The sequence below is a fragment of the Perna viridis genome, chromosome 11 (assembly GCF_037379345.1).
Source record: "Perna viridis isolate PV_CMFRI_1.1 ecotype Kerala chromosome 11, ASM3737934v1, whole genome shotgun sequence".
In the NCBI taxonomy this organism is placed as follows: Eukaryota; Metazoa; Mollusca; class Bivalvia; order Mytilida; family Mytilidae; genus Perna; species Perna viridis.
The window spans coordinates 2,305,384-2,427,735 of record NC_142455.1 but is presented as its reverse complement, the minus strand read 5'-3'; the positions used below and the strand labels follow the sequence as shown (position 1 = coordinate 2,427,735).

At 32.9% G+C, this 122,352-nt stretch overlaps 6 protein-coding genes across 9 annotated transcripts; 4 read left to right on the top strand and 2 right to left on the bottom strand.

Moving 5' to 3' along the window:
- Positions 1–20,630: 20,630 nt before the first annotated feature.
- On the bottom strand, positions 20,631–38,534 carry LOC148602303 (protein SPMIP7-like). Of its 2 annotated transcripts, XM_088552539.1 has the most exons (10): positions 37,859–38,534; positions 33,767–33,828; positions 33,263–33,304; positions 29,660–29,751; positions 28,338–28,476; positions 27,632–27,699; positions 26,727–26,768; positions 25,831–25,938; positions 25,064–25,180; positions 20,631–23,315 (listed from the first exon to the last, which is right to left on the bottom strand). In XM_088552539.1, exons 1-10 carry the CDS (start codon positions 38,388–38,390, stop codon positions 23,177–23,179), a joined length of 1,341 nt encoding a protein of 446 aa, XP_088408665.1. In that variant the 5' UTR covers positions 38,391–38,534; the 3' UTR covers positions 20,631–23,176. The 2 variants fall into 2 exon arrangements, with proteins under 2 accessions (XP_088408665.1, XP_088408666.1); XM_088552540.1 differs by lacking the exon at positions 33,263–33,304.
- Positions 38,535–38,722: 188 nt separating this feature from the next.
- Positions 38,723–82,116, top strand: LOC148602302 (protein C-mannosyl-transferase DPY19L1-like). The gene is made up of 21 exons (XM_088551851.1): positions 38,723–38,919; positions 40,295–40,319; positions 40,857–40,944; positions 41,840–41,977; positions 46,846–46,966; positions 48,802–48,895; positions 50,295–50,352; positions 51,690–51,781; positions 52,795–52,867; positions 68,707–68,898; positions 69,231–69,287; positions 70,233–70,313; positions 71,413–71,514; positions 72,006–72,077; positions 73,426–73,493; positions 75,713–75,740; positions 76,379–76,498; positions 77,579–77,753; positions 79,042–79,141; positions 79,360–79,485; positions 80,128–82,116. Exons 1-21 carry the CDS (start codon positions 38,757–38,759, stop codon positions 80,279–80,281), a joined length of 2,127 nt encoding a protein of 708 aa, XP_088407977.1. The 5' UTR covers positions 38,723–38,756; the 3' UTR covers positions 80,282–82,116.
- An 8,582-nt stretch (positions 82,117–90,698) lies between these two features.
- Positions 90,699–91,937, top strand: LOC148602301 (uncharacterized). The gene is made up of 3 exons (XM_088553244.1): positions 90,699–91,026; positions 91,342–91,410; positions 91,685–91,937. Exons 1-3 carry the CDS (start codon positions 90,735–90,737, stop codon positions 91,777–91,779), a joined length of 456 nt encoding a protein of 151 aa, XP_088409370.1. The 5' UTR covers positions 90,699–90,734; the 3' UTR covers positions 91,780–91,937.
- Positions 91,938–94,111: 2,174 nt separating this feature from the next.
- Positions 94,112–95,368, top strand: LOC148602300 (uncharacterized). 3 transcript variants are annotated; one of them, XM_088553026.1, is made up of 3 exons: positions 94,112–94,457; positions 94,773–94,841; positions 95,121–95,368. In XM_088553026.1, the coding sequence occupies exons 1-3, from the start codon at positions 94,166–94,168 to the stop codon at positions 95,213–95,215; spliced, it is 456 nt and encodes a 151-aa protein (XP_088409152.1). In that variant the 5' UTR covers positions 94,112–94,165; the 3' UTR covers positions 95,216–95,368. The 3 variants fall into 3 exon arrangements, with proteins under 3 accessions (XP_088409152.1, XP_088409150.1, XP_088409153.1); XM_088553024.1 differs by having other exon boundaries at positions 94,773–94,853; XM_088553027.1 differs by lacking the exon at positions 94,773–94,841.
- A 2,029-nt stretch (positions 95,369–97,397) lies between these two features.
- Positions 97,398–108,185, top strand: LOC148602299 (male-specific lethal 1 homolog). Its single transcript, XM_088551820.1, has 8 exons — positions 97,398–97,914; positions 101,643–101,806; positions 102,600–102,985; positions 103,556–103,617; positions 104,172–104,239; positions 105,214–105,341; positions 106,169–106,241; positions 106,552–108,185. The coding sequence occupies exons 1-8, from the start codon at positions 97,519–97,521 to the stop codon at positions 106,625–106,627; spliced, it is 1,353 nt and encodes a 450-aa protein (XP_088407946.1). The 5' UTR covers positions 97,398–97,518; the 3' UTR covers positions 106,628–108,185.
- On the bottom strand, positions 108,173–121,197 carry LOC148602298 (ribosome biogenesis protein WDR12 homolog). The gene is made up of 12 exons (XM_088551821.1): positions 121,066–121,197; positions 119,500–119,585; positions 119,195–119,298; positions 118,705–118,811; positions 117,632–117,747; positions 116,911–117,068; positions 115,578–115,623; positions 115,142–115,230; positions 112,085–112,225; positions 109,992–110,097; positions 109,207–109,339; positions 108,173–108,324 (listed from the first exon to the last, which is right to left on the bottom strand). The coding sequence occupies exons 1-12, from the start codon at positions 121,122–121,124 to the stop codon at positions 108,195–108,197; spliced, it is 1,275 nt and encodes a 424-aa protein (XP_088407947.1). The 5' UTR covers positions 121,125–121,197; the 3' UTR covers positions 108,173–108,194.
- Between the last annotated feature and the right edge of the window lie 1,155 nt (positions 121,198–122,352).

The following is a 122,352-nucleotide window of genomic DNA, read 5'->3' as shown; positions in this document are numbered from 1 at the left end:
AGTAAGGTATATAACTCTTGAAATCAGTGATATGTTTGTATCATATTCAATTTCAGCAAAGCCTTTCAAGCTTTCATATGAAACTGAATGAAATCAATCTAAGTTACTTGATGCTTAGATGATATTGACGTAAAATGCTGAATACAAACGTTCCGTTGATTCGCAAGAGTTGTGTCATTTACCCGAGGTCTACCTCCTTAAATAAAACAGAATAGGTTAAGAAGCAAACAAACAGAACATATCAATGAAGTAAGTTTTGAAATAATTTTGACAATTATTGATTTTATTTTATAGCAAATCAGATATTTGTGGCAACATCTGCTTTATCTGCATGTGTCTTGTCAATCATTGTCTTCTTTTAGGTGTAATTGATAAATGATTGGCACCAGTTTTGTGGTTCCTGGGGTCCAGTTTAACAATTACTTTAAATTCCCATCGAAATGTAAAAGTTTCTATATCTAAACTTGAGGCGCTTCTGAAGTCCATAAAATCGATACGAACTGTTGACAAATAATCACGAAAATTAATAGTGTACATTAATATATATTGTTTCTTTTCAATATGTTAATGCAAAAAACATTTAATCTGTGGCAGTATTTTGTTAAGTATCATGATCGACTGACCATAAAACAATTTTAAGTATGCAAGTTGGATGTTTATTTCTTCTGAGAGCATATTATTATGGAATAGTGCATGAGTCATGGGTCATATTAAAGGCGTTGCTTGAACTTTAAATGGAAAGAGGTCTGGAGTCAAGTGGTTAATGTTTGAAATAGAAGATTGCATAGGGAGTGATTTAAAATGAAAATTACACTCGCCTAAGCCACACAAAATGCTTACTGAATAGTTAATTTTCAGTACTTACGAAAGCAAGCTATTTTAGCAAGTTTTTTCAAAGGGACATAACCAACACACGACAACCTGGCTGACGGTCTCATTTGGGAAAAGGAAAAACATTAAATATTTTTCTTGGAAACTTAAAAAAAACATTTTCCATTTCAGTCAGTACCTGCATGGTTTGTCATTAAAATTATCCAAGTACTTACCGTAGTTCTAATAAAATGAACATTTAAGTTTGAAGTCTACTGCAATGGGACAGTAAACGACTCTATCGGATAGGAAAGTTACGTCCATTTGTTAAAATTCTTACTAAACGAAATCAAAGTCGGGAATATAAAGAAAGGTTTATAATGACTGTTGCAAGCATGAAAAAAAAACAAATGTTCTTCATCTCTATACTTTGACTAACATCGAATTTGAATGTTGTTCATAAAAGTTATTCAATGTAATTAAAGACATTTTATTCCTTTATTGCTTACCAGCCACAGAATTGTTATGTAAAACTTAAATAAAAGATATTTAAACCTCAATAAATCTAAATATTTTTGTTTTTACTTATGAAATGTGTCTACATGTGTTAGTAGCTTACGTAACACGACACGTGATAGCCATATGCTGAAAGTGAGGCTATGCATACTGTTAGATATCGATAACATTTTCAAATGTCTCTGTTAGTTTTATTTCTTACCAATTGATTTGAAAGTCTGTTTTTACAAGAGGACAATAGATTCTTGGGCAGTGTATAGGTTGTTAACATTGTTAACACTACATTGGAAAAATCCACTGCTGAACCGTTCTACGGAAAATGTAGCATACTGTGTTATGGAGAACAAATCGTATGTTTGGTAAGTCCACTCTAATTTTTCAATTCGTCCATTGGGATCTATATGACGTAATTCACACTGGAGGTATATGTGTGATCCAAGAGCTCGACAGCTCACTGAGACGTCCCAATTTCCTTTCTTCACCTTCTATTACTAGTGCAGAGTAATGAAGGAGTGCTTTATCCGAATATTTACCGTCATATAGTTGGCTTGTAACATTGAATGAGACTTTTACTTTAGAGTTTAAAATATTAGACGTTTCGGCTCTTATCGTCAGTAGTCCAGGGGTTTGATCAATAACGTCATCGAAAATGAGAGCGAAAATACTTACAGGCAAGGTGTCATGCAAATTGCTATTGTCAAACACTTCGACCAGGTCGTTGCTGTTATGGCAGATTTGCACAGGGCCGTCGTTTTGATTTTTCTATTCCTTCAAACTTTACTTTAATTTCATCTACATATGACGTAGCTTTTGACGGGAAGCCAAAGCCAGCAACAAAACGATTGCTCTGCAAGAATGTATCTACCTTGTACTGAAGCTGATCAAACTTTATATCTCTTTGACTTCTTCCGTCCTAAATATCAAAAACAACATCATTACCATCAATTTCAACTTCAAATTTAATGACGATGTAATCAGAAAGGGTGTCTTTGTACATGTCGTCGACTATCAACAGCCGCGCCACGTGTTTGATTTTTTTGTTTGCTAGCGCCATACGTGGAAGATCAGATCCTAAGAAGAATGTTCTCCATGATACCTCATCCCAGTGTGTTTGGGTTGCAAATCGAAATTCTTCAATAGGAAAAACTGAAAAAAATAGAAACAGTCGTTTGAGATTGAAAAAAATATGCAATAGTGACGTATCTTGTTAGAAAATACCGCTGTGCATTCATTATAACGCATTAATTACTATTCTGTGTAAGAATCAGGATATTGGTTGCACATCACAGTTTTTAAAGAGTAATCAAGGGAACCAAGGTCATAGCGGTAATCAAAAGAATGTAATCCAGGGACAAAGACCAGACATGGAAAACCGACACACACAACAAAGAACATAAAGTAACTAAAATCATACATACAAAGTAACAAGAGTAAATGAGCAACTCGGACTCCACTAAAAACTGGGAGCATGGACCAGGTGCACCGGTAGGATAAGCGTCCTCTGCTTTTCTAGAAACACCCGACGAGTTGCTCATAAAAAGTCATGTTCGGGGTAGACAAACGAGATTTTGTCTTTTTTGCCTTAAATATATTCAATGCATTTAGAAAACAACCGGAAGACATAAATTTTACATGAAACATCTAGGACGTAGATATTTTGAATGCTTATATAACGGAAAAAATTGCGGGGAAAATTTCCCGCCATTTTTACAGTGTATACCTAATTTTGACATAGCAATATGTGGAAAAGTAAACTTTACAAAAATTTTGATGGTTATTTCTGGAGGTTATGAGGTACATGTGTAAATATTTGGATAACGCAATAAAATCACTGTGGCTTTTTTATGTGCCACGCTTAATTAGCGTAATCAAACAAAATAATCTCATAAATTAAGACACTCTGCTCCTATGTTACATGAAACACAGGAGGATAAAGAAAACAAAATCAGCGAAAATAGGCTTTATCGAATTCCGTAAGTTTCAAAAATATGATCGGTGTAGTTCCGTGTAGGGTAAACAAAGTAAAGTTACATTTAAAATGTTAAGGGATAACTTTACGAAGTGTCTTGTTTGACTGATTTCCTGATTTTTAAATGTAAGGTTTAGGTGTATTTTACTTTAATAATGATTAACGTTTGATATGAATAAATCAATATGTAAATAAACTACTGTGAAAGTCATAATTTTCGCGGTTTACTTGTTTTTGCTATTTCCGTGAGTGGTGAACATAAAAGCGTGAAAAATAGTGCCCGCGAGATCGATTTTTTAACACTTTATAACGCTTACATTTTTTTTTATCCGCCATGATTTCTTTAAAATGAGAAATCTAATAATATTCATTCCGTTTTTTTTTTTATAAAATAAGTAAGAACTGTTCAAGGACGCAATGGTAAAAAATGATGAACACATCGAAGCAAAACATCTTACCCTGATATCGTTTCGAATGAATCCCATGAAATGCGGCTAAGTTCCTGATATGACTAATTCAAATCGGTCAGTATTATTATTTAATTGGACTTTCATACATCACTGCTATGCTGGAGGTATATAGCGATCTTAGTGTGTGTTCCTCCGTCCGTCTACAACTTTTTCTTTACACATTTCACTGCAATATTTATCATGCTTGATATTTAGATAAAAGCTACCATAAAGGTTTATAAGATATCGTGGAGTTCGAGATCAGACTAAAAAGTTACATAAATCTCTGTTTGACTACTATATTTATATTTTGACCGTATGGTTTCTTTGAAAGAAAGTTCGAGATATTTATATTCAAATAATTGTGCATTTCCTTTTGTACCAGTTGTAGGTGAACATTTGAAATTTTTAAGATTATTAATGTATACTTTATGGTATTTATGGCACCGTAGAACAGAAATATGCATCTACAGAAAATAAATTAGAACGAGTCAGTCGGAAAAGATTATGCTTTGTGCAACTCGCACACGAGAACGAGATTTTGAATGCACTATCTCACAGAAGCAACTGCACACAAGTAGGCACTTTGCATTTCTCATTTACATTATTCTGAGTTATCATGATTTTTTTTTCGTGTTCGATTAAGATGCAGTGACTATCAATTTTAAAGTATTAAGTGTAATCCTGCCGGGAACTGAACACAGGACCTACCACACACGAGGCAAGCTACGAAACACCGGGCTATTAAATAATACTTAAAAGCAATTCAGATTGGTACTTTACCGGAAGTGACAGGTTGATCGTCCACAAACCAGAGTCCATGTAGTTCAGAGTCTCTCATCTGATGATATCTATTCATGTCAGTTAAATTGTAAGTGATGCTTATCAAGTAGGGTGTGTACTTGTAGACAGTAAGTTTATCAAGGGCTAGTTTGGTGTTTTTGGAATCGGAGCTGTCGTACCAAAACTGCTGTTTTTCGAGTTGACGTTTCGTGTAGAAAAGAGAACATATATTATAGGTAAAAAGCAATAATTGTAACACTTCGAAGTATACGGCATTTGAATGTTTATTTGAAAGAAAATAGTTTCTTTAAACCGATTTAAGAATATATATTTTTATCAAATCTGAAAGTTATAATACAAAGATCATCGTTTAATTTTTTTGACATATTATCCTACCACATTTGTAGTTAATATTTTGTGCTATAAAGTACTATATGAATTAATAATCAGGTAATCTATTGCCCACAGGTACCAAATAAAGACCTGTTAAAACAAAACATAAAAAAGAAGAAATGAAGCATGCTACCTCTGAAGACTTGCATAATACTGCATATACCAGGCACAAGTTCTCATTCTGTCCAAAAGTTGGGGGTTTTATCATTTACCTAATCAACAACAGATTACCTTATATTTATATATTATGTCCATAGCCTTTTCACACTCGTGATATGTCAAGGCACCAAAGGTGAATAACAAAATTAAATGACAGGTATTTATTCCAATTTTAGCAACTTATCATTGAAAACTATGATTTTACGAGACTATTCATGTTAAAGTCAGGCAGATTCTATGATATAGGTGGCACAGGGCCACTGAATTTTACACTCCTATCTAATGTATACATCATATATAGGTCAAATAGTTTGTTTGATATTGATAATGGATGGCTCAGAAAATGATCTAAAATTTCTTTCTCTAAGAAGAAAACCAAATTTTGTTCAAATTAAAGAGTTTCTCCCTTTACTCAGTTAATTTCAATGATTTCTATGCAATTTATTTCTCTTTAATTGTTAGTTAATTAAAAAAAAAACAACTTTCAGAAAGGATGCACTTTTGATCTAAAATGGGTGAAAAATTTTGAAATGTGCCACCCACTGCCTGCTATTTTGTGTGGACTCCCTCTTAAAAATGCTTAGTGCCTTACAGATACAAAAGTTCACATTTATTATTTAAGTATCGGACAGGAATAAAACATGGTATGAAATGACCAACCATTTTGACTGTGTAATTTCACTATTTGTACCATCATCATCAAATCAATAAATAATTTTGCAATATAATTATGGAAATATGAGTGAAAAAAATTTAATAGACGGCACTGCATATAAACAGAGGCAGATAACACTGGCATAAACCACCATTTTATACCATTCTAATGAAAAACTTCCAAGCATCTCCAATCAAATAATTGTCATTTCAAATATAGCAGATTTTTAAAATCTAATTATAATAGAAGATTTTTTCATGTAAGTTCAGATTTTTTCCCCATTTTTTTTTATTCCTTCAAGAACACGTTTGATTTAATTGAAATATTTTTCCAAACACAATCTTTACTGGTTATGTGTATCAAAACTTAATATCTTTATTTTTCATCAGCTCAGCAGATGTCGATCCTCTCATTTTTGTATTGTTCAATTTTGTTTATTTGTTCAACATGTGTGTAGTGATCGGAACTAATTCGTTTACAGATTAGAATATTTTCAAAGCTGCGTGTCTGCTTAAATAGAGTTCAATTTTGTTTATGTGTTCAACATATAAGATGATCGGAACTAATCCGTATACCGATTGGAATATTTTCAGCATATCAACCTATATCTAATCATTTTGTTGTCTTTTCTTGATAAAGGAATTTGTCTAAATACATCTTCAAAGAGACACGAAGTTTTCATGACGGTATTTAATACGAAATAAAGTCATAGCTTGGAAGCATGATTTCCTGATTTCAGTCTGCTTTCGTTGCTTTCCATACAAACTTTTGGTATTTTCATATTTTTTTCACTAAACACCGTTTCCTATATTGTCTTCAATAATCAGATGAATTCAAATGCCCTTTTTTCGCTTTCAACATGCCATAAAAGTATATGCCTTTTTGGTTTAACGATAAAATTTTTCACCTTTTTCATTAGTTTTATATGTCATTGTCTCTGTTTCCTGTTTTTACGTTGTGACGTAATTAGATTTTGATGTTTCTGAATCGTCCTTCTATTTGATGCTTTGTTATATAATATTTGTCGATATTTAGTCATATGAAATTTAGCAGTCCTGCAATGGAATAAACAGGAGAAAAGAACTTTTACATGAAAAGTCCCGTGGCCTTTTTGCGCGATTTTCTTTAAATCAGTGCGACGTCGCCGACAAAGTCCGCGGCTCGGCCCGGGAAACCTCTGTATCGATGGTCTGACAAAGTACCCCGCAAAACATAATCTCTGTAGTTTTATATCCAAGAATTTTCTAGAACTGTCACTACTCGTGAATTCTCCGTACGTTCATACAATTGTTACATTTAGTTATTCATCAAGTTTTGTTTTGTTCTGTTTTGTTGTTCTTTTTGTTTTTATTTTTTTGTGGTAGCTATTGTCGTCTAAGGATGATTTGTTTAATGAAATTGAATGTTATAATTTATATGACAATCCAATAGATATAGAGCTACTTATCAAATCAAACTAAATGCTGAAACAGGAAAATTACTTTTTGTCACTCATCGTGTTCCAATGTCTTTGGAATCAATAGTAACTTTGGTAGTACATTGTAAACCATTTCCGTGATGTACATAAATAACAGTAGATGGCATATTCGCCATTGACACGTGCAGCTACAATCATTTTTTTTCAGTCAAAATTAAAATATGAAAGAATTTGAATCAAACCCATTTTTAAACAGTACAAAACGAAAACGGGATTATGGATTGGTGCCAACTTCATGGCAAACGTTTATGATTAAAAAATGATAACTGCCGAAATTGCAGTGGTAAGTTTTTTGTGACATAAATTCGCACCTTAGTTTGAGAGGCGAACATAACTTATCTGCGTCTTTAACTTTCGCAGTTTTCTATGAATAGAAATGTACACGTTTTCGATTTCAAAGTAGACTAGACAAGATAAAGCGCAATTGAAATATGCATGAATTAGTCAAACATTTTGAAAGTTTTTTGTTTGCCAAAATAATCTAGGAAATGCTTTTATGGAGTTCAAGGGGTGAATGATAGCGAAGTCATCAGTTCAGCTTGCCACAGTTTTCCTTTCCTCTTTCGTCTACCTCAGACTTGACTTTTTATGAGCGACTCGGTGGGTGCTTCTAGAAAAAAAACAGAGGACGCTTACCCTACCAGTGCACCTGGTCCATGCTCCCAGTTTTTAGTGGAGTCCGAGTTGCTCATTTGCTTTTGTTACTTTGTATGTATGATTTTAGTTACTTTGTGTTCTTTGTGTGTATGTCTGTTTTCCATGTTTGGTCTTTGTCCCTGGATTGCATTCTTTTGATTTCCACTAGAACCTTGGATCCATTGATTACCCTTTGTAAATGGATCTGAAACATAAATGGTTCCGAATTGTTCTGTCGGAAATGACGTACGTTATTTGGGAAGTGATTGGTAGATATTTTAACACAAGCGCAGAACAGATTTTTAAGGAATGCTCGCAAATATTTGTAGCTTAATACATTAAGCATAACAACGGGACGGGTACTTCACCTGAAAAAAAACACGATCCCCCTAAGTCCTAGTCTAAAATTATATTGATTGCAAATTATTACGAATATGGAATAAATGTACTCTTAAACTCATTTAACAAATGTTGTTGCAGCAGTAATTTGACAAATGTTGTTTAACTATAGCAATCGCTATTTTTTTTTCCAAAGTAACCTTGCCCAACACTTATACACTCTTAAACTGTAACAAAAGTGTTTTCTGACAAGTAAATATGATCAGATACTGATTATGAACACTCTTTCCGTACGTGCCATACTCCTCTGGCTATACAGGAACTTAAGGTATAAAAAAAATTAGCCTTCATGCACCCGTAAGTATGAACAGAATTAGTGTCGATTTTAAATATGTGCTTCTCAAATTTTCAAAATTTAAAAAAAGATATGAATGGTACAAACAGGAATCTACAGAATCGAGTTGCATCAATATCGTCAAAAACGTCGCACCAAGCGCGTGAATAACAGGGAAGGTTAAAGCATACGCGTGTATCGCCATAAATTTAAAAGCCTATATTGCAATCAAGGTCAAAGCAAACAGAGCTTAATCGTACTCTTCAAAACGTTTTTGCTATATCCGAAAACAGATTTGGCATTGGAAAACTTGGTGTGTAAGCCATACAACCGTTGGGGTAATATTAATTTTCAAGCTGTTCTTACAAATAACCACATGTGTTAAAATAGGATGTCATTTCATAGTCTAATTGTAGAAAGCCTAACGCGATACAAAAAGTCTCCGTAGTTACGGCAAGCTATGGCAAAACGTATAACATATGATATGAAAATTCCATGCGCAGGTCCTGAATAGATGTTGCCACAGATGAAAGGAATTTCACAATACGGGAAAAAAAGTCATCGCGTTTGTCGTTAGTTTTCCTTTACTATTGATCTCAAAGTGTAAGTCAAGATATGAGGCTGACTTCGCAGTGTCTCTGGTATCCTTTGCCTCAAGTTCTTTGGGATAGATGCAATGTATCAAATCCCCGAAACTTGGATAATACGTCATCTATATAGCGGAAACTTAGATTAAATGATTTAGTTAAAGGATGTACAAATGTACCTTCTTTTGATCAGATCAGCTATAAAGTAAGCCTCATTAGAGTGAAGGAATAGGTCAGCAAGTAGAGGAGCACAGTCTGTTCCTATTGAAATGTCGACATATGTTGAAAAACGCGTCCACTTCACTGGACAAATATGTTGTTGAAAAAAATTCCAGTATTTTAAGAACATCGGATTTTTTTACAGACTATGAGGAATCTCTACCATGAACTACATATTTGTTTCTAGGTGAACAGTCAGGTGGTTTAGCTTTGAAGTCCTCAATCTTAATTCTGCAATAGCCTTTTTTGATAGAAAATTTTGTATGCAATAGGTGAAGTATTGAAATACATGTATATTATAATCGGTATTGATATGTCTTTGAAATAGGGGAAATTTTGTTTGTGACGCTTTTTAATGGAGGATATGAGCCAAATTTATTGCATCTATATCTTTGTTGATAAATGGTATTGGAAGATATGATCGCTTTTCTTCATCTTGACCTTTTACACAAACTGGTTTAAAGATTCTGTGGAAACCGATATCTAAATTGATGGCCACAAATCTGTAGAATGAGGAGGTATGTTCCGAAACAGGAGTGTCAAGTCCTGTTTTGTAAGGAACTGTAGTATAGTGAGACGTACACAAAGGAGTTTTATTAGTTCGAATGTGATGAAGTCCAAGAGGTTTTTGTATGAAAGGAAGACCCTTTATGGAGAGATCATGCATCTTAGGTGATGTATAGTGGCGATTGCCATGTTATATTTGCTAGAGAGGTTTCATACACTTTTGATGTTGTAATTGCCCTCGTAACCTTCGTCTCAACTGTCCAGTAAACTAACTTAGATAGTTTCTTAGGTATTCGATATTAGATTAACGGAAGACCAACTCTACATATAAACATTACATCATTTAATTTGCTATGATAAACTTTCAAATGCCTTTAATGATATTGTTAAGTACTTTATATGAAAATTTTGTTTTTATTTGAGAACAATTGGTTTCTTAACAGTATTTAAGTTATCCACATTGTTCACATAACAATAGTAGCTTCCTGGGCCATACTGGTCTTCGGGAAATGTAGATTATTTTGTAGTCGTGAACACACTGTATAATCTGTAATTCCAGCCGATAGTTACACTCCGTCCATCGGGATCTACATGACGTAATTCAAACCGTAGATACATGTATGCACCGAGAGCACAACAGCTTACTGTGACGTCACCATTTCGTTTCGTTACCTTAATGTCTAAAAAAATGGAGAGTCAACAAGGAAATTTTTTTTCAGAATATTTTCCGCCATAAAGTTGGCTTGTAACATCGAATGAGATTGTCACTTTAGAGTTTATGATGTTGAAGGTTTCGGCATTTATCGTTAGTAATTCCGGATGAAAATCGAAGATGACAACAAAAATACTTTTTAGCAAAGATGCATATTGGTTGCTGTTGTCATACACCTCGACTAGAAAGTCATTGCTGTTCTTGCAGCCACCAGAATTGCAAAACGCGTCAGAATGAACAATTTGAGGGACCTCTGCCGCTATTGATTTTCTTATTCCGTCAAACTGTACGTTTATCTCTACAACATTCGACGTAGATTTCGGCGGAAAACCAAAGCTAGCAATAAAATGGTTGTTCTGCATGAATGTGTCGACCGTATAATGAAGCTGATAGAACCTTTAGTCCTTTTGAATATAATTATTTTCTATATCAAAGACAACATCATTACCATCAAACTCGACCTCATATTTGATAACCTTGTAATCGGTAAGGGTTTCTATGAAAATAGCATTAATCAATAACAGTTGTACTACGTGTTTAATTTTTCTGTTTGCAAGCACCACACGGGGAAGATCAGATGCTAAGTAGAACGTTCCCGATGTTAATTCATCTATGTATCGAAATTCATTGTGTAAAAACTGTAGAAAAAAATCATACTACATGAAAAAAACAGAAGAAACGCACCATTTTACCTTGTAGAAACAGCTTCACATTGCGCTAAATATGTCATAAAGACATTTCTTATAAGAAAAACTAATATCGTTCCTAATTTGAACGCATCTGAGAAAATGTGTTCTCTGCTAATTAAGCATGGAAGCTGTTCTATTAATAAAAATGAATACATCTATCTAGCACCCTTATGATCGGATAAACTTGGATAGTATTGCTGTTCATTATACTATCAAACTCCATAATACTCGAGATTTTTTTTGCTGTTTATTGCTACTTTACCTGAGAATTATAGGTAGTTCGTTAACTAGTTGAGAGTCACTCGGCTGATCAATAAAACTTTACCTGATGTAATAGGTTTGTCCACAAATCATAGTCCCTGTAGTTGAGAGTCTTTCATCTGATAATATCTATTCATGTCAGTTAAGTTGTAAGTGATGCTAATCAAGTAGGGGTTGTACTTGAAGACAGTAAGTTTATCAAGGGTAAGTTTGGTGTTTTTTGGAATCGGAGCTGTCGTACCCAAACTGCAAGTTTTCCAGTTGATATTTCATTGATAAAAGAGAAAATGTATTCTTGGTAAGAAGCAATATTTGTAACACTTTCAAATATGAAGTTTTATTGCTGATTTGCATCTAGAAAACAATCGATAAGTTATTTAAAATTATCCTGACTCATCTGTGATGCAGATATTTTTTCCGATGCACACGTTATAGTTTCGCTTTTTACCCTTTGACCTTAAAGACACTCTTCTATGGAAAGGCACGTCACCTGATCACAATTCTGTTTCCCGATTGGCCAAATACTGATATCTTAGTGGCGTTCGAAAAAAACTGTATCGAAAATTGAAATTACGTGCCATGTGTTATTTTCTTGAATGAAATATACAAAATTTTAAGTTAAAAAAAAAACAAAATTTTACTGCGTCGGCTATCTTTTTTTTCAAAGATAGTACTTTTTTAATGCTATAAAAGGAAATAGTGTGTGAAAACATTCCCGCATTTCTTAAAAATGTAAGGTTTACAAACACTTTGATGGTAATTTCTGGGCGTTATGGTGTACAAATACTTATATAATGCAATGAAATCTCTGCGTTTTTTAATTCATGTGTCACACCTTATACACATCTTGTCTGATTCTTAGACAGAAAGGTACTTGACTATGTAAATGTTCTTCTTAATGATTTTGACTTTTTTCTTCCTCTTGGGGGGCTATATAGTTATGACGTTACGCCATAAATGATGTGGAACAAATAGGTGATATAAAACATTTGCTTTTTTGTGTCGCATTGTCTTCAACATCGTTTCTAACATTGATCACTCTAAACATCTGATAACGTCTAGGACAGACAAGCACCAAAATTCTTCGATTACGGATGCGAATTACAAGAGGTCAAATGTTTCGAAAAAAATCTTAGGAAAAAAAACGTTGTAAAATTACATATTGCAAAAAATCAACTCGTTTAATTTATTTTAGCATCACAAAACTGCTTATGTGATGGAATTAAATTTGAGATGATATTTTGCGATATTTAACTTTCACTCGTCATAAAGCCTATATTAACAATTAAAATAGAATTAATTTATTTATTCGTTTTCTGAAATTTATAATGAACAAAAATTATCATAGCACTTCTTGAATTCTTTAGGATACGTATTTTCCCATAAATTCAAACCAAGCTTAAAAAATGATTCCAAATACACGACAAAAAATAAACCCCGATGAAGATCGTTAGCTTTGCCACAAGATATATTTTATGATATAATAATATTCGAATATGATCCCTCAAAAGAAGGAATTTATTATGTATTATAATTACTAAATACAATATTCTCTTCAATTTAATTTGGTCTCATATGACATCATGACCTTAAAAAAAAGTAAACCACAAACCAGAATCGGAACACAATACCTTTGAAGACTTGCATAATACTGCATACATCAGGCACAAAAACCAGGCTGCCTTTCTCATTATGTCCAAATTGGCTGGTCCTTCATTTAATTTGTGTTCAACAATTTAACTCATATTGATATATTCTATCCATTACCATGTCATCCCACGAAATGTCCAAATATTAAAGATATAATGACAACACTAATGAAGTAATTAGATTAGTAATTTAACATGTAAGTATAACGATCGTGACATTAAAATAAACTTAAGTATTGGAATCTGTAAGAACCGGGCAAAATTTAAAAAAAATGAATCATCCTTGGAAAAACACCTGAATTTAACCATAAGGGCACATAGTGGGCGCCTTCTAAGTTTCAATTGAATGAAAGGAAGAAAAGTGAATTATCTCCCTTTGATCCTGAAATTGCAATGTATTTCATATGACTAATATCTCGACTTACTAACACTTACAAAATATATGACATTTCTGCATTTCAGTTAATATTTTAAATAAGATTTCAAGAAAAGACTTCTTTAACCATTATTCACCTACTGCACGATTCTGACAGAGAATAACACTTAATTCCATATATATGCAGATATAAACGTTCACACTATTTATCATAATTGATTATAACATATTTACAGACTTTCACTTTACTTTTTACTTTTTATCATTATTTATTAATTTTTCCACTTTCCTTGTTATGATCGCAGTTGGTGATAGTTATAAAGGCGATATTTCTGTCAGAAACTTTAGATTCTTTATCAAAATTTAAAAATCATAAATTGAAAAGAAAAACAGCTTAACATTAACAATATAACCTTTAGTTATATTGTGATGGCCCCTAAAACTTGATAAGGTATAATCACAATATGTTTCGATAATTTTTAATTACAACTTGTTAATTGGTTGACATATTACCAGCCCTAAATGTTCCTGTGTTTACAAAAGTGAAGACCAGCTCCACATTTTTTTTTCTATTGGTTGTGTTACTAAAATAAGAAATCAACTATATTAGCTCTTTTATAATAATAACTAATTTCACCTTTTATTTTTTTATATCTGGTAACAATCAGCTGCCAGGTACTATCCATCTTTGACTGTGCCTCAAATTCTATTGATATGTTTGGTAAATTCATCATATGTAGCTAAACTTAATACCTTGTGCATACAACTCCTAGTGGCCTCTCATTTGCCATCAAAATCAGCATGCCGATTAAAATACCTTTATTTTACTTTATATGTATTTAAAGAGGTAGAGTAAGGTAAGGGACATAACTCTTACAAATCATTGGAACGTTTATATTCAGGTTCTTCATGCCAATCTTATGTAAGCATTAAAGTTACTTGGATTGATTTCATTCTGTTTCAATGACAGCTTGAAGGGCTTTGGAAAAATTGATACAAACATATCACTGATTTCAAGGGTTATGTCCCTTATCCATGGTCTACATTCTTAAGGGTTATCAAGGGAACCAGGATAAAAAACACATTATCCAAGGATAACAACATAAAATACCCAACACGTTAAAGAAACTAAAGTAAATGAGCACTCCTGTCTCCATTGAAAATTGGGAGCATGGACTAGATGCATCGATAGGGTAAGCGATCTCTGCTTTTCTATAAATGCTTTTCTAGAAATACCTGCTGACGAAAGAGGTTAGGAAACATTGACACGGCGACAAATTAGTTCTAATGGTGTTAAACACCATTAAACTTCTAGTAGCAGCATAACCCTGTTCAAGAAGCCTAATTATAAGAATTTTAACAAAATGTAGTTTCGTCAAGAAAAACGTCATCATCAAAAACGCCGAGTTTAAAGGATCTGGCTAAATGATACAACTATGAAGTTAGCCTCATACAGTACTAGTAGGGAGTAAATTTTCAATTCTATCATATATGGTGGATGGGTATTGGGGATGGGGAATTGGAATAAGGTATGGGGGTGGGAATTTTAAGTGGGGAGACTGGGAAAGTAAATGTTAAAGTATTATTTCAAGTGTAAAATGTATTATAATGTATTATAACTAGCCGTTTAAATGTTGAGGAATCAGTGATAATGTAAATATTGGATAAAAAATAAAATGGGGATCCTATAGGGGAATAGGGAATGGAAATTCCCTATGGGGAAAGGGGATCGGGATAATGGGAAATGGGTAATGGGGGATGGTATATAGTGTAAATGAAAAATGCATACCATTCAAGAGATGTAAGAGTGAAGGAAAAGGTCAAAGACTTGCGAAAAAATGTTTGTTCCCATCTGAATGCCGACCGTTTATTAAAAGATATATCTAATACAAAACAAAATCAAAATATATTACCTTTAACGACTTGTAACGCACACATCAAAAATACAATGTTGCTGTTCCCATTATGGTCAGAAGCGGTAGATTGGCATATAAACAATTTCAACATGTTTCTTCATAAATATTATATAATGAGAATGGATATGGTGAATATGTCCACTGGAATGTGGACATATTGTCAGCCATGGATCTACTTTGTCCATTTGTGTATGTAAACCCATCAAAAATCAAGGTTAAAATAACAACAATTTAATTTAAACAATTGTATTATAATTAAGGCAATTTAATATGTATCTACAACGCGCGTGGCATTTACTCGAAGACGATACTCTTTAATGGGTAAATTGACCGTATGTCTGTTAACGGCTGTAGTCCTTTGTCTGCACATTTGTGTAACATTTACTCAATTTTAACAACCGTCTCTGACCTTTTTATGATAATATATAGGGTGTTTATTTGTGTGATATTTTTTCACAGTCACCAGATTTAAAAAAAGGGGAGGGTTGTGATCATGCAAAAGGACTTTAACCCCGCCGTATTTTTGCGCATATCCGAATATTTCGATGTGTATATTGTTGTTTTGGGGTCGGCTGCAGCCTGCCTGTTGTACCAGGCTTTCCTCTTTGTTCATTGAAGACACATGATTGGTCGTGAGCTGATTTAACTCATCCCGGTGGGGTTTTTTTTTTGTCTTTGTGACATAGTCACCTATCCGTTCTCGATTTATTCTATATTATCGTTCAGTTTTACTTTGCATTACCTGATATGTTTAGAGATACTGTTAACAGACTTCAGTTTCACAGTACAACTTAATCAAGGAACCATGCAAAAGTTAAGAATTACTGATTCATGTATACCTTTCACACCGCATATCGGCAAATAATATAGTTGTAGAAGGGTAAGTCTGCGCCATCAAAACCAATTAACATTAACGAATAATTTGTATATAGACTCATGAACACATCAAATATCAAGGTTAAAATGGTGATTTTAAATATAAAATTGTATTTTAATTATGATGATTTCAACATGTTGTCAATTAAATCTAATTGCGCGATGATTGCAGGTGCAAAGTCCCAACCATTTGTCAGAACATTTGAAAGGATTCCATATATCCTTTCCATTTTTTGCACTACTGGGGATATGTGCAGATGCCAAAATTTGCAGCCCTGAACCTTTTAAATAGCAGTCTTTGAAAAATTATGCAAATTATGTAATATGTAATGCACCCCAGAAAAATGCTATTCGTTTTATTTTTGTTGTTAGATTTTTTGGGGTTCTCAGATTTGTTGTTATAATTTTTGCTTTATGTCTCCTTTTTCTAAGATTGGCAACTTTTAATATTCAAGTAAGTGTTGCTCTAACCAAGGGAATTCTCACAAGAAGGATATAATCTTATTAAAATAATATGATATCTACTGGAGTACAGGTCCTACACTTTCGTTCCCATGGAGTCAAACCTACCGGTGCACTTGATCTATAGTTCTTAGTGGAGTCCGAGTTGCTTATTTACTTTTGTTTCTATGTACGTGTTATGTTGGTTATTTCATATTCTTTGTTGTGTGTGTGTGTGTTTACTATGTCTAGTCTTTATCCCTTGATTGCATTCTTTTGATATCCGCTAAAATCGTAGATTTCTTGATTACGCTTTAATATATGTATTTAGCGTCTGATGCATATACATGAAATTGGGTTCTTGTTCGTGTAATCAGATTTATATGCTCCAGAAGATCTGTTATATATTGTAACAAATATTCTTTTCTTATTATTATTGAATGAATAAGCAAAGAGTATTCTCATTGAATCGTATACTATTTCTCCATTGAAAATTCTCGGTATGTTTCCCTGAGTAACTTATCCACATAGAGTTATATTAGAGTGTATTTGTAGTTTTCTTTGGTACAACCTTAGGTATACAGTACTGACACATACCTCTACAATAAGTTATGCGCTTACTGTCAATAAATAATAATCTATTGTTCTCTTCATGTTTGTCTTATCATCTGGTGTAAATTTGTAAGTGATGCATAATAAATCATGATTGTTCTTATAAACAGTGATTCTATCGAGGTAAAGATTAGTGAGGTTGCTGTCATAAACTGAAGTTTCGTTTTGAAGCTAAACAAGCACATAGTCAAATGTGCCACATATGATAATCATTTGGTGTTAGATTTATATGATAATCATATAGTGTTGGATTCATATGATAATCATATGGTGTTGGGTTATATTTAAATATGGTAGTAATATTATTCTCAAATGTTAATTTTGGCTTGAAAATACGTGATAATTATATGTTAAACTGAAACATATGATTATCATATAGTGCTCGATTCATATCATAAACATATGAAGCAAACCATATGATTTCCATGTGATTCTCATGTTTTACACATTTGTCTGTGTATTAATGTGACGTTTCTAGAAAATAACATTTATTAAAAGGGAAAGCTATGATTATTGCCTTTTTTTCTACCTGAGTTCTGTAAAAGACATCAACTGAAACGTATCAACATGATATGTCACATAGTAATAACAAAAAATGTGCGATTTTATATGATATGTACAAATACTGAAATCCTAAATTTACACGGGCGGCCTTTCCATAGCTCGAGGAGGACGCTTACCCTACCGGTGCACCTGGTCCAGGCTCCCAGTTTTTAGTGGAGTTCGAGTTGCTCATTTGCTTTTGTTACTTTGTATGTATGATTTTAGTTTCTTTATGTTCTTTGTTGTGTATATCTGTTTTTTCATGTCTGGTCTTTGTCCCCGGATTACATTCTTTTGATTACCGCTATAACCTTGGTTCCCTTGAATATTCCTTTATGATATGAAATATACACCAAAATTTTGTAACAGGTTACAATGTATCATGCTCTATCGTTAATTTAATGACAAAGCTAGTTAAGTTTACAAAGATTGAAGTGAATGTGACAAGATAGCCTGGAGAAAGTAAAACTCATGTTTTGCAAGTTTTGTTATCAAATCTAGTCCTAATATTATCAAAAATAAATGTCATTCTCACTGATGTAAAAAATACTGAAATCCTAAATTTACACGGGCGACCTTTGCATAGCTCGAAGAGAACTAGACTGTAGGAATAAGACGATAATGATAAGAACTGGAAGAAGGACAGCTTAAAACAGAGTGAGATGGAGAACAACCGTAGCGGCACTATCCTCCACAAGGATGGAAGAGAACTGGCAAGTCAAAATAATATTTGGACAGAGCAAGAAACTGAAAAATCAATGTACTGCATTATGCACTATGATATCTAAGTTTAAAAGATAAAACATAAATCACACGAAGTGAATGTATCTTTAAATCGATTTGAAAACGAAAACAAAACGTAAAATGAATTGTAACCTTACCACTTAAGATTCTCAACATCCTGCAAAAGTCAGAAACAAAAGAATTGATACTTCGCTCATCATCCCCAAATGTAGTGTTATAAACTTGTGTTATTATGTGTAAATAAAGTTCTTTTCGTAAACAGACTAGTATTTAGTAAGACAATTTTACTTTCATTCCCGCGCTAGTAAACCAAATCAAGATGGTTTTCTTCCAAATTTCCAATTCATGTGCATCTATACAAAATATATGCAATGATAATCTAACTTCCTCCTGGTGATAATTTATCTAAGTCGTTCATGTAGTAACCATTATTTTGGCTTCTTAATACGCAGTCGCTGCCTGCGAGACGGGCTTTAGGACCAAGGACTCATGCGTTTCATAAAGTAGTTTCATTCCGGTTTCCGGTCCCGATCTTTTTCGAGAAATATTCTGTTTCTGACATAAGATGACAAGAAGATTATAGATAATACCAACAGGTTTAGTTTCAGTTAATGTTTTCGTCATGAACTGAGTGTTTTCCCACCAAACTTCCTAATGTATTTTGAAAGCTTTTTTGAGAGCGCTTTAAGTAGCAGTCCACCTAAGAATCATGCAATGTTTGATTTATCGATGTCAGACATTTGAACTAAATTGACTTGCAATATGTAGGATTTAATGGAAAAATAAGAATTAATATAAAACAATGAAAAATATTTTCACTGTAACCATAGCAACGACCGTTCCTTAGCAACCACCGATTTTGGGCCTAAAAAACACAAAAACATCACAATTTGAATGTATTTCTTATATCTAATAATATAATTATATTAATGAACTATGTCGTAGGAAAAACACTTTACAGTAAAGTACAAAGCAATCTGATTGGTTTAAATCTGGTTACCATAGCAACCAAAATTCTTAATTTTTGCCAATTTGAAATGTACGAAAATAGGCTATGTTCAGACCCGTTTTGCTAACAAGAGCAAGAAGATATTAATTAAATGTATGCATGGATGTGTAGTAGGTGCTCTCCACTGAAACATAGCAAAAATAAAAATATGTAGCATACCTTTGATTTTTGCTCATCTGGACCCAAAATCACCCCCTGTAAGGACTTTTCTTCTTCTTAACGTTTTTCATACAAACTTTTACATGGAATGTAAATGCAGGATAGAATAAAAGGTGTTACTGTAATGGGTTTTAGATGACAGTGAACCTGATTTTATCAATGTAAGGAGAACAGATGTGGTGAATATGTTAGAGACAACAATCCTACCGGGATGAAAAATGTCAGCTCAAGGCCATCAATGGGTCTTCAATGGACCACGGGGAGACGCTCACACCACAGGGTAGGCTGTAACTGCCCACAATACATTATACACAGGAAGATTGAAACAGTTGTCTCTTTATACTCCAGTTACATAAAAATAAACAAAAAGCTAAAAAACTACATTCATAGGCCAGCAATTTCTGACTTTGGGCGATGTGAGTGAGCGAATGACGGACATACTTGTCATCAGATTGTGATCTTCGTGATAGACCTTTTAAATGAGATCATTGTTTAAACGTTAATGATGTAGGCCATAGATTTATACAGTATTGCGTGCATTAGTAATTAGAATTTTTTATTTTATCCCAAAAATCTTATTTAATTCATTTTCTGCAGTTTTGCGAAAAAAACAATATTAAAAATGATCAATTATGTGAATGTTTTTTATTGAAAATTTAAACAAGTCTCATTTCTCACAATGTTGAAAACTTGTGACGACTTCTGAATGTATAGTTTTGTTTTGATTTGATGGAAGGTGAAGGTTTCGATCAAGGGTACCATACTTCAAAGGCCAGAAATAAGACGCAAATAAAAACCAAAACTATTCAAGAACTTTTACTTTTTATTTTCACTCTTAAATGTAAAACATTATTAATGATTAAGAAGAAATGGCAGTATTTCAAACAGGTGTGCAAAATCACATCCGTTACCATGGTGCCGACAAAACAGTGAGTTCATTAGGTTATTAATTGTTTTGGTTCTCTCGCCATTTTTCATAAGAGCATAATAAAGAGATAAAAAATAGATTTTAAGTTTTATGCAATTAAGTACTATTCTGTGTAAGAATCAGGCAATGGGACATCACATTTCTTAATTTGGTCTTTTTTTTACACAAATATATTCAATACATCTAGAAAACAACTGAAAAGCTATTTGAATTTATCCTGAAGCATCTGTAATGTAGATATTTTTTACTGCTTATATAAGGAAAAAGCGCGGGGGATCTTCCCGCCATTTTCCCATAGTGCACAGTGCTTTTTTACCTATCAATATCTTAAAAATGCAAATTTTGACTGATTCTCAGACGGAGACCTATTTGAATATTGTTAGGACAAATGACGAAAAATGAAATGTATGATTCAATAAGCTTTCTCGTTCTGTAAAACTGATCAATGCGAAAAGGAATATACATTATTTTTATTTCATACTTTTTGTTAAAAGAGTAAATCTCTTTCCTTAAATTTAAACAGACAAAATCAGAATTGCTTCAATTGTTTTTCATTTACAGTTTACTTGTGTGTGTCAGGTCAATACCAAGTAAAAGAGATAAATTATTCAAATTTATAAAAGGATTGGGGTGGGTATTGATCTATAGTAACGAGGATCTCATAATAAATTCTAAACGTATTTTTCCTTGATATTTTCGAACCCTTAACCAATTTGAATCAATATCTCACTCATTATTTTCATGCGAGACTTTGATGAAGCAATATCATACTTAAAACAAAATAACAATGTAACAATAACAAAGGTTTAATATTTACATAGCAAACTCTGATTCTAAAAGCACCACATGACAATCCATTTTTACAGTGGAGAAGTTAATTGACAAATAATTTAGCTATTTGATTTTGGTTGGTTCTCTTTGAGAAAACCATATTATTTTTTTGTAATCTGGGTTGGTACTTTGACATTATTAATGTCGAATGGTTTGTACGCTACAATTCAAATAATCCCAATAAAGATAACGTGTTGACGACCAATCACTTATTTAGGGTGTTTGCTGCTCATGTTCTGTCATTTTTATCAGATTTTCGGACTCTTATAGTTTTATCCATTTCTTGGTATAAATATTTTTTTTCCAGTGACCCCAAGTATTCTTTTCATAATTTCATTAAACACATCTTAAAATATTGTTTGAGATGAACGTTCTTATAAAATTCTTTTTGTTTATTGTGGGGTTTTAATAGATAAAACCTGTTAACAAAGCACCTATGGAAAATCAAGAGAAATCCTTTTCCCGCCAAAATTTCAAATGCTGATATCTCAAAAATGATCACACTGACCCATCAATTTTTACTTCTTATAATGTTCTAGTATGAAAGATTTTAAAAAGATTCCGAAACCCATTGAAATTTTTGTTATTCTTAAACAGAGCAGCGAACATCATTAATATTTGACCTGTTATCCATAAGAAAGTTAACTACTGTTAGTGTGTACAAAAATAATTGATTCATAATTATATGAGTACAAAGTTAAATAGTAACAAATTGCACATAAACGAACGGCAATTCTCGTTTCAACTTTCGTGATTTATTCTGATTGTTTCTTGGTTCTCACCACTAAATATGATACACTGTCAACTATTTTAATAATTTTCTATAAGTTAAAATTTGTGTAATGTTTATTGATATACATTGTACAAAATGATTGCACTTTTCATCATACTAACTTTAAACTTTAACAAAAACATTTGAAGAAATTCGATAACAATGTGCATAGATACAGCTAACAATTATAAAACTAATACTGAATTACGTTGGTACCTTTAACATTACATACACTATAATGCAAATTTTTTTTCATTTCCATTAATTGTCATGTTGGTGTAAATGTTCAAATACCTATTTTCTACATTTTTATGGTAATTCGGCATTCAGATACATAGACTCATGTTCAAAATAGACATGACAAAGAAACGTGTTTTCCACCACCGTGAGCAAGTGGAAAAGGCAACAATCACGTAGATGAGTGTAACACCAGAATATGAGCAGGGTTCTAAGAAATAACAAATTGTGTATTTACATCTTGAGCATGATGTTATCACACAGGACAAGAACACATTTCTCATAGCAAAACAGACGTGAATACTGACACAATAACAAAATACTGAAATAAAAATACTCCTGGGAAATACATGATAAAATTCTAAAAAAAATCGTCTATACAAATACTGTTATGTAGATATGTAAAATTTATAACATGAAAATGAAATTTAAAATCTTTACATACAAAATCTTAACAAGTAAAAATTGAAACTTGATTGGTCTCATAATAACAGACGTCGGTTCAAACTTCCTGAAAATCCAACCTCACATCTCAGTAAAACTAATTGAGATATTTGTAAAAAAAAAATCAACTACAGTTGGTAATGCCTATGGGACAGAGTTCTGTAAGACCTCTTCTAATTTATTAAGCTTGTTATAAGGGTTACATGGAGGTACTGTTGTCACCATCTTAGACATCTTTGATTCTTTCTTGAAGTCTGAGGTGTTTGGAGATATCGGCATAGATCTGCAAAGATATGAATAATCAAGGGAACCAAGATTCTAGCGGGAATCAAAAGAATGTAATCAAAGGACAAAGTGGATATTGAAAACAGACATACACAACAAATAACATAATATAACCAAAATAATACATACAAGGTAACAAAAGTAAATGAGCAACTCGGATTCCACATGGAGCATGGACCAGGTACATTGGTTAGGTAAGCGTCCTCTGCTTTTCTAGAAATATCCCCCGAATTGCTCATAAAAGTCAAGTCCGGTGTAGATGAATGAGGAAAGAAAAACTACTATACATTGAACAAATATAAAATCGTGTACAATTTGAAGAAACATCTTACTTAAATTTTTTTCACAAGAATTAAAATGGGTTCACTACTTTCCATTTCAGTTTCACTTTTCGTCGGAACAAGGTCAGTTTTGTTATTTAATTTAATCCTCCAATATTGTTTAGATTAATATAAACAAACAAGATTAAATAACATAGAAACATATCAATAGTTTAATAAGAAAAACCATTGTAGATGCTAAAGATCTTTAAAAAAATGTTGATTCAATATCCTTATCTTCCAATTTCAATGCAACAAATTAAATGAAGGGTAAAAAACAAATTTACTTGATAAAATTTAGGCTGTAGTCAAAACGGATTGTCCAAAAGAAAAGGCTGTATAACAGATGGCAATATCAATTAAAATCCGGGAAGTTAGAATCCATCGATTTTCAAAACGGAAGTTGGATTAAACCAGATTTTATTGAGTGCTAAACCTCCTAATCATTCCTCTACCGTATCCTCATATTTCCATCAGCCTTGTAATATCCATTCCCACTTATTATTTGTCCATAGCTTAACCTTCAGTGTACTGTATAGCGGGTTATTTTCGCGGGGTTTAATTTTCGCGAATCGGCAACAACCGCGAAAATAAAACCCGCGAAATTTTATGCCGACGTAACGGTCATTTCTTAAGACGATACTTCGGTACTTTTCAGCACATCTCAAACAGTCCGGAAATTATCCGAAGTGGGTTTAGGGAAACTGGTATTAGTGTCGCCTTAGACGATTACCTTGAGAACGAACTTCCGCTTTGCCGAATGTCACGATCGAAATGAACAAACATGAAATTTTAACTGGATTAAATGATATATTTTATGTGTTTTATTTGCATGTATGTTTTATCTTCTAATTAATAAAATACTGTACTTCTTACAACTTAAGTTTCAACATTACAATCCATTCAGGGTGTCCTATGAAAAGTTTTATTGTAAGGAAAAAATTGTCATGTTTTGACTCTAATATGTTTTAAACAAAGGTAAAAGTTACGCATACATAGGACTTCACCCGCGAAAATATTTTGTCACACCTCTTCAGACCGCGAAGAAAAAAACACACGAAAATATCTTCCAGACGTTTGGCCTTCAAAACCGCGAAAATTTAACCCCGCAGAAATAACCCGCTATACGGTATCCCCCTCGACCTCCTTTAGGTTTCCAATTCCAACTTACGCATGTCGTTTTTCTCAACACGACATACCTTCAACCTATTTCAATCATTCTTTTACTCAATATTACATACATTATGTACCTTTAAACTCTTTCAATAATATTTTTGTACCTTTAGCTCATACCTTCCCTTCATGTGCCATAGCCTTGTTCTCTACTTATTTGTTTCTCCTGCAATCTTCCCATACCACACCTTACATACAATCATCTCATATTTTCCATTCCAAATCGTTACCTGACGTTTTAAAGCATGCTTACCTATGAACAGTGGCTGTGGTTGCCGATGCTACAGGCTTTGCCTTAGGTAATTGGTGAGCGGGTATGTAAGCACCCTGCCACAAGGTACATCCCTGGTAACCTGGTATGTTAGGTCGACTAAAAGAGAGAGAAAATATTATAAACATTCATTCATTACAGAGAATTAGAAACAAGAACAAATACTAGTCGGTAACATTTGGCTGTGAGAAAGCAACATTTTCTTATAAATAAAACTACATTTACATAAACGGATATGACATCAAAATGGCTAATAATAGTCTAAAATGTTGGGTCAGCATCAAGAGAAAACAGTTATTAAATAACCAAAAAAGATCGTGACTTTTAAGGACTGTATATCACAAAGCCTAAAAATAGCCTGGGTTTTTGAGACATAAGAAGGGGAGAACAACTATCAAATAATTCACGGACTAGATATCATAAGGATAAATATCAGTCCCAATTGGTTTGATAAGATTTTAAACAAAGATATAAAAAAGACAAAATAAACAAAATAAAATTATTTAAAGGCATTATTGAGCTTAGTGCAACCTACTTCTAACCGTGATAGTTCAGGGCAAAATGCAAAGAACCAATTACTACACTTTAATTGTAAGATAATGGAACACTGTTTTAGTCAAAACTAAAGAACATTGAGACCTCTTTTGTATTAAAAAGTTGGATTATTTTCGATCCAATAAAGCAAGATATAGTTATACTGGACAAACATTGAAATTAAAGTTTTATATGGACAATTCTATTATACTCACTGAGCAGTATCGCTATATCTTGGAATGTTGACTCTTTTGATCGTGAAGGGTTCGAAAGGCTGCTGAGCATTATCTATTTCATCTAGGTTTGTGGCTCCTATACATCCACTGAAATAAATACAAATACATACAATAACTTATACACATGATCGAAAAATGCAGCTTTTGAACAAAAAATACCCAAATAATCAAAATAAAAGGAAAGGGCGAAATTGACAGGATATGATTAACTGTGCAAATACAAAGAGTATTCAAGGGAACCAATATTCGAGAGGAAATTTAAAAAATGTATATTCCAAGAATAAAGAATAGACAGGAAAAAAACAGACACACACATCACAGAACGTGAAATAAACAAATTAACATGTACAAAATAATAAAAGTAAGTGAGTTACCCAGACTCCACTAAACACTGGGGCATAGCCCATGCGCACTGGAAGGATACAGTCAAAATAAGTGATGAAATGTGGGAATGATGTACAAGTGTTTCAAAGAATCAGCAGGATTTGGTCGAAATACATACTTAAGATCGAGATCCATAATTAAATAAGATACAAGAAGTACTCAAACCATAAAAAAATCAAGATATGCAGCTAAATCCTACACTGAGAAGTCCAATCATGCAAAGCTGGAGTGTTTTAGGGGTTTTGAACTTTGAGTTAACAGCAATTGTTTTTTTAGTTTAATAGAACACAAAAGAGATGTGCATTTATCAGATCTTGAATTTATAAGGAGAATGGATATGGTGAATATGTCAAAGATTCAACAACCCCATCGGTATGAACAATGTCAGCTAAATGCAACCCATGGTCTCCAAAGACACCCTCACAACACGGGGCAGACTGTAGCTGACCCCAAAACAACATTATACGCAGGTATGACTTGTTGGTACTCACCTATAATTAGGAATTTGTTGAGTTCTAGGGTGGTCACTACAGCTGAAAAAATATGATGAAAATCCAAATAAGAGATCAAAAGAACAATTACACATTTCACTTAGTACATTATTACAAGGCTTACTAAAAATCGCGTCTAGATTGAAAAAAACGGTTGTAAACTCTTGCAATTAAAGATATTCTCAACAATTATAACTTTTTAATGATCGAAAACCCATAAGTCATAGTTTTTTTTCTAAATTCTACTGATATTTAAACTCTGCTAACTTGCTATGTCATCTTATTTAAACTTTATAGCAAGCTGGCTCAGTTGATGAAACGAGCAATGCCAGCTATTTCTGTTAATAGTTCGTATACAGGCTTGAAATAAACAAGTGTTATCTTAAAAAACCGACCCATATTCTCGCTCTGTTAATCTCCAAGTCTGATTAAGACTGTGTGATCACTGCGTTATGTTTCGTATTTCAATTATCTATTGGTTCAACAAAATACTAATTCCAATTATTCAATATATAAAAGGTTATTCAATATATAATAGTGCCTGAAATATTCCGGACATCGATTCCCAAATGGAGCCTTAAATTTCACGGTTGCTATCATATTTGTCCAATGAAATACAAGGTTGTAAGCAACTTCGGTTAGGTTGCATGGATGTCACGTGATGTCGAAACGAACTCAATACCGACTGTATCGTAAAAATGTATATCATAAAAAGTCAGGTATGTATTTATTGTTATTTTTTCATACATAACATAAAGAAGTAGCCATTTTGAGAGTAAACATACGTAAAAGTGTTTATAAACAAAAGTGTGAAAATTTAGACGTCCAAATACGACGAATTACCATTTAATCGTTTCAAAATTCATAGCACTATTAGTATTTCACTCCATCGCATGAATACTTACAACACTATTGGTTGAGTTTTGTAATAACCATTTCTTTTCTGGAACCAATCCCATGACCGACCAGTACCCTGAAGAAATATATTATAAATTTCAACATCGTGTACCAACTTTTTTGATAATTTTTAGAATGTCGGCAATCTGAACTGTGACAGGACCGTAAATCGAATCAAAAACAGTTTCGAGTAAGAATTTTTTGACTTTTATTCACCATCCGCATAGACGTTCGAAGTCTGCCATGACCTTTACTAACCAATTTTTTCCTGGTAATGACCATGTTGTATTATATTTAGACAGCGTGCCGGGCTTCAAGCAGCAAAGTGGTGAAACCGTAAATGAATGTGTTCGTATGACAAAAAATACACACCATTATTATGTATGTTTAAAAAAAAGATGATGTGTATAGCTTTCAAAAGAAATGTCCACTACATGCATAACAAACAATACATTACATAAAAAGGTAACCATCTTAAAATCACTTGGCACAGTGTATTATGAAAGGTAACGGTAGGCTTGTTTTTGTTTATACCAAGCACTCTATAGCAGATACATATTTTTATTATGGTACCAAGGAATCTAAATTACAGGCTTGAGTTTTTTCTTTATCTATTAAGATATGTGCATTATGCATAGTGAGCTAATAGACTAAAACTTCTGCCTGTACCTGCCACTACTCATAGTAAAAGAAGACAACAGCTTATGACTTTACCTGCCATTCCTGAGCAGCAGGGTCGTATCTTTTTAATGTCCATCTCTGTGAGATCATGTCAGGACGGTCCTCCATTGTAGAGACAGGGTCCCATTGTTTTGGTGGAAGCATATTATCCCATGGAACATCTTCATAAGACCTGATCAATGAGAAGAGTTTCACTTTTAAAAATGGATAGATGTCGTGTTATGTACCATAAAAATTGAATATTTACATCTTTAACTTTACGACAAACGTGATGACTTTTCCTTCAAAATTGTCAACTTTCCTTTCATCTGTGGCAACATCCCTTCGGCTCCTTCGTATGGAATGTTCATATCACAACTCATACGTTATGCCAGAGCTTGCCGAGACTACGCAGACTTTTTGTATCGCGCTAGAACTCTAACAAATTGGCTTCTGGAACAGGGTTATGTTGCTACAAGATTGAAGTCATCACTACAGAAGTTTTATGGTCGTCATCATGAACTCGTGGATCGTTATGATGTATCCATCAGCATCATGAAAACTGATTTATTCAACGGGTCATAGTTTACCTTTCCTCGTTTGTCTACCCCGGACTTGACTTTTTATGAGCAACTCGGCGGGTGTTTCTAGAAAAGCAGAGGACGCTTACCCTACCGGTGCACCTGGTCCATGCTCCCAGTTTTTAGTAGAGTCCGAGTTGCTCATTTATTTTTGTTACTTTGTATGTATGATTTTAGTTACTTTATGTTCTTTGTTGTGTGTGTCTGTTTTCCATGTCTGGTCTTTGTCCCTGGATTATATTCTTTTGATTACCGCTATAACCTTGGTTCCCTTGATTACTCTTTGATTACATCTATAACCTTCGTTCCCTTGATTACTCTTTGATTACCGCTATAACCTTGGATCCCTTGATTACTCTTTGATTACCGCTATAACCTTGGTTCCCTTGATTACTCTTTAAATGATTTTCGATCCCATGATAAAAACTTTTCACAATCTGTATGGTGATGGTCCTGTTGACAAATTGTTTGTGTCTGCAGGCAAAATTGTCAGACACGAGAATCTTAGTATTTCAACAGTTTAAATATGATTTTCATATGATCAACATATAATAAAATGAATAGTACTCATAAACTAATGTATGATTGCATACACTAAACAAACCGACAAAAGAACATCATACATGTGTATATGAAACCTGCAAGGTAAATCAATTTGATCTCCAGAACCAACTTATTTCAGCATTAGACAACAATAAACGAATGTTGTTATTTTCATGGGTTTTGTAGTGGTTTTTACCATTTCTTTCTTTTCTTTTTCTTTCTGCCCTTACACTTGTTTTTTTTAAGTCTTACTTTTGGGTTGAGCTGCTGTACATATATTTCATCGCTAAATGGTCCCTTCCTTCTTTGCTCTGCTCAGATGGGGGTTTTGGTACAAAGGCAGACTGAAATAAAAAATGACAATATTGTCCCTAAATTCGATCATTTATTATCCACCATATCTAGAGGAGAGAGAGTTCCGAGAGCTCCAGGAACTGACACCCCTTTTTGTGCTTCCTAAATTTTGTTGATTTTGTGCAAATTTTTAGCAATAAAGAGCTACGCTTTAAGCGCATGATACGCCCGTTGCCATTTTAACTTGTCCTTATGCTTTTAATGAATTTATATGATCAACTAGAAATACTGTGAGCTCTGTCAAATACCTTACCTCCTCCCAAAAAGTAAATAAAAAATGCACACAAAATTTGGCACTATCAAGGCTACCTCAAGTTTAACTAAGTTTGTTGTCTTGATTTTTCACCCATTCATTTCTATCTTGTTTAAAATACACTTTTCTGACAAGATTACCAAGTACCTTTTATATTTATTAGTCGATCATCATAACAAATGGTCTATTTTAAACGATTTTTCAACGAATGAAAGTTCCTTGGCCGTTTCCGGCTTTTTTTTTAAGAATAAAACTTCACAACACGGAAACGTAAAATCTGACATTTATACAAATCAAAAGGTAGCTTACTTCAATAAATATGAACAATTCACCAAAGTTTCATAGAAGTTAGTAAACGTGTTTTGAGTAACTGTGCGAAAACCTGAAAATCTCACTTTTTAAGTATTAAAATTCATAACACGGAAACGAAAAATCTGAAATTTATAAAAATCGGAGCATGCGTCAATAGATATGAGCAATTCACCAAAGTTTCATAAAAGTTGAGGAAAGTGCTTTTGAGTTATTGTGCGAAAACTCGAAAATCCCCCTTTTTTCAGTTGGTGAAAGAGTTTTTGAGTTACTGTGCAAAGTGTGGACGACGGACGGACAACTGTATACCATAATACGTCTCGTCTTTGACAGGCGTATAAAAACATATGCACAAATGATAGCTTTCAACACACCACCCCCAACCCCAAAAGTTAATGCTTAAATAAGATTAATTAACAGCCTTAGCCTGTAAGGGATTAGTTATGGCGGCGAAATTTGTAGCTATAAATAAGTTTTTTTATCATGTGACAGTGCATAGCGCATATTATAGGTGCATAATGTGTTCAATGGGATACAAGAACTGGATATGGCATATACCCTTAATAATTAATAGGGAAAGTTGTGCACAATAAATTTGTTTTAATACGCGAGATACAATATTGGATATAGCATAATAGCTCTAATAAAAGACTCTTAAATCATTCATATCAATTACTTTCTGATCAATATTGAGCAATTACATATTCCTGATGTAGAGAATTTCATAGAATTTCAGCGTATCTATTTTGCTTCGTAATAAGTGTATTTTTTGGCTTTTTGATGCTCAACAATATACATGTATGTCTGCCGTCTTGGCTTTTCTCTGATGAAGCAATAACCTTAATAATTGCCAAAATTCATACATGTTCAAGTATTTTTGACAATACGTAATCCACACCACTCAATCAACGTAGCTCTAATGGCATTTACCAAAATGTGGAATTGCAATTAATCTACACAGGCAAATATTTTTCATGTGAAATTCATGTTAATCGAGCTTCACATGAAATTCATGTGAAATGCACATGAAATTAACATGATTTTCATGTGAAATTAGCTAAACACGAATTTTATGTGAACATTTCATGTGAATTTCACATGAAGGCTCCATTCGCCCGAATTTCACGTGAACTCTGTCACTTAGTTTATTTGCTCAATTCAGGTGAAAATCATGTGAAATTCGTATGAAAATCATGTGAGATAATTTTGCCTGTGTATTTGAATTGTTAAAAGTGCCTTTTTGACTTTTTTATGTATATATAATTATTTCGGCCATCTTAGCATGTTTCTATAAAGCAATATCCTCTTTTGTCAAAATACAACCATGTTCAAGAATTTTGCAATACCAAATACACGCTGCCAGACAAACGCTTTAGAAGGAATATCAAAGTCAAATGAAAGTAACTAAGTCTATTTGTTTTTCCTTACAACGCAACCATTTATTTCACCCAAATTTATAAGAAAAACTGATATTATCAAGATTTTCAGTTCATTAACCCTACTTTCCCTTTAAATTCCAGTGTTACAGATTCGGAGAAAATAAATTCGAGGAAAGAAAACTAAAATCTACATAAATATACAGTCTGTCCGGATTAAGTTTCGATATTCGGTCTTACGTAGAGTTTCTATTACAATAACTCATGTCATATGCAACTGAGAGACAGTGAAGAACATACCGACGCTTTTTTGGTATTTAATTCAGATTACTAGTATTTCAAACTTGTTATTCCATTACATTGTAGTTGAAGTGTAGAAAATATAACTTTCTATGTTACATATTCCATGCTTAATCCGTCCATACTGTAATTACTTCGTAAATACACATGCAAATAAACTAGTGTTCTAATCTACTCTGCTACCAAGATTGAACAGGTTGTGCAAATATAGCATGCAGACACAAACATGTCAAATATATGTATCTTACGGGATATTAAATGTGTTTGGAACGTGTTTACATGTGTTAGAACTTACAATCCGAAGGCTTAGTGCGTACAGAAAATAAACTAGATGAACAATAATGTCAATTGGTAGTCATTATGGAACATAAAACTGACACGTAATGGAGTAGTGGTTTCATTTGCTATAAACCTACCACCACTGCTTGTCCAATCCAATCAAGCGTAAAGATTTCAAGGGGCCAGACATAGCTCATGGATTCACCCATCTTTTGTACTGGGGGAAACCAGTCCTCTTCTTGCGAAAAAAAAAACTGGCATTTAACAGTCAAAGTACACTGGGCAGGGTAATCGAAATTTATTATCACTAAAGATTCTTACTCGTAATATTAATAGAAATAAAGAAAATCGTATAAATTGATCGCTGAAATTACTAATTGCATAGTAATTTTAATAAAATTATTTCCGTTTATATTTTTGTCTGGGATCCACTAGAGCCAATGAAAATTTTTAATGGTACAATGTATCATTTGCGTCATATTAAAATCGACACTCGGGTTAACTGCCGGGTAGTCAATGAGCTTGCGTGACATATGCTTCCGGTAGAAAGGGCTTGGAGTAGAACAAAAAATCTCGCGGAACTGTACATTGAGCATTTTCATCGATCCACTATCCCAAAGTTAACACGAAAGGGTCTATATTGACACAATATAATAGCCACAAATTACAAGTAATCAAAGTGATGCAAACTTCTCTTTGACACATATGAGTGATGGAATGAAGGGGCACAAACTTGTGCAACAGTGTACCTCAAATTTTAAGGATGCACAATTAAAATTGTTAAGAATTCTGCATCAAAACTCGGCCACTTATTATATTCGGTAACGATTATTATTGTGAGCGTAACTCTTTCATAGTGAGGAGTTTAAGGATCAGATCAAGGGAAAGGGTTTTTGGTTAGGACCACCCGTATTTGTTGGATAATGTTGTTAATATTGTGCCCCTGTGTTTTCGAATATGAGTTTTGACACTGCAAACATCTACCTCATCTTGCATTTGTTCCTCAGTAAGTCTTGGACGTCCCTGCTGTAAAATGGTTTTATAAAGTAGAACAATATCCTTATCCAACAAGTTCATGATGTATAGGTGTTACGAATAATACAAACGGGCTACTACCATGGACACAAAGATACATTGAAAGCATACAGGCCCATAGACAGGGGGTTCGGGTAGTTTACGACGAACCATGTCCCCTTTCTATGCACGAAAAATTTCGAAAACAAATTAGCTGAAGGCCTATAATCAAAATGTCTTGCATTGTAACGTAATAAATATAAATAGCTTAATCTTCACAAATATGGTTTCGAACAGCATTGGTACTAACCATTCTATATGCTGAACAAATCTCCTTCTCAGAGGGTCGCTATTTATTTCAAAGCTTTGTACCATATAAGCTAGCGGAGTGGTACGTAGTAAATTAGGAAGTGGTTATAGGTCTGCAGAGGAGATTGATGTAGAGCCATTTGACAGTTTAAACAGCTAACTCACCTTTGATCGCCATTTATTAGAACCTTCCTGTGGTTTTCGTGGGTCGAAATCACTTGTCCATCCTACAAAATAGTTGAATGTAAAATACATTCTGCAAATTAGTACAACGTTCCCCATAGAGCTGTCTTAAATGAAGTACGTAAATATGAACTGTTTCATGTTCAGAAATTGGTAAAAACAAAATATCAAGATAGAATATCATTTCTGCCGCTAACAAAGCGCTGCATGGGTGTGCAGTTTTAATACAGTTAGTCCAGAACTGAAGACATCTGATGAAATTGAAAGAAGCGTTAACTTTAGCATGAAGGTTGTTTTTGTTTAACTTGTAACACATAGTAGGCACCTGAAATTCTAACGAGATCGAAGACTGTTCTCAGGTTGTTGCCTGAACGAAACAGATCTTTGTAGTCCCATTCTTTACCCTACAGTTATTACAAAGTAGTCTTCCGTATTGAATTATGATTCAATTTACATTTAAGTACATTATTCACCCAAAAACGAAAATAGTTATCAATTATGAGCTTTTAACGATGTCAATGCGTGATGTATTGAGCTGTTCTGATCGAGGACGAAATCCGAGTTCAAAATAATCTAACAGGTCCATATATATCACGTATTGACTGAGTGAAAGTCCTTAATTTATATACATGCATTACATAATTATGTAAATAGTGTATTACATGTATATATGGGAATGGCCTTTAATTTTGTATTTTGCAAGATTGCTAAAATAATGTTACATCATATATAACATAATTCAATATGGTCGCATAGGTGTGTCAAAGGTTGCGAATTGAGATGCTAAAGACTTTCAGGAGCTTCACGACTAAGTTACTCCATAGCTTAATTGTTTATTGGGTGTTTTTGTCCACCTATCGGTGTCGCTATCTTCTTTATGTCTCCATGAACAGAATATTTTGTTTGTTTATATTTTTTTTGCTTAATTTTGTTTTTATTGTTTCATATTGTTTAGTGTTTCTTTTTTTCTGGCTTTGTCTTTTTGCTATGATGTTCGACTTCGTTAGAATGGAATAAGTTCCTATCGTTTCTTTGTTTTTCTTTCTGGTCTGGAATTCGGAAATATACGATTTTCGAAGGTGGGCTCAAACCCTGACTTGATAGGATGCATAAATCCTGATATTATACAACTTTTTGTAGTTGTTCATGTTTTCCATTATTGTAAATGTATTGTTAGAACTGATGTGCATTTTAAGGCGATTTTAACGGAATTTCATTACAAAATAAAATAATAAAAAAAATCACAGTTAGCTCAAGATAATGTAGTGAATCACTTGAAGGTCGCTTTAAATTCATATACTTCGATGTTCTATTTTAAAAACAATAATATGATTTACTGAATAATTATGCTTGACATCATTATTAAATGTAATTCAAGGTAAATAAAAATGCTCTTTATTATATAGATTCGATCTGATTCGAGATTAAGGTACAATGTAGTAGCGATATCTCAATCGGCTTTATTTATACACTATTTGTGAAAATAAAGAAAAAAATGACAGGTGAGAGTACCTGTCAAATATAAACACATGATATATATTTTAAAGACTTTACGGTGATTTATGAAATAAAATACAGCGATACATTCATTCAAATTTTAATCCCAAAGTGTATGATAATTTTCAAGTTTACAGTAAACTATCAAAAATATATTATCCATTTAAATGTCACAATTGTGACGAATAAATCGAGATTAAGAAATACAGATTAAATCTACCACCCAATAATATAGACTTTTGGATTATATATATGGCCATTTTAGGTTTAAAAATATTTATGCGTAAATCAATACATTAAGTGTAATAGCTTAACAACTGTTTTTAATTCGCATTAAAAAGGGTGGTATTAAATGATTCGATATGTATGACAGACATGTATAGCAAATGCGTTTGTGTAAACCAACTGCTTTTAAATTTCAATAATTCAGTTTACTGAAGTTTGACCTGCATGCTACTGTAAATTGTGGTTTCCCAAATATTACACATTGAAACTACGTGACTGTACTATTGACTTCGAAAGATAATTGTTTCGGTGTGGTTTAGTCTTATCCGAAGTTCGAGTTTAACATGCAGATTTCCTTACTTATTTATTGTTACATGCAATGAATGAACACTGAATTACAAAACTTCCAATAAAACATAATACATGTACACGTGTTAACGATAAATTATATGCATATTGTAAAAAAAGGCCCACAGCTGTCCGCACTTAGAAAATTGTAATTGTTCTCACATGAATTATAAAGCTTACCTAGCACACGTATTATCTACGTTCTTATTGAAAAAACAAACGTGATAGAATTGAAATTAAAAGGGAATTAGACAATGTAAACAAGACAAACTAGTCTACGCTCTTATTGAAAAATACATTACAGAATTAAAATTGAAAAGGAAATAGACATTGTAAATAACAGACAGACAGGCAGTGGAGGACATTGATTACTTCTGGGAAATTAATTGATCGTAACAGTTACATAACAGCGTCAATTCACTGAACGACTATAGGCTTAAATAAGTAACATTGATTTTAAATGTCTTCACAATGACAGGCTTGTTGTTATTCAAGTGTTCATAACAGCTGTAAGTTTCTAATGAACTTGCATAATTGATAAAGTATACTTTTCATACAATTTGTATAATAAAATATATTAATCGCGAAAGACCGAACGGTAGAATGAAAAACGGCATGACTTACGTTCATATTGATGGATTGATACATATGTATACTGAATTTACTTTGCAACAATCCATACAATTTGAGACGAGTCATTTTATTCGGAAGTCTAAGCCACAAACTATCCGAAGCGACAGTTCACAGAACGAATAGCACTTAATTGTGTACCCGAGTATAACGCGTCACGAGCGGGGGAGCAAGTGATAGATCTATAATTTTAATAAGTTTGCGACTATTAGAGACATACAAATGTGTCTCCAGTATGACTTGATGTTTTTTTTCTTAAAATTCTTGTCGGACCTTTTGTAAGTTTGTACGATACATGTGCATGCACCTTTAACTTGCTTAGAGTCCCAACTATAAAAATATACAAGATTGATATATCATTGCATAATAAATTACTTGCATGTACTTACATGTATCTGAATTACTATCGACTTGCACATGTAGCAATTCTATGAAAGGTGTTATGTTTTATAGTGTAATGTCATTACATGTATGTGCGCAATTTGCCTATATACTTATAATTTTTTACACCAGCTACATGTACAATGTACATGTAATTCAATAATTCCACTGAAATAGTCAAATTTTTAAAATTGAATATTTCAAATTACGATGTAAACATTGTTTTTATAAAGGTCATAAGCGGATGACTCAGTACGTGTTTGTCTTTCTTTTGGAGAGGTTTAGTTATGCATTTTATCTTTGTCTTCTCGACTTTTTCATTTTCTTAGGAATATTTTAAAATTATGAAAATAGAAGTAGAGCATAATAGTTTCAACAGACCTACGATCTTCGACTATTTTGCAAAACTAAATGTATATACTAAAGGAAAAGCCATTTGATACTGGTGAAATCAGAAACGTATTGTGAGTTCCAAGTCAAATCAACGCATTCAATCACACAGTATAACAGGACACAGCAATCCAACAACTATAAGCAAATTCAGATCTCAAAACAGTGTTAAAAATATTCGTACTTACTCCCACACAATTGAATAAACTACTAATTCAGAACATATACATTCAACCAGAACAATTATGGGATTCAAGGAATTGGTAACAGAACCAGCCATTATTCCTATTTTCTATCCATAGCCTACACCAAATAGTTACCAAATGTAAATAGTTTTCAAATTCACAATGTTTGGTTTCCACCATCAACTTGTTTAAAATTATAATCATCACCATTTTGTAAATTTATATTTGATCTCCGACAGCAAAGAACGCTAGAAACCGAAAGAAGAACACCTGAATATGTGAGTAATGAAAGAAAATAATGAATATGAATACATGAAATGCCCCCTTCATTAAAAAAAATGAGTGCATGTAGCTTTGGTCACAAGAATTCTTGCTGTACACACAAACCCTGGTTTTATTACATTGTAAGATATCATACCTCCAAGCTGCGATTTAATCCATTCATCTGATATTTTTCTACTGTTCCACATTGAGGGAGCACCCGGTGCATATGTATTGGACCTCCTAAGAGGAGTTGGAGCTTTGTCCTCGGCGGACCGATCAGAGTGCTTCTTCTGGGGTGGCCCAGACTGGGGAGCGTCATTCAGCTGGACGAGAGTATTAATCTTTTTGTGTCCAGTGTTTCTATCAACATCTCCACCAGCACTAACGAACCCAGACACGGGATCGACAATGTTATCATAGTCACGGTACGGGGCTGGGGGTCTAAAGTCTCCTTCATCATTCCAGCGTTTAAAAGCATTGTCCTGATTGCTTGTTTGAAAAGAGTCAACATCGGCTTTACCTGTCAAAGTAGGAAATTTCATCTGTCGGTTCCGACGATGGGTTTGAATTTGTTGAACAGTGTTCCCCCCTGCATTGGCATCACTTCTCAGGTAAAGATTGAAATTAGGTCGCGTCCGAAAAGTTGAATCGGCTAAAACTGGTGTGTTTGTAATTACCTCCGTCATTTTCGATTTATTTATCTGTAAATTCAATGTAAATCCTCTAATACCAGTTATTTATGTCACAAAACAAACATACTATAAATTTAAAAGTCTCCAGTATCGGTTTTACACTTCCGACATTTGTAAACTACCGTGTTACCCATGGAAATACGGAGATTTCCAAATATGGAATTTACCGGAAGTAACAGGTGCTCGTTAGAAATTTGCATAATGCAAAGTAGAATTTTCATTTGATTGCGACATCATTATATGCAACATTTGTTCACAATAGAATTTTTTAAAGGCAAATCGGATAACTTTTATTGCTAAATTACGAATGTAAACAACAGCTTGCCACCGGAAGTGGCTTTTGACACGCCGGCAAACAACATGGCTGCTCGAAAACGAAACCAGCATAACCAAAACAACAGTAATGTCACACAATCAAAGAAGAGAGTTGGGAGGAAGTTTGATACAAAAGAAAAAACTTCGGAAAATGCAGAGACTGTGTTGAATTTTACACCTACGACGAAAATTGTCACTGTGATCTTGGGTAAAATTTTCTTTTTGTTAGTCCAGATAATCACGACGTTCGCTAATGCATTTTTAAAATCTGACGAAGAGAGGTGACCAAGAAACAAATACGTGTAGCCTACCATAACGGCATTATTATTTGGAATTAGCTGATAGATGCATTGCACTCCCTTGAGTCCCTTCTATTGCATTTCTGTTGTCTTTGCACATGTAAATACTAGTCTTTGACTTTGTAGAGTCTAGAGATCACAGGCACTTGACTCTGAGGCTGAGCTGGCTCAGTTGGTACTTCCACTAGACAAGTGCAACATTTGTGTATATAAGTGGTTCTAATTTGAAGTGCTTAAAGCTATTTTGACCACAGCTGTCATAAAATGTGTTAAACATATCACTTCACCAATATCATAATTGTATTGGAGTCTTTTTCCTGACATCATAGAAATATTATACCAAACCACAACAAAATATTGCATTTCATGCAACACATAGGATGTGTCTTTTAAAAAATATGAAGGTGATAGTTCTAGTAGAATAAAAATAAATCAAGGAAATTCCATTTTTTCATTGTTTTGCCAAGGGCTGGCCAGTCCGTAGTAAAATAATGTTAAAATGGAGTTCCGATGGTTTATTTTTTAACTTATAACTGAGTTTACTGTTGGACTTTAACCATTAGTGCAGAAGTTCCAACTGAGACTGCTCAGAATATTAGCGTATAAGACATAATATTTTTAAATAAATCTTCAGCTTTACCAGGACATAATTTTGTTTGGACGTGCAAATATTCTGGAACCTAAACATCTAGTGCAGAGCAAGCAGACACAATTTATGAAATAATAACCAGATTTTAATGAAAACTTATATATTTTATGATTATTGATGTTGGTATTTAGCTGGACCACAGCATAAACTATCATAAACTAAAATTTATTAAAATTTGAATTAATGAAAATTTTGTTATGGAAACCAATGCCTGCTTGCCCTGCATATTACATTTAGGCATAGGATTGGGAATATCTGAATTTCAGTCATTAAATCTGAATTTTTGAAAGCTGTAGATTCATTTAAAATATGTTGTCTACACATTTTTAGGGGGAAATATATAGAAGTTTAAAAATTATTTTCAAAACTTTGCACATGCCTTAATGTTGAATGACGCATCAAGATATATATAGCAAAGTTTCAGAGATATGCTTATTGCATATTTTAAATGATGAATGAAAACAATTCCAAAAGGAATATCCTAGATCCACATATATTGACTTTATCAAATGAGATGGCAAAAACTTCGGAATGTTTTCTTGAAATGTTTTTTTTGTAAAAAAGTCTCTTTATTGGCTAGGCTTTTTACCGTTTTCTTTTTTTTTTACAATGACATCTTTTGTTTTATTTTTTAGCTATTATTATCACAGTATTACACAGGTAAGACAATTGAGAGTCACAGGATCATGTAACACAAACATTATATATCTCTTGGTTAAATATACAAAGATAAGGGCATTCATTAACTGATGTTTCTGAAACTTGGTTATGATTGTTAAATGAAATCATTTTGGTATGATGTAGTCATTATAAGGTATTTTTATACCAGGATTATGTGGAACCCTATGGAAAATTGTCTGTCTGCCTGTCCTTCCCCCTACAGTTTCCAGATTATGACGAGACCAGATTAATGATTTAAAAAAAAAAAAAAAACTTTGCACAGTTCAGCTGTTGTTTAGTACTATATAATACAAGTTAAATTCAATGTACAGCAAAATCCAAAATGTAGTTTTTGAGTTACGCCATTTTGAACCTTTTGTCATCTCCGTTTTTTCACCATTAATGGCAGAGTATCACTTTATGTACCATTAATATAATAATGTACTATTTTAAGCCCCTATGGTAGTCATAACTATTGTTATACTAAATAATCTGCTAAAGGCTAATTGACATATTGATGGCATTTTCTTCTTGTAGAAATCATGTGTATGGAATGTTTGAAAGAGAAAGACACTTTTCACACCTTTCCAACTTAGAGAGAGAGCTGGCTTTCAGAACTGAAATGGTATGTTGTCTAGTAAAATGATTAGAGGATTCCCAAGACCAATATAACTCATGAACTTTAGTGTGCCCCTAATCTGCCAAACCCAACTTGAAATGATTTCCATTTAATCATGTACATGTACTCCAGTAGTGTTGGCACACATTTAATCATGTACATGTACATGTACTCTGGTAGTGTTGGCACACATTTAAGCATGTACATGTAATTTGGTAGTGTTGGCACACATTTATTTCACTTAAACTATATATATACGTATATACACTTTTGCCCTAGTTGTCTGAGTTTTTCAGTTGGTACTTCTGCCCTAAAGGTTAAACTCCTACAGTAAACTTGGTTATCAATTAAAAAATAAACCATGGAAACTCCATTTTATCATTATAGAGTGTAAGTGAAATAAATATATTGTAGGTTTTTGACAAAAAATGCCCTTCTGTCAGGGAAGGAAGCCTTAAATATACATGTACTATAACCTTTTTGTGTATATACAGAATACTTCTCAGGGATTTTGAATTTTGATTACATGACATAGCAATGAATAATTCTCAGTGATATAAAAACTTGAATACATTACATTACAATGGATATTTCTCAGGGATATAAAAAAACTGATTTAAAGAACTTGTAATTACATGAAATACCAATTGATAAATTTCTAGGGATATAAAAGCATTTGATTTCACGACTGGATATTTTTCAGGGATATTAATGCACTTGATTACATGACTATATTTTTCAGGGATTTCAAAGCACTTGATTACATGAGTGGATATTTTTCAGGGATATTAATGCACTTGATTACATAACTGGATATTTTTCAGGGATATTAATGCACTTGATTACATGACTGGATATTTTTCAGGGATATTAATGCACTTGATTACATGATATTTTTCAGGGATTGTATTACTCTTACTACAAGACAATGATAACAGCACCAACAGTATTAGATGGACTGAACTCAGTAATGTATGACAATGTCACAGAATATCCACTCACCATTAATGTACTAAAAAGGTTTAATCTTTACCCTGAGGTTAGTGGATTCTAACTCTTATTCACTGTTTTTTTAATTTTGAGCAGCTCAAATTGAACTATTTCTAAATTGTGAAAATGGATTTTTTTTAAGCTAGTTATTGATTTACTCAACCCATTACTTCACCCGTAAATAGTAACTAAAAGAAAATAAATGTTTAAATGGTTTCATCTGATAATTGATGTTAAGTAGCTGTCTTTGTAAGAATCATGCAAAATCTGAAAAATGTGATACACCCAAAAAAAGGCTACATATTTTTATTTTTGTAGTCAAGTTGTTTTATGGGTCTATACCATGAAATATGTAATTATTCATTCAAATCTGCCTGCTCTTTGGAGATAATCAACATTGAAAATCCAATAGATTCTATTGTATTTGAGTGTCATTTACAGAGTTATCTCCCTTTATTTTGAAATTTACAGTGCATTCTATATAATTTGTGTCTCTTATGAACACGGGTTATATGGAAAACTGAATGTTAATTTCTGTTTACTATGGCAATTCAAACAAAATATCAAAAATAAAAATATGTAGGCTTTTTACCCATGAATCACATTTTGCATGATTCTTAGCTGGAGTGCTACTTAACAAGTAAACAAAAATATTTACCAAGCTTTCTCAGGTCTTCAAGCTATGAAGTTCAGATTGTTTGAACCAAATACTGTAACCCATAGCTTTCTCAGATCTTCAAGCCATGAAGTTCAGATTGTTTGAACCAAACACTGTTAATCCATAGCTTTCTCAGATCTTTAAGCCATGAAGTTCAGATTGTTTGAACCAAATACTGTTAATCCATAGCTTTCTCAGATCTTCAAGCCATGAAGTTCAGATTGTTTGAACCAAATACTGTAACCCATAGCTTTCTCAGATCTTCATGCCATGAAGTTCAGATTGTTTGAACCAAACACTGTTAATCCATAGCTTTCTCAGATCTTCAAGCCATGAAGTTCAGATTGTTTGAACCAAATACTGTAACCCATAGCTTTCTCAGATCTTCAAGCCATGAAGTTCAGATTGTTTGAACCAAATACTGTTAACCCATAGCTTTCTCAGATCTTCAAGCCATGAAGTTCAGATTGTTTGAACCAAACACTTTTAACCCATAGCTTTCTCAGATCTTCATGCCATGAAGTTCAGATTGTTTGAACCAAATACTCTTTACCCATAGCTTTCTCAGGTCTTCAAGCCATGAAGTTAGATTGTTTGAACTAAACACTGTTAACCCATAGCTTTCTCAGATCTTCCAGTTATGAAGTTCAGATTGTTTGAACCAAATACGGTTAACCCATAGCTTTCTCAGGTCTTCAAGCCATGAAGTTCAGATTGTTTGAACTAAACACTGTTAACCCATAGTTTTCTCAGATCTTCATGCTATGAAGTTCAGATTGTTTGAACCAAATACTGTTAACCTATAGCTTTCTCAGATCTTCAAGCCATGAAGTTCAGATTGTTTGAACCCATTAAATTTTTTTGTAATTGCTAATTTTTGTGGATTCTGTCAAGTGAACATATTCACTGGTATCAATTTTCGCAGATTCTGTCAAGGGAACATATTGCTGGTATCAACTTTCGCGGGTTCTGTCAAGTGAACATATTTGCTGGTATCAATTTTCACGGATTCTGTCAAGTGAACATATTCACTGGTATCAAAATTTTGCAGTTTCAAAAATGAAAAGCATAGTTTATTTAATGCTAAAAAATATTTTTCGTGGGTATCAATTTTCACGGATTCTGTCAAGTGAACATATTCACTGGTATCAATTTTCGCAGATTCTGTCAAGGGAACATATTCGCTGGTATCAACTTTCGCGGATTCTGTCAAGTGAACATATTTGCTGGTATCAATTTTCACTGATTCTGTCAAGTGAACATATTCGCTGGTATCAAAATTTTGCAGTTTCAAAAATGAAAAGCATAGTTTATTTAATACTAAAAATATTTTTCGTGGGTATCAATTTTCACGGATTCTGTCAAGTGAACATATTCGCTGGTATCAAAATTTGCAGTTTCAAAAATGAAAAGCATAGTTTAATGCTAAAAAATCTTTTTCATGTGTACTATTTTTCATGATTTTCTGTCCACCATGAAAATGGCAGAAACTAGTATGTTTACAGTTTCTAGCATTATCTATGGGTCTATACCATGAAATATGTAATTATTCATTCAAATCTGCCTGCTCTTTGGAGATAATCAACATTGAAAATCCAATAGATTCTATTGTATTTGAGTGTCATTTACAGAGTTATCTCCCTTTATTTTGAAATTTACAGTGCATTCTATATAATTTGTGTCTCTTATGAACACGGGTTATATGGAAAACTGAATGTTAATTTCTGTTTACTATGGCAATTCAAACAAAATATCAAAAATAAAAATATGTAGGCTTTTTACCCATGAATCACATTTTGCATGATTCTTAGCTGGAGTGCTACTTAACAAGTAAACAAAAATATTAACCAAGCTTTCTCAGGTCTTCAAGCTATGAAGTTCAGATTGTTTGAACCAAATACTGTTAACCCATAGCTTTCTCAGATCTTCAAGCCATGAAGTTCAGATTGTTTGAACCAAACACTTTTAACCCATAGCTTTCTCAGATCTTCAAGCCATGAAGTTCAGATTGTTTGAACCAAATACTCTTTACCAATAGCTTTCTCAGGTCTTCAAGCCATGAAGTTAGATTGTTTGAACTAAACACTGTTAACCCATAGCTTTCTCAGATCTTCCAGCTATGAAGTTCAGATTGTTTGAACCAAATACTGTTAACCCATAGCTTTCTCAGGTCTTCAAGCCATGAAGTTCAGATTGTTTGAACTAAACACTGTTAACCCATAGCTTTCTCAGATCTTTATGCTATGAAGTTCAGATTGTTTGAACCAAATACTGTTTACCTATAGCTTTCTCAGATCTTCAAGCCATGAAGATTGTTTGAACCCATTAAATTTTTTGTAATTGCTAATTTTTGTGGATTCTGTCAAGTGAACATATTCACTGGTATCAATTTTCGCAGATTCTGTCAAGGAAACATATTCGCTGGTATCAACTTTCACGGATTGTGTCAAGTGAACATATTTGCTGGTATCAATTTTCATGGATTCTGTCAAGTGAACATATTTGCTGGTATCAAAATTTTGCAGTTTCAAAAATGAAAAGCATAGTTTATTTAATGCTAAAAAATATTTTTCGTGGGTATCAATTTTCACGGATTCTGTCAAGTGAACATATTCACTGGTATCAATTTTCGCAGATTTTGTCAAGGGAACATATTCGCTGGTATCAACTTTCGCGGATTCTGTCAAGTGAACATATTTGCTGGTATCAATTTTCACTGATTCTGTCAAGTGAACATATTCGCTGGTATCAAAATTTTGCAGTTTCAAAAATGAAAAGCATAGTTTATTTAATGCTAAAAATATTTTTCGTGGGTATCAATTTTCACGGATTCTGTCAAGTGAACATATTCGCTGGTATCAAAATTTGCAGTTTCAAAAATGAAAAGCATAGTTTAATGCTAAAAAATCTTTTTCGTGTGTACTATTTTTCATGATTTTCTGTCCACCATGAAAATAGAAGAAACTAGTATGTTTACAGTTTCTAGCATTATCTATGGGTCTATACCATGAAATATGTAATTATTCATTCATCTTTGAAGATAATCAACATTGAAAATCCAATAGATTCTATTGTATTTGAGTGTCATTTACAAAGTTATCTCCCTTTATTTTGAAATTTACAGTGCATTCTATATAATTCGTGTCTCTTATGAATACGGGTTATATGGAAAACTGAATGTTAATTTCTGTTTACTATGGCAATTCAAACAAAATATCAAAAATAAAAATATGTAGGCTTTTTACCCATGAATCACATTTTGCATGATTCTTAGCTGGAGTGCTACTTAACAAGTAAACAAAAATATTTACCAAGCTTTCTCAGGTCTTCAAGCTATGAAGTTCAGATTGTTTGAACCAAATACTGTTAACCCATAGCTTTCTCAGATCTTCAAGCCGTGAAGTTCAGATTGTTTGAACCAAATACTGTTAACCCATAGCTTTCTCAGATCTTCAAGCCATGAAGTTCAGATTGTTTGAACCAAACACTGTTAACCCATAGCTTTCTCAGATCTTCAAGCCATGAAGTTCAGATTGTTTGAACCCATTAAATTTTTTGTAATTGCTAATTTTTGTGGATTCTGTCAAGTGAACATATTCACTGGTATCAATTTTCGCAGATTCTGTCAAGGAAACATATTCGCTGGTATCAACTTTCGCGGATTCTGTCAAGTGAACATATTTGCTGGTATCAATTTTCACGGATTCTGTCAAGTGAACATATTAACATATTCGCTGGTATCAAAATTTTGCAGTTTCAAAAATGAAAAGTATAGTTTATTTAATGCTAAAAAATATTTTCGTGGGTATCAATTTTCACGGATTCTGTCAAGTGAACATATTCACTGGTATCAATTTTCGCAGATTCTGTCAAGGAAACATATTCGCTGGTATCAACTTTCGCAGATTCTGTCAAGTGAACATATTTGCTGGTATCAATTTTCACTGATTCTGTCAAGTGAACATATTCGCTGGTATCAAAATTTTGCAGTCTCAAAAATGAAAAGCATAGTTTATTTAATGCTAAAAATATTTTTCGTGGGTATCTATTTTCACGGATTCTGTCAAGTGAACATATTCGCTGGTATCAAAATTTGCAGTTTCAAAAATGAAAAGCATAGTTTAATGCTAAAAAATCTTTTTCGTGTGTACTATTTTTCATGATTTTCTGTCCACCATGAAAATAGCAGAAACTAGTATGTTTACAGTTTCTAGCATTATCTATGAGTACATTGTATAAATTTTTTTCTCTTTTAACAGGTTGTTCTTGGCATTGCCTTCCGATCCTATATATCTTTCTGTAATGCTATGAACATCAAGAATAAGATGTGTTGGACAATCAATAGAGGAGAAGGACTCAGTCCTGTCCAAAGCTGTGAGGGTAGGTTAGCTATCTTACTATGTGAGTGTAGGTTATATGTCTTATCACGTCTGTGAGGGTAGATTAGATGTCTTATCATGACTGAGGGTATGTTATAGGTCTAGTCACAGCTGTAAGGGTAGGTTAAATGTCTAGTCACAGCTGTGAGGGTAGGTTAGACATCTTGTCACACCTGTGAGGGTAGGTTAGACATCACTGAGGTACAGTAACCGTGTCTAAGCCAACCCTCTGTAGGACTTAAGTTTATGTTTGGTTTAATGCAGGGATTGACTTTAATAGATATTTCAACTAGCTAATTTTAGCAAGTACCAAAATATTCCATTCGCTAAATTTTATTTCTTCCATTCTTCCTTTACTACACTTTTAAAATTTGAAGAATCCCACAAGCAAATTTTAGCAAGTGGAAATAATTTCTAATTGAAAAATTGAATTTTATCTGGCATTTAGCAAGTATTTCCCCATAAATTCAATGATTGTTTAGACAGGCGATCTGTTTGAATAGGTATAATGTGCAAAAAAATGCGCATAAAACGTTGCAATGTACATGACACTTTAGGGAAGATAACTCATTGACTTAATTATAACACATAGATAACCTTTTTTTCAGACTTATCCAGTTATTTACTTTTCATATATTATTCATGTATGTGTAAGATAATCTCAACTGAACATCTATGAGAAAAAAAACTCAAACTGGGTACACCAAAAAAAAACCAGAATGCAAAAAGAGGGTTATCAGTTTTCTGATCCTCAAATGATGAAATTGATTGTAAAGGGGGTAAAAGGAAGGGAAGTACAACATCAAAATATGAATGAGTAATCAAGGGAACCAAGACTCAAGTGTAAAGTAAAAGAATATATTTCAATGATAACCACTGAACAGGGAAAGCAGACACACACAGTAAAGAACATGAAATAGCCAAATTAACATGTACAAAGAAACAAAAGTAAATGAGAATCATTTACTCCAGTAAAAATTGGAAGCAGGGATAAGGTGCACCAGTAGGGTAAGCTTGCTGGTTTTCTATGGATAAAGTGCACCAGTAGGGTAAGCTTGTTGGTTTTCTATGGAAAAGGTACACCAGTAGGGTAAGCTTACTGGTTTTCTATGGATAAAGTGCACCAGTAGGGTAAGCTTGCTGGTTTTCTATGGATAAGGTGCACCAGTAGGGTAAGCTTGTTGGTTTTCTATGGAAAAGGTACACCAGTAGGGTAAGCTTACTGGTTTTCTATGGAAAAGGTACAACAGTAGGGTAAGCTTACTGGTTTTCTATGGATAAGGTGCACCAGTAGGGTAAGCTTGCTGGTTTTCTATGGATAAGGTGCACCAGTAGGGTAAGCTTGCTGGTTTTCTATGGATAAGGTGCACCAGTAGGGTAAGCTTGCTGGTTTTCTATGGAAAAGGTGCACCAGTAGGCTAAGCTTGCTGGTTTTCTATGGATAAGGTGCACCAGTAGGCTAAGCTTGCTGGTTTTCTATGGATAAGGTGCACCAGTAGGGTAAGCTTGCTGGTTTTCTATGGATAAGGTGCACCAGTAGGGTAAGCTTGCTGGTTTCTATGGATAAGGTGCACCAGTAGGGTAAGCTTGCTGGTTTTCTATGGATAAGGTGCACCAGTAGGGTAAGCTTGCTGGTTTTCTATGGATAAGGTGCACCAGTAGGGTAAGCTTACTGGTTTTCTAGTAACACCTGCTGATTTGATCATTCAATGTCACATTAGGTAGAAAAAAGAGTAATGAAAAACTTTTGACACTTTCAAGAAATCTGTTCTCATGCCTTGCCTGGAAAGAAGGAAGTAGATTGACTCATTTCTTCAATTTTTGCTTAATAATCAGGACTTGGGGAACCAACCTATTTCTATGTAGAAGTTGTATTCTGGTTGAGTGGTATCATGATGGGCACCATTTTCTTGTTTGGCACATTCCTAAGGTAAGGAAATTTATATGATTTTATGTCTCTATTTCTTCTGAACAAGAGAATATTGTGTTAATATGGGTATACATACTTTAGAATCAAAACAATATGAAAATATTACCATACAAAGGTACTACACATTAGTACGTCACTCGAAGTAAATATTTCACGTGAGACCAAGTGTGATACAATGCCTAACACCCTCTACTACAGGCAGTTTATGTTATATTATACTGAATCAAAGAGTGTGATATATTGTGACGTCAAGAGTCATATATCCAAGAGGAGGGTGATATATCGCTGCCATCGGGGTGATATATCGATCCACCAATTACTGTTAAGTGGGGGCGGGGCAAGTAAGGATGTGCAGGGAATAGATTAAAATTACTCATCACCCATTACCCAATCAGAATTAAAGATTTTTGTTTGATGTATAATATAAGGATTTTATTAACTTAAAGCCTAATAAGGTACTTTATATAGATAGCAGTGTTTTATGGAATTTTCCCATTGAAATAAATTTTTATAATTCACGCTTTGAAATACATTTGGTAATTTCACTCTCGGACTTTCTCCCGCCAAAATGTCACAACTTTGAAATCAATCTGCCGTTCACAAAGTTTGAAATTTATGTTGAAAATAGCATTGAACAATCGAGGAACTCTGTATAATAAATAGGATGATCAATTGGTTATCGTGAACAACCAAAATATGATCACTCATGCCTAGAATGCAGTAAGATTGAACTTGTGCGCGGAACAAGTTCTGTTCACAGGTTAAATCAATGTGTTCTTCGGCACTCGTGATAATATTTTGGTTATTCACTCCTTCCAATTAATTATCTTCTTATTATTTAGGAGTTTATTTATTAAAAAAAATCTTGAATATAAAGACATTTTCATTGTATGTCAGTCAGTCATGTGTCTATTTTCTTTCCATTTACAAACATGATTGTTTTTTTTTTGTTTTGGTCAGCTTGAAGCAGAATTACACTTTTCAAAACTGGATTTTACATTCCATGTCATTTTTTACTTTTCATTTCATAGTTTGCATAAAAAAATAAATCTGTGCATTTAAATAAAACCACTATTCCATGAAGATTATGAAATTTATAAAAGCAATTTCTCTGATTTCTGTCTCTATTTATTTTATGTAAATACTGATAATTTCACCTGTGAGCTTTTTTTTAACTTCAATATTGAAAATGTTGTTTAAAGGAATTAGAGAAACATTGTCTGACATGATAACTTGTGGATTATCAGATTTTTCACATCTTGAAAGTGAAATAAGAGTATTTTAAGCATTCACAATATCTTGTGCTGTAAATACCATCATATAACTATCTCAATTGGAGAAATCTAATAATCCATTCATTACATTGTGAGAAGCCATATTGAATTTGTTGTATTTGCAGTGGAAGTCCTGTCGGAGGAGTCCTGAGTGTCATGTCATATTTCTACAACCACGGTGAAGTAAGTCAGGAGTATAAAAAACATGTTTTATTTTGCAAATAGACCCTTTTATCTTAACCGCAGGGTAGTGGTTGGGCATTGTATGCTTAGTGTATGCTTCAATGAAAAAATATTCTTTTGTTCTACCTCCTGGAAGTATTTGCAACACATGGGTCAATGATTTCAAGATCCAAGAGTTTTATATACACTTAAACTACACATGCTGCACAAGAGGCAGACAATAACATACACAAAGCATTGGTGAACTGATTTGATGAATGAGATACAATACATACTAGTAATTACATTTAAAATGAGCAAATTAAATGGCAAATGTGTACTTTAATAGACATATGTTCATTGTGAATCAATCTGCTAAAATGATGAAGGGATGTAGATCATATCTGTTGGATACTTTAACAGAAATAGTTTTTAAAGTAATTTAGATACCTTTTGAAGAAAAATTGCGAGATTATTGGAAACTCCAACAAATACATGATACAATACATGATATTCTTTCCCCTTTAAATGAAATTCTGCTTGCCAGATTATTCGAAACTCTGACAAATACATGAAACAAAACATGATATTCTTTCCGCTTTAAATGAAATTCTGCTTGCCAGATTATTCAAAACTCTGACAAATACATGATACAATACATGATATTCTTTCTGGTTTAAATGAAATTCTGCTTTTTCAATCCTGATTTTACCATTACGTTTCTTTGTTACCACATGTTTACATCGGAATCGGACAATTTCCTATTTTTTTTTGCTCCATAAGATCACTTGTTTTCATTGGTTTCATTGGTTCTTAAGGCAAACCATGAAGTCAAAATTCTTTACATGATGCTTAAATAAAATCACTGAATTCAAATTTTATGAACTAGCAAAGTGAGAGAAAAATTGAAACCAAGGACTGAAAGTAACTTTCAAGTAAAATTACAGCTTTTAAGAAGAAAGCAGTGTTGAGTTTTAAAATGTAAAGTTAAAAAGATAATTTCTATCTCAGGGCATCAAACTTTTAAAATATCCAATTATAACATTACATCACATCAACAGTGACATTGCCAATAGACAAAATGACGTAAGTTTCGAAAGTCCCGGTGAAACATCACATCGTACCAGAGCAGGCTCACTGTGATATTTCCTTCTCAACTTCAAAACTCTCATTTTGTTGTATGTATGCACCATGGAAATTGTCAGACTGATGAAGTCTCAGTCACATATGAAAATTTTGCCTGTGAAACTAGAGACATTTTTTAATTTAATTAGAAAGCATGTTACTCTGAAATTGAATAGATTTTAGGAGAATGTATTTAAACAGAATTAAAATATTCTTTTTCCCATACATTGTAGGCCACCAGAGTTATGTGGACACCACCACTGAGAGAGAGTTTTGCATTCCCAGTACTTGTTGTACAGATGTTTTTAGTCACTATATGTCTCAGGTTTGTTGATCTACGTAAAGATGTACACATACTTTTTGTACAGCGAAAACTGCCTAAATGGAACCTCATTTGGCCTGTACCATTTGTACAGTGAAACCAGTCTAAACGGAACCCCTTTTGGACTGTACCATTTGTACAGGGAAACCAGTCTAAACGGAACCCCTTTTGAACTGTACCATTTATACAGTGAAACCAGTTTAAACGGAACTTTCTTCTGTAAAATATTTCAACTGTAGAGCTTATCTCAGTCTTTGTAAAAATGGCTCTGTTTCCAGCTAGCTTCACATTATTGCTATAGCATGTTACTTTCAATTCTTCAAGCCTGTTCTTGGACATCTTGTGATGTTAATTGCGACATTTTGATATTTGAATGTTGATTTGACATTTGAACAATGCAAGGCTGAATGTCCTCATAACAGACAGTTGTTTGGGACCATGTATGTCATTGAAAAGGACCATTCACAGAAGTATAACTCGGTAACACTTTGATGTCTACCTAAGAATCTTGCAAATATAAAATTTGAAAAGAAACGGTCACATACATTTTTTAAGGTCCTCCCTTTTGATTTTTGTGGATACCAAAGGAACAAGATCAGAATGAAACTTTTACAATCTGTAAAAATTGATATCCATGAATATACTCTAGGCAGTAATTAATTTGGCTAGGTTTCTGAGCAATATTTAGTCACCTTTTACGACAAGCTTAGCGCTGCTGCAGGTCTATTCTTTTCACACCCGGACCTGCGTTTTAGAATTTAGAAATAAATTTAGAAATAAAAGTAAATTTAGTGGTTTTTTGACGTGCATGAATCATCTCTTGTTTTATTTTGATAAAAGCTGCTACTTTTGATGTTATGGATCAACTTTACTTGTCTTTTGATGGACATAATATATTCTACCGTTGTCAGTCATCTGTCTATACCATACATGCATTGCTCATAAAATAAAAAGGGGGATGGGTGTGTTATGTGCTTTTACACAGGCTGACAGCTGTGAATTTTGCTTTATTGTAGGATCAGAAATCCAGATTATAAATACTGTGCCTTCATTGCCATAGCAACCATCAGTTTTATGTTACCCTGGCAGGTGAGTACAAACCTGTGTAAGAATGTGGCAGATTAGTGTAGATTATTAATTTGCAGAACTTTTTATGGTAGGATGTATTTGACACAGAAATAATGCTGAGTTAAATACGGTAGAATCCAGAATTCCATGTAAAGTGGGTCTTGATAGAATTAAGGACCAAGCGAAGAGAAGCACAAAAACTTCTGGGGGTAGAATTTTTTTTTTTAATTTTCCCCATTTTTAGGGAGGGGCATCACCAGGCAAGCCTTTCCTTGATTCCACACTTGTTAAATGATACAATAAACATTCTGAACTGTCATGAAGGTTTTCATAGTGAACAAGAAGTTGTGAAAATGAGATGTCCATTAATCACACCCTTTTTTATATTTTCACATGAATACTTCACAGAGTGGGTTGTAAAAAATCTTAATAAGTTATGGATAGCCGAGTATGAGACTTATTTTATTATTACAATTTGTTTTGCCAGTCAGTTAATATTTATCTCCCTTTTTCTAATGTACAAAATAATTTGTGTTATAACAATATTGTATTGTGATAACAAATCATAAATATTTTAATTTAGTACCTATAAAAAATATCTTTTTAATGTTACTTTGCTTGAAATTAATTCTTGATACTTATAAAAAAAACATATTTGCAGATTATTAAATTATAGTATACATAAACTATTACAGCTAGATATGTTAAATATACTTTCTAATAGCCTTTGTAAGTGTGAGTAAAATCCGCGCTAAGTGTAATTTTTGTAATTTCTTTGATCAGTGGTATCAAAGATGTTTATTTAGGGAAGGTAATATTGGATTAATCCACTGCAAGTTAGGAGATGAAGTATGTTCACCTATCCTGTTGGTCTGTCTGTCTGCTTGTTCATCTATAAATGTATTGTGCAGAACTGCTAAATGAATTTTGATAATTTGATAGAAAGTTTAAGCATTATGTGTGCATTTGCATTAATAAAGATAATGTATGTGACTATGTCTGATGCCTTTAAAGGGGGTAATATAATTTATAAAAGGATTATGCATGTGTATTTTTTTTTTTAATGAAATCTTAGTTTTTACAAATTTTTTCCCTAAATATTTCAAGCATCATTTTCCTTGGCAAATAGTTTAATACATATTTAAGTAGCACTCCAGCTAAGAATCATTTAAAATGTGATTCATGGGTAAAAAAGCCTACCTATTTTTATTTTTGATATTTTGTTGAAATTGCCATTGTAAACAGAAATTAACATTCAGTTTTTCATATAACCCATGTTCTGATGAGATAAGAATTATATAGAATGTACTGTAGATTCCAAAATTAAGGGAGATAACCCTGTAAATGGCTCTCAAAATACAATAGAATTTATTGGATTTTCAATGTTGATTATCTCCTAAGAGCAGGCAGATTTGAATGAATAAATACACATTTCATAGTGTAGACCCATATAACAACTTAATTACAAAAATAAAAATATGTAGCCTTTTTTTGGGGTGTATCACATTTTTCAGATTTTGCATGGTTCTTACAAAGACAGCTACTTAATATGGTTAAAAATGAAAAAAAATTATTATGTATATGGTTAATATAAATAAAGTTTTACGATATGAATATACCCCCAAACCTGATATTGCTTATTCCCCTGTATACAAAATTATACCTTAACTTTGCTTGATTTTTGCCAGTCTCGAAAATCCATGTGTGTAGTCTTATATTTATGGCTTGTTAGGGAGCATTTGGATTCTTAAGGTTAAAGCAGAGAGTGCCTTAAAACCGGAATGTTGTGGATTTTTTATGGATTATTTATAACTGTATGAAAAGGGAAATAACCTCTGTTTTGCCAGTCTGCATTCGTTTGTGTCCCTTTTTAAATACTGAATCAACTAAATCTTCATGATATGTATAAATTTTCAATATTGTTTAATAATCAAATTAATAAATTACTTCAAGAATGTTCTTTATATTTTATGGATTTATCTCTGGTTTTTAAAATATATTTACAGATCTTTAACTAACAGTATACTATATGATAAGCTTTGAATGCTTAATTATGTATTTACATTAAATTTTTGTAGTGTTAATTGTGGAGAAATTAAATAAATTGTGTTTTGTGGAAGTCTTTGATAATTTTTGGAAGACTTATAAATTCAGTATGATGAGATTGTTTGTTTTATTTGTTGGGGTTTAACGTCTGAGCAGCAATATTTCAGCTATATTCAGAGGATAGTATGATGAGAGAGTTAGTGTAATTGATTAGGCAGTGTAGCTCTCTGTTGACACTATACTGTGCTGTTTTTATCAGAAAAGTTATTGTTGACACAATTCTGGTGTATTCAACTGCTGAATCAATTTTCAATTTTTTTTCTGGGTTGCTAATTTTTTAGGATTCTGGATATCAATTTTTGCAGTTTAAAAAAGAATGATTGGCATTATATAGTGTTTAACATCCTCAGTCCAGTACAGTAGTTGACAGAGGAAATGCAAGCATATTTTCCCTTCATTAAAAATTTGAAAACTTCACATGAAAATGTTTCCCTTCATTGAAGAATTGAAAATTACACATGCACATGTAATTTTGCTTGAATTGTCTTAATTTATTAGCTATTATTTATCACATCGGATGCTCCAAATCCTTACCCCAATGTGACCTAACTTATTCTGTGTAATGCCAATAAGAAATGGCTTTCAGTTTTCTTTTTGTGGTACAATACAGTAATGATTACATTCAGGTACAAACTGTATTTTTGTCCTGTTCTTTAAGATATTGGTTGATAAGATTAATTTTGTTCTGTCTTGTTGGTCTGTCCAACTGCCCAACTTCTCAATGGATTTCAGTAAATTTAGTAGGAAGATTAAGTATCATATATACATTTGCATTAATGAAGATAATTATAATGCCTTTAAGGGGGTGATGGAATGTAAAATCAAAGACTGAAGTCTTTAAAGTTGCTATTTGTCAAATATTCTATGCCACTTGCTTTCAACGTAGAACACATGTATATTGCATTTATTAGGTATACACGGCACCAATCAGCAGCATGATTTGGAGTAGTAATATATAATTATGCAAATCATATTTGAATGTAAAGTTCTGAAGTTACCTGTGCAAGAAGTCGCTAACAATAATAGCGACTTAAAAAAAGTTTTACAGGTGTATTACTGTGGAAGTATTATTGTTCATGGGGTACCAATTTTCATAGTTTTCGTGGGTTGAGTAAACTATGAAATTTGGTTTTAGCGAAAAGGAAATTTCCCATTCGTTTGTATGGTAAAGTTGTCAAATCCACGAAATGAACTGATAACTACAAAAATTGTACATTTGTATTTGTTTATACAGATATATTGATTTTAACTTTAAGCTGAAAAATTTTAAGCCTCATTCTCCTCAGCAAAGAGTTAACTAGGTTGTTGAAGGGGGAGAAATAATAATGTAAAAATCTTAATTGTTTATTCCACTTCGATGCAAAATAAACCTTTAAATAAATAACATTGCATTTTCACATCCGTGTGTTCAGTCTTATATGATGGCTCTGAGAAAAAGAATGGTGTGGATTTTTGGCAGATGAAAAAGGGACTTTACCTCTGTTTGTCCAGTCTGCAATAGTTTGTCTCCCTTTGCAAGTTTTGAAATTATTAAAGCTTCATGGTTTATAAATTAATAATATCATCTAATGCGGTTTTCATCATTAAATTATAAAATTATTTTTAGGTATGTGTTTATTATTTTATAGATATATCACTTGTATTTTAGATATTAGTGCAGTTTACTTACTTACAATACACTTTAGGTATAAATGCTTAATCTGTGGTTTATTTTCAATCTCTTTCATTACGAAGGACATCTCCGCATATGGTGTTTATAAATTTCTGAGAGCCTTTGATTGTTTCAAAGGCAAATGTTTCTTGTCTTAAAATTTGAAACATTATAGTCAATTTTAAACCTGTCCAACATGATATTTGTGTGATGCATTATGATACATCATTTTTAATTTGTAACTACAGTCCTCTCTGAATACAGAGCTTTATTTTTTTTTTTGAGAAAAGTATACAATTGTCTCCTTAAGGAGGTAGACCTAGGGTAAGGGACACAACTCTTAGAAATCATTGGAACGTTTGTATTCATCATTTTATATCTATCTCTGGTAAGGGACACAACTCTTAGAAATCATTGGAACGTTTGTATTCATCATTTTATATCTATCTCTGGTAAGGGACACAACTCTTAGAAATCATTGGAACATTTGTATTCATCATTTTACATCTATTTCATGTAAGCATCAAAGTGACTTGGGAGTGATTTCATTCTGTTTCAGAGAAAAGCTTGAAAGGCTTTGGTGAAATTGAGTATGATACAAACATATCACTGATTTCATGAGTTATGTCCCTTTCCCTAGGTCTGTCTCCTTAAATCAACAAAATCTAGAATAGTAACTCTTGTAAAATGACCTTTTTGTACAAAATCTTTAAAGTGCCACATTGTGTAGAATATCAATCTAATCTCATCTGTACATGGCTAAATTTTTATATATTCAAGTTAACTTCAATATATCTATCAGACATGCTATATTTATAGCACGGCCTTATGAGTTATTCAAATAGATTATGAACCTGCTGGGTGATAAGTCTATTTGGATAACTAGAAGGGGGATACAGTTAATGATTTGTGACATGAATTGACCTCACCCATAAATCAATGAATAACTTATGAGAGATATACAGGCCCGGTTAGCTCATGATCTCGTTCCCGGCAGTCATTTTCAACTGAGGCCGAGTTGTCCATGTACAATATTTATGCTAATTAGGTTGGATATTGCATGGCTGTTTTCCAATTGAGTTCTATGGGAACCTTTCATACAATATCATACAAGATTTCTAGAAAGAACACACTTGGTCTTCCTCTGATATTTATTTAGGAAAAAGAATAAAGGAAAAATCTCAATTCATGGTACAAATGATTTGTTCTTTCCAACACAAAACTTTGTTCTCAAACTTTTAGATATTACTCACTGTATATTTTTATATTACCTATGCTGTGGCATTATTCTGTTTTCATTGGTTATCAAAGCCACATGATTCAAAGGATATTGAGTGTACTATGGCCATGTTTCTATTTATACATATATTGAAACAATGTTTCTATTTTTATATGTATTGATGCTATGTTTCTTAAAATAGATACATAAACAATCCATTCTGATATCTCTGAAACCTAGGTGGCCAGGAACTTGAAATCTAGTACTGTGGTAGAGTTCAACATACTGAACAAGATTGTTTAAACAAAGATTCCTGAAACGTAATGTTGCCTGTGCCATGGCCACTGATTTCCTTGCTAAAATTTTTAAGTGCCTGAATTTGAATGAAATGTGGTTTTTAGGAAGAATTGACTTGCTGAATCTTGATTTTGAAGTTTTTTCCCTTTTTTAATGTTATTTCTTTCAAAAATCTTCTCCTTTGACACTACAAGACCAATAAGAACAAAACATGGTGATTGTTCCTTAGGGTATTCTACATAGATCTGTTGTGTGGATTTTAGATCCACACAACAAACATGGCCGCTGTTAGTAAAATAAAGCAAAGGGGTCAGTCAGAATTTTTCCTCATATATCTCCAAAACTTTTTAATATGTTTTGCCAAATTCTTTCAGTACTGTAAAAGTACTATTGTTTGTGGGGTATCAATTTTTATGGTTTTCCTGGGTTGGCAAAACCACAAAATTTGGTTCCCAACAAAAAGGAGATTTCAATGGATGTTTATATTAAACACCTGAAAACCACAAATTCAAGAGTCCATGAACATGTGTTTCTTCCCTAATCCATGACAATTTGTATCCACCAATTAAAGTACTTTTACAGTTACTGAAATGACCCTAATTATAAGGCCTACAAAAGTCTGCTAGGGAGCAAAAGGAAGGACAACTCCTTGTTAGATTTATTGCCCTTGAAAAGTGAAAAATAATAATGTTTTTAGCTGTTTTCAGCCGAAAGAAACATTTTGTTGATGAAATGATCCTTATGATAAGTCCTTCTAAAGTCTTCTTGAATCAAAATTGTCTGACAACTCCTTGTTTGACTTATTTTCCTTGAAAGGCAAAAATTTAACCAGGTGATTGATTCAGGTTCCTGGGAGCCTCTTGTTCTCATTCATTATGTTATACATGGACCTGTTTGAATATATTGGTGGGTCCATGTGTAATGCATTGACTTCTTTTCTCAGCACAATCCAATTTGTAGTTCATGTTTTGACTTTTTTGTTATAAACATTTGTCATCCCCCCTTTTTATGATGTCAAAATAATAAAATGAAGACTTTATTTCAAACTATGCATGCTTTCTAAGTACAAAACAATATAGATCAAGTGTCACTCCCTTTGTACACCCTGCCACACAGAGTGGTGAGGTATTTTTTATACCATCTAAAAGTTGCCTCTCCACCTGTCTGTCTGTCTGTCTGTCCCCTGACAGTTTCCTGATAATAACTTTAGATTTTATTTTTCAAACTTTGTATATTTTTGAGTGTCATATAAATCATCAAACTGAAATCGGAACTTTATAATAAAAAACAGATCAATATCAAATTTTAGTTTGATTTCATTATTTTTTACTAAGGTTATTACGATTTTAAGTTGTTAGCCCTTTTCCCCACCACCACCACCACAACCCCACTTCCCAAAAAGAAAAATGTTTGCAACATGGCAAGGTATCATTTAATGTCCCATTAAATGCCCATTTTAATTCCATTCTGCACTAATTTTGTTTTAAATTTTTACCATGCTCCCTTTTTATACCTTTGTTGTTCACACTCTTTTAAATAGTTATCTCAGCAAATACACATCACTGTCTCTTGATATTTAAACACAAGCTATATAAAGATGTGCCATATTGGAGTATTTGTTTTTAGGTATGATATTCCCGTTTGTTGATTCAGTTTAAATTTCAACAAAATAAGCATAAGATTAAAGTGTATTGAATTAATCAGTATAAATAAATCAGGGAAAAAAATTAGCTCTTATTATAAGTCTCTTCTATATATTAATAATTTTTATGAAAAATATTTTACATTTTAGTGTTAGAATTAAGCAGATTTTACTTTCATTTTGTACATGCAAGTCTTTTATGTAGGCATTTCTAGAATAACCGAGGATTCTCACACTGCCAGTGCACATAGTTCATGCTCCCAAGTTTTTAATGGAGTCCAGGTTGCTTATTTAGTTTCGTAACTTTGTTTTGTCAGTTTCCTTGTAAAAGTTATCCTTTGATATTTTTTCATATCATGGTTCCCTTGATTTCCCTGCCGGAAGTTCTGAACGTCAATATTGGACATTTGCAAGCTCCTAAACAGCGTCTGACATTCAAAATTCACTCTAGACGCTGCCCCAGCCCTCTCAGAAAATGCAAGAATCTTGCAAAGTCAGAAAATAATGAACAATTTATGTTACGTCATTCGATTGTCAAACAATTCATGATTGAATAATGTCCGAGAATTTGGAAAGGCCTGTCTGCAGCGGCTAGTATGAGAGGAAACTAACGTCTGCTGCTGTATTGGAGATTTGCAGCAGTAGAGAGATGTAATTTACTGGTTTAATTGTACCGGACTTTCTGAACGAAAGTCTTAGTTCCAAAGCAATACCATACTTCTATTAGAAGCATTTAATTTCTGGCCTGAATAAAATTTTCTAGGTTTTGACAGTGGCGCCAATGTACATTGTCTATTAGATGATAAAAATACACTGTATTCTGTGTAGATTTTCTGTTATCTGAATTGTTTCAAATTTTTAACCCATCTGTTGCATTTTGTTAAGTTGTACAGGAAATGTCTAGATAATAATATTTTACAGAAAAAAGAACATTAATTGTGATAGGTGGTCGAAATGGTAATGAAATTAGCATATTTCAACACTACACTGTGTATCTCCACTCTAAAGCAATGAATAAAACTGAGAATATTTTGCAGCTCTTTCAATAATGATGTTCAACAAGCATCTGGCTTAGTTAAATTCATTAGGTTTAATATTTAAAACCATCTGAAGCAGTGGGTTTTCTCTAAATGAAAGTTGTTTTTTACAAATGTTTAACTCAAATTGATTAAGATTGTTTTACCCCTCCTTTAACCCCTCCTTTTACCCCTCCTTTAACCCCTGTATTGAAAAATATCAGGCTCTTAACTTGAATTTATTCTCAATTAGCAATAGCCTTGTTTGTCCAATCTATTTTTAGTTTTCTTTTTCTTCATCAAATGTGTAAATTCCACTTCATACATAGCAGCCTTTTCTTCGAAATCAATTGAGTTTGTGCAGCCAATATGAACAGTTGTATCATCAGAGAAGGCCAGGCAGTATGGTTTGTCTGGAAAAATTGTTTGTGTGTTAAAACACGAAAGGTAGTGCCCAGTATTGTCCAGGAGAAGAAGTAGATGGTTTTTTCTATCTATTATTACCATGTTGTCAGAAGGGGTGCGTTTGATTGCTGTTGGTGAGAAATCCCTATCTCCACTATTTGGGCCATGGTTACCTGTGTACTTCTGTATAACTTGCCCATTTTTGCCTAAGACTATGATGCACCCTTTTAAATCTATTGACGTGCAGTCTACCACAAAGATATTACTGTTATTTGCTTGGTCAATTGAACGAGGGGAGGAAAATATTGGTTCTCCATTTTTATCAAACTGCCATTCACAGCTCCTATTTCCCTCACTGTCCAACATGAGGACAACCTTGTACTGGAAAGGCCTTTTCTGTACTTCTTGCTCGAATAATAACGTTATCATGACTTGTCACATGGAGTGAAGATACGAACACTGATGTAGTGCTATATATAGAATATGTCATATCTCCATTTGATTTGTTGATGATGTTTAGTTTATGTGTTTTGTTGGCCATCAGGAGGTTGCCATTAGATAGCAGTTTGATATCATACCAATATTTGCTTTGACAACTTTGTTTTTAACTTATTTCCTTCAATTTTGGTTTTTACCAATGTGGAATGTTCTACTTTGCCATTATAAATCCATATTGTGCCTTCACTGGAGTTCACAACAAGTTTATGACATCTAGTTAACTTTGTTGGAAATTTTCTTTTAACCTCTAGTTTTATTTGTGTTTTCCTTTTCACTCTACTAACCAGCGAGCCATGAGAAAACTTTGGCAATGGGAGTGGCTTTGGGTTGTTCAAAAGTTCCTCGGTCTTGGGCAATGCTTTCAATTCTTCAAATGTATCAAATCCTTCAAAAAATTCAACAGGATCTTCTTGTTTCTATAAGTTACATTATCTTAGGCATCTGTTTGGTGATGGCTATTGTTTGTTTCCCTTTTAATGCATAATTATCAGTGGTTTCCATCTTCTGTTTTAGCTCAGCTTTAAGGCTTTTAGCAAACATGGCAACTACTTTTTTCAAGTGTTCTGTATGAGCATCATTATCTTTGCATGCTTGATGAAAATTCTTACTCTCTCTTGTTTGAAGCTTTTCAATTTCATCCTCTGGTTTTTCATTATCTTCTTCACCTAATTTTACATTCTGAAGAATCAGTTACTAAGCAGTTTGGACAAAGTTTTTCATTGCATTTTTGACAGTACTTAAAACAGACCGGAGATGAATGCTTCTTGCATGGAATGTTGCTGAAGTCCAGCTCCTCCTCAGATGAGGCTGTTTGAAGACTAAACTAAGAGAATTACTGTGAAAAGAATTAAATTTAGAATTTATTCAACAATGATGCAATTCCTATAGATGTGACCAGTTGGTTAAAAGTTACAAAAGAAGACCATTTCTTAATTTCTTATGTGTCTGTCCCTGTAAGAATCAGGCAGTGGGTGAAACATTGTATGAAAAAACCCACCATTTTGATAGAGTAATTTGACTATTTGCACCATCAGAATCAAGGAAATCAGACGAGATTTTCCATATCGTGCTGGACCATTGAGTTACAATTTCATTAAAATGCACTGGAAATGAACATTTCAAGGGCAGATAACAGTCAAAAACCTAATTTTCTAAGATTCTGTTGATAAAATTTCTGCACAAAGCCAGTGATGCAGAGATAAAAAAAAAAAGGTCTTTTCAAATAGAGAAAGTATCCTTGAGTGATAATAAATTGTCAGAAGGGGGGCGGGGGTTTGACCTGCATGTTTCTGATTTTCCCCATTTTGCCTGATTCTTACAAACACTTACATTTAACTGCTCCTTCTTATGGCATTATCCAAGTATTTATACCTTATAATCTCGAGAAATAACTATTAAAGTGTTGGTAAAGTTTGCCTTTTTAAGATATTGACAAGTCAAATTTAGTTGAAATGCACTATTAAAAAAACACTTTCACAGCACAATAAAAGCAGTCAAAAATATTTAAGGTCACAGATACTTCTGCATAAGTTTAAATAGCTTTTCAGTTGTTTTCTAGATGTATTGAATATATTTGAGTAAAAAAAATTGATCAATTGAGAAATGTGATATCCCACCCGTTGCCTGATTCTTACACAGAAGGATATTTAAATTGTAAGCACTTGTAATCAGGGTGGATCCAGAGATTTTGAACAGGAGGTGGCTATCATTTGCTAATTGATGCCAAATAACACAATTTTTCAACTCAAACTCAAATCCTTGAATTTGTTACTTGTGTGCAAAATTAGTCCAAAAATGTGCAAATAATAGCCTGGAGCCCCCTTTTTTCCCCCCGATACCTGGATCTGCCCCTGATAAGGTTTCTCTTATTTGTGACTCCTACCTTTCTTAGATCTTGTATCTTATGGGTCTCTGCAGACTCAATCTTAGGATGCTTATTCTTAAAACAAACTGTACACATAAGCCACTTGCATTCTAGGCACTTCCAGTGAATATCATTTGTAGTTTCACACAATATAGATGAAATTATATTCTGTGCTCTTAATATTGTCTTTGAGGCAGCCATTTTTTTTTTCACTTTCTAACTTCCTTATTTGTTTTAATTGAATGATGATACAGGTACATTTAATCACTTGTAATTGCATAACTTGTTAATTGTGTATCTAAGATACCTATGATCTATTTTTGTTTAATGACTTTAAATATTAAATACACTTCTTTATAAGAATCAGGCAATGAAAGTAACATGGCCAGATGAAAATTAAAAAAGTATTGGGATGTTTTTTTTTATTGTGAACAATTTGAATTTGATTCGAATAAAATTGAAGTTACAAAAACTAGCATTGTAAAACTTTTAAAATAACAGATGAGGAATTTTTCTCAGAATCATCTAACTGAGACTGCAATAAAAAATCCATGCAATTATTTCAACATTCTTATTTGCCAAATTCTTTGGTTCAGTGAAAAAAATTAAAAGTTTACGTTTTTGTAATAAGTTGTGTTCATGCCCTATAATATCAGACCTAGATTTCATGTAAATAGAAAATGTTGTCATATATAATTGTATCACCCTGTCATTGGCCTCCAATAATTTGGTTATTTACGATAACTTTGTAAAACTTATTCTATCTTTTTGCAACTTTAACACATTTTTTCTATGGACATGGTGGATTATTTATAGTTTTTGGAGGTTTTCCCCCAACCCTTCTGAATGTGTGAGTTAATTAAACCATGTTTTGTGGCTCCTGCTTCCATAGTAATTGTCATTTCTGTATCTTGATTTTAAAGGTTGGGATGGGGTTAAGGGTTGATTAAATAAATCTTTACAGAATTAGGGCCTGATAGAGGGCTAGAAACAAGCATTTTTCTTATATCCATGAAATAACTTTAATACAGCCTCGCAGTTACTTCCCCTTCCTTAGCCTCACACAAATACTTTCTATATTTTTCTGTAATACACTAATATTGTATATTTATTTCTTTAAAATTTCAATCCTTTATTTTTATTTCAATTTGATCCTTGCCTCCCCCCATAAAAATCAAATGATAGTTCCCTTACATTGATCCTACTAGATTTATAATAATAAATTGTTAATTATTTTGTGCTTTCTCTTTCAATTGACCTGCATTTTGATATGCCCACTTTTTGACAGGCTAAGAAAATGCTGTCTTGAAATACAAGTTATGATTTACCTCTATTCATCCACACATGTTATGTTAACTACCCTTAATAAAAAATGCTTTTAGGGATTTAAATAATTTTTTTTGTACAATGTCTCGGTCTTGGTCAAAATGTCCCATTTTGTTCTTTCATTGTTTTTCAGTTTTTATGTTTTCCTATTTTGGAACTTTACATGTACATGAAATTACTCTGTGACCTTTCAGATCTGCCAGTTAAGCTTTCAAGATGCAAAAGTGTGAGATTTTGCAAAAAATTGAAAGATTCATTGTGAAAATCTCAATAGATCGAAGGAAAATGCCCCAGGAACTATTGACCTTCACATTCACATTTTACATGTTTGATATACATTAAATTTTTCAATTGTAAGGGAGATAACTATTTTTAATTTTTATCTCTAATCTTAACCTCTTTTATAAAAACTAAAATACATGTATATAAATACAGTTCAGAAATTATTTGTTATTGATAAGTATAAGCTGTCAGATTTGTGCTGTGAAAAAAATTAATTAAAAACACTTTTAAAAAAAATTTTTTATGAAATTTTAAAACAGGTTAAGAAAATTTCCCATTTTTCTGCCTGGTATAACCCTAAATGTTTTCAAATAATGAAGATATAGACTTGAAATGGAATTTTAAATTATTATTTTGGACAGCCTTTGATGAAGTGTCATCACAGATTTTGTCTTATTTTAAACTCAGCTTTACAATATACTGCTAATACTGATAGATTGTGATACTAATTTGAATAAAACTGGTTTTTCCAGAGCTTTTTAATTAGTGATCATCAACAAACTTTTCCACTTTCTAATTATATAATGGCTGTGTGGACTGAGAAAACAAGATGAAGATATTTATCTAGTCCAAGTTTTCTAGATGTATTGAATATATTTGAGTAAAAAAAATTGATCAATTGAGAAATGTGATATCCAACCCATTGCCTGATTCTTACACAGAAGGATATTTAAATTGTAAGCACTTGTAATCAGGGTGGATCCAGAGATTTTGAACAGGAGGTGGCTATCATTTTCTAATTGATGCCAAATAACACAATTTTCAACTCAAACTCAAATCCTTGAATTTGTTACTTGTGTGCAAAATTAGTCCAAAAATGTGCAAATAATAGCCTGGAGCCCCCCTTTTTCCCCCCGATACCTGGATCTGCCCCTGATAAGGTTTCTCTTATTTGTGACTCCTACCTTTCTTAGATCTTGTATCTTATGGGTCTATGCAGACTCAATCTTAGGATGCTTATTCTTAAAACAAACTGTACACATGAGCCACTTGCATTCTAGGCACTTCCAGTGAATATCATTTGTAGTTTCACACAATATAGATGAAATTATATTCTGTGCTCTTAATATTGTCTTTGAGGCAGCCATTTTTTTTTTCACTTTCTAACTTCCTTATTTGTTTTAATTGAATGATGATACAGGTACATTTAATCACTTGTAATTGCATAACTTGTTAATTGTGTATCTAAGATACCTATGATCTATTTTTGTTTAATGACTTTAAATATTAAATACACTTCTTTATAAGAATCAGGCAATGAAAGTAACATGGCCAGATGAAAATTAAAAAAGTATTGGGATGTTTTTTTTTATTGTGAACAATTTGAATTTGATTCGAATAAAATTGAAGTTACAAAAACTAGCATTGTAAAACTTTTAAAATAACAGATGAGGAATTTTTCTCAGAATCATCTAACTGAGACTGCAATAAAAAATCCATGCAATTATTTCAACATTCTTATTTGCCAAATTCTTTGGTTCAGTGAAAAAAATTAAAAGTTTACGTTTTTGTAATAAGTTGTGTTCATGCCCTATAATATCAGACCTAGATTTCATGTAAATAGAAAATGTTGTCATATATAATTGTATCACCCTGTCATTGGCCTCCAATAATTTGGTTATTTACGATAACTTTGTAAAACTTATTCTATCTTTTTGCAACTTTAACACATTTTTTCTATGGACATGGTGGATTATTTATAGTTTTTGGAGGTTTTCCCCCAACCCTTCTGAATGTGTGAGTTAATTAAACCATGTTTTGTGGCTCCTGCTTCCATAGTAATTGTCATTTCTGTATCTTGATTTTAAAGGTTTAGATGGGGTTTAGGGTTGATTAAATAAATCTTTACAGAATTAGGGCCTGATAGAGGGCTAGAAACAAGCATTTTTCTTATGTCCATGAAATAACTTTAATACAGCCTCGCAGTTACTTCCCCTTCCTTAGCCTCATACAAATACTTTCTATATTTTTCTGTAATACACTAATATTGTATATTTATTTCTTTAAAATTTCAATCCTTTATTTTTATTTCAATTCGATCCTTGCCTCCCCCCAAAAAAATCAAATGGTAGTTCCCTTACATTGATCCTACTAGATTTATAATAATAAATTGTTTATTATTTTGTGCTTTCTCTTTCAATTGACCTGCATTTTGATATGCCCACTTTTTGACAGGCTAAGAAAATGCTGTCTTGAAATACAAGTTATGATTTACCTCTATCCATCCACACATCTTATGTTAGCTACCCTTAATAAAAAATGCTTTTAGGGATTTAAATAATTTTTTTTGTACAATGTCTCGGTCTTGGTCAAAATGTCCCATTTTGTTCTTTCACTTTTTTTCAAGTTTTATGTTTTCCTATTTTGGAACTTTACATGTACATGAAATTACTCTGTGACCTTTCAGATCTGCCAATTAAGCTTTCAAGATGCAAAAGTGTGAGATTTTGCAAAAAATTGAAAGATTCATTGTGAAAAACTCAATAGATCGAAGGAAAATGCCCCAAGAACTATTGACCTTCACGTTCACATTTTACATGTTTGATATACATTAAATTTTTCAGTTGTAAGGGAGATAACTATTTTTAATTTTTATCTCTAATCTTAACCTCTTTTATAAAAACTAAAATACATGTATATAAATACAGTTCAGAAATTATTTGTTATTGATAAGTATAAGCTGTCAGATTTGTGCTGTGAAAAAAATTAATTAAAAACACTTTTAAAAAAAATTTTTTATGAAATTTTAAAACAGGTTAAGAAAATTTCCCATTTTTCTGCCTGGTATAACCCTAAATGTTTTCAAATAATGAAGATATAGACTTGAAATGGAATTTTAAATTATTATTTTGGACAGCCTTTGATGAAGTGTCATCACAGATTTTGTCTTATTTTAAACTCAGCTTTACAATATACTGCTAATACTGATAGATTGTGATACTAATTTGAATAAAACTGGTTTTTCCAGAGCTTTTTAATTAGTGATCATCAACAAACTTTTCCACTTTCTAATTATATAATGGCTGTGTGGACTGAGAAAACAAGATGAAGATATTTATCTAGTCCAAGTTTCAGTTCAGGGACATATCAGTATCCAAATAAAAAGGATGGTTGCAGGGTCTGAGGAAATCCAGATTTTTTTTTTTCTTTGTGTTGTGTGTTTTTTTTTTTTTGGTTTTTTTTTGTCATCTGCTGTCCTGTTGGTGTTTTTGACATAGTTATTCACAAATGCCCCTAGGGTTCTCAGATTTGGTACTGCTGCTTATTTCTATAACTGCCAAACAAAAGCGAGATGTTGTTCATGGTGCATGAAATCAGAAATAGCTATTTCCCCACTCAACAAGTGGTTGGTATAGTGGAATAATTTTGTTCTTCCAACCATCTGTCCATCATTTTTTCTATCATTTTGAATTTTGTTTCAACAATTTTATTCCAAATGGACGGGTCAATATCAGATTTAGTATGCAGCTTTATATAGATGAAGAAAACATTGTAAGTGATTTTGACTGATATCAATTTCCTGTATAAACTTTACATTGTGTTTTGTTTTTCAGTTTGCCCAGTTTGCCTTGTTGACACAAACCGTAGCAGTGTTTGGTACATATGTACTGGGGTATTCAGATTCACACAAAGTCAAGGTCATATTTTATGGACAGATGATTGGCCTGCTAGTCAGCTATATTGCCTTATTTGGTAATGAGATGTTATTGACCTCATTCTTTGCATCATGTTTGTTGACTGTGATAGTAAGTATTATTTTATTTTAATTAGTGCTAAGTATTTTTTATTTTTTTTTTGGGGGGGGGGGGGTGCCAGGTTGTATGACAGGATCACCTCACTTTGATCCATGCCTGATTGGGTCTTTTTTTTATTGTGCAGGGGACTAGAACTTACAGAAAACCCTTTATGCTCTTTTTGAAATACTTAAACTTTAGATAACTATAGGTAATTTTTACAAGTTGATATTTTTCAATATTGTATGTGTTTATGTGTTTGTAAATGTCCTTTTGGATTGAATATGCTCTATTTGAATTTTGTTGTAATCCATATCACTCAATTCTACCTTCTCCTTTTCCAGCTCATCGTTCATTTAGAACCACTTCTAGAAAAACTCAGAATGAGACTGCTTATAATGGTAAGTCTAAATATCATACACTCCTCTGTGTATATTAGAAAAAAGAACAGGTATGGCGAAACAGAACAAATGAACCAGCATATATCCTAAATACATAAAAGGGGCTTTCAGAGATCACCAAAAGGGCTTCAACAAGTTTAAGTAAGTTTTGAAAGGCCCTAACAACAAAAGGTTTACAAGGCCTTAACCATTTCCCTTAAATGTAAGGTGAAACATGAACTTACCAGTCTTCTTCTTATAGTAAAACTGTTTTTCTTTGTGTGTACATGTATGAAGCATTTTCTGAATTTGTTGTTTGGAAGCTAGAAGGTATGAAAACCAGGTTTCTATCGGGAATCATGATCCCATTTCTGAGTGACTCGCCAGTTCTAACATCAAGAGAAAATAAATGAAAAGAATCATTCAAACTGCATTGTTCTAGTCACCACAAAGTTTATGTATTAATGTATTAATTTTTCGTGGTTGCTTATTTTTCGCAGATTTTGTCAAGTGAACATATTCACAAATATCAAATTTGGCAGCTTTAAAAAATGATTAGTGTTATATAGTGTTAAAATTATTTTCGCAGGTACGTACAATTTTTCACAGATTTCTGTTCACCACGGAAATAGTGAAAATTAAAAAGTTGACAGTATTTTATCCAGTTTAGGCAGGTGTTCTCTGGGTAATTTAATGTATTGAAGTTGAATTGAGAGGGAAATCAAGGGAATCAGGATTGAAATGGTAAATTTTGTGCAAAAGAGGAAAGGAAAACTGTGGCACAATAAATAATCATTTCCCATGCTGCAGATAGATACACAATATCAATCCATAACATAGATGTCTTGTTTGAAACAGACTCTAAGTTCATTCAGGGATAACTTTAGGTTTATTTTTGAAAGGGTCAATTTAATGGTATTTTAACTTATAACAGAACTAGTGTTTAATATAGGTTTTATTTTGTAGGTTGTACAAGGTATATTATTGGCAGTAGGAACTGTTGGATGTAAAATTCTGGTGTCTAAAGTATTGAAAATAGCTGATGATGTGAGTACTTCTGTGTAACTAAGTGACCTTAAAATAGTATATTATAGTATTAAGTGCATTACAGCAGGTAAAATAGTAAACTTAGGGAGGTAGGTCTAGGGTAAGGGACATAACTCTTGAATTCATTGATATGTTTGTATCATTTTCAATTTTACTAGAGCCCACAAGCTTTTATTTGATACAGAATGAAGTCAATCCAAGTCACTTTGATGTACTATGCTGAATACAAACGTTCAGATGATTTGTATGAGTTACCTAGGAGATTGAGTTGGTCCTCTGTTGATTGAATGACCTTTACATTTTCATGATGACCTTTCCTAGGTAGGTTACACAACATTCAGAATACATTATTCCATTGGTAAATGAACCTACTATAATCATATTATATTTCATGGTTGCTAATTTTCACCAAAACTGTCAAGTGAACATATTCATGGGTATCAATTTTGGCAGTTTCAAAAAATGTTAAGTGTTATATAGTGACAAAAATCAATTTCATGTATATTATTTTTTATGCTTTTCTTTCTACTGCGAAAATAAGTACACTGCAAAAATTAGTATGTTTACAGTCAGTCTTATATATTGTCTAATTAACTACACAAGGCAGTTTATCAACTTCATTCCCTGAAGTTACCTGTTTTACTTCCTATAAAACTCTTGATAACAATGTATATTCAAATCCTGTAATGAAAAAGAGATTTTTAAGGTGAAAATTAGCTTTTAGCTTCTATTAGTAAAACAAATTATTAATATGTGTTATGTGATGCTGTTTTAAGACAAAACCTGGGTGTATGAAACTTCATACTATTTATTGAATCCCCATAGACTGCCTTTTGCTTGTATTTTTCACAGTCTGGTAGGGTTGTCTCTTGATGCATTCCCAGTGTTCAGTTTATTAATAAATATTAGCTAAGTTTTCCTGATTAAATTTCCAATTTCAAAAAGTGATTTCTATTTTTACCTCCTCTAATTCTCCATCACCATAGAGATGAAATTGGCCAATGGCCCCTGTCATTCCCTGTATTTCTTTTTAATTTGAATGTGACGTTGGATTATATTTGATCCATTCAAATAACTCTGACCATGTTTTATTTTGCAGGCTCATATAGGAGAAATTTTCTGGAGTAAGTTTGGAGATTTTAAGAATTTCCATACAATGTTATACACATGTGCCAAAGAATTTGATTTTATGGAACCAGAGGTATGTTTGCAGTACATACAATGATGATTTTTAGGGAATAGTGTTGATCTTTGTTTGACAATTACTTAAGTGTCAGTCTCTGTAAGAATCAGGCAGTGGGTGAAACATGGTATGAAAAAAAAAAACATCATTTTCATTTTGATAGTGTAATTTGACTATTTGCACAACCAGAACTAAATATATATTGTATAAATACACTATGTGACCTCATTTCCACTTTCCTATTATCTTATGTAGACAAAACTTACAACAAAAAGACTTTTTTGCTGTACCTGTGAATAATGTTGTTTTAGGCCAGCTGCAGCCTGCCCTGTGGTGTGAGGATTTCCTCATTGTTCATTGAAGACCCATGAATGGCTTGAGCTGACATTTTTTATCCCTGTGGGGTTGTTGTCTCTTTGACATATTCACCATATCCATTCTTGTTATATTTTCCTGGATCAAGATAAAAATACATTGTAATGTACAATAATCTAATGCTTTCTTTACAGACCCCTGGTAAACTTTCCTGGACCTTATTGTTGCCCAGTGTAGTTGTTGTTGTTTGTACAGTTGTCTTCCAGGTATGTTTTAAGGAGGTGGACCTAGGGTAAGGGACACAACTCTTACAAATCATTGGAATGTTTGTATTCACCATTTTACATCAATCTCGTGTAAACATCTAAGTAACTTGGACTGATTTTATTGTTTCAGATGAAAGCATGAAAGGCTTTGGTGAAATTGAATATGATACAAGCATATCACTGATTTCAAAAGTTATGTCCCCTACCCTATGTCTACCTCCATATGTGTATAATAAAAAAACTGTGAATATGGTGAAATGTAACAACTGTACCAGCATATAACTTAATACAAAAAAGTAAACACTTTCAGAGATCAACAAAAGGTCTTCAATAAATGTAAACATACCTGACTTTATAGCTGATCTGATCCAAGAGAAGGAATATTGTTTAGCTAGGTTCTTTAACCTCAATCTGCTATATACTGGTAGATGACTTATTATCATTAAACAATCCTAGTTTAGGTGATTTTAGTTGTTTTTACCTCCAAAAGTTTTTGTGGCAGGACATCATTTAAAGTCTCATTATTTGTCAAATTACAACCTCATACAGAATCATAAAAAGAAACTGAACACTGCTATTGACTGCTCTGTTGGCCTTTTTTTATGAAAGGCTGCTGACTCGAGTCAGGTATCATCAAAGATTTTAAAATTGGTAGTCTCTGCTTCTCCACAAAGCTCATGTCACTACTTCTCCACATAGCTCATGTCACTACTTCCCCTCATAGCTCATGACACTACTTCTCCACATAGCTCATGTCACTAGTTCTTCACATAGCTCATGTCACTAGTTCTTCACAAAACTCATGACACTACTTCTCCACAAAGCTCATGTCACAACTTCTCCACAAAGCTCATGTCACAACTTCCCCACATAGCTCATGACACTACTTCTCCACAAAGCTCATGTCACTACCTCTCCACTTGTCATACAGAAGATAGAGTGACGACTGCTTAGCTCTGAGTCAGAATAATGTATTTAAATTGGTTGACACCCCTGCAAGTGCTTGTGGTTTTGCAACCTTTTGAATCTAAAATATTTTAGCCAAGATGAAGTCTTAAGCAAAATCTGTGACTAAAATATCAATTTTAACAATGCTGATGCCATTGACATTTACTCAAATACCTTGGTCTTGACCACAGGGTTTGCTTAGGGGCAATTTAAGTTAACATAAATTTATGCAATAACAACTAATATAAAGTTTCCTGCGGACTGTTGCCTCTGTGTGCTACCTTAAATAATTGTGTCTGTTGTATTGATTGAACATAGTACAATTAATCAACCCATTGTATCAAACAAAAACATCACTCAGTATTATGATTAAACTGACCATGTTTTGTTTACATTACAGCTTTTCAGGGATGAATATAAAGCATGGAAAAATGGTCCCTCAAAAGATGAAGAAGTTCAGTCTACTAGGTAATAAATCAATTACAATAAGCAATAAAAAGCATTCTTATCATGTTCAGAAGTAGCCATATGGTCAGTATAGTTGACTTTCATACCCTGCCACAATTAGGTTTGAGGTTTTTCAATTAAATGATTTTATTCCGATATTTTATGATTGTTAAATACTTCAGGATACAGATCCAGTATGAACCAGTGATATGAATTATTCACCATTGTAATTGGTTAATGTGTGATTGCATACCATTTTCTATAAAACCTGATCCATTGAAAACGATGTTGTGATGTAGGTTGATGTGTCATAGACAGACAATCACTAGAATTTCCGCCGTGACAGATGTCAAATGTCAAACAGCCAAAATAATCCAACGGAATTATAGATAGAAAGGTTTTATAACTTGAGAAAGTTGAATATTATACACATACTGCCTGTAGTAAAGGGTGTTACGCTGTAGTATCACACGAGGTCAATATATCACACGAGACGAAGTCGAAGTGATATATCGAACCACCAATCACTGTTGGGGCGGGACAAGTAAGGAAATGCAGGGAATAGACTAAAATATCTGATCACCCATTACCCAATCAGAATTCAAAATTTTTGTATGAAGTATACTACTGCAAAATACCAATTCATCATAATGTTGAAATTAAATTACTCCAGTTGATGTTTTGCAAAATCGTGCTCAATTTATATGCAGGGATCGTGCTGGGCTTCGCCAGTGTCGCAATTTGCGATTTTTTATTTGATCTGGCGACAAAAATAACCAGTTGGCAATTTTCTTGGCACCTAGGTTTTGTATTTTAAAATTTACATGAAGTTTGTCAGCAATGGATATTCTCTCCAATTAAAGCATTGTGTTGACACCTGGTCAAAGTTAATTGACGATAACCAATTTACGACTGAAGCCAATCAAAAGTAATTAGACCAGGTGACTGTGACTCACAATATCCACCTGGGAGGTTTCAATTATATGTAGATATATTATTGAGCCAATCATAACTCTTATCATCTGGTCAAAGGTAAACACAATCATGGCCATGTGCACGTGGCTACATACAAGATTCACAGCCCTGTTAAACCATATAATGCATTCAGAAACAGATTTACCTTATTACAGAATAATTGAAATCCAATTAACAATGATTATCCCATCATGAAGTGACTAAAACACTTCGAAACGCAAGAATTTATAAAAGAAAATGGATGACAGTTGTTTACACTTTTGTCATGTGCCTTTTTTGGCCGGAAAATCGGTATACAAATAGATGGGGATTACCAAATTTTAAATGTATTCAGATAAATAGAATTTGAGATAATTGAAAAGGGTCACAATTAATGGTCAATGGTTGTTTGCTCGAAAGTTTATCACTTGAAAAAAGAATCAAGTTTGTTGAAAATTTATAAATGAAAAACAAAATTGTATTTTAAGATAAACTTAATAAGACCACAAAGGACAAAGGTCGACAACATATTATAAAATTAGGAACTATATGAGCATAGTAATATAAAGTCCTTGATAGAAATAAAAACACCTTTTTCTGGAGTAGTACTTTATTATTTTGCATTTAAAAAGTGACTAATGGTTTTATATTCTGACTAGGACTAGAGCTAAAAACCTGCTTTATCTTGGATACATGTATGTCATGAATGAAGGGGTTATTTGATGAATTAATAACTCATCACTGGACTTAATACTGTCATATTTAAAAAATTAGAAAAAAAATTTGGCATCCATTTTGGCTCTAATTTTTGGAAATTGGCGACAAGAATTGGTAGCTGACGATTTTTCTGGCGACAGAATATTGAAAGCCAGTGCATATGGTTCGCTTAATTTCTGTTTTAATGTGGGTTGTAAAGTATACTTTACTGTCAATGAATATAAATAGTAATTGTTTGAATTTTGTGTATTGATTTATCTGTGTCAACTTTTCCAATACATATAGAATGTAAGTGTTCAACAAAGGTCACATGCCTTTCCTTCATCTGGTAAAAATTTGTACATGTCATACTAAAAAGCAATTTTTGTACACTAGTCATTCAGAAATTTATTGTTTGCATCAATTATTTTATTATTCTATTTTGTGGTAAATGCAAATATTGTTTTTAAATTAAAAAAAAACTGCAATTTATAAAAAAACAATGAAAATTCAAATATATTCAGGTAGTGTGATAACTATGGACAAACATATGATTTTTGTTTTAATATAAATTTGATACTATTTTACAGAGACATGAGATACAAGCCAGGTGCTGAGGTATGATTTATTTCTGTTTTTAATTTTCCTGCCATAATTATATAGATACAAACAATTTTCCAGACCCTTTTCTAAACCCAGCTATTGAACTGATTTTTCTATTCCAAGTTCTGTTTTTTTTACTTTTTGTGGATAAAGGCAATTGAGGTACCAGTGACTTGTTGTTTATGAAACAACTATTTTGCTATCTCTTTTAACATATTTTCCATTATATCAAGTTCTGTATGTATGAGACCCAAGAGATACAAAAGGATATTCAGAGATGTTTTTAAAAAAAAAAAAAAAAAGGACTGTCGGACACCAAATTCTGTACTCTGGAAAATTTAGTATTTAACATATTTTATCAAGCAATTTATTTCCTTGCTAATAAAGGTAGCTTTAGAAAAATGTAAAAATAAATTGCTACAAAGAAATCTTATCATTATGGCATACTTGTCACAGGAAGTTAAAATTGTGAAGTTAAATATGTGTGTAATTGAACTAACATCAAAAAACTCAGAAATAACTTGCTTTCAGTAAATAACAGGAAAACTGCAGCTAGGGATGTCATTGTTAGGCTGAAGGCTTTTTATTACACCCCCTTTTTTTTCATTTTCTACCCCATGAGTCTCCAGTACATGTATTTTGTTTATTTTAAGGTTGTATATAACTTGGCCCAGTGTGCAGCTTATACTATTATGGCTATTATGATAATGAGGTTGAAGCTGTTCATGACACCACATCTCTGTATAGTCACAGCATTGCTGGCTTCTAAAAAGGTATGTAGAAATAGAGCAGATATAAACTCAGGGCAACTCATTGATGTTCATGGAAGAAAATAAGCAATTCATAAATGCATGTATGTTACCATTGAAATTTTGCATTTTTATATAAATTTTAAATTCGTGGTTAGAGAAAAACTTGGAAATTGTGAAAGTTGGTACCCCACTTAAATTGTTCTTTCTTGATATTAGTTTTTTTGTAATTATTTTACCCCCTGCAAAGTTTGGGGGTATGTATTGATCACCTTGTTTATATTAGTACAAGTATTATTGCATTTAAATCCCTTAGGAATCTATGTCTTATAGAAAGTTTTAGATTGTCCAGGTAACTAATACTTAATGCAATTCATCTGGTAATGGTCAGTCAACCAACAGAATATCAAATCTGAAATTTACCATTTTACTTGCTGCCATGCTGCAATATATATTTCAAGCATTTTTCGTAAATTTAAACTTGTGTTAGCCACCATGTCACGTGTATTCAGGTTTAACCCGTCTATGTTTTAAACATCCCCTGGTAATGTGTTATAATAAACCTGAATATTATGACAACCTGTCTAATGTGACCAAGGCTTTAGAAGGTCACTTGAAACTGGTTTTACTGTTCATCAGTTATGATTGATTATTTTTTAAAATCGATCAATTTTTCTATTTCCAGCAATGATTGATTTTTTTTTTTTTTTTTAGAATTGATTATCACAAATCTTGATTAAAACTTTGTTTTTTTTCATCATTAGTTTGTATTTACACTTCTGGTCATTCAAAAGTTTGTAAGTAAGACAGCTCAGACAATAAAAAAAGTGTCATGTAGAAGTATCTTAAAGTTATTGAAAAACAAAATGGCCCTGCAAATCCTTGTTTTGACCAAAAGCCACTTGTAAACAATGTTAAAAGTTATATGCCAACAAAGGTTTATGTATTCAGAACATGTTTATCAAAAACCTAGATCTTCCAGCAGTAAGTCCAATTTTAATTGATAATTCTGATTAATCAATTATAGATTTTTCACCGGATTTTCCACACTACTTTAATATAGTATAGGACTTGTTTTTTTTTTTTTTTTTTTTTGGTCTTAAGGTATTTGGTTGGATTGGCAGTAGAGAGAAACAGCTTGCCGTTGTAGCAGTAATCGCTGCGGGGATGTCATTCCAAGGTTTGATGAACATACAGCATCAATGGTCCATTATGGGAGAATATAGCAATGTACCGCTAGAGGAATTGGTAGACTGGATTAATGACAGAACTCCTAAAAGTTTGTAATATCTATTTAAGCCCCAGTGATTTTCATTCCCTGCTTCCCAATACCCAAAGAGAAATATTATCCGAATTTCAAAAGTAAAATTCTCAGATGAAATGCTCTATAGAAAAATGGTGGGAAAATTTTCAGCAACTCCTCTGAAATCCCAGAATGGAATTTGATTAACCTTTCATGGGTTCTTATTTACATGATGCCATTTAGCACCTTCTGTTTTGTCTTGATGCAAACCATGGACTTCATCATTTGTTGTTTAAGGATGACCATCTTTTAATCCACAACTCCTCTTACACCTTTGAATGGAACTTGTTAATACTTAGGTCTCACTAACCACTTCCGGGCCAACCTCCCCCCATGTAGTACTAAAAACACACTGAACCTAGATCTATGCATTGTAAGTGCATTATTTGTGTGTATTCTGATCAAGAGTAGTCAAAATAAAGCTGAGAATGTGTACTTTAAAATCATACATGTAATTTACTACAAAAGTGTATGAATATTGTTAACACGTGTGAGTATTTTGCTTCCATGCTGTCAGTTAGCAGAAAAGGTAAAAATGTTGATTTTCAGTATATTTTATTCAAGTAAATTTTGTGAAGAATTTTTATTGTCATCATACCATTAGAATAATGATTTTGAAAGCTTTATTTTCCAAGCTTTGCAGTGGTATACAACTTTAAGGTGTCATTTGTCCTTGGAATTCACAGTGAAACTATGAAAATTACTTTTTTAATATGTAAAGTAATGGAAATGTTAGAATTGGTTAGTGAGACCTGATCAAGAAGTCTTTATCACACAGTGCCAATGTGAACCTTCTATTTTATTATTCCATCTGAATGCTTTAAATCACTGATGGGTGTCTTATATGTTTTATGGGTGGGGGGTGTCACCAAGTCAGCTTTGCTCACAGTTTTTCTTGTTCATGGTATACAGGAATCACCCATCTTACTGTCTGTTTGACTGTCTTGTTGTCACAATTGTGGGGTAGTATTACCTATATGCATTTCTTATGTTTATTCCATACAAGCTAAACTCAGGGATGTATATACCAATTATCTTGTCTGTCTGCCTGTTTAACTTGTCTTACATCCTTCTGTTTATCTGCCCTTATATCATGTAAGCTAACTCCTAAACTGCTGAATGGATTTTGATGAAACTTTGTGGGAAGCTAAAAAGTTATCATAATGTGCAAAAAGTATGGTAAATTTGTTTGATACATGTAGAACTAAATATTGCATTGTAGGCTTTTATCTTCTTTATAGTATTTTGATCTTATTTTTTTTAGATTCTGTGTTTGCTGGTCCGATGCCCACCATGGCAACAATTAAACTAACAACTCTACGACCTATAGTCAACCATCCACATTATGAAGATGCGGGCCTGAGGTATGTTTTTTTTTAGTAAATGAAATAGGCACCTACAACAAAGTCTCTAAAATAACTGAATGAGCTTCATAGAACTGGGTAGGTTGTAAGAAAACAATAGTCATAGTTTAGTACTGCATATAACTAGGAAAATTTGATTTAACTCATTAGGGAAGGGGGCAAGGAAGACATACGTTTTGCATGCAAAATCAAATTTAATTTTTTTCTTGTTTTTATAGAGAGAGAACAAAAATGGTGTATTCCATGTACAGTAGAAAGCCTGCCAATGTAGTCAAAGATAAATTGATAAATATGGGTGTGGATTATTACATTCTGGAAGACTCTTGGTGTAGTAGGAGGTCCAAGTAAGTTATAGGATCAGAATGGAAGTGACAAGGATTGGGGGGAGGAAGGTAGAAGGTACGAAATCATTAAAAAAAAAAAACAATTATCACAACTTGTCTTCTAAACATGCCACATACAAGAAATAGAGTGATGACATGGTTAGCTGGGAGTGAGAATAATGTTCCTGAGTGGGGAGACTTGTTGGGTGTTGCTTCTGTGGGCAGTACAAGCATGGTCTGTCCGATCGGTCAGATATTCTTGTTTTGAAATGTATGCAATATGTGCCAAAGGACATAAAACACTTGTAGTCTGTGAAGGATGGTTATGTTTGTAGATACTGTGAAAGTACTATTATTTGTGGGGTACCAATTTTTAGTGGGTAAACCAAAACATGAACTTGGTTCCTAATGAAAAGCAGATTCCCATTGATGTGCATCCTGAAAACCTCAAAACGGTGAATTCAAAAATCCATGAACTTGCGTTTCTTCCATAATTCACGAAAATTGGTATCCACGAATTAAATTACTTTCACAATATGCAGAACAAATCTCCCTGTCCATAATTTGTATGTAGCCATAGAACATAAGACTATGCTCAAGCAATACAGTTGAGTTTATACAAATTTGCTTGAAAAAATTAAATTGGGTGATTTTTCTTTTCAGACCTGGCTGTCAAATGGCGGAGATCTGGGATTTAGAGGATGAGGAGAACCGAGGGAAGACACCATTATGTGTACTGATGCAGAGGAACCCTAAACCTTATTTTACATTAGCATTCAAAAACCAAGTATATAATGTGTTAAAGGTCATGAAATAGGACATTATGTTTACATTTAATGAAGCATAGTCAATGCATAGTTTTCACCAGTTTTCAAAAAACAAAATACTGTAAATTTGGAACTTTCTGGAAATTTTTGGCTATTTTTTTACTTAAATGGTAGAAAAGAGACTTGTTTGTTAATATCTCATTAAAGAAGGTAATAGATGATTAACAGTGGGGAACTTTTTACTGTGTAAAAAAACTTGAAGAATTGATGTCCAGAAAATTTTCCAATATGAGATTACTTTTTTGTCATCCATGTACAAGGCATTACTCAGGGCCAGTAACTCTTTCATATGATCTTTATAGCTGTTGAGTGGAATAATAAATTTGCTCATTATTTTGGTGCTCAACCATCATTTGGTAATATGGATTGATATTAATGCATTTTACTCTATGAATGTGAGTGTTAAAGTTTTATAAAGCATGATCTATGTTAATCCTTTTTGCTTGAAAGGACCTGAACTGAGAACCTCTGAATATTTGAGTACAATTTACATTAAGGCCATAATAAAGAATTCTTAGATTCTCTTCCTCGCCTGACCCCATTTTTTCAGACCTGCTCTGATTTTTTTTTTTATTATCAAATTTCAAGAAATATTCTGTGTCTTGTCCAGGCCTGGTTTAGTTACTTACGGTTTGAAAAACCTAGTTTTCTGTACCATGTCTGAACAAAAATTGTTCCAAATTGATGACAAATGGCAGTTTAGACATATATATATACTTTGGTAGAGGTTATTCAATATGTTAGTGCTGGTAAATTTGATTACCATGCACGATGATGAATACCAAAACACTAGGTTTCCAGTGCATATGACGCATACTGTTGGAAAAATAAAAAATGAAATTTGTCCCCTTGCCCAAGTTTTTCAGAAAAAGTTGGTTGAGAATCTAGAAATTTTTTAATATGGCCTAATTTTAATTGGTTGTCACTATGCATTGTTCTGTGTGAATGTATTTTTATGTACACTACATGTGTGGTGGACTCATGTCATTTCCACTTGTCCTTGGTGAGAAAGTTTTAGAACTGCAGATAGTGTCATTAAAACTTGTCGAAAATAAATCCTTGCTTTATAACCCCTAACCTAAAACTAGATTTTTAAGTTGAACATCAAATTTTGTTTGCTAATGTAAATGAAAATGTTGAAAGTTATGGCTTGGTCTAGTAGCTTGAAAATATCAAAAATATTTGGATACTGTTGAACAACATTTGCACATGGTGAAACTTATCCCATCCTGGCAAATAAAAATGACAAAATCCACTTGTACTGTAGCTTGTTTTACTCAGCATTAAAATTACTCATTAAGAAATGTATAAAACTTACATTGGCCAAATTTTAACAGTAAAAATGTGGCATACTATATTTTCTGAATATTCATTTGTATGAGAAAAATAACAGGGTTCATTTTGTCATATTTCTCTGCCATGTACTTAGAACTTTATGTCAATTATATGTTATTTCTGTTTATCTTGTTAGAACAAATGTGATTTATAATGGAACAATAGGAACGTCTCATCATATGAATGTGTTCTTTCTTATGTAATTGTTAGTCCATTCAATTTTAATGTCTTGGTTCTATTATACTTAAAAAAAAACAAATTGGGGAGGCCTCTTTTTTTAGGGGGAGCCTTTTTATTTTCTCAGAAAATTGTGGTGAGTGTGTATTTTGTATTGTTCAGAAAAAAATGTTCACTTGCTTTTATTTCTTTGAAATGGTGATAAATGTGGGTAAAGAGACCCCTTACATATTCTAGTGACAAGGCTGCCAAACTTTCAAGTATCTAATACATGAGATTTGGCAAAAGATGGAATGATCAAAGAAAGAAAAAACAATTGATCAAAGGGAAATGCTGCCATAGCTGCTTCAAAATGGGCGAGTCTCACATATGTGAGAGTTGGCACTATTGTAGGAAGGCCAGAGAACCGAGGAATTATTTTTCTTTGGCCTTACAAACAAAATTTTTTTTTTTGTGCCATTAATTTGGTGGAATGCTTGTTTACATACTAAAACAAGCATAATAACTCAAGCTGTAATTATTGTTACACTCATTTTTAGATATTTTTATTTTTAATTCATGTTTTTATTCTTATTTATATTTTATGTTATTTATCATGTGTTTCATGTTGATCTGAATCTATTCATGTTGCTCATTTTGTTTATGTTGACAACCTCTTTAGCTTGCATATGTTTTTCTCATATTACCTTACATTAATACTGCTGTGTATACAGGGACATTTTTCATGTATTTTTAAAACATGTTGAAACATGAGCTTAAGACCAATACAATTTTTTTTTTAAAACACATGAAAACAAACGACTTCCAAAATCATATGAAAACCATACTTTTACTTATACAAAGTTACTGCCATAGGACTTTTATTTAATTGTTTTCCATGAATATATCTGTAAGTTCTAAACATATTGCAAACTTTTTAAAAACACATGAGAAACATATGTTGTATTTATTCATGTGTAGCTTGTGTATGTGTTTTCCCTCATTGTCTTACATTTTATGCTGCTATGTATGCAGGAACAATTGCAACAAATGTTTTCATGTGTTTTAAAATATATGGAAACATATGTGAAGGGCTAGTATTGAAATAAGTCAATATTCTGGTATATGTGAAACCATTAATATTTCTGCAATATCATATGAAATGAATATGCCTTACATGTAGAAAATATATTTTGAAAGATGATATTTTTTTACACCTGTTTTTCATGATTTTCTTTTTCTACACTCCTTATAAGGTATGTTTTTTTATATGTTTCTCATGTTTGGAACACATATGAAAAATATATGATTATCATATGTATTTTGGAAACATATGAAAAACATATGATGCAATGTTGCCATCACTTGGCTTCCGTCGTCATCGTTAACAGTTATACAAAACTCTTCTTCTCTGACACTACTTAACCAATTGAAACCAAACTTGGTATGAATGTTCCTTGGGGTATCCTGCATAGAACTGATGTGGGGATATTTGATCTGTTGAAAAACATGGCCACCATTACTATAAATACAACATAGGGGTCAGACAGTAGTTTTTTGCATTTATCTCCAAAACTGTTAGGTTAGGCTTAATTCTGACATGGATAAAATGTTCAGCATGATGAGATCGATCTCTGGTCAAATTTTGGCTTTAATCCGTTAAGCCATGTTGGAGTTATTGCCCTTTATCAACAATATTTGCTATTTTTAATGCTATTTCTTTCGAAAATCTTCTCCTCTGACATTATTTGATCAGTTGGAACCAAACTTGGTGTGTATGTTCCTTGGGGTATCCTGCATAGAACTGGTGTGGGGATATTTGATCAGTCAAAAAACATGGCTGCTGTTATTTAAAATAAAATATAGGGAACAGACAGTAGTTTTTTGCATATATCTCCAAAACCATTACGTTAAGCTAAATTCTTTCAATAGCTGAAATGATCCTTGTTATTAGGACTACAATAGTCTTCAGGGATAAAAGTTGTCAGACAACTCCTTGTAAGAGTTATTGCTCGATAGGTAAAAAAATGACTTTTCGTTTTTTTACAGTGTTTAGTCAATATCTTGAAAACTATGATAGATTAAAAGAAACTTTCAGCTGTTGAAATGATCCTTATGCTAAGTCCTACTGAAGACTTCTTGAGTCAAAATTGTTGGGCAACTTCTTGTTAAATTTATTGCCTTTGAAAGGCAAATTTCAACCAGGTGAGCAATTCATGCTCCTGGGATCTTCTTGTTTTGCTATTGTTTGAATATATCTGTGCAATTTCCTCCCACACTCATGATTTCAATATGAAATGCATTTAATTGTTGAATAGAATATATGCTTTCTCCCTTAATACTTAGTTGACATGGTTTGTCTCCCTTAGACCATTGCAGAGTTGTCTCCTTCTCCCTTCAAAAGATCTGTTCATATTATTTAAGTGCAATACCTGACAGCAGTGTTTAGATTTTTGGATATATTTGGAAAATGTGGTATCTTTTTGGCATTTCAATTTACCTCAAACTGAATTTGTGACAATTTTGAGTTCATCACATATTTATTGCTCATGGTAGCTAAATGATGAATTGGATGGACTACAGGGGAAATGACTATTGATATTTTACCTCCTTTTTTTTTCCATTTGTTCAATGCAAATATCATTCTTTGTAATTCCTGATGAATTTGAATGATATTTTTATACTATAAATAATCTTTAGATTTTAACTATCGTAAAAGTATGGTCATCTTTCTTGCATTTGAAAGCTATGCAATGAATGAATAGTTGTCATTTGAACAAATGTAAAATATACAGCCATGTTTTGCTTGCCTTGAAATATATATAATGTATCAAATTATAATGTATTGCTTACCTTATATTTATTATATATGTTAAATTTTAATCCATTCCAGATAATGAATCACATTTTTTGCATAGGGAAGCCAATAGTACTTACAAACTCAGTATTATATGTTATTTTATTTTTGATTTTGTTAAGTATCGCTGTTTCAATAAAATTTATATACATGTATTCGTGGATTTGAAAAGTTGTATATGTCAATTTTGCAGGTAGGCAGACTATTTTTCAAGCTAATTTGTTCACTGAAAATAAAGAAATTCAGTGAACTGCAAAAATTGCAAAAAAATCAGTACTCTATAAAAATTAATACTGCAACAGTACACGTCTTTTGACAGACTAATTATATCGCATACTGTGTATCAGCTTCTGCCCATCACTCCAACCATCCTCATACTGTTCAATAACTGTTAGTGATTTGGAAATCTGTATGTTCTGGTACATTGTTTTCTCATTTCCTTGTTTTCCGTTTCTTCTTTTCAGAGAAGTATGACTTCAATCACTAAAACTAGGTGACTGGCATATGATATGCTTAAGTGCATAGTTATTCCTTTCCAACAAAGTTGGGGGTACTAGTTTATAGAATTTTATTAATCATGCCTGTGCTTAAGGTTGCTGTTAAAAAAGCTTTATTTATCTGTAAAGATGGTCTCCTATCAAAAGTTGGTACATACGTTCTTCAAGATTTCACTTTTCTAAGATACATGTTGTACAGTGAAATCTGTCTTAACTGAATCTTGAATAAAATGGAAACTTGTCTATACCAGACTGTGTCCAGACATCTTAAGTATGTTCATATCAATATCAATCAGATGAAACTTACTTAACCAAGCAACTCTTGAAAGAGGACAAATACTTCAGTCCAAGATGTGTTTGGTTTGGACAGGTTTCACTGTAGATGTAATTTTTTTACCTGTATTGTATGGTTGAGTGCACATAATGGACTTAGTCAGCCCTCATTGTTGTTAAACTCCAAAGAGTGAACAATCAACCAACATCTCTTTGCTTTAATTTTGCCGAGTAATAATCAATAAGGATTTTCACATTAAATTTTATTTTATTGTCTGGATGAAAAAATATGCCTACTATAATGTAGTTCAGTTTTCATGACTTTTGTTTATTAAAGTTGTATCATTTCTATTAGAATTCTGTACAAATTTGGTTACAATCTAATGCTGTAGACCAATTTATGGTATGGCAGGTTGTTTTGGCTGGTGTAAAATTTGGCGATTTTTAGACAAAAAGGTATAAGATAAATTTAAGAGTTTCTTATTTAGTCTGCTATAATATGCAAAAATTAACATCCCTTGAAAAATACCTGCTTTATGGTATTCAATTATGATGGGAGTCAATCCGGGCAATTATGATGGGAGTCTGGCAATTTATTTTGTTGATTTTAAAAAAATAAGCAAAAATAAATTTCTTATGAAAATCAGTTGGTTTACAGTATAAGGAGGTAGATCCAGTTTTAGGGACACAACTTTTACAAATCATTGGAAAGATTGTATACACTATTTTACATCAATCTCATGTAAGCATCAAAGTGAATTGGATTGATTTCATTCTGTTCCTAAGGAAAGCTTGAAAGTCTTTGGTAAAATTGAATATGATACAGATATATCTCTGATTTCAAGAGTTATGTCCCTTACATTAGGTCTACCTCCTTAAACTAGTTTATTTTTTAACCAGTATGTATATAACGACTTTTTCACCATCTATGCAGTTTTAAAATGTGGTATTTTGTAGAAGTGTTTTGTGTTACATTTTGTATTACAAAATTGTCATATACTAGTATTTATAATAGTTATGTCTTTTGTTTATTTATTCAATATGCAAATTATTGAAGTGGTTTTTAATTTTAAAACATATATAATTGAAATGTTTGTGTTGTCTTTGGAGTAAAGATCATTTATGGACCTTACATACAGTAGATGAAAGGTGAAAGGTCGAAGTGAAAATGAATATGGTAAATTGTATTTAAGTCTCCTCACGTGACTCATTTATTTCACGGAATGGGTTCCCGTGCAGTATTGAAAGCAAAACACCTTTCTGTGTAAAAAATGCTGATAAAAATGACAAAATATCTATTTTGACATAATTAAAGTAGCTGTATTAAGAAAAGCAATAAATAGTAGGTTTTTCTAATTTTTCAAGATCCCAGAAATAAACAATAAAATGAGATCCATCTTTGGTTTTCAATGTGTTTTACATGATAATACCAGTAAGGATAAATGAAACTAGAACCAGACTTACAAACCTTATTATTAGAAGTCCATATTTTAGATGAAAATTGTTGTTTTTGATTTGATTGCATCAAGAACCAGGAATTATTGAAAATCTTTTTTTTTCAGTACTGTTAATGTACTAATTTTCATGATATTCTTTTTTTTCACTATATTTATGGTGGACAGAAAATAGTACTAGCGAAGTTGAATTTTAACACTATGTAACCCTAATATTTTTTTTTTACTGCTAAAATTGATACCCACAAATATGTTTGTTTGACAAAGTACACGAAAATAAGTTTGTTTACAGTGTTTGAGATTTCTTGATGATGTCAAATGTATCACACTTATGAATATGCATTATTTAATCATACCTGCCAACATAATGATATGCCCATTTGGGATTTTACTTGCGAATATGACATCAGCATCCAGGAAAAGGTGAAATTTATTGTTGTTTTCTATTGCTTGTATTTGATTTAGTAAACATTTGTAGCCAATTTTACGCTTCAAAAATTCTTCATTTTGTTCCTCTAATGTGACACCTTGCAGGTATGATTAATTGACCTTTTACCTTCTGTCTTACATTCGGTATTGAACCTGGAGTGTTATAATATCTTGAGTGAGAGTCAAAACATAGTATTGTGATGGCACAGATTCTTGTTACAGTAAAAAAGTTCAGTTTATCAAATCAGGACAGTGGCAGATTCAACAATTCAGGAGAAGGGAGTCTGCTGGATGACTTAAAGCACTCCAGTGGTTTTTTATTTTTACTATATAATCAGCATTTCGTGCATAGAGGGATCCAGAGAATTTAGAAAGGGTGGTTCAATGCCATTATTAGCCCATTTTTGCCCAAATTGTGCATAAAATCAACTAAATTTTCCAAAATGATGCATTATGACCCCTGAAGCACACCACAGCCCACCCAAATTGTCTGCCATTGTTCTGGTTTCTAAAGGCATGTGTCTATGCCACAGGTTTTTAATAATAAATCAGGTTGTCATGATGGAATTTTCCATCTTCTTACATCTAAAAGAATGATCCAGCCCCTCCTATTTTAGGCTTTCCTGGGACTGCAATACCCCATGTCTTAATATGTTAAATATATGGTTTTAATTTTTTACTCAAACAGGTGTCTGTGCTTTATATCTTGAGAATGAGAGGCTGAAATTGAAATTTTAAGTAGCACTCCAGCTAAGAATCGTGCAAAATGTGATTCATGGGTGAAAAGCCTACATATTTTTATTTTTGATATTTTGCTTGAATTGCCATTGTCAACAGAAATTAACATTCGTTTTTTCCTAAAACTCATGTTCTTAGGAGATAAAATTATGTAGAATGCACTGTAGAGTTCAAAATTAAGGGAGATAACCCTGTAAATGACACTCAAATACAATAGAATCTATTGGATTTTCAATGTTGATTATCTCCTAAGAGCAGACAAATTGGAATGAATAATTACACATTTCATAATATAGACCCATAAAACAACTTAATTACAAAAATAAAAATATGTAGCTTTTTATTATTATTTTTTTTTTTTTTTGGTGTATCACATTTTCAGATTTTGCATGATTCTTACTAAGACAGCCACTTAAGATCTGAATATATGTTAGTTTGAAACCATGGCCTTGTTTTTGCATGTATTATGTATTTGTTTCTGTTTTCTTTTACTTCACTAGGGAGAAACTATTTGACATTAAGGTTAGAAGTAAAATGTTTGAGGAATGACAGGATCCTTGTTGACTTCCTGTTTCTCCCTTACAGTTAAATGATTTCTCCCTTGTTTTACCCAGGGTATACACAGTGTTCATGGTTATGGTCGTTCATATATAGTGTTCAAATAAAAAGTCAAATTTTTTCATTCTTCATTCTTTGTTCTCTAAAAACCAATAGCCAATGCAGGTCCGGGTCAGTAGGCTACACCCTCTCTGAAAACCAATAGCCATTACAGGTCTGGGTCAGCTACCCATCCCCTAGTACCAAAAACACACTGAACGGTTAGCAGAAAAGGTAAAAATGTGGATTTTCAATATGTTTTTTTAATTACGTGAAAACTTCTACGATCATCGTACCATTAACATTATGATTTTGAGCACCTCATTTTCCAAGCTGTGCAATTGTATGCAACTTAAGTCATCATTTGTCCTAGGAATTCACACTGAAACTTTGAAAAAAATTTCTTTTCCATGTAAAATAATGAAGATACTGGAAGTCTTAGTCCAGAATATACCTCCATTTGGCGTGTCTGTGTGGATCCCATATTTACTCGGGTCTCGGGGTGTGATTTACAGTCCCTGCTGAGTATATCGGCAAAAACTACCAAAGCGTCAGCGGTGGGGTGATTCAAAAACACGGTCTAAACGTGAACACATGAAACAGAGACAATCTACATACACAATGTAGCGAACCGAACAAAACTGATATACGCTAAAAAGTGAAGAAAAGGAAACATGACGTCACACAAAAAACTAAAACACTAGCAAAATAAACTCCCACAAAAAACAGGGGTGACATCAGGTGATCTGGAAGGGTAAGCATGTCCTGCTCCGTGAGTATAAACCGATTGTAACAATAATACAACTTCGCGACACGTGTCAAACACTATTCACAGTCATTCATTTATACTAATTATCACTATGTAAACGTAGTAGATAACTTGAAAATAGTGGGAAAATAAAAATATCCGAAACTGACAAAATTAGATAAAGGTAACAAATATCAATACGCCATAATCAGTTTTTCTTTTTAACCGACGGAATTCGATCGACCTTGTACGGATCCATGTAAGTGCTATGAAAAAAAGAATGAAACTGGGTCTTCCGCACGAAATATCTCATTCATGCGCACGAAATATTAAATTGTACGCACGAAATAATAAAGTGTGCGTACGAAAAACTACATCGTGCGCGCGAAATACTAAGTCGTTCGCACGAAATATTAAATTGTGCGCATGAAATATTAAAATGTACGCACGAAATATTAAAATGTGCGCACGAAATATTAAATTGTCCGCACGAAATACAAATTCGTGCGCACAATATACTAAATCGTGCGCGCGAAATACTAAGTCGTTCGCACGAAATACTTAAAACATGCGCACGAAATATTAAATTGTGCGCATGAAATATTAAAATGTGCGCACGAAATAATAAATTGTCAGCACGAAATACAAATTCGTGCGCACAATATACTAAATTGTGCGCAGGAAATATTAAAATATGCGCACGAAATAGTAAATTGTGCGCACGAAATACAAATACTATATCGTGTATATTTCGTGTCAGAGTATGTCCTACTAGCGGCTTGGCTGTTGTGTTGAATCTCTAGTCTACTCCCAGACCCCACGTGGGTCCTAGACTGTTTCCCCATTCTAACTGTTTGGGAATACGTCGACGTATAGAGTGTGGTGCATGGTGTAATTGGCATATAATACACCAATCTGGAGTTTTATGATTCAGCTGTCAATTTGAAAATATGGAATACACAAGTATTTCATATGGTTCGGAAAAGTAGCAATACTTCTGCTTAATATGGTACGGAAAAGTTGGGAGGGACTGATTGATTGATTGAACAACCCCGAACAGACGCAAAACTATGTTTTGAAAACTGCTTCACTATATTAACTCCAAAAAGGGAAAGCTATGATTGACCTAAACTTGAGGAGCGATATCCAGAAATGCATCCTTGCCCTCTGTTATACAGCGAATAACCATCACTGTAGAAAATACGATAATCATGGTTAAAATCGTAATGACTAGTTGTATCCCGTATTCAAGTACGCCTGTCACGTGACCTCTGAAGCGACGTAACAATCAAAGGAAATGCACTGCTCCGTAGAAACGTCGCCGATCGACTCCGTTGATCTGCATCAGCAGTAGTAGATATGGGCGCAAAGTTGGCTAAAGTCAGCTGTTTTAGGTGCACTTGTTTAGATAGGGTGAAGAAAAAATCAAAGAATGCAGGCAATGATGAAAGAAATGAAGATCGAAATAAAGATAGCACTTCAGAAGAAATACTGGAGCAACTAAGAATAGAAAGAATTGTCAAAGTGGAGAACACCACTACAGCCATGGCAGGTGTAGCGTTCGACATTGTCGAGCCTCACCATGAAGTTGCAGCCAGGCCACCTCGAAAGCTACCATCATTAAAAAGAAAAAATAAAGTCCATCCTTCAGGTTGGTATCTTGAATATAAAATGATGCCGCGTGTGTACTTCTTCATGCTAGTCTGTATATATGATGATTAATAGTTTTATGGTTGCATTTGTTTTAGGAATTTTTCCGGTTTAAAACTGGTTATTTTATTCTTATTTTATCACAATTTATCAGTGATCAGCTTCTTGTGAAAACACAGTCTAATTAAAATTATCCCCTCCAATTTTTATTTATTTAAAAAAACGCAAGGTCTAATTTTAATTAGACTGGTGAAAACAGTTTTAAAAATTGAACATGTTTACAGAAAACACAAATTCTTTTCCTTTTCCTTTCCAGTCGTCTATACAAACGCTGAGAAGATGATGATGGCCGACATAAGGCGGGATGAAGCGTTGGCTAACCGGGGTATGTATACTAGCTAACAATAGTATATTTAATCACATCCAAATTTAACCCGTGACCAATACATTGTACAAAAGAGAAAAAAATGGGGAGGATTTGTATTCGTTAGGAAACTTTTTTTTATATACTAGATTAACTGCTACGCGCAATTCATATCTGAATAATTGAATACAATGGTTTTAACATACATTTTAAAATATACCTATGTTCGAAGAGTTTGATGTAATATCTTGGAAAATGGCACTTTACATTTTTCAATGTTTTCTTTCTTTTCTAGGAAGGCTTGGACGTGAATATGAAGCAAGAAGACAGGCAGTGCTTCAAAGACGAGAGGAAACCCTTATCCTTAAAAATGAAGTCGCCAAAGAATAAAAAAAAGTCACCCAGGGCGCTTCAATTAATTTCACAAAACTGCAAATAAATATCATATATATTTCGTTCCGTTTCGTTTTGTTTGCTTGCTTGCTTTGTTTTGTTTTGTTGTTATATTATTGGTAAAAAGAAAAAAGCATTAAAGATTGCAACGACAATGGTGTTGTGGTTTTTATGTAATATCGCGTACCTTAAGATTAACCGTTTATTACTCATGTGTAGTTCAAGATTAACAGTGCCGATCAGAGTGATTTAAGTACATCGGAAACCCATTATTAAGTCTTTATAGATCACACACACACACAAAGCGAACAGAGAAACTGAAACAGCTTCTTCAGTAAAAAAAAAAACAATAGTATATGTATTTAGAATGTTTTTTTAGTGGACCAAGTGCTGCGATGTCAATGATTATTTTGGAGTATCGAAGGGCAATTTTTCATTACATCAAGATTTTGGTTGAGGGAGGGATCCATAAATGTTAAAAAGGGAGTCGTTCCAGGCTATCATTTGATCAAATTAGGGGTGGATCCAGAATTTCAGGTTAGGAGTCATAAATAGAATTAAATGCCGAACAAAGCAATATGTGCTCCCACAATTTAAAAGAAAAACTGGGGTGGCATCAGGTGATCTGGAAGGTTAAGTATGTCGTGCTCCGTGAGTATAATCCAATGATAATCTAGCAACAATAATGCAGCTCTGTGACATATGTCTAACACTATTAAAGTTAGGGCAAACTTGGAAATATAGGGGAAATGAAAATATCCAAAATTAACAAAATTAGATTACGGTAACAAATATTAATACGCCATAATCAGTTGGCTTTTTTAACCGCCGGGATTTGATCGACCATGATATCACAAAGCAATAAATCATGCGATAAAAATGATCATAGGTCAAAAATTACTTGACGATTTCAATAGAAATAAAATGCATACATCTCTCTAAAGAATCGAAAATATATTTGTTGGACCTGGGAATGGTTACTCGTGTACCTCGAATATAGAACATATATTTTAAGATCCTTTTTTAATTAAGTATAGACTAAAACTCAAAATAAAAGCGTTCTGAAATTGCATTTGTTGTTTATCAATTGATACAAGAGCTTAGTCGTTATAATATTGAAGCGTGCTATGGTGGTCTTTGAACTATTCTATTTATCATTAGTTATTGGATTCAGAATTACCAATTGCAAGTAGCTTAAAGTGCCCTTAAGTAGCCATGTATATGTGACGAAGAGCTCATGCAACTATCTCATAATCCAATGAGTGTCTTCGCTTCATGATCCTCATGTCCGGTTGTCCGTTCGTCGGTCCTTTATAATTTGTTTTTGGAAGATTAATACAACGGATTCTTTTCAACCTTTTTTACACAGTGCTTCGGACCGTATGACTAAATGTCTAGCCCGATCATGGTGCATGGTGTAATGATGATTGGGGAGGGGGTAACGACCTTGAATACCAATACAGGCCTCTCACGGTCGATGTTAGTGGTTAGTAGAACCAACTGGTGTTGGTGGCGGAGCCCAGCCTTCGGGATACCTGACCGAAGAACTCGGTCAGAGTATGTCCTACTAGCGGCTGGGCTGCTGTGTTGAAGCTGTGGTCTACTCCCAGACCCCACGTGGGGCCGAGACCGTTTCTCCACTCCAATTGTTTGGGAGTACGTCGACGTGTAGAGTGTGGTGCATGGTGTAATTGGCATCTAATAAACCAATCTGGAGTTGTATGGTTCAGCTGTCACTTTGAAAATATGGAATGCACAGGTATTTCATATGGTTCGGAAAAGTAGCAATACTTCTGCTTAATATGGTACGGAAAAGTTGGGAGGGACTGATTGATTGATTGAACAACCCCGAACAGACGCAAAACTATGTTTTGAAAACTGCTTCAAAAACTGCTTCACTATATTAACTCCAAAAAGGGGAAATTTTAATTGACCTAAACTTGAGAAGCGATTTCCAGATTTCCATGGTGTAATTGGTATCTAATTAATATACCGATCTGTAGTTATGTATTTCAGCTGTCAGTTTGAAAATATGGAATGCACGGGTATTTCATATGTTTCGTAATAGTAGCATTACTTCTGCTTAATATGGTATTGATTTGAAGACTGTTTCACTACAGTAACTCCAAAAAGGGGAAGCTATGATTGACCTAAACTTGAGGAGCGATATCCAGAAATGCATCCTTGCCCTCTATTATACAGCGAATAACCATCACTGTAGAAAATACGATAATCCTGGTTAAAATCGTAATGACTACTTGTATCCTGTATTCAAGTACGCCTGTCACATGACCTCTGAAGCGACGTAACAATCAAAGGAAATGCACTGCTCCGTAGAAACGTCGCCGATCGACTCCGTTGATCTGCATCAGCAGTAGTAGACATGGGCGCAAGGTTGGCTAAAGTCAGCTGTTTTAGGTGCACTTGTTTAGACAGGGTGAAGAAAAAATCAAAGAATGCAGGCAGTGATGAAAGAAATGAAGATCGAAATAAAGATAGCACTTCAGAAGAAATACTGGAGCAACTAAGAATAGAAGGAATTGTCAAAGTGGAGAACACCACTACAGCCATGGCAGGTGTAGCGTTCGACATTGTCGAGCCTCACCATGAAGTTGCAGCCAGGCCACCTCGAAAGCTACCATCATTAAAAAGAAAAAATAAAGTCCATCCTTCAGGTTGGTATCTTGAATATAAAATGATGCCGCGTGTGTACTTCTTCATGCTAGTCTGTATATATGATGATTAATAGTTTTATGACTGCATTTGTTTTAGGAAATTTTCCAGTTTAAAACTGGTTATTTTATTCTTATTTTATCACAATTTATCAGTGATCAGATTCTTGTGAAAACACAGTCTAATTAAAATTATCCCCTCCAATTTTTATTTATTTAAAAAAACGCAAGGTCTAATTTTAATTAGACTGGTGAAAACAGTTTTAAAAATTGAACATGTTTACAGAAAACACAAATTCTTTTCCTTTTCCTTTCCAGTCGTCTATACAAACGCTGAGAAGATGATGATGGCCGACATAAGGCGGGATGAAGCGTTGGCTAGCCGGGGTATGTGTATTGGTACTAGTGTATTAAATCACATCCAAATTTAACCCGTGACCAATACATTTGTATATTTCTTAAAAACATAGAGAAAAAATGGGGAGGGTTTGTATTCGTTAGGAAGCGTTTCTTTTTTTTTAATACTAGAGTAACTGCTACGCGCAATTCATATTTGAATACAATGGTTTTAACATACATTTTAAAATATCCCTACGTTCGAAGAGTTTGATGTAATATCTTAGAAAATGGCACTTTACATTTTTCAATATTTTCTTTCTTTTCTAGGAAGGCTTGGACGTGAATATGAAGCAAGAAGACAGGCAGTGCTTCAAAGACGAGAGGAAACCCTTATCCTTAAAAATGAAGTCGCCAACGAATAAAAAAGAAGTCACAAAGGGCGCTTCAATCAATTTCACAAAACTGTAAATAAATATCATACATATTTCGTTCCGTTTCGTTTTGTTTGCTTGCTTGCTTTGTTTTGTTTTGTTGTTATATTATTGGTAAAAAAGCATTAAAGATTGCAACGACAATGGTGTTGTGGTTTATATGTAATATCGCATATCTTCAGATTAACCGTTTATTACTCATGTGTAGTTCAAGATTAACAGTGCCGATCAGAGTGATTTAAGTACATCGGAAACCCATTATAAAATCTTTATAGATCACACACACAAACACATACACTCACACACAAAGCGAACGGAGGAACTGAAACAGCTTCTTCAGTAAAAAAAATAATAGTATATGTATTTAGAAAGTGTTTTTTTAGTGGACCAAGTGCTGCGATGTCAATAATTATTTTGGTGTATCGAAGGGCAATTTTTCATTACACCAGGATTTTGGTAGAGGGAGGGATCCATAAATGTGAAAACGGGAGTTGTTCCAGGCTATCATTTGATCAAATTAGGGGTGGGTCCAGGATTTCAGGTTAGGGGTCATAAATTGAATTAATGCCGATGCGAGGAAACTGAAAAATGGGGTAGAATTTGTTAAAAATTAGTGGAATTAATGCTTAAAATATAATTGCCCTTCTGCCCCATCTGGGACTGCAACTGTAAATTTTGCATGAACAGGGGCGTAGCTACGCCTAAATGATGTGTACTCAAAACAAATCATTAGGATCGCGCCCACCTCTGAGAGGTGGCATTACGACAGGGGTCTGGGGCCGATTTCCATTTTCTCGCTCTTCAATTGTTGTTTGAAAAAATATATATATATTATGAGAATCAGTTTGAATTTTGACTGATATATGAGTATATTAAGGCTCTGACTGACCTAAATGTTGTCTTGTCGATACGCACAATTCCAATGACTTTGATAACTTTTATCACGAGACTCCAATGAGCTTTTTCTATTTTTTTTTTTTTTTTTTATCTATCCCTGTTTTCTGTTTTCACCCATGGATAGCCTGTAGCTGCAAACAACCAGGGTGAAAAATATTAATCCACGGCAAGAAACGTGACGTGTCTTCAATGAACAGCCTCACGACAGAGGATAACATTGCACGCAGGCCCAGCGAAATACATTGTACTAGTACATGCAATTTCTAACTATCAGTGCACCTGGTCCATGCTCCCAGTTTTTAGTGTAGTCCAAGTTGCTCATTTTATATTGTTACTTTGTATGTACTATTTTAGTTACTTTATGTTCTCTGTAGTGTTTGTCTGTTTAACATGTCTGGTTACTGTCCCTGGATTACATTCTTTTGATCTCCGCTAGAATCTTGGTTCCTTGTTTAACTTTTTAAATCTGTATTGGAAAATGATCCATTTGTTACATTTCTCCGTCCCATGAATGAATTAATGGAAGGGGTTTACATGCATTTCATTTTTATTAGGTCGATCCATACATCGTAGATTAATTATAATGGTGAACTTTTCACCATATTTCTGTCATTTCACTGTAATTTTTCACCGTCACTCAAAAATTCTATATATTAGGATAAGGTGGAGAAAAACCTTCTTTTTTGCCATTTTGAACTTTGTGCATTATATAACTTAAGGAAAGTAAATCAAGAAACGTACGCGGATTGAAATCTGTAATTCCGGTTTTAATATTGGATGACATTACATAAGAGAATTTAACAGGAATTGAAATTATTGGCATTAAAGAAAAATTACCATAATGTCAAAGGAAGAACAACCCAACCTAGATGAAGTAGTATTTAAAATCAAAAGGTACCACCTTAGACTGGTATTCTACAGCAAAAGACGTTCTTTTTATTTCTTTCTGATTTTTCGATGTATATGCAAGTGCGTTTTTGCGTATAGGGAGCTACGCCCCTGACCAATTCACGAAAATGTAATAATTGTTCAACATAGGGATCCAACTGTTCTCCTGGACTGAGAGACTTGATGAACAATTGAATCGAATGCACAGACTTCAAAACATGTCCTGTACACAGCCACTCCATATATAAATCAAGATACATTGCATTGATAGAGGCACCACATGCCATAGTTGGATTTGATAATCAGTTAATAAACTCTCATAATTTATATCCTGGCAGGAATAACAATTCACGTTTTCATATTTTTTAGAATAAATACGGCTTATGGTGTTGACGTCACGATCTTCTGGTTGGAGGAAGAAAGACATAAATTTTTCGTCAACACATCATTTGCATATTTTGATTTTTCAAACTTTGGAATTAATCATCACTATTTTTTTCTGATCGGACATGACCGGAGACCGGATCAAGTCGGACGGACACGCTGATGTGATCGGTCGACCCGGTTCTACGAGACGACGTTTTGCAAAGCCTACATCTTTGAGAGAAAATGGCTCATTAAAGTTTGAAAATGACTTGGCTCTAGCGCTGAAGGAAAGTTTGAAGTACGCAAAACAAACGGATGCTGACACTAAGCCAATGGGAGATACATCAAATAAGAGAAGTAATATTGAAAATCAACAAGAGGATATGATGTCTACTTCTAGTTTTTCTAAAGTTGAGACTTTAGGAGAGAAACAGTTGAAAGATTTGCTTGTTCTGCATTTCGATCTTATACAACATCAACAAGAACTAATCATTCAGAAAGACAAACAAATCAAGAATATAAAACAGGAAAAAGATACCGTAAGTATATGAACAAAGTTCCTAATAAAGTAGAACATTTACAAATCTCTGTTGTGTTTTCTGACTTGAGTGTTTTGTGCATGGAATTTCGTCAATTCGTGACCCAGTTAAATTGAAATAAGTCATTATAAGAAACTATTCAAGTTTTTCGTTGGGCTTTGTCACTCGTTATCGAATTTTTCTTTGAAAACTGGGTTAGTTATTCTTGTTCAGGTTGACACTAGATGAAACTGTATTTCTGTGGTAAAAGTAGATAGATAAAAGTAAATAAAAAGTTCGTGTGCATCCATGCGTGTGTGAAGCACGCTTCTAGATCAGGTCACGTGATTATTCTTAACCATAATTGGCACCATGCAAGGTTGTTAATTACGATGGAAATTGTATGAATGTCATGTACACGTGATTTTTATTCAATCAATTACTAATGGACTGTCCCACGCCCTGCATAAGTGGGTTGTTCGAATTATTGACGGGCTTGATTTAAAATTAGTGGGCAATTCCACGTGACCGATCATGTGACCTACCGCACGCTATTGTGTGTGGAAATACGAATGCAAAACAAGACTCGACACCACACAAAGATGATATGAGTTTATTTTGCCTTGAAAGGCTGAAGAGCATGACTGAAGTGATTATGCCGAAGAATATTGCATCAAATATTAGAAAAATGTTCACAAGATCATCGAATGTACAGGTAACAACGCGATACGACGAAATAAAAATTGGCAGACGATTGCCTTCAAAATGGCTGAAAATTTATTATTTTGGTAAAATTTATGCAGACTTTGCTGTTGCGTGGGATCGATAATTCGTTTTAAATTGATATAATTTTGTAATTTAGACAATATTTGATATACTCAGTCCATTATTTGTGGCTAGAATTCGCGATTCTAGTGAAAAATTGTTGTGATCATTTATCGGGTATATACAATGGTCGGCAACATTTTGACACCACGGGTCATCTATATTTATCGGAACAAAGAAATGTAAACGTACATTGTTTATTACTCTCAGTATGTTGTTAAAATATCAGGTAAATCTTATCTATAATATCCGTTAAATATGGCTATACATGTATTGTACATAGTTCAAGAGTAAATCTTGCATTTATTTTATAACCATTGTACTATGTTTATATTTTATTGTACAGTAAGTCTGTACATGCTTTTTTTTTTTAGGTCCAATTAACATTTTGACTATTGGGGAGTTTACCGGTCTTAATTTGTGATGTCAAATTTATTGATATGCATCTCATTCAGTGTCAAATTGGCTGGCAAAATCATGAACATCATCAGTTCTAGAAATCCTACAAAACTTGACTACTTTGTTATATGCTTTGTTAAGTCCTTTCTTGAGATTAAAATGTTCATATTTTGTCAGCGAATTTTCATCAATGTCACTCAAAAAATGAATTTGTGAAACTTTTAAGGTAAACCTTTATTTGTCTATAACATTGCAATATTTATTTTATTATTTATAAAGCCTTTTACTGAATATTTATAACAAATCTATGGCTATAAAAAATAATTTGGTTAAAGGGTCTAAAGGAATTTCTTTAATTTTCTTGAAAAAAGATAAAAATGTGATTTAAATGTAATAAACCCAAGCCACTGTAAGGATTTCTTTTACCAATATGACTGAGGTAGACATAAGGCTAAGATAAGTGACGCAACTTTTACAAAGCAGTGGAACATTTGTATTCAGCATTTTACATCAATCTCATGTTTACAAGCATCAAAGTAATAACTTTTAAATTTATTTCATTCTGTTTCAAACTGGTAAAAGTGAACATGCTACAAATAAACACTGTATCACTGATTTCAAGAGTTATGTCCCTTATCTTAAATTGTTGTAGGCCTACCTCCTTAAACTGATCAAAGGTAACTGACTGATGACATGACAAAGAACTCTTCTAGTGACTAGATTTATAATAAAAAATGACATACACATACATTTGTTATCATTGATAATACTCCGAAAGTTATTTTCAGTGTTATTACTATTCCTGAATGATAACTTAAATGTACATGTATAATATCATTTTCTTGTAGGAAAATGTACAAATGTACAATCAATGTTTATTTAATAAATTAATGTAGATAAATGAAGGAAGTGGCACTTTTAAAATAACTAAAAATAAATGTTGAGTTAATATTTGAATAACACTATTGACACTGATTAAACATTGTTGATGTCTCTTAAGCCTTAAAAAATTCTGTGTTTCTGGTAACTCAACTGACCCCATTTTCCCTGTCAATCCCCCCTTTTTTTTGGTGTAAAAAAAACAAAAAGTACAGATTTAGAATTGTCTTGCTCTCTGATGTGGAGGTTCAAAATTCTTCAAAAACAAATGAAACAACACGGCCATGGTTGTGACAAGTTCAGTATTCAGTGGTGTCATATTAGAGACAGCAATACTGGTAGGTTTCAATCTCCTGCAAATCTTTATTTTAAAAAACCTACCTACCGACCCTAATTTTTAGGGAGATGTTACCGGGAATTCAGAATTTTTTTTAGGCCTTCTTAGACAAAACATTTTCAGTGTTTCACAGACAATTTGTAAAAATTTTGAACATTAAGATTTCGAAAATAAATTCATTAAGCTAATTTTATGTGCCAGAAATTTGGCAAATCATTAACAAGACATCATTCCATTTACTCTTTTGCAAATATTTGAGCCATTTTGATTAAAAGTAAGCACCCCATTCCTGCGGTAGCTGAAAGGGCACACTCTAAAATGCACCTAAACCATTTCATATTTACATTTCAGGCACATAACATACATCCAGTAGAATGCTACACTTACAATGTACATGTATTTGACAATTAAAATTATGCTTCATTTGTATATATATTTTAAGATTTCCTAAGTACATTGCAGACACATTGACATGATTGTCAACCAAAATCTTATTGGGCAACACTCAATTAAGATGACTTTTTTTTTGTTTATCTTTTGTAAAAATTTGAATTTTAACCACAAGGGCTTGCTCCCACCATAAACTGCAGCCTAACTTAAGTTTGTGTTTATATTAGCAAAATGTGTGGATCATTAATTAATTCAATTTCTTTGAACTTGAATATATACAGGTACGTGTAATTGCAAAAAAAAATATTTATGATTAGATAACCATACTAATAAATATTTTTAAAAATGAAAAAGATCTTTAAGCTGTATATAAAAAAATAAGAAAAAATTATTATCTAGTAAAATATTCTTATTACTTTTTACATGTGTAAGAATCCACTCAGATTTAAAAACATGTTTTACTACCCCTAAACATACAAATGTATTACTGTCATAAACCTGATCATCAGCCCATGATTTAGGACCTACAAAAAACCTCAGCATTAAATGATGTGCCTTCAAGATACTCAGCATTTATCAGTGTATTCTGTAAGTTGTATTGTGCATGTACATGTACTTTCTATTGTTGGAAAATGTGCATATATTTATATTTGCAATGTACATATACACGTTGTTGTCAAATCCCAAGTCCAGGACCCTAAATTTCTGAACAAGACTATAAGAGTTTTATTTTCTTAGGTCTTTGACTCGCCATATATTGCATTAACTCATACTGAGGCCATTTTACACTCTTCTTGTGGACCTTGCATTCAGGGTGCAAAAGAAGTCCAGGACTTCTCACTCATGAAAGTTGATTGGAACCCTTAAGTATACTTTTACTGCAGAGCCAAGAGTTGATATAGAACCTTTCTGTTTACAGTTGAAATGCAGATTGGATCGTATGGAAAGGAGAATGTCTTTGCTTAAACATAGAGCTCCCAATGCTAGAGATAGTCCTCCTCGTCACAAAACAGATCATTTACACTCCCGTCAGTGTCATTCAGAATCATTACCATCACAGACAACTGAAAAATCATTAAAACGGTAAGTCTTTAGTACCGGTATGTGTATTTATAAGGGTTGTATTAGGACCATAACTTTAACATTGTATTTTAAATTGCTTAAACAACAAATAGAAGTGCAGTGTTTTTTTTTTTTTTTTAGTTAATAGTTCATATGTAAAATGTTTGTTACAATTTGGCTCACACTGTTTTTCCATGTGTACTTAAGTTTTTGGTGTTTTGTTATATATTCTTCATCTATTGTTCTTTCATTGTTTGCGGCGTTGTTTTATTCCCAGATTCACAGATTCCCCATATAATATTGCTACACCCTTTTTTTAGCACTTGCATGTAATTTACATTGTTAAACTCAGAATTCCATTCCACCCATAGAAAGATTACATGCAATTTGAAATTACGTAACATTATGTACATTATAAAAAGTTACATTTTAGTTGAGACATTGATTGAGTTCCATCTGCAAGTTTCTTTTAGATAGGAAATACAGATGGTAAACATAGCTCTCCTTAAAAATTGCAAAATTCATTCTACAGTACCAGGTAACTAACCAAACTGAAGTGGTCTATTCACAAAAAGAAGCTAGTGTCAACACTCAAAAAGTTTAATCACAAGGTTTGACAATACAATGTGGAAATTTTCTTATAACACAAGATCGATTTTAGACTTTCAATTTTCTGTGATTTTGACAATTTGACTTTGAAAATTTTACTAACTTCAAATGCTACATATTAAGTAAATTTGAATGCGAAACTTGTTAAACATATTATACGTGTACATACATTTGTATCATTAAGTTGGTCCAAATTTTTTTTCAGAAAACGAACAAGTTTTGAACCACAGAGCCTGAGTAAAAGATTTGCGTCAGAGTCTGTAGTTGATAGCCGAGTACGAACAACAGACAATAAATTACCGTCTAAAGTAGACCGAACAAATAGAAACCGTAGTCGTACATTTACCATATCTACAGAAGAAATCTACAGTGCTTGGGGATACAGAGCTAGACCGGGTCACATTGCAGCAGATCCTGATGTACTCAAAGAACTGGAAAAAAGAACTAGACTTAAAAAATCGGAATCTGTTGACAATAATGTTATGCGTACAAAAGACAATTATCATATTTCATTTTATGAGCCAGTAGCTGAAAATATTGAGATAGATACAAAAAAAGAACTCCTGAAACGTGCTCAAAATCAGTTGACAGGTACTGCATGTATATTATTTAACTTAATTTTGTTAGGATAGTATAAATGATTTCTTTAAAGGTGTCAGCTTTTTAAGTTTGGAAGAAAAATCTGGGGTTGGACTAATGAAAAATGTTTTGTGATATATATTAAATAACCAAAACACAAACCTATTTTGAAATCTCCTATGAACCATTGTTCCAGCATATTTTGAAATCTCCTATGAACCATTGTTTCAGCATATTTCATTGTATTTATGAAGAGACATGAACCCTATTGCATGCCTTATACATGTATTGTATTTTCTCCTGCTTAATGGTAAGTGGAAACAATTCTTTCCTATGACATCAGGCACTTGTAATTTGAAGAAGAAAATGATCCATTCATAAAATTTCTCTGTCAGCCAATTGCAGGATAATTATTTCTAGTTTGTGGAGAAGCTGTTGTTATAACCTGCTGTCAGAGAATCCATATAAAAACAGGCTTACAAAAAATAGGTCTAATTACTTGAACTGCACTTTCCATTAATATGTAATTGCCAATTTTGATTTTGTGATATTGACTTGGTGGCATTTCTTTTACCTTTCCAGTTGAATGTCCACAGTGGAGAGTAAGAACATATACCAACCAATGGGGGCTTGAAGGAACAGAGGTTCAATATTTTAAAAGTTTTATCTTTTTACTTGTGTAGAATCAAATTGATTATGTCATAGGGTGTACTAAGTGATCTACTAGGCAGTCACAATTTGTCTTTTCTCACTTGAAACAAGAACAGCTAATTTTAAGTTACATGCATGACATGTGTGAGATTTCTTTTTTTTTTCATGAAAGAGACAAAGATTTCTCTATTTTTAGCCTTGTGAAATATAACCTTTCTCGCCCTTTGTTTTAGATAAAACATGCAATGTTTGTGGTGTCACAGTAAAACATTTTATTATGTCTTGTAAATACAAAAGTATTTAGGCAAGCAGGGTGTTCTGAATCACACAGTCAATTTTAAAGGTGATAAAAAGTTTACAATGAAATAAGAGATTGAAGTCCCTGTTAATTTGTAGGCAAATTAGCATAAATGTACACATGACAAATTGAAACCGTAACAATTTCAAAGACCCAAAAATATCTTTCCGTAATGTATTTCTGATTTTTGCAATGTTTATATGATTAAATACTATGAGTAATCTTTTTCTCTTTTTGCCATGTTTGCAGAATATGGAGGATGAAATATATGTGAAAAGGCATACCAAACCAGAAATAGAAGAGAAAAGGCGAAAAAGGTTAAGTAACTGTCAGAAATGTACAGTTCATGGTCTATCTCAAATGTCTTCTATTCCAAGGACAGAACTGTCAGGTTAAGGTTTAACTATTGAAGCATTTGTCAGATCAAACAAACATCAAGAGCTGTAGCCACCTGTACAGACCCCATCACCACAAAACTTGTGGAATATTCTATATTAACTCCAATCTAAGTTTTGAAACTTTATTGTGCCTCTTTCTGTCTTAATAAATAGAAACAGAAAAACCTTCAGATAAGACCTGTCTGACTGACCGACTGTCAGACAAGCTTAAATTAAAAAGATTGAAATTGAAGGAGGTAGACTTTGGGTAAAGGACACAACTCTTACAAATCATTGGGACTTTTGTATTTATCATTATAAAACAATGTCATGTAAGCATCAATGTAACTTGGACTTATTTCATTCTGTTTCAAATGAAAGCTTTAAAGGCTTTGGTGAAATTGAATATAATACAAACATATCACCGATTTCAAGAGTAATGGTCCTTACTCTATGTCTACCCCCCTTAAACTGAAGAGATTGATGTTTTAAAAAAATACATTTTGTATTATCTAGTCTTCTTCAACAGATTGACCAATTCTAGAAATATATTGATGGTTGTACTCTATTTATGCATTACATATACATTGATAGTTATTGTGTGACCATCTCCAGCAAGAGAACAGATTTGCTCACATCATCAGTTTTCCCTGTTGGTTAAATCCAAATTTTGACATCGTTTTTCAGGAAAGCACAGGAGGCCTGCCCTCCTGGTGCATCTGGTCAGTACTCCCAGTTTTTAGTGTATCATTCATTCTTTAGTCTATGTGTTATTTATGGTTGTTTTTTTTTTGTTTTCTTCATATGGTATTTGTCCATGGATCATGAATATCCTGTTTCTAGTTGTAATTGTGGCCTCTTGTGATTCCATATATCAGAGTTTGTGGTTTTAATTGAAATTTATGTTTCTACAGGTGGGATTTACAGAGAACTCGAGAACAAGCTTACAATGAAAAGTTAAAAGAAAAAGAGAAAGGTCCTGAAGTTCCAAAAGAAGAAACCAACAATAATGTAGAATCATTTTATCCCTCCCTCGATGACAGTAAGTCTTATTAAATGTAATATACATGTGGGGAATGCTCTGTTTGAGTTGGTTTCATATTATTATTCTGCTTTCACCTAAATTTTGGTGCTCTCAGAAATGACTGAATGGAATGAATTCAAACTTGGCACAAAAATTAGGCACCATTTGAATTTGTGTAACCTCATATTATGATATCCAAAGTGGCTTTGGTTTAAAGACGGAAGAAAATCATATAGAGCAGGGGAAAAATTGTAGAAAGTTGATACTTGCTTGAAAAATAGGTCACTACAGGAGTTTTAAATCAGTGGAAGTGGAAAATAAAAATAATGGCTGCAATTACAAGATCACCACCATTTTCAAATTAAAAAAAATCATAAGAAATAGGGTAAAATTATAGACACTTAATTTTTGGTTAAGTAAGAGGTTACCACAAGATTTTTCAGCGAGCCATCATTTCAGGAAGGTGCCCCCTACCCACCCACCCCCCCCCCCAAAAAAAAAAAAAAAATCAAAAAAATCAAGGAACTGTAGAAACTGATTTTGTGAGCTCCTGTGATAATAGAATGTGTTGGGGGACATCTGTGCAGTTGTCTGATGCAACAAGTGCTAGTAGTTGTATTCATTATAAATGTTCCAGACTCTAGATCATATTTGATTTGTAAAAATCTTCAAATTAAACCCTATAACCTCCTGATTCTATTGAATAGAGTTTGAAACTAATGAATTTTTTTTTACACATGTACCATACAATATTGACATGCTGTTTGTACCGAATTATGAATAATTATCACCTGTTTGATATTATTTCTGTGATGATATTCACAAGTTGCGTCATTTTCTTACAGTCACTCATGTAGAAGTTACAGATAAAATTCCTGTGATGGCATTTGGACACGGTGTTCCGAAGATTGACAATTCGTAAGTATATGATCAAAATGTTGTTAGAACTGTTTTTTTTTAAGTAATTAATATGATACATGTAGTGAATGGTCATTGGTATCCTATTATCAATGCTTAATTTAAGTTTTTGTAGACCTAAGGGTTAAGACCTGCATATTGACTAGAATTTATTGTTTGTTTGCTTAAAAATTAAATGAATGAGGATTTTTCTTTGCATTTTACCCAACAAACAATAAAAGTTATTGTAATTTTGAAAAATACAGTGTTTATTGTTGCTTTTTTTTTTACAGTATTAGTTCTTTCATGAGATCATATATTTTCCTTTCAGTAATTTCAAGTTACCCTGGGAAGTCACATCGAAGAAAAGTCACAGTCACACACGGACACGTAGTAGGAACACGTAGCCAGCATCTTTCACTCATCTGTCATTTATGACCAAAACTCTCATCTTTCATTCATAGTTTTTATATGACTGTCGTACTTAATTTATTTAATAAGAGAAAAATGTTTTTGTTTTGTTTAAAAATGGAGGAACATTTATTGAAAATGTATGTCAGGTTTTAATGTCTTGTTGAGGAAAAAGTGTATGTTGTTGAAAATTTATAGCCAAAGGGTGAATTTATTTTTTGTGAAGCTGATGATGGAAGTGAAAGGACATTTTTTATGTGTGCAAGATGACCTTTACCCCTGCATTTTTGAGGCATTAATGATATTTTGATATTAAAGCACATGTCTTGATATAAGGCCAACAGAATTTTTTTTTTTTTTTTTTTGGTTCTCAGGTCTTGCCAGTTGTGTTTTAGTTTTACCTCATTAAAAATTTGCCATTTTTGTGGAGAAGAAAATATGAAATAAGCAACCCTCCCCACTTTTTATCAGTATATTTTGCTGAGAACAATTTCGAAATCACTATGATTCTTATGGCATGACAGAAATTAGAAAGAATTCTTGATTTTGGCTTTACATTAAAATTACAAAAAAAAACTTTTGCTTGGTTTGTTATAAATTATAAGTTGTCAATATTTCAAGTCTTTAGAAAACTTCTAAAAGAGTAATTTACTGTGAAAAATTGTTATATCATCCATCAGATTTTTTGAAAATATTTTTACTATAAATATACCTGGGATTTACACATACCCATCAGAGGCAGATTTGAGAGAAAAAAATTCTGAAAAGTATGGCGTACAGAAATAACAAGGTGTTGGGTCATAATTCTTAGAATCACAACACATAAATAGTCTGACAGTTTGCTTTAAAAAAAACAAAAAAATGTCAAAATAAGGGATTTAGGTGTTTTCATCGAAATACAATAAAAGCTTTAAAAACTTTCTGTTTCCAGAAGTTGTTGTGATTCAAGAGGCTTTTGTTGTATTAATAATTAAAGTTTGGTGCTCTATATTGTACCATATGAATGTCTCATGAAATTAGCTAAATATTCTCTTTATCTATGTAGTAAATGCAGAAAATCTTAAGTTTTTACATTTAACCAGCGAATAATGCACTTTCAGGTTTATTTAAAATATATATTAATGATGATTTTTGATGAACATGCCCCTTTAGATAAGACAGAAAAAGAAACCCCATTGTTTTTGCTTCATATTTACAATTATAAATTGGATCAGCCTGGGTTTCATAAAAAAAGATCTCAAACTGAGTTTGTTCTCAGGTCTTTTATTCCAAGTGATTTGATCGTTTGATATTTGATTTATTTAAGGAAGGATACAAGGAAAATCTCAATTTGTGAAACTGGAGACTTATAAAAATGGATTTATAAAATTGTAAACTTAAAGAAAACTTGATACATGTACTGGTAGTTACCTTGAAAGGCATTCATAGAACCTTTATGGTAGGGAAGGAGTAAGAGCTTCAGAAACTGAACATGTAGATTGCTGAAATGTCTTGTCTTTATTTGTTTATATTATCTGTTTTTAATAAAGACTATACAAATCTCATGATAAAAAAGGTTTATTGCTATTCTTTATATTGAAAAATCTTTAAGTGATTATCAGCTCCTCCAGATAACATGAAGTTCTGTATTGACCAGTCAACTGCCAGTATTTTTTCTTCATGACCAGTCATGTTATACAGTGGTGCTTTTGGGCTGAAAAGACAAGATACTATATATAACTTACACATAGTAATATCAAAGTCATTAAAAAAAGAGCTTAGAAAATAAGTGGATGTAATAGAAGCCCTTCTGCCTGTCAATTCTTTCCAGTTCCATTGGAGTTGTGTCAAATTTTAATGTAGGTTGAAAACCCCCAAAAAAATCAATTTTTTCATGCAAGCTCCATTCCAAAATGGGCCTCAGTATTTTACATTTACTGGATGTAATACATTAAAAGAAAATACAATGGAAACTGAAGATGCAAAATTTGATAAAAGTCCTGGCCTAATAGCAGCAAAAAATTTATTTCCATGATAATTAAGATTTTATGACATCACCAATAGACCTACAGGTAATTTCCATGTTAGGTAGGATCATTGCCTGGGAAGTGACAGACAGTACATATGACCACAAAACCCAAGAGCTAGAGATTTAATCCTCTATTGTCATATATCCTGGATTATATTTTTTCCTTGATTACTGTGAAAGTACTATTGTTTGTGGATTTCGTTGGTAGGCCAAACCACGAATTTTGGTTCCCAACTAAAAGGAGATTTTCTTTGGAGTATATATTGAAAACCCTCAAACCACGAATTTAAGAATCCATGAACCTGTGTTTCTTCCCTAATCCACGAATTAAAGTACTTTCACAGTAACGGGGATGATTTTACAAGGTCTACAAACAAAGCAGAAATTGGCATATCATACAGGTAAAATCCAGATTTGAATTGCAGAAAAAAATCATCCCGGACTTGAAAACAGGACTGTCTCAAAAAACACCAAAAAGTCTCAACAGAAAAAAAAGGATAAAAAGAAACAAGAAAATTATGTGTGTGTGTGCCTGAACATTCTTAAGCTACAAAAGATTAACCTTACCTTCTCGTGTCCCACAGTTTCATTACGGAGTCGTAGGATCCAGAAATGAATAAATATTCGTTTGTCTGTGACCAACTAACACTTGATACCCAGCCTGTATGTGACGTGTAGATACATTTCACAAGAGCTCCATCTGGAATTTCATAGGAAAAGATCATGTTTTCTGGCACCATTATAGAAAACTGAAATCTCACAACTCCATTATAAAACTAATTTGAGCTGTTTCAAAAAACGTATCATTGAAGTTGAATTGATAAAATATATAAAATAGTTTAGGGCCAGAGCTATATGAGACAACCTATAACACCCATTTACACCTGAATTACATAATTATCAATAAGTTCTGAATGCATTTGTCATTTCCAAAGGAACAATTAAGAGCCATTCACTTTTCAGACCCCCTACCAATATAACATATCTGATGCTTCATCCCTGTTGAAGATGATGAAAGTGACATGCTTATAGACCATTACAATGACAGACACTTCACAGCTCTTTTAATTATCTTTTATTTATATTTGTGAATACCCACACTCGTCAATTCAAGGTAAACAGGAAGTAGATAAGAGTTGAATCTTAAACGGTGCAGCACTGCACAAGTCATTATGAAAACATCTAAGCATTTCCTCCAATAGAAGCTGAGAAATCTGTTGCAGAAGTGTGTATTAGACAGACTGACTGACAAGGTGATTGCAATATAGCCCCAATCAAATGAGTGGAGGTATATTATTTCATGAAATAATGCACACAAAACATGTTTCTGTTCTTATTTGAAGACTACTGACCTGAACTTCTAGGATCCCAGAGTCGTACATGTCTATCTGCAGAACCAGTAACAATCTGTCTATTCAAAGAAGAGTAACTCAGGTCTAAAAATACTTTTGCTCCTTGCTGAAAATTGTAAATAAAAATTAACAGGCAATTCTTCTGCATATGTAACACTTAGGAATTTCGAAAGTCATTGTTAAGAATAGGTAACCTTGAATGTGATGGTCATTGTTAAGAATAGGTAAACTAGAATGTGAAGGTCATTGTTAAGAATAGGTAAACTTGAATGTGAAGGTCATTGTTAAGAATAGGTAAACTAGAATGTGAAGGTCATTGTTAAGAATAGGTAACCTTGAATGTGAAGGTCATTGTTAAGAATAGGTAAACTAGAATGTGAAGGTCATTGTTAAGAATAGGTAAACTCGAATGTGAAGGTCATTGTTAAGAATAAGTAAACTTGAATGTGAAGGTCATTGTTAAGAATAGGTAAACTATAATGTGAAAGATCATTGTTAAGAATAAGTAAACTTGAATGTGAACGTAATTGTAAGAAGAAGTAAACTTGAATGTGAAGGTCATTGTTAAGAATAGGTAAACTATAATGTGAAAGATCATTGTTAAGAATAGGTAAACTTGAATGTGAAGGTCATTGTTAAGAATAGGTAACCTTGAATGTGAAGGTCATTGTTAAGAATAGGTAAACTTGAATGTGAAGGTCATTGTTAAGAATAGGTAAACTCGAATGTGAAGGTCATTGTTAAGAATAAGTAAACTTGAATGTGAAGGTCATTGTTAAGAATAGGTAAACTTGAATGTGAACGTAATTGTTAAGAATAGGTACAGCTGAATGTGAGTCATTGTTAAGAATCGATAAACTTGAATAAGAAGGCCACTGTTAAGAATAGGTACATTTCAATTTGAAGGTCATTGTTAAGTATAGGTACATTTGAATGTGAAGGTCACTGTTAAGAATGGGTAAACTTGAATGTGAACTTCACTGTAAACTCCACATTAATTACTCTGTATCAATACTGGACTACAGTACTGAATAACATTATGTGGCCTGTTCTGACAATTCAGTGGTTCAAATCTACTTTCAACAGTGGAATGTCTTGGACTTTTCTAAGTTTCAAATAAATAGTCCAGTTGATGAAAATCAAGGTCCCAAAAAGTGTTAATAAACAGGACTGAAGGTCCTGGACCAAAGTAAATACAATCTTAAAGGTCATTGGACAGAAACAGTGACCTTGGACCACAACTAATTTGAACCCTGTGTTCCTGATAAAATTGATTTTACAAATTAAATCTCTGCTAAAGGAGGCCTGAATAATTTTTCAATTTCATATAGGCCGATAAATTCAATGAATAATTTGTCTTGCTTTGGTCCCTTGTCCAAAGTGTTACTTTTGGTGAAAACAAATCACTGGTCTTCAACATTTCTCCTTTTTTTTCTGAGAAATATCCATAATAAATTTTAATTATTAACAACATATCTAGATAGAAGAATGACCTAAGCATACCATAATAAAGGAACTAATCACAGTGATAGTCTATACAAATTTAAACCATGACCATAGAATCATGGAGTGAGGGTCTGATTTCAGTCTGACAGAAAGTATTCTGCTGTGCAAATTAAATACAGAAGTTTAAATGTAGAATTTTTCAACCAGTAGACAAGTCATCCAAAGTTTACTAGGACGACATCCATCAAAGATCAATGACATTAGACAATCGGAACTCCTCAGCCATCTAGTTACACAAAAGAAAAACCACAGAGGCACTAGGCAGAAAAAACTGTCCCAAATTTGACCAATCCAGTTCTAAAATTATAGTTTTACTGGCTGGAATTTTTACCTTTACTTTTTTCCTAGCTCTTCGCTTTGTGCCAAAATTCTTGACAGAGTTATTGTTCTTTATTTCTAGTGATATCTAACCAAATTTTTTAGTGCTACCTGGTGGACAGAACTACTTTGAGTCGTGTATGACTATAATTCCAGCAAATTTTTCAAGAAGAATTCTGCTTTCTGCATCCGAGGTTATTTTTTAGTACAGTGGAATTGGCCGAGTAATTCTGATTGGGACATATGACAGGCATTTAACAAATCCTTACCAAAGAAGATATTTCTTGTGCTTGATCTAAATCCCAGATCCTGACTGTATGGTCCCATGATGCAGTACATACTTGATTGACATCTATCCAATCAACTGCTGATATTCCTTCATTGTGACCCGACAGAGTCAAAATTGGTACCTAGAAAAAAAAAATCAACCTAAGTTGGATTATCTCCCTTTGCAAGCAATTTAGATGATATATAATATTCTTTCAAAACATTTACATTCCTACAACGTTTTGTTATACTTCATTGCATGATTAGGATGAATTGTGTTAACAATTGTTAAGTGAACAGATAAACAGACAGGACAATTCCTTTATACCTCCAAAGGAGAAGGGGCATGAAAGGCTCTAATTGGCCTAAAATATAACTGAAAACTAATCATCAAATGTTAATAGTGTTTATTGAGAATTTGGAGACTTGAATCCATAACAATTGAGAAAACATTTTGAAAACTATGAAATGAAAAGAACAAAACAATTACTTGAAGTTTACCAAAATTAAGATATTCTGTTCATTTTTTACTTTATGGTCACTTTCTGGTCACAATTCAGGCAAAGAAATGTGTCCACAGTCCTCCATGGTCCACACCCAGGAGGCAACTTCATATCATTCATGCATTTGAAAATTTGATTTTTTTTTGGTGTGGATATTTTTTACTGAATGTACATGTAAATATGCAGTGTTCTAGGATTTTTCAAAAATTGAGGTTTCGTCTGGAAAAATCCATATAAAATCAACTTTCCCACAGTCAATGACTCGCTTTCCTAACAAAACAAATCCTTACAGCATATCAAGTTTTCAACTTGCCACGGGAAAGTGTAACTAAGTACCTAACTTTCCCTGACCCAAATTTCACTTGCCCCGGGTAACGGGAAATAGGAATCCTAGAACACTGAATATGTCCAAACAAAAACAATTTACAATCCTCAGCAGTTTTTGTTATTAAAATAAGATGTGGCAGTAAATGAACTAAACCTACAAAACATTTCTCAAACATTTATATGAATTTACCATGTTTCCGATAATTTGATATTTTTTGGGCCAAGTTCATAGACTAATGCAACTACACATTTATTTGTATAATAACTAAGTCTATCAGTTCTCTATTTATCTATTTGTGACAACAATATTTTATTATAACATACAGGAACACCAGTACTGAATGTCTTTTTTACAACTATATTTATACCTAAATCACATTTATATACTAAATAATGACAGTTTTGAAGGAAAAACAAAATATTGCTTTGCAGAAACATTCAAAACTTAACTTTTCTGTTTATTGACGTTACATGGTTTTTTGAAATGTTTACTACTACAGCAGTAATCACAGATAGAAAACACAAGACAGTAAGAACAGTGAAAAAAACAAGAGGCTACAAGGAGTCTGAATCGCTCACATGGTTATATTTTTGGTTTTCAAAGGGAATAATCCAACAAGGATTTGTCCGACAACTTTGACTCAAAAGAGACTTTGGTAAGATTTATCATAAGGGTCATTTCATCAATTGAAAATTTCTTTCTATCTATTATGGTTTTCATGATGTTAGCTGAATACTCTAAAAACATCATTTTTTGCCTTTCTTAAGGGCAATAACTCTAACAAGAAGTTGTCTGACTTTTATAGGCCTTGTAATAAGGATCATTTGGGCAATTGAATGAATTCGGCGAAGCCTAACGGATTTGAAGATATGTAAGAAAAAACTTCTGCCTGATCCCTTAGTTCTATTTTTAGTAATAGGCCACCATGTTTTTCATCGAATCAAAAATCCCAACATCAGATCTATGCAGAATAACTCAAGGAATCTTCATATAGTTTAGTACTTATTGGTTGGGTAGTTTCAGAGGAGAAGATATATGAAAGAAATAACATTAAAAATTTGGAAAAAAACATCGAAAACGGGCAATCATAAACATGGCTTAACAGATTCGCATGTAATATTTGCTTCGAGATAGATCTCATCATGCTGAACACTTTAACCCTATCCCATGTCAGAATCTGGTTAAACCTAATGGTTTAGGAGATATATGAGAAACACTTCTGTCTGACCCCTTTGTTCTATTTTTAGTAAGGAACCAAGTAGTAGGTAGTAGGTACCAGGTACCAGATACCAGGTTTTACAGTGGATCAAAAATTCCTACATCAGTTCTATGCAGAATATCCTAAGGAACATTCATATCAAATTTGGTTCCAATTGGTCATGTAATGTCAGAAGAGAAGATTTTTGAAAGAAAAAACATTTAAAAGAGAAAAAAAAAATTATCAAAAAAGGGGCAATAACTCCAACATGGCTTAACATATTAAATCAAAAATTAAACTAGATTAATCATAATGAACACTCTTCCCCAGTCAGAATTTCGCTAAATCTAAACTTTTTGTGATATCTGTGAAAAACTTCCGTCTGACCCAAAATGTTCTATTTTTAGTTACGGCGGCCATGTCTTTCAATGGATTGAAAATCCCTACACAAATTTCTTGCAGAATACCCAAACGAATATTCATACCAAGTTTTATTCTAACTGGTCCAGTAGTTTCAGAAGAGAAGAGTTTTGAAAAATTGATAATGACACTGGACAACAATAGATGCCAAGTGATGGCTATAGCTCATGATAAGGTTCCTGATAACCTTGAGTTAATATGGGGGTCATAATACTGTGAAAGTACCATTGTTCCTGAGGTATCAATTTTTGAGGTTTTTGAGGGAAGGACAAACCACCATATTTGGTTCCAAATGAAAAGATTTCCATTGATGTGTATACTGAAAACCTAAAAACCATAAATTCAAGAATATACAAACTTTTGTTTCTTCCACAAATCAAACTACTATCAGAGTAACAGAAAACAAGGAAAACTTTAAATAAATAAATAAATTACCTCTGAATGGCATTACTACAATTTTGTTTAGTTTATCTGAACATCTCCTCTTTCTTATCCTCAATTTTTCATTTATCTACAACATCTCTTTTTCTCAACCTCGATTTTTCATTCATCTACATCTTTCTTTCTCACCCTTGATTTTTCGTTTATCTATAACATCTCTTTTTCTTACCCTAGATTGTACTTTTTTCTTTGATATTTTTCTCTTTTTATGTGGCTTTGATCCTTCATCATCAACAACATCATCTACATTGTCACAAGCTAAATATTGAAGAATTATAAATGATCAAAGAAAACAGACAACATTCCCATCTCCATTCTTCGTTGAATATTTTTGAGATAGGATATTACAGTTATAAAAAATTAGTCACAGTTTTAGAGGTTTTTTTATGCACAACTATTCATACCCACTTTGTTCTAATTATATTTCAAAGGTGTTCTAAATTTAAAAAGATAACTAAGCAAATTCCATTCTTCAAAACTTCTGCTGTGTTATAATCTTTTTATATCACAATCCCAAAAGTACAGTAGCTTGAGATTACATATCATATGAAATACAGATTTTCTGCAAATAGCTTGGGAAGGAGCCAATTAATACAATTCCATACCTGCTGACCACAGCTTCAACATTTTATCCCATGATCCACTACAAAACTGAAATGAAACACACAAATGAAAAATCAAAATCAGTGCAAAAAATAGTATTGACCAGGCGTCAGTTTCACAAAAAGTCGTAAGTGTAAAATTGATCGCAAGTTATGACGTAACTATGCTATTTTCTGTTATGAAACCATTACTTACGATCAACTTTACGCTTACGACTTTTTGTGAAATTGTAGCCAGGGATGATTTTAAGAGGTCTACAAACAAAGCAGAAATTGGCAAAATCAAAAGTGAATATACAGTAAAAAAAAGACTTGTAGTGGTAAAATCTGGATTTTACTAAAAGGCAGAAAAAAATCATCCCTAATATTGACTTTACCAATGCACAATATAAGCATGAACAGTACACAGAAAGAACAGAAGTCAAAGCTGCAGCATCTTGTCCATTTAATGCATTTCTAATATATATGCACACTTAGTGATTTGAAGACCATGTACATTGACCACATTATTGTTGAAACTTGTCTGATCAAAATCAGATAATTTTACAAAAAATATCAGAGAACGACCCATTGAATATCTGGTTTGATTAGAAAATTGACAATTCTCATAATTTTAATCCCAATTACTGTGTTTAGAAAATGGACATATATATTTTAATTCTATCTGTCCATATTTACACACCTAGCCACACAAAGTGCCAAGTGGCTAGGTATTATGTGGTACCCTAAAAAGTTATGTCTGTCCGTCCCCTATGGTTGCCAGATGATAACTTATGATGATATCATTGGATCTTTTTCGAACTTTGTGAACTTACTAAGTATAATAAAATGTAGATCAACTTTGAATTTCAGTTTGATCAAAAAATTTACACAAAAGTTAAGGCCATTTTAAGTTGTTTTTCCCCAACAAAATATTTTGATGAATTGAAATATTAAAGAATTTATGTTCGTTCTGTTGTTCCCATGTGATGATTTGTAATTTTAATATGTGCCAATTTATATCAAATAATATACTACCCAGTACGTGGTAGAGTATGCCTTAATGTCCCATTAGATAACCTTTATTTTTATCATGCCAAACCGCATTACCTGAAAGCTTCAAACATCAAAGTACATTAAACATATTTCCTATTTACTAACTGAAAATGTAGTAGACTGTAATGAACAATGCAAGGGCAGAGGAGAACATGGAAGCCAAACATCTCGAGAAAATCTTTTTAAAAGGCTGAGATTAGGACCTATGGTGAAAGGAAATGTCCTATGCCTCTCAGGGTAAAGACAGAAAAAAAGCCAGAGCAACAATGCAGTCATTTGTGTTACATATTATAATTCTTGCCTTCTGTTTTGTTTGATCTATTGCTACACAATCTACACTTCCTGCATGTCCACGACATGCTGCGATGCAATCTACAGAATTAGTCTCTGCCTCCCATTGCCATATATGGACTGTTTGGTCATGTGACCCAGACATGAATGTTTTTGTTGAAGATTCATCTACAAATAATTTCAAAGTGAAAATGATTCAAGTATTAAATACAAAAAAGCAGAGAAAATTAAATGTGGCAGTTATTTGGAAAGTAATCTTTATAGCCATTGCAGTTTTACATGTTGGTAATATAATCATCCCCCAACATAACTTTTTAATCGTCATCATAATTTCATTGACTTCTGTGAAGATAGTACCCCTAAAATGAAACAAAGTAAAAATATCTTCAGTTAGATTTCACCTCTTCCAAGATTGAAAACCCATCAAACTCGATTCTAAAAAGAATTCACTCCCTTAAAATGTAATGGTGAGGTTTGCAAAGCAGGACATACTGAAGTAACTGGTTCACTGCTAGTTTTTTTGTTAGAGCTCATACTACAAGTACTTGAGGTTTTTTTGTGCTGTCTTGTTTTCTTGACTTTTGTTTTTATATATACTGGTATGTGAATAATGTTAATTTTATCACATGTATTGTGTCTATGAATTATCTTTGTTTGCTGTTACATGTTGTATCACATTTTGGCAATGTTTTTGGATTTCAATACCATAGTTAATATTGTTTCATTCTTACCATAGTTGATCCACTGAACACATTTGACTGGAGCAGAATGACCAGGTATAGTCAATAAAGGACTTCCTTTAATGGACCACAGTCTGACTGTATTGTCATAGCAACCTGATAATATACTGTAGTAAAAAAAATGGTTATAGTCAATAAAAAAAAATTTGATGGAGGCTAGATGCTTTGTAAAGTATTAAAAATCTTTGTCTGAACTCAAAGAAAATCCACCAGCTCAATTTAATCAATACCCCCCAATACACATCTACATTTACTCATATGGAGAGCTTTTTTCCTCTCGCTGACAATAGTTATTCAAAGATGTTCTTGCAAAAACCAAGACAAGTAATAAATAACTATCAATCTTGACCCATGTTTGGATACACAATTGTTTTTGGTGTTGTTTTTTCTTTCAGTTTGACAGTTTTTTTTAATTTTGTTTTAGATTATTTTTTTATTTTTTATACTAATTTTTTTCAGTTTGACAGTTGTTGTTAATTTTGTTTTTGACTATTTTTCTCCACATTTCTATTTTTAATATTACTAAAAGTAAGGTTTCCCTTGATTCTCTTTCAACAGCAACAACCTTTGACCTTATAACATTAGCCCATTCCACAGTGTTTTATTAAGACAGGTTGGGGGCCAATTTACATACATCAAACACCAGTCTGGAAAACTATTACATACACTCCTCAAAGCATTCAGGTTTCCTGCACACACGATACCCAAACGCTTCTATCGTGTGTTTAAACGAACGCTGCTATCATGCATTTAAACGCATGATAAACAAACGCTCTCAGCATGCCTTTAAACGCATGATAGATGAACGCTCATAGTGTGTTTAAATGCACGACAAACGAATGATGAAAAATAATAATACTTACAAATAATAAAGAATGAAATTCATTGTGCATTAAAACCAATGCAAAACAATGTGAAAACGCACGATAAATAATGCACGAATCTTAAAATGGGAAATGTGAACATTTCAAGGAGTGTATCATTCAATTAAGAATTAAGAATTAATTGGTCCTGTTCAAATTTGTATTTGACCTTTTATGTGAAAAAATACTGAAAACACTAACCATTCTTTACATCCCTGTATACAGCTGACCCAGTCATCATGAACCAATGAATCTTCAGGTTCTGGAGCTTGTTGTTTTTCTATATATTCTATGTCAACTATAGATTCCTGAAATAATAAGTTACATCACCACTACAGTACACTAGATGGCTATGTTTCAACATTCATTGACAGAAATGTCATTGTTATATAGCGTAAAGGTATGGAATCTAATAGGACATTAAATGATTCCACACCACACAGAAGGGAAGGTAGGGTGACCTTAAGCAAAAAACTTTTTTCCTTATGCTATCTAAATTTTTAGTCTAGCAGATCAGACCAAACCTAATTTTACTGGACTTTTTCCAATGTTCTTAACATTTAGAAAGACTTAAGTACAAAAAATATGTAGTTAAATTCCTGGTAGAGTACATTTTTATTTTGACAACTTCCTGTGATGCATGAAATTAGTCCATGAGTTTCTTTAATTGTTATACGTGCATTTTTCTTACCACAGATATTCCTTTATTCTCTAAATGTTGATCCAATGGGAGCCTTAAGAATTCACCATCAATTAGAAAATCAAAATCTACATCTGCCTTCTCGCCACCTCCTTCTGAAATAAACAAATAAGAATAAAGCATTAGTATGATCGTGACAAAAAAATATTAGGCAAAATAATAATACTGTGCTTCTCAGAATATCATTTTAAAGGTAACTGTGTGATTTGTTTTACTTACCTACCTTATTTTGGCAATGAAATTGGAAACATGTATAATTCATTTGTTGTACAAAATACAAAAGACCTCTTACATACCTTTTAACAGACTGTTGATTAGTGAACTCAGATCACTGGTGCTAATTTGTGCAGGAACTGAAAATGGGGCAGAGGGAACTGAGTATCTGTAAAATAGAGAATGATATCAAATATTCAGGATTAGTTCAAGAATAAGATAAGGATTACAAGGACAGACCGTCAACATACATGTATGCTATTGGTCTGAAACAAGAATGGCTCATAAAATGATGTATAATTCATGATCCACATAAGTTGCAAGCAACTGTTTGACCATTAAATGCAGGCACTAAGCAGGTGTTCCAAGAATCAAGCATGTTCCTGTTAGTCCAAAACATCACTTAAAATCTGTTAAAAATTATCAGAAATAATATGAGGGTGTATAAAAGGAGTTTTATAGTTGTAGCTTTCTCTGCATTTGTGATATCAATGTTAATACAAGCCTCTTTTTTTACTCCTGACTGTGTAGCCCCGCCTTCAAGAGCAGTTGCCCACCTCATTTAAAATTTAAACTCCTTCTTCAATACCTGATCTTTCATCATAAAATTAATTTCAAATTGATCAGAAATGGTAGGAAGGTGTATAAAAGAAATTTTGTAGATGTAGCCTCCCATTCTTGTGTGACGTCAACGTTTATATTTGACCAACTGTTGATATAAAAAAATGGCAGACACAGTCACGCCCTCGAGAAAGGCATTTCCTCCTAAATCAAAGTTTTAACTCCTTCTTCAAATCCCAAAATGATCAACATAAAATTTGTTTTAAATTGATAAAAATGGTCTTTCGGTGTATATAAGGATGTTTATAGCTGTAGTTCCCCTGCTTTTGTGATATCAATGTTTTAATGACCTAATTTTGACTGTGGCTAGTATACTGAAATCTCGCCACGCGAGACATTCAATAATTTACAAGATGTGAATCCTTCTATATTGAACTCCTTGTATTGACACTTTAAAAACTTTCGTCCAAACAAGTTAAAATGCCAGCTTAACAAAACTTTTAATTGACCTCTATGTTATAAATATACCGGACTACTCTGACATTTTCAAAAATAAGTTCTTCCAAATTGAAGGATCTTAATAAAATCCTGCAATCTACTCTGAACCAGAAACTGTTCGACCGATAATTTTACAAATATTTGGAATGTCCTTTGCTGTCTCCAACTAATTACTGATGAAAAAAACCTCAACAAGCTTTACAAAATTATAAATGGCATGCTGTTTAATTCGTTGGAAAGGGAACATAATACAAAATGTATTTTATGCTTCATACTTCTCTCGCACTTAAGGCAATTGCCATGCTTTCCTCATTATCTTTTATTATTTTCTAAAGAACCACTTGAACTTCTTTACAATGAACTGTAAAGTTATTGTATGGTGATTTACACACATCAATTGGCAGTCAATGTTATAAACTATACAAATCAAATACCTAAAGTATAAAAAATTCTTTGAACGTTAAAATTTCTACTTATGAAACAAAATTGGCACGAAAATTGAGAATTTCTAGCGGTATTTAATCCAAAACTGTCACAAAATGACTTTGTAGATTGATAAAATTTAAGAAAATTACGAAAATACGGCTTACTGTGATTGTTTTGTGAAAAATTTAGCCTGAACATGCGGCAAATTTGGATTTGTTTCCATTTCTACGCAAGATATGAACTGTTTGCATGTGGATTGAAACTATTCGGAATACTTCCGGTTAAATCATAAATCATGGAAGGGTCTAGAGAGTGACCGATATGCTACCGTCTTTTCTCCAAAAAACAAAGTAGGTTGAACGAGTAATAGTTTATCACTTTGTAGTTTACTACCATTTAAACAAAAATAAATCCAAAGAAGTTATCTTAAGCTAAAACTGATAAAACAACTGAAATAAAAACACGCTTTAGGTATAGATAGTATAAGGGGACTCCAATTAAACTAAGACTAGGGAGGAAATAAAAAAGAGAGATATAGTTTCTGGACTACATACAGGGGCGGATCGGTCCGGATCTCTAGATAGTTAGATGGTCGTTCTATGTTAATTGGATCAAATGATGACGAGCGAGAAAAAAATGGAAGGGTAGAATTTGTTAAAAATCCTGATTTCATAAAAAAAAATTCACCATTTTTGGGGAGATGAGCGCTGGGTCTTGTCCATATAAATCCGCGCCTGGCCTGTCCATCAGTTTTGTCCAGTAAATGAGTGACAAATCCTGGGATTCCTAGAATGTAAATTTCATAACTTGCCTGGATCCACTCCTCAGGTATATTAAGGATTCATATATTTTCTATATTTTACTCATTGGGTATATATGTCTAATAATTGAGAGTTTGTTAACCAAATCCTATAGCCGTGTTAAGGATGCCGTTTCAGGGGTGAATCCAAACGCTTCGAAAAGGAGGGGTATAAGGCTGTAGTCCTCAGAAAAGGGGGTGAAAGGACATTGATCTATCCCTTTTTGTCAATATTGCACATGAAAATGAAAATTGTTTTCAATAAAAAGGGGGTGCCAACCCCCAGCACCCTCTGGATCCGCCACTGCATTTCATGTTTCTTGTAATATGTATTGAAGACTGCAAGATTCCATACTGTTATCATGACTATCTGAATGATCGAAACACAGGTCATATAAAAACTCTAACACATCATAAAAATAATAAAATAAAATAAATATTTTCAGATAAAGTAACAACTGTCTAAACTCAACACTATAAGTAAAACCCACACCAAGTGAGCATAACCCTCGTCACCACCAAACACTGGTTAAGTGTATAAACACCATATGAGGTCAGGGCATGGCTCCCTTATAAATTTGCAAACAAATTATGAAAGAAGCTTATTTTTGTGTGAAAAACACGCATTAAAATGTGTTTATCAAGGATTTTT

Bases quoted from the DNA above. Each gene is read 5' to 3' on its own strand.
- LOC148602299 (XM_088551820.1), top strand. From the start codon at position 97,519: ATGACCGGAGACCGGATCAAGTCGGACGGACACGCTGATGTGATCGGT. The intron at 102,986-103,555 runs GTACTGCATGTA...TTACCTTTCCAG, and splicing joins TGCTCAAAATCAGTTGACAG to TTGAATGTCCACAGTGGAGA. The intron at 103,618-104,171 runs GTTCAATATTTT...CCATGTTTGCAG, and splicing joins GGGGGCTTGAAGGAACAGAG to AATATGGAGGATGAAATATA.
- LOC148602303 (XM_088552539.1), bottom strand. From the start codon at position 38,390: ATGACGGAGGTAATTACAAACACACCAGTTTTAGCCGATTCAACTTTT. The intron at 33,829-37,858 runs GTATGATATCTT...ACTATTTTGTAG, and splicing joins GATTAAATCGCAGCTTGGAG to GATGGACAAGTGATTTCGAC. The intron at 29,752-33,262 runs GTAGATGTTTGC...TTTTTATTTCAG, and splicing joins AGGAACAAATGCAAGATGAG to TCTGCCTTTGTACCAAAACC.
- LOC148602302 (XM_088551851.1), top strand. From the start codon at position 38,757: ATGGCTGCTCGAAAACGAAACCAGCATAACCAAAACAACAGTAATGTC. The intron at 38,920-40,294 runs GTAAAATTTTCT...TTTATTTTTTAG, and splicing joins AATTGTCACTGTGATCTTGG to CTATTATTATCACAGTATTA. The intron at 79,486-80,127 runs GTAAGTTATAGG...TTTTCTTTTCAG, and splicing joins TGGTGTAGTAGGAGGTCCAA to ACCTGGCTGTCAAATGGCGG.
- LOC148602298 (XM_088551821.1), bottom strand. From the start codon at position 121,124: ATGGAAACAAATCCAAATTTGCCGCATGTTCAGGCTAAATTTTTCACA. The intron at 119,299-119,499 runs GTATGTAAGAGG...TGTTTATTTCAG, and splicing joins AATCAACAGTCTGTTAAAAG to AAGGAGGTGGCGAGAAGGCA. The intron at 110,098-112,084 runs GTAAGGATTTGT...TACAATTTTCAG, and splicing joins CACAAGAAATATCTTCTTTG to CAAGGAGCAAAAGTATTTTT.
- LOC148602300 (XM_088553024.1), top strand. From the start codon at position 94,166: ATGGGCGCAAGGTTGGCTAAAGTCAGCTGTTTTAGGTGCACTTGTTTA. The intron at 94,458-94,772 runs GTTGGTATCTTG...TTTCCTTTCCAG, and splicing joins AAATAAAGTCCATCCTTCAG to TCGTCTATACAAACGCTGAG. The intron at 94,854-95,120 runs GTACTAGTGTAT...TTTCTTTTCTAG, and splicing joins TAGCCGGGGTATGTGTATTG to GAAGGCTTGGACGTGAATAT.
- LOC148602301 (XM_088553244.1), top strand. From the start codon at position 90,735: ATGGGCGCAAAGTTGGCTAAAGTCAGCTGTTTTAGGTGCACTTGTTTA. The intron at 91,027-91,341 runs GTTGGTATCTTG...TTTCCTTTCCAG, and splicing joins AAATAAAGTCCATCCTTCAG to TCGTCTATACAAACGCTGAG. The intron at 91,411-91,684 runs GTATGTATACTA...TTTCTTTTCTAG, and splicing joins TGAAGCGTTGGCTAACCGGG to GAAGGCTTGGACGTGAATAT.